At 50.9% G+C, this 141,336-nt stretch overlaps 5 protein-coding genes and 1 long non-coding RNA gene across 11 annotated transcripts in view; 3 read left to right on the top strand and 3 right to left on the bottom strand.

The window, feature by feature from the left end:
- Positions 1-28,998: 28,998 nt before the first annotated feature.
- PPP5C (protein phosphatase 5 catalytic subunit) lies at positions 28,999-52,606 on the bottom strand. Its single transcript, XM_082607601.1, has 13 exons — positions 52,405-52,606; positions 46,081-46,322; positions 38,710-38,857; positions 37,926-38,047; positions 35,047-35,112; positions 34,633-34,731; positions 33,632-33,737; positions 32,100-32,242; positions 31,908-31,995; positions 30,993-31,033; positions 30,717-30,895; positions 29,703-29,784; positions 28,999-29,521 (listed from the first exon to the last, which is right to left on the bottom strand). Exons 1-13 carry the CDS (start codon positions 52,523-52,525, stop codon positions 29,459-29,461), a joined length of 1,500 nt encoding a protein of 499 aa, XP_082463727.1. The 5' UTR covers positions 52,526-52,606; the 3' UTR covers positions 28,999-29,458.
- A 2,302-nt stretch (positions 52,607-54,908) lies between these two features.
- HIF3A (hypoxia inducible factor 3 subunit alpha) lies at positions 54,909-86,633 on the bottom strand. Of its 5 annotated transcripts, XM_082607599.1 has the most exons (15): positions 86,594-86,633; positions 81,161-81,351; positions 79,899-80,044; positions 78,220-78,304; positions 77,778-77,890; positions 77,065-77,273; positions 75,497-75,603; positions 75,179-75,326; positions 69,912-70,030; positions 68,745-68,935; positions 67,319-67,423; positions 63,174-63,445; positions 61,928-62,045; positions 60,012-60,093; positions 54,909-57,680 (listed from the first exon to the last, which is right to left on the bottom strand). In XM_082607599.1, the coding sequence occupies exons 1-15, from the start codon at positions 86,617-86,619 to the stop codon at positions 57,583-57,585; spliced, it is 2,010 nt and encodes a 669-aa protein (XP_082463725.1). In that variant the 5' UTR covers positions 86,620-86,633; the 3' UTR covers positions 54,909-57,582. The 5 variants fall into 5 exon arrangements, with proteins under 5 accessions (XP_082463725.1, XP_082463723.1, XP_082463726.1 ...); XM_082607597.1 differs by lacking the exon at positions 86,594-86,633 and having other exon boundaries at positions 81,161-81,438; XM_082607600.1 differs by lacking the exons at positions 63,174-63,445; positions 86,594-86,633 and having other exon boundaries at positions 81,161-81,438.
- Positions 63,788-73,624, top strand: LOC309795338. Its single transcript, XR_014292239.1, has 3 exons — positions 63,788-64,049; positions 66,433-66,955; positions 73,353-73,624. It is a non-coding gene; the product is annotated as an uncharacterized lncRNA (long non-coding RNA).
- A 16,073-nt stretch (positions 86,634-102,706) lies between the features above and the next one.
- On the top strand, positions 102,707-106,415 carry PGLYRP1 (peptidoglycan recognition protein 1; the record flags this gene model as incomplete). Its single annotated transcript, XM_082606694.1, is given in 7 exon segments — positions 102,707-102,745; positions 102,747-102,851; positions 102,854-102,990; positions 105,541-105,616; positions 105,620-105,662; positions 106,245-106,353; positions 106,355-106,415. Coding segments are annotated over 7 exon segments (570 nt in total).
- Positions 106,416-107,044: 629 nt separating this feature from the next.
- Positions 107,045-125,210, bottom strand: CCDC61 (coiled-coil domain containing 61). 2 transcript variants are annotated; one of them, XM_082605927.1, is made up of 14 exons: positions 125,164-125,210; positions 117,837-117,995; positions 117,502-117,584; positions 113,540-113,697; positions 112,801-112,962; positions 110,347-110,557; positions 110,175-110,257; positions 109,320-109,489; positions 109,126-109,201; positions 108,650-108,798; positions 108,481-108,559; positions 108,257-108,311; positions 107,474-107,552; positions 107,045-107,359 (listed from the first exon to the last, which is right to left on the bottom strand). In XM_082605927.1, the coding sequence occupies exons 2-14, from the start codon at positions 117,982-117,984 to the stop codon at positions 107,262-107,264; spliced, it is 1,551 nt and encodes a 516-aa protein (XP_082462053.1). In that variant the 5' UTR covers positions 117,985-117,995; positions 125,164-125,210; the 3' UTR covers positions 107,045-107,261. The 2 variants fall into 2 exon arrangements, with proteins under 2 accessions (XP_082462053.1, XP_082462054.1); XM_082605928.1 differs by having other exon boundaries at positions 107,474-107,546.
- A 13,604-nt stretch (positions 125,211-138,814) lies between these two features.
- Positions 138,815-141,336, top strand: part of NOVA2 (NOVA alternative splicing regulator 2) — a gene marked incomplete at its 3' end in the record, with an annotated part of 31,822 nt that continues 29,300 nt past the window's right edge. Inside the window, exon 1 of the mRNA XM_082606693.1 lies at positions 138,815-139,543. Within this exon, the coding sequence (XP_082462819.1) occupies positions 139,264-139,543 (280 nt within the window). The 5' untranslated portion in view covers positions 138,815-139,263. The remainder of the gene's footprint in view (positions 139,544-141,336) is intronic.

Here is a 141,336-nt window from a genome sequence, read left to right as displayed (position 1 = left end):
GAGTAAAATGCATCCCCACAGGATTTTATTGTTTTAATACTAACTGTTCTCATAATATCTGGTACTACAACTTTTAAAAGGTAAAATTCATATTGTTAACTGGTTAGAAAAAGTCATCCTATCTGTCCTTGTTTTGTTGAAATATTTAACCAAATAAATATGTACCCTGTTCTCTATTTAAATAATTATTCTCATAATTTTAGAAAACTGTCATTATTAAATATTTAGATATATGAAAAAAGTATACACAATAATAGAATGAGTGCCTGCATGCCAGTTTACCCACCACCCCACCCCCAGCTTAAGAACTGAAGCATTTCCATGTTCATTTACGTCTTTTTCAGCCATGATCTTCCACTATTCTCACCTTAGGATGTTTGTACTTGCTGTTCCCTGTGTGGTTCCCTCCTTGTCATTCAAGCCTTGGTCCAAATGTCACCTCCTCTAAGAAGCCTTACCAGACTCTACCTAACTGCAGGAGTTTCGCCCTCACACACACTCACAAAAATCCCTATCATATCACGTTGGCTTATTAGTGAATCAGTTAGCATCATTGCATAACAAACAATTCCCAAAGTGGTTTAAAGATAGTACATACACTATCTAAAGTTGTACTCCCCATGACAACAGAAGCCCCCAAGGGTAAGCACTTTCCCTGTCTTTTTCACCATCAGATTCCCGGAATCTAGACAGTGTTCGCCATAGAGGGACATTTAATCATTCTTTGTTGAATGAATAAATGACTGCATCCATTGACTGTCCTGGGTTGGAAATGGAGCCGGCCATTTGGACAACCACTGGAACTCTGAAGCCAGAGAGTGAGACACTCTCTTTAAAAATAAATAAATAAGACAAAAGAAAGAGGGTTGCCTCTGTCTGCAGTGCTGGGAAGGGAGCCAGAACAAAGGAGTGCTTATTCATCAGTGTAGACAGGTAAATAGTAAACTCATGAGAGACGCCCACCCTCCCCTGCCTTAGAGGGTGATTTTTTTTCTTGATGACAGTCAATGAGGCCAGTCACTCCAGGTGGCCATAAATCCTGTGGGTGGCCATTCCAGGGAAACTTTTCAACCTGTACTCTCTCTGCCTCTCCTCTCTAAGCTCAGGTCCCCCTAGTCAAATCAAGGTTGGAGTATTCACAGCTCAAGTCCCCTTCTCACCACCACCCTCCATTACTCTTCACATGTACATTTTCAAAAATCTCCACTGCTTGTTAACAGGCCTTACCACAAGAATTTACTTTTTATCCTGGCAAGCTTTCCCAGTGGATTTCTTGAATTCCCTCTCCTTGTTGGTCCAGCTAAAAGAATCATCAGATGGTCAGAGCCAATGAGAGCCATCTTCTAGGACAACCCCTGTTGGCCTGGCTGTAGTGCATGCTGAGACCCAGAGAAAGTAAGGGCCAGAGGTAGGGGGGTTGTAATCAGGAAGAACAAATCTGACTCCCTACTGGATCTGTTTCTGTTTCTTTTTAACCTTTGTATTTTATTGCTTTTGCTATAAATTATTCACTAAAGGGATGTTGCCTATAAGCTTAAAGTATACATAATAGCCCATCTCCAGGAACTTTGTCTCCCATGCCTGAGCGTTAAGCTAAAGTACCTTTGTTTAGCTCACAGGAAACATCCTGACCAGACTTACCTGTGAATGGCTGCAGGAAGGAAGAAATTAATACATCCCCTCTGGAATCTGGCTGGAACCAGGAAATACAATAACTTATCACCTTTTTTACTTTACCTCCTTACCTCCCCCTCTTTGTTTTATAGAAGAAACTAACATCCACCCCAGGCAAGATGGTTCTTTGGGACACTAGTCCACCATCTTCTCGGTCTGCTGGCTTTCCAAATAAAGTTGCTATTCCTTGCCTCATCAATTCATCTCTCGACTTACTGACCCGTCATGCAGTAAGCAGTAAGTACAAGCTTAGACTTGGTAACAGGGTAACCTCAGGGATGGAGCTGAGCGCTTGAATATGCCTAGGGGCTCTTGTAATAATTATGATCATCACTATTATCATTGTTATATTAATATAATATAATATAAAATTACTATTATTATTATTAAGCATGGTTCTAGTACTGTTTATACAGCAGTGAACAAAACAGATAAAATCCACGAGCCTTGCAGATAGATGGAGTAGTCTTTCCAGACAAGGAAACAACCAGTGCAAAGGCCCAGGGGCTGGAGATCGTGAGATGTCTGAGGAGCAGCAAGGAGGCTAGTGTGACTGGTGCAGAGGGAGGGAGGGGGAGAAGGTGGGAGTTGTGATCAGAGAGGGACTGAGGTCTTGGGAGGACTTGGCTTTTTCTCAGAGGAACATGGGAGACACCATGACGTTCTGAGCAGAGGTGTGATCTGATATGAATTTAACCCTCACAACAGGCACATGGACTAGAGATTATCAACCCATTATATAGATGAGGACACTGAGGCTCAGAAACCACACATCCAGTTTGTAGGGGAGCCAGGATTTGGTGAGATTTTTTTTTTTAACTTTTTGGCCGCACCATGTGGCATGTGGGATCTTAGTTCCCGGACCAGAGATCAAACCCGAGACCTCTGCAGTGGAAGCACGGAGTCTTAACCGCTGGACCACCAGGGAAGTCCCGGGAGCCAGGATTTGAACTTGCATCTGTCTGGCTTGCTGTGTCCCTGACCGGGGACTTGGACCCCAAAGAGGATAAGGGCAGCCTGGTGACCCTGGCTCTGGAACTGAGCAGAGTAGATTTGGGAAAACAAAGATCCACAGAGCTCCCTGAGTAGGGCTGGGCCTGGAAGAGACTGCCAGCTGCTCTCATCAGAGACCCTCCTCCTCTGTTCCATCACCTGCCAACCAGAGACCAAACCTCGTGGCCAGTCCTAAGATATGTGATTATCCGAGAGGAGTTCTGGGGAGGATCTGGAATTTACCTTTCTTGTTCCGCTTGGATTCCTCCACTCACTGTAAGTTTTTCTGGACTCTCACAGTGCCCTGGGCTTCTTTCTGCAAAGCCTTGGTCACACTTGACCTGGATCACACCTCCTTGTCCTTCAGGGCTCAGCTTCCTCCAGGAAGCCCTCCCTGACTGCCCAAGCTGGGTCCAGCGCCCCCTTGAGGCTCCTTCGTCCCAACTCTGCACACTCTGGGTCATCACTGCCTGGAGATGGGTCTGTCTCCCCCACTGGATTGTGAATCCTGGGGGCTCAGAGCTGGGGCTGTCATTGGTCACCTCTGTGTCCCCATCACAGGCCGGACACAGAGGAAGGGCTTGGGGAATATTTTTATTGGATGGATTTGCCATAAATTCTCCACAGACACTAATGCAAGAGGGGAGGACGTTTAAAGTGATGGTCCTCTTGGGTCAGGCTCATGACCTCAGAGCTGGGAAACCTTGAGCACATCACTCCATCTTTCTGAGCCTCAGCTTCTCTGTTTGCAAAATGGGGTGTTGGGAGGATTCTGGGGATGATACATATGAATCTCAGGGCCTGGCACGTAGAACTCACTCAGCACATAGCTTTCATCACTATTATTATCCAAGATGGGGAAATGAATGATTTTCTGGACAAGCACTTATTTTATCTTTTCCTAATTTGTGTGAGGGGGCAAGTATGAATAAGTGTCTTAATCTGATTATAGAACACCAAAAAAGAGCAATATATAGCTATTATGAAAGAACATACTGGGCTTCCCTGGTGGCGCAGTGGTTGAGAGTCCGCCTGCTGATGCAGGGGACGTGGGTTTGTGCCCTGGTCCGGGAGGATCCCACATGCCGCGGAGCGGCTGGGCCCATGAGCCATGGCTGCTGAGCCTGAGCGTCCGGAGCCTGCGCTCCGCAACGGGAGAGGCCACAACAGTGAGAGGCCTGCGTACCGCAAAGAAAAAAAAAAAAGATACAACCATAAAATGGACACACTCGGTAAGATAGTACAACCAGCTCAAAAGGAAAGAGCCACAGGGCAGACACACAGGTAAGCCATTAGGAAAGCTTAAATGATCTTCCTTTGTATATAGAAAACTGGCTTTTCCCCCAGCAGGAGAGGGAAACACTTTGTTCTCCAAGACAAAATTCACTTACTGTCTATGGGCAACAATCATTTGCATTGCTTTGTTATCTGCAGTTTACAGAGGAGTAAAGCGCTCAAAGATTCGGAGACCCCATGGAATCTGAAAACCCGAAAAAGGGTGCCAGACAACCCTGGATTTTCCGGCAAAGACACCAGTCAGCTTTTTAATACATTTCAAGGTCTTGCACAATTTTTCCCAACAGAAACAACAGAATACAAAATATCTGAATTCATCTTGTGCAGTAGTATGTTTTAGGAAGCTTTATTTTCTATAGGGCATATGTGTGTGTCTGTGTGCGTGTGTGTGTGTGTGTGTGTGTGTTCTGGGTCACAGTAAAATGCATTTCTTACCATGGATCATGGTCAGCGACGTGTGACAGCCACTGACATAGGTTAATTAGCTACTCCCCTATGGATGGATATGTAAGGTGTTTTTTGCTGATTTTTTTGCTATTTCAAATGGAGGGCTGAGCAGAGTCATTGGGTAGGTTTTGTCTCTACGTTGCTTGAAATCAGATGTGACTTTTCAACTTGTTTGAAACGATGATGCTTTTCCAAAGACACTGCGTCTGGTTTGTACATTTTCATTGCATGGAACAGGAATCTAAAATACAGCCTTCGGACTTCCCTGGTAGTCCAGTGGTTAAGACTTCGCCTTCCAATGCAGGGGATGAGGGTTCGATCCCTGGTTGGGGAGCTAAGATCCCACATGCCTCGGGGCCAAAAAAACAAAACATAAAACAGAAGCAATATTGTAACAAATTCAATAAAGACTTTAAAAATGGTCCACATCAAAAAAAAAAACTTTAAAAATAAAATAAAATACAGCCTCATGCTTCAATACCACAGAACTGGCAACTCTATCCCCTCCCAGGGCCATTCTGAGTTCTCTCTCTCTTCCTCTCTGGAAATAATCGACAAAACCTTGGGATTATGTGTTGGGGGGAGAGATGTGTTCTCATCTGAGCTGGGGCTCAGGTTACAGCCACCAGCTGCAGGCCCTGAACTTTCTCCTGACAAAAAAATACCCAGCAGCTGTCTCCACTCTCTAAAGGGAAGGAACAAGGTTCCAAGGGAGGAAACATGGCCAGGAAACTGGGAGGCCCCATGTTCTTTTTCTTTGCTTCATTTATTTTTCCTGAAAAACAGCCACACGGCAAAATAATCTATACAGTAAGATTGCATGAATATAACATTCAAAAATAGTCAAATCTATAGTGTTGAGAGATGCATAGCTTGGTAATAAACATACATTATCTATAGAAAAGCAAGGAAGTGTTTATCACAAAGCGGGGTATGATTTACCCTCGGGGGAGGGAGGAGTTTGTGATGAGCAGGACACATCGTGGGGCTTCTGGATTGACCATTTCTTGATGGGTCATAGTACCATGGAGTTTGCTATGTTTTTTGTTAAACTGTGTTTGGGGCACATGTCTGTATGCATGATACATATTCCATGACTTTAAAAAATGTTTTTTACAAGCAGCTACTCATTCGGGTACAGCAATGGAATGAATGTTATGTCTACTTTCTAGAATGTTCCATGGATGAAAATCTGAACCCAGTGGTACAAGTGCACATTTTAAAAAGACCAAATGCACAAAACAGTCAGGTGAAACTTCTCTCGTTTATGTTGTGGACGCTGATCATATTTCTTCCTGGTGTCTGGAAAGTGTCACGTGGTGAGAATAGTAGTCTTGGCTGGTGACTAATCCTGCTTTTTTGTCTGAAGCCCTTAACTAAAGGACAAAAGACAATAAACTATTTTATTTATTTTTCTGAAAGAAGATATGTATTGTTGTCTTCAAATTCTTTGAATACTAAATTATGTTTACGTTTGCCAAACATTATAAATATCTACTTGAAGATGGCAACACAGCAGAAAGACAACTGGTAAACCAAATTTAATAAATTTGAAGAGAGGTAAACATGAAGAGAGGTAGATCATATTCCCTTGTGGGCCTGAAAGATATCACGTGGAGGGAAAAATCACGTATCTTTGGGTGTGTCCTCTTACACTGTTGCTGGGAATGTAAATTGGTGCAGTCACTATAGATAACAGTATGGAGGTTCCTTAAAAAACAAAAAATAGAACTACCATATGACCCAGCAATCCCACTCTTGGGCATATATCTGGAGAAAATTCTAATTTGAAAAGATACATGCACCCCAATGTTCATAGCAGCACTATTTACAATAGCCAAGATGTGGAAGTCACCTAAATGTCCATCAACAGATGAATGGATAAAGAAGATATATATAGATATATATATATAATGGAATATTACTCAGCCATAAAAAGAATGGTATTTGCAGCAAAATGGATGTACCTAGAGATCATCATATCAAGTGAAGCATGTGAGACAGACAAATATCATAAGATATCATTTATATGTGGAATCTAAAAAAAAATGATATAAATAAACTTATTTACAAAATAGAAATAGACTTACAGACATAGAAAACAAACTTATGGTTACCAGGAGGGATAGCGGGAGGTGGGAGGGGGAGATAAATTAAGAGTTTGGGATTAACACATACACACTACTATGTATAAAAGAGATAAACAGGGCTTCCCTGGCAGCGCAGTGGTTGAGAATCCGCCTGCCAATGCAGAGGACACGGGTTCGTGTCCCGGTCCAGGAAGATCCCACATGCCGCGGAGCAGCTGGGCCCATGAGCCATGGCCGCTGAGCCTGCGCATCCGGAGCCTGTGCTCCACAACGGGAGAGGCCACAGAGAGAGGCCCGCGTACCGCAAAAAAAAAAAAAAAAAAAAAAAAGAAAGAGATAAACAACAAAGACCTACTGTACAGCACAGGGAACTATATTCAATGTCTTGTAATAACCTATAATGGAAAAGAATATATATATATATGAATCACTTTGCTGTACACCTGAAGCTAACACAACACTGTAAATTAGCTATACTTTAATTAAAAATGGTTTTTAAAAATGACGTATATTTAAGCCCTAAATGCAAGGAATTGGGCTATGGAGGACATTAGGAGAGGGGTCGTGGTAATGAGGAACATACATCTAACCCACGACTAGAGAGATTTTATTCCAACTGAAATAAGGTTTATTCAGGAATGAGGCCACCCTCCAGGGCCACCCACTCACACACCAGCAAGGTTTTGAGCTCAGAGGTTGAAGGGAAAAATGAATCATTTGTACATCTTTCTTTTTTTCTTCCTGGCTAGAGCTGGCGTTTCCATTAAAATGCTCCGTGGCCGCCTCACCCTAGTTACTTATTTTTGTTTTTTTACCTCCAGTGTCATTTATATAGACACTCTTTATCTAACGATGTAAGTAATATATGATTACTATAGAAAAACCTCGATAAACATGGAAAAATGAGCCATCTTTTTGCCACGTATACACCATTTAAACATTTTGCTGTAGAACATTTTGCTTATTAAAGTTAGATTATTGGTTTTAATTCAAACAATGTAGAAGCCTTTTGGGGACTTCCCTGGCAGTCCAGTGGTTAAGACTTTGTCTTCCAATGCAGGGGGTGTGGGTTCGAGCCCTGGTAGGGGAGCTAAGACCCCACATGCCTCAGGGCTAAAAAACCAAAACAGAAAACAGAAGCAACATCGTAACAGATTCAATAAAGACTTTAAAAATGGTCCACATCAAAAAAAAATCTTAAAAAAAAAAAAAGAATGTAGAAGCCTTCAAAGTAAGCCATATCGGTCTTCCCATGGCACATAATAATAATAATTATTATTACTTTTAAAACAACACCACCACCGACAGGGCCCAGGGCCACCGTATAGAATGAAAGGAAGCTTTGAGGGGGAATCAGGACTCCTGCGTTCTGCTCCTGCTGTCACCAACTTGCCCTGTGACCTTAGCAAGATTCTTCCCTTATCTGGCTTCAGCTTTTTGCCTCTGAAATTGGAGGATTGCAGTAGAAATGGTTCGAAGCCCTGGTCACACGTTAGAGTCACCTGGAGAGCTTTTCCAATTATGATGCCTACTACGCCCCATCCCAGACCAACAGGTTCAAACTCTCTGGGGGTGTGGCCAGGGCATTCCAATTTTTAAAATGCTCCCCAGGGAATTCCAATGAGTAGCTAAGGTTAAGAATCACCATCCTGGGAGTTCTCTGGTGGCCTAGTGGTTAGGATTCCGGGCTTTCACTGCGGTGGCTCAGGTTCAGTCCCTGGTTGGGGAACTGAGATTCCCACAAGCCACACGGTGCAGCCAAAAATAAATAAATAAATAAATAAATAAAAACAATCACCATCGTCATCTTTTTTTTTTTGCGGTACGCAGGCCTCTCACTGTTGTGGCCTCTCCCGTTGCGGAGCACAGGCTCCGGACGTGCAGGCTCAGCGGCCATGGCTCACGGGCCCAGCCGCTCCGCGGCATGTGGGATCCTCCCGGACCGGGGCACGAACCCGTGTCTCCTGCATCGGCAGGTGGACTCTCAACCACTGCGCCACCAGGGAAGCCCACCATCATCATCTTTTAATCATCCTTTATCTGGGGTTCTGAGTCAGTAGTTTCCAGGGAGGAGAGGACCCAGGCTGCTGCAGCTGCTCCAAGGAACACAGCTTGAGAATCACTGCTGTAGATGTTAGTTAACTCTTTCCCTGCTATGACATCCTACAAGTTTATGAGTCTCTGGTCATTATAAACAAAACCGAGAAGGATTGGGAGTCTGGGATTAGCAGACGCAAACTACTTTATATAGGATGGATAAACAACAAGGTCCTACTGTAGAGCACAGGGAACTATATTCAATATCTTGCAATAAAACATAATGGAAAAGAATATGAAATAAAATACATATATATGTATAACTGAGTCACTTTGCTGTACAGCAGAAATGAACATGACATTGTAAATCAAATATATGTCAATTAAAAACAAATGATTCCTGGATGTCAACACATTTTTAATAGTGAAGTCTTCTTGTGGTTGCCCCATAAAAGGTGGTTTTGTGGATGGGTGGATCAAACACACCCCAAATCAGTTGGGATGTCGAGACTTATGATACCACAAGCACCAAGAGGGTATGAAAAGGTTTCTTACTCACATGCTGGATCTTTCTGGAGAGTCCAGGGCAGGCACAAGGCAGTCTGGTGGCTTGAACAGAATTGGAGTGAGTGGGTTGGGTCTTTACGGTAGGTGGGGCTGGGGGTTGTAAGCCTTGACCTTCACACCATTGCCAAGGACAGGAGGGAGTGGGCTTTTCTATGAGCTTTCCCAGACATGGGGCAGGCGATCTAAACGCTGTGGATGGTCAAACCTCAAAAAGAAAGTCGGGGGACTTCCCTGGCGGTCCAGTGGTTAGGACTCCACACTTTCACTGCGGAGGGCCCGGGTGGACCCCTGGTTGGGGAACTAAGATCCCGCACAAGCGCGTGGCCTGGCCAAGTGGTTGGTGGGGAGTTGGCCCCTTTATTACAGAGGTGTTACATTGTGGGTACATTTATACATGATTACAAAATGTAAGTGGCACAAGGAATGGGCAGACCTTGCTCTGGGCTGGGTACTGTTCTGAGTCCTCTGTGCTGAGAACTAAAACTTCACAGCGACTAGCGGGGAAGGGGCTGCATCCAGCATCGCCCCATTTTCAGATGTGGAAGCTGAGGCCCATGGAGCTGAATGACTTGTCTAAGTTCACACAGCCTAGGAGTGGGGAGCTTAGTACTTGAACCCAGATCAGGCCTCCAGAGATTAGACTCTTGGCCACTCGTGCTGTTCTCTCTCTCTCTCTCTTTTTTTTTTAATTAATTAATTTATTTTTGGCTGTGTTGGGTCTTCATTGCTGCGCCTGGGCTTTCTCTAGTTGCGGTGAGCAGGGGCTACTCTTTGTTGCGGTGCGAGGGCTTCTCAGTGCGGTGGCTTCTCTTGTTGCGGAGCATGGGCTCTAGGCGCGTGGGCTTCAGTAGTTGTGGCTCACTCACGGGCTTAATTGCTCTGCGGCATGTGGGATCTTCCCAGACCAGGGCTCGAACCCGTGTCCCCTGCATTGGAAGGCAGGTTCTTAACCACTGCGCCACCAGGGAAGTCCCACATGCTGTTCTCTTTTTTTTACAGGAACAAAATGAAAACAAAATCCTTTGTTCATCCATACACATATTTTCTCTTTTTTTGGTAATTCAGATGGTAATGCACAAATGGTAACGTGCATCCAGATCACCTCGGTGCCTGGTTAAAAAGCAGATCCTGGGGCAGTAGTTCTAGGCTGGCGCCTGGGTGTCTGATGTTTAACCAGCTCCCAGACGATGCAAAGAGAGAAGGCAAGCACGGTTCTACACTTGCCATTTTCAGGAAACGATACTTTCGTTCTATCATCTATCCATGTAGCCATCCCAATTTTTTAAGGCAGTAGAGCTTAGTAATTAGGAGGACCATCTCTGAAGTTAGATTCTCTGAGTGTCAGTACTTCCTGGATGGGGGATTTTGGATGAGCGATTTTGGATGAGCAATTAACTTCTCTGTGCCTCAGTTTCCCCATCTATAAAATAGGAATTATAAGACTAGTACCCAACTCACGAGGAAATGAGAATTAGAGGAGTTAAATCAAGTAAAACTCTGAGAATGGCCCATCATAAATGCTCAATAAGCACGTGCTACAATGAACAATGTAAGGCTGTTGTTAGTGATGCAATGAGTTAATTCATATACACAGATTCGTATAAAAGTCTCTTATAACTCGGGACACTTCATTGGCTCTCTGTAAAATTTAGCTATTTTCATCGTTAAGGAAAATGTTTTGGTTTGGGGATGTAAGAGCCTCATATCTTTTTCTTTATTTTTTTATAATTGCAAACTAAGACGAGATTTAAAATATAGCTATTCATCCAAAGCACATGAAAAGATCATCCTCAACATCATTCCTTGTCAGGGACATGAATATTAAAACCATGATGAGGGACTTCCCTGGTGATCCAGGGTTAAGACTCTGTGCTTCTACTGCAGGGGGCATGGGTTTGTTCGATTGCTGGTTGGGGAGCTAAGTTCACGCAAGCCTCATAGCGCAGCCAAAAAGAAAAAGCAAACAAACAAACGAAACTATGATGAGACACCAGTCCCACTGGCCCCCTTGCTCTTCTTAAAACACTCCGAGTTCATTGCTGCCACAGGGCCTTTGCACTTGCCATTCCCTCGGGAATGCCCTTCCGCCCAGGAATCCACATGGCTCCCTCTCTTTCATCATTCAGGTCTCTGCTTAAATGTCACCTCCTCAGCGAGGCCCTTGCTGACTATCTAAGGCAGCTCCCTTATGTTCTGTCTCCTTGGTCTGTTTGATTCTTCTTTTTAGCACTTGATTTAATAAGACGTGTCTCTTTGTTTATTGACTGAACACTGCAGTAGGAACATCAGCTCCCCGAGGGCAGGGATGTCTGTCTGATTGTTCACTGCTGTCCTTCCAGTGCCGGTCCCTGGCTTCTAGAGCAGGGCTGTGGTATGTTGAATAGAGTTCCCCCAACATTCAAGTCCACCCAGAACCCCAGTTAGGATGAGCTCATACTGGATTAGAGTGGGTCCTAAATTCAGAGTGGAGGGGCTCCCCTGGCAGTCCAGTGGTTAAGACTCTGCGCTTCCACTGCTGGGGGCATGGGTTTGATCCCTGGTCAGAGAACTAGGATCCTGCACACTGCACAGCCAAAATATTTAATAAAATATAATAATATAATAATAATATATACTATACTATAATATATTAATAATATAATAATATATTATTAATATAATAATAATAATATAATAATAATAATTAATAAATAAATTCAGAGTGGTGTCCTGATAAGAGGAGAGACACAGATACAAAAGGAAGAAGGCCACGTGATGACAGAGGCGGAGATGGGAGTGACTCAGCTGTAATATAAACTCAGTAAAGCCCAGGATTACCTGCAAACACCGGAAGTTGGAAGAGGCGAGGAAGGACCCCTCCCTAGAACCTCTGGAGGGAGCGTGGCCCTGACAACATCTTGATTTCAGACTTCCAGCCTCCAGAACTGTAAGCGAATACATTTCTGTTGTCTTAAGCCACCCAGTTTATGACAGGTGGCCAGAGCCGTTGTTTCTGTGATTGGCTGTGACCAGCACACCAGCTTCTGGTGGTCCCAGGTGGTCCTGGGTTTGTGGCACCATCACCCCATCTCTGCCTCTGTCTTCACGTGGCTGTCTCTTCTGTGTCTCCTCTGTGCCCAAATTCCCATCTCCTCCCTTTATAAAGGCACCAGTCATATTGGATTTGGAGCCCATCTAGAGATCCTTAAAGGATTACATCTGCAGGGCTTCCCTGGTGGCACAGTGGTTAAGAATCCGCCTGCCAATGCAGGGGACACAGGTTCAAGCCCTGGTCCAGGAAGATCCCACTTGCCGTGGAGCAACTAGGCCGGTGCGCCACGACTACTGATCCTGTGCTCTAGAGCCCGCAAGCCACAACTACTGAGCCCATGTGCCACAACTACTGAAGCCCGCGCACCTAGAGCCCGTGCTCCGCAACAAGAGAAACCACCGCAATAAGAAGCCCGCACACCACAATGAAGAGTAGCCCCCGCTCGCTGCAGCTAGAGAAAGCCCACCCACAGCAACAAAGACCCAACGCAGCCATAAATAAATAAATGAAAAAAAAGAAGAAGAATTACATCCACAAACACCCTATTTCCAAACAACCTTGCACTCCAAGGTACTGGGTGGACCTGATTTTTTTTTTCCTTGGCCGCGCTGAGTGGCTTGCAGGATCTTAGTTTCCCAACCAGGGATCGAACGCTCGGCAGTGAAACCTCAGAGCCCTAACCACGGGGCCGCCAGGGAACACCCTGGACCTGAATTTTTAAAAGACACTCTTCAACCCAATACACCGCCTTAAGCAGAAAAGGCTTTTTTGGAAGTTTTAGAAGTGGGCTCAGAGAGACTCTGACAGCTTGAAAAGAAGAGGATCATCTTAACAGTTTTTCTTTTAAAAAGTAGTTCTGCTTAATTTCCTTCTGCACACACATCACTTTACATGACTGGATAACCATGATCACATAGGTGGTGACCCTTTGTGCCCTTTGTGGTTTAGATCCACCCCCCACCCCACCCCATTCCCCTATAAATGCCCCCTTTTCCCTGCATAACCAGGTTAACTAGTAACTTTTGTACTTATTGAGCACTTACTGTGGGCCAGGAGCTACTAGAAGCCCTTTACATGTCTCCCAGTCACCCTGCAAGGCAGATACTATTATCTCCATTTTACAGATGAGGAAACTGAGGCCCAGAGAGGTCATCTGAGGTCACACAAGTCACAGAGCCAAGATTTGGCTACGCTGTAACCCTCACCTCTATAGCCTGACACAGCTGTTCACATTTTCTCATTGTTCATGGACTCATAGAGATACAGAGGTTATTTGGAGTATTTTATTTTTGACAAAAAAAAAAAAAAAAAGGAGATCCTATGACTTACAACTTTTCTTGTCTCTCTCTGTGCTTACTCCAAAGGACCCCAGTCCATACATTCCAGGTGCATAAGACACCAGCGTGGTGTTGCACCATCATTTTCAGCCACTCTCCCAGCAATGGCATCTCCGGTGTTTCTGATGTTCTGCGCACTCAGGTAAGCCACCCTGAGGCTTGAAACCCAAGCCCCAGGCCAGCCTGCATTGCACTAGAAATCCTCACTTTTTTCTGAGCCCACTCACTGTCTTGTGCACAGCAGTGATTGTCTTTATCTGTAGTGTGTACTCAAGTCTTCCTTAAATGTAACTGGTCAGATTAGACCACTGTTTAGTGGTGTGCTCAGAATGTTCTGACACATCTTCTTCTTCTTTTTTTTTTTTTTTTTTTTTGGCCAGACGGTTTGTGGGATCTCAGTTCCCTCACCAGGGACTGAACCCGGGCCATGGCAGTGAAAGTGCCGTATCCTAACCACTAGACCACCAGGGAACTCCCGGACACATCTTCATTTTTTAATGAACTAGGGGACTTTTTAAAAACTGTGACGTGATTCTGACTTTTCTAGGGGGTTAGAGGTATCCTAAAGAGTTTGCCTGAGCCTTGGTGTCTATGGTGGTTTTTTTGTTTTTTTAAAGAAGATGCTGGGGGTAGGAGTTTATTAATTTATTTATTTATTTTTGCTGTGTTGGGTCTTCGTTTCTGTGTGAGGGCTTTCTCCAGTTGTGGCGAGCGGGGGCCACTCTTCATCGCGGTGCGCGGGCCTCTCACTATCACGGCCTCTCTTGTTGCGGAGCACAGGCTCCAGACGCGCAGGCTCAGTAGTTGTGGCCCACGGGCCTAGTTGCTCCGCGGCATGTGGATCCTCCCAGACCAGGGCTCGAACCCATGTCCCCTGCATTAGCAGGCAGATTCTCAACCACTGCGCCATCAGGGAAGCCCTGCCTATGGTTTTTATTGGGGGTTGGTCACGTAAGCCTGGTTACTCAGTCTCCAGCCCCTCCAGAGATCAAACTCAGCAGCCTGGCCCAAGACCCCACCATGAACAAAAACAGGCATTCAGCATAAATCGCATTGTTAGCATAGACTCTCTGCCCTAAGGCCCCCGGGGAAACAAAGACATTCTTATCAGGCAGTACATTCCTAGGGCTTAGAAGTTCCCTCCCAGGAGGCCAGTTCTTTTTTTTGAATATGCAGGGGCCAAGCCCACTGAGTTAACCCCTTACTGCACAGGGACCATCTCTGGAGCCTACAGAGAGGAGGCTTGAGTGCCAGGATTGGAGGGAGGGGAACTGCTGGCCACAGACTCAGGAGGCCTCACCTATTTGGGAATCTGCAAGGTGGGAAGGTGTGGGGGAAGCAGAGATGGGGAGAGACCCTGGGAGGAGTTCAGGGAGCTGGGAGCGGACCGCTGCCCCAAGGAGCTCAGAGAGGAACTCATGCTACGGCAGTTTCCGGTAAACCCTGCTCAAAGCCAGCTGAGTGTCCTTCTGTGCCTTGGTCACATGAACAGACCCACCCTTGTTAATCTTGAAACTGTTCTCCCTGAGGAGACTGTTTACTCCCTCCCTCACACCCACACACCCACAATCACAAACACACACAGGCATTCACACAGCCACAGACATGCAGACACACACCAAGGCACAAAGACTCATTCACAAACTCACAAACCATTACCCACCTTTTAAAACACCATGCACCGGGCTTCCCTGGTTGGGCAGTGGTCGAGAGTCCACCTGCCGATGCAGGGGACACGGGTTCGTGCCCCAGTCCGGGAAGTTCCCACATGCCGCGGAGTGGCTGGGCCCGTGAGCCATGGCCGCTGAGCCTGCGCGTCCGGAGCCTGTGCTCCGCAATGGGAGAGGCCACAACAGTGAGAAGCCCCCATTCCGCAAAAACAAACAAACAAACAAAAAAAAACCCACCATGCACCTGCTAGGACTTTCAATACAATGTTAAATCGATATGGGAAGATTGGGCATCCTTGCCTTGCTCACAATCCTAGGAGAAAACTCTTCAATCAAGTATGATGAAGTTTACGATGTAGTATTTTTTTATGAGATGCCCTTTATCAGGTTGAAGAAAAATAAAATGGAATAGAATAAAATAAAATAAAATAAAAAATGAAATGAAATGAAATAATATACAATGCACCAACACCCGTCAGCCCAGATACACGCACACACACACACACACGAGCCTACAATCAACACAGATCTATACATACACCCACACAGTTCTCTGGGTAGACATACACACCCAATCATACACACACTCACAAACACACATTCACATGGACACATGTACCCACATACACCTAATGGTTGAGACACAAACACACGCTGGCATCCACACTGGGGCACTGACGTATGCACACGCAGTTTCACCCACCACAAACATGTGCAAACACACACACACACTCAGAGACAAACTTGTCAACTCACACACAAGGTTCTCATCTTCACACTCCCTCTGAGTAGCCCTGAGACTCTGGACAAATTTGTCCTTTACTGAGTCTCTGTCCCTCCTTTGAGTGGACACAGGCTTCTCTGCCCTGTCATCCTCAGTGTCCCCAGCATGAGGATCCAGTGAGGCCCCCAAGGTGGGAGGTCCCTTGGGTAACCTGAGACAGGGCTTTCACTGTTACCTTTAATCCAAGGGGGCTTCAAATGGCACCAGCAGGACCCAGTCCCCAAATGCAGCCTGTTGGTGCCTTCCAGGCTGTGGTTTCAAATGTGCCAAGATTTTCAGGGCTGAAGCCCCAGAACTGGAGTTTTGACTCCAAACCAGCACTTCTCTGGACTGGCCTAGCCTCCATTCAACTATCACCACGGAGAAAAACAGTGAATCACAGACGTGGAGGGGATAGATACCACCCTGTGACAGGTGAAGACCTCCTGAGTCCCCCACCCCAGGGCCCATGGTGGTATGACAGGAAAAGAGGAAATCGTTGGGGGGATAAGATGAAGAGAGATTTCTGGAAGAGAGATTTGGAGCCTGGCTCACCCCTGGCACTGCCACTTATAAGCTGTGCGACCCTGGGCTGCTTACTTAACCTCTCTGGTCTTCCACTTACTCATCTGAAAGGGGGATCATAATAGAGCTTTCCTCTCAGTTCAGATGTAAGGATTGAAGAAGATAATGTGTCAGTGTACCAGGGGCTGAGAACCGCTACCCTAGGGTTCCAGGGGAGATTCAGACCCCACAGCAGGCATTCTCAAACAGGTCGTGCATCAGAATCACCTGGCGAGCCTTTTAAAACACAGATTGTTGGGCACCTCCCTCAGGGTTTCTGATTCTGTAGGTTGGAGGTGGGCCCGAGAATACGCATTTCTAAGTTGATGCAGCTCATCTCAGGATCTTACTTTGAGAACCACTGCCCTAGAGGAAAGTCCACTTTCTGCAGCCTGGCGTTCAAAACACAAGCAGAGGGACTTCCCTGGGGTGCAGTGGTTAAGAATCCGCCTGCCGATGAAGGGGACGTGGGTTTGAGCCGGGAAGATCCCACATGCCCCAGAGGAACTAAGCCCATGTGCCACAACTACTGAGCTGCATGCCACAGCTACTGCATCCCCTGTGCCTAGAGCCTGTGCTCCGCAACAAGGAGTAGCCCCCGCCCGCGCACAGCAACGAAGACCCAACACAGGCAATAAATAAATAAATTTATGAACAAAACAAAACACAGGCGGAGCTTTGGAGCTTAAGACGGGGGCGGGGCGGGGGGGCCAGTGCTCCGCACACCTTGAACGCTCAGGAAGCGCCATCAACCTCATGATTTTAACCGCCAGTCCTAGAGCGCCGCCTGGTGGGGACCGTGGGCGCACCCTGAGAGCCACCGCGGGCGCGATTTTAACCATCGGTCTTGGAGCGCCACCTGGTGGATAAACGGGCTACGGCAACTCGCCTGAGGACACCATCTCCGCGGGCCTAGACGGAGGGGCGGGGCGTCCCGTGTGAGGGGCGGGGCCAGAAATGAGGAAGGCGGGGCCTTGTGGGCATAAGGCTTTGGGGAACCTGATGGCAGGAAAGGGGGGTTCTTTTCAGCTCCTGGAGTCCTGACTTCTCACTCCGGCTTTTCTAGGACCAAGTCACATCCCTGGGAGTCTCGGCGCCCCGGTCAAGGGTCGAGACAGTGCCTCCTCGAGGTCCGAGCCTGGGGCACGCTCCCGGCCTATCTGCACGCCGCGACCTGCTCCCTACCCCAGGGACCTCTGCAAGCAAGGAATCCTGGCACCAGAGGGGTCAGGGGTTACATGTGAATAAATCCCGATCACCACGGCCCCAGCTCGGGCCTTTTGCACCAGTTGTTCCTGCCTCCTGAGTGCGATTCCCTCCTGCATCCTCCGGCCTCACCCCTCGCCTCCTTCGGGTCTTTGCTCAGAAGCCACCTACATTTTTAGTGAGGGCTTCTCTGAACAACCTTAACTAGGTCATGACCGCGAACCCTCTCCCGCCCCAGCCTCCTCAGGCCCCTGCCCTCCTGATTTTTCTGCTCTGCAGTCACCACAGCACAGGGGAGAAGCTTGTACTTGTCTAGGAAGCTTATGATTTGTCCCCCGATGATGCTCCGCGAGGGTCTGCGCTTGTCCGTCCCGCTTCCTGCCGCAGCCCCGGCGGGGCCTGGATCCGCGGCTGCCTCGGGCCTTTCCCGGGACGCCGCCTTCTTTTCCCGCCAGAGGCCGCCGCATCTCCTCTGTCCTCCTCGGGGCCCGCGGCAGCTCCGAGGCTTCCCTCTCGGGGACCAACCCGCTGCTGCAGGGCCTCTGCTGGCTCCGCGCGCCGCGCTGTCCAGGCGGGAGCGTAAGACTTTGACGCGCGGAGACGGCGGGAGACGCTCCTCCCCGCGCCCCCTCGGCTGGCTCCCACCCCCGCGTAGCGTTCTAGCACCTTCCTCGCCCGGCGCATCTGGGCTCGGGTTGCCAAGTCCGCGCGGTTCACTCCGTCCGTCAGTCACTCAACAACTAGAATCTGCGCGGCCAAGTGGGCGGACACTGTGACGGCGCTGGAGACGCGGCGGGGGCCGGGGGGACCCGACGGACCTCAGAGCCGCCCTGGCCGCTGCGCGGAGCCTGAGCTGCTCTGCTGCCCTTCCCCCCTCGCAGAGGCCCCTCGGCCTCAGCCACCGTCCCGAGTCCTCTGCCAGCTGCGCCGCCGCCGCTGGCCCATGGACACTGGTGGCAGTTGGAAGCGGGAGGAGGGGGACTCAGGCTGTGGTGGCAGCAGCAGTGACGTGGGACAGGGGCTCCGGGAGCAGCGGCTGCGTGATCTTTGGGCAACCTGACCTTCCCCTTTTTGCTCTTTGCCTTCCATACCCGTGTCCCCAGTGCCCACTATTAACCCCCCAGACAAACACAGTCAGTGCACTGTTTAGAAACAAATTAGTGTGCCAAGTGGCACTCAGAGGTCTGAAATAAAGTGGGGATGTGCGGGGAGGGTTACATTTTTAACAAGGCGGTCAGGGAAGCCCTCCTAGGAATGTGACATTCGAAGAAAGACCCACACGAAGTGAAGGACAGAGCCCTGCAAATATCCTGGGGAAGGGCACTCCAGGCAGCAGGAACAGCAAGTGCAAAGGCTCTGAGGCAGGAATATGCCTGGCGTGTTCCCTGAACAGCATGGATACCTGGGTGGCTGAAGTCACGTGAGAGTGGTGGACAATGAAGCTGAGACGGGACATACGGACAGAGTGAGTAGACCAGTGCTGTCCAAGAGAACTTTCTATACTTGCCTGGTACGGTAGCCATGGCCACGTGTGTGGCTCTTGAGCACGTGTAATGTGGCTGGTATGGCTGAGGAAGTGGATGTTCGATCTTATTTAATTTTAATTACATTTAAATTGCCCCTTGTGGCCATTGGTTACACTATTGGACGGAGCAGGTCTAGACCACCATAAGGTCTGTGGCTTTGACCTTAACTGACATTGGAAGCCATTAGAGGGTTTTGGGAAGGGAGTGATTGACTGGACTGGACTTCTTAGTCAAGCCAAGTCATAAGCCCAGCCCAGATTCAAGCGGAGGGGAAACAGACTCCACCTCTTGATGGGAGAAATACCAGGCATAGACAGGGAGGGAAAGAATTGATACTGCCATTTTGGAGACAATTCTCTGCAGTGCGCCCTCTGGCGGCGGCTGGCAGAGAAGAGGCCGGAGTCTGCCCTGCTCCAGAGTGGACACGACTAACTCCACCTTCTTGACCCCAGTGTGAGCATCTGTCAGAGGCAAGTAATAAATTGTGGGAAGATGTTGGCTTGAATAAGAATCTGTAGAGAGAAGAGTTCTGACTACAGGTCACAGCCATAAGGTCATTCTTTTTTTTTTTTTTTTTTTTGCCACACTGCGCAGCCTACAGGATCTTAGTTCCCAGACCAGGGATGGAACCCGCGCTCCCTACAGTGGAAGCGCGGAGTCTTAACCACTGGACCGCCAGGGAAGTCCCTGTAAGGAAAATTTGAAACAGAATCTTCTGGGAACCATGGTCGCTTCTTCAACAACTTGTTTTTCATAGATAGCTGGTAACCAAAGGATATCATGGAGCAAACAGATGGACCGTAAAAGGTGGATTCGTTTAAAAGGAGTCCTCGGTTGATTCCCTTCACCTAGAAGTCCATGATCTGTCATTCCTGTGACACTCTCTAATCAAATTATTTCATTTGATGACTCCCAAGATATTCATTTTAAGTTTTGTGTAGAGAATATAAGAAAGTACTTGCTGTCTGAAGCCAGAGGGAAAAGACCTGAATTTTTTCAGGGTTGGCAGGCCGACGTTACGCAGTGTATTCCACAACAGAAAAATGGCAATGACTGTGGAATCGTTTGCTCCACACACACAAAGGTACTGCAAGTGCCTCTCCAGAGGGCAGCCTTTCCAGTGTTCACCAGAAGACATGCTGGAGTGTGGAAGAGGATTCACAGGTCGCTGTGTGAGTGCTGGCTCCTGGGCTGAGATTCAGCAGGGACTCTGGGAAGTTTGGCCAAGTCAGAGCAGATGATTTTGTTGCTTGAATGTCCAAACACTTGAGTTTTTACAGATATTTCAGATCAGTGATGCTGGGCCACTCTTGCTACCTCAAGTTTATCTTTTTGTCCTTATTCATTTCTCCAGTCACCATGTACTATTTTTTAATGTTCGAGTTGGTTTCAGGTTTCTTTTTGTTTTTTGGTTTCAGTTTTAATTTGATGAATTCCATGCATCCCCTCTCCCTCATATTTAATATTTATATCCAAATGCATGCATATAGACAGAGCATGCGGTGCAGAGGGTGTTTGTTTTTTTTTTCAAGTCTAAAAATGAAATAATCGGGCTTCCCTGGTGGCGCAGTAGTTGAGAGTCCGCCTGCCGATGCAGGGGACGCGGGTTCGTGCCCCAGTCTGGAAAGATCCCACATGCCGCGGAGCGGCTGGGCCCGTGAGCCATGGCCGCTGAGCCTGCGCGTCCAGAGCCTGTGCTCCGCAACGGGAGAGGCCACAACAGTGAGAGGCCCGCATACCGCAGGAAAAAAAAAAGAAATAATCTATTTAGATATATGACCCAAATAATCTATTTAGATATATGACCCAAATTCTTCAATTTAGGTTTAATCGGGGTGAGGGCTTTGTGGCAAAGTGAGGCCAGACTGTCCTGGTCCTTGTGGGCTCTGCTAGGGATTTTATCCTGGGAACACTGGGGGCTATGGAATTGCTTAGAACGGGGAAGGGCATAATCAACCCTCCATCTTGCCAAGAAACCTCGGCCAGGGTGACAGGTGCTGAGCCCCAAATGGGGCAAACGTGGGGAAGATGGGAGGGTCACTGCCTAGAGCTGTATGGGAGGGGCTGAGGGGAGGGGAGGGGCCAGGACAAGGCCAGGATCATGCCCTGGATGACAGAGAGGGCGGGGCAGCCACCCCTGAGATGGGGCAGAAGAGGAGGAGGAGGAGGCTTGGGATGAGAGGATAATGGGGTCAGTTTTAGGCACAGTGAAGGTTTACCTGTCTTCCTCAATATGGTAATAGATTTCTTGTTTTTTATTACAAAGTAATATAGGCTAATGGAAAGAATTTGGATAAATATAAGACCACACACACACACACACACACACACACACACACACACACACACACACACACACACACAATGAGCTAGGATTCTTCAACCAAAAAATAATTCCTATTGTTATTTGGTCGTATACTTATAACCTCTGTTACATAGATATAATGATATAGATATAAATGTAAATAAGGATATACATATGGATATAGATGTAGATAAGGATGCGGCTATAGATATGGATATAGATAAGGATATGGTTAGAGGTATGGATATAGACTTAGGTACAGACACAGAGAGATATATATTATAGTGAGTTGAATGGTAACCCCCCCAAAAAATATATGTCCACATCCTAACCCAAACCCTGGAATCTGCAATTGTAACTTCATTTGGAAAAAAGGTCTTTGCAAATGTAATTAAAGATCTCAAGGTGAGATCATCCTGAGATAAACAACAAGGATCTACTGTATAGCACAGGGAACTATATTCAATAACTTGTAATAACCTATAATGGAAAAGAATCTGAAAAATAATATATGTATAACTGAATCACTTTGCTGTACACATGAAACATATTGTAAATCAACTATACCTCAATAAAAAAATAAAACCATATTCCATATTAAAAAGAAAAAGATGAGGGCTTCCCTGGTGGCCCAGTGGTTGGGAGTCCGCCTGCCGATGCAGGGGACATGGGTTCGTGCCCCGGTCCGGGAAGATCCCACATGCCGCGGAGCGGCTGGGCCCGTGAGCCATGGCCGCTGAGCCTGCATGCCCGGAGCCTGTGCTCCGCAACGGGAGAGGCCACAGCGGTGAGAGGCCTACGTACCGCAAAAAAAAAAAAAAAAAAAAAAGATGAGATCACCCTGAATTATCCAAGTGGGCCCTAAATCCAATGACAAGTGTTATTATGAGAGAAAGAAGAGGAGAAGCCCATGTAAAGATGGAGGCAGAGATTGGAGCCAAGAAATGCCAGAAGAGAGAAGCTGGAAGAGGCGAGGAAGAAGTCTCCCCTAGAGCCCTGCTGACATCTTGATTTCGAACTTCCAGCCTCCAGAATTGTGAGAGAATACATTTCTGTCGTTTTAAGCCACCCAGTTTGTGGGGATTTGTTACGGCAGCCTTAGGAAACTAACACAAATCTGGACATAGATTGGATTTGGATATCATTGTAGATATACATACAGATAAGGACGCAGCTGTACATACGACTGTAGCTCTAGATAAGGATACAGCTGTCAGTGTAGATATGGATGTAGATGTACTTAGACGGAAACCTACAGACAGAGACAGAGATAACACAGATCTTGAGGAAACCCGGATACAGGAATAGAGCCAACCTGGGCTAGCCACGGGGCGCTGCCAGAGGGAGGCCACCGCAGATGTCACAGACACAGCCTCCCACAAATGCTCCACAGCCAAACTCTCAAGGTTTTCTGGAGAATCCCAAATATCTGAAATGGCTTTCTTTAATGGCCCCAGAAAGCCTGCTCTTTTCTAGTTGCTAGATAATCGTTTTGCCCCCCACCACCAAAGGGTAAAAGCAAAACTCGTCCCCAAACCATCTGAAGCCTTCTCTTCTCTTTCTCGTATAAATCCTGTTTTGCCTTTACACACTGACAGCAGTCCAAGGCCGTCTGCCTCCCCTTCCCACGCTGATAACTGTCTTCAAGTTAGACACAGGGGTTTGGAGCCCAGGAAAGAACAGGGAGCTAGGAAGGGCTGAGAGGGGGCGCTGGGCCACTAGGGAAAGTCAGGAGGGGAGTGCCCACCAAGCCGCTTGGGGATCCAGCAGCCAGGGCCTTTAAACCAACTCCACATGAGTCATGGGGCAGCTCTGGGAAAGAGGTCCCAAGAAAACTCCTTTAAACATCCCTGTCTTAGGGACAGGAAAACAGGCCCAGATAGGAGGGGACATAGAAAAGGGTAAATGCCAAATACTTTGATTCAGGCTCAGTTAAAATTGGTAGTTGAAACCAAGTGATGCAAATTAGAAATATGTCTGTCATACAAATGATTAGGGGAAAAAATGCGGAATAGAGAAAAGGTACTCCCTTTACCCCGGTACTTTACTGCCATCTGCTGGAACGGTGTTGTAATGAATATAGAACACCACGACCTTAACAGCGCCCCCTAGAGCTGTAGAACAGACAGTCACAAAAGTATCTAATGAGAAATCTTGCAAGGACAGATGGTTAACAAAAATGCTTTGAGAATTGCAAAGCTCTGAGGGATTTATGAGCCTTTATTATCCGCGGTAAGATTGCAAACCATCTGTCCTAAAAGGAGAAAAAAGAGATCACCCAGGTGGGATGAATTCTTATTTAACTTAAATCTTTATGTATTCTGTGTCTCATCATCGTGAAAATTTAGTTTGTCTGTTTTGTTTGCTGAAAGGGCTCAAAAGCTTTCCCCGAAATGTTCTGCTTTTAGCATTAGCGTCAAAGGTCTTATTATCTCCCATTCAAGAAGCTCTGCCCCTCCCTAGCTGTGTCCTCAGGTAAACTGCTGCCTGACTCTGTGCCTCAGTTTCCTCATCTGTAAAATGGCGATTCTTGTTATGAGGAGCCAATGTGTTCATGCCTGCAACACGCCTGACACAGGGAGTGCTCAATATTACTGCAGACTGGTTAAAGGCACAGACGTGAGCCCAGCTCTGTGTTCAAATGCCAGCTCTGCTGCTTGCTGGCTGTGTGATCTGGGACACATAACTTAACCTCTCTGTCCTTCAATTTGCTTATCTGTAAAATGGGCATCAAAAAGCATGTCTATTCACACAAATGAACTTATCTATGAAACAGAAACAGACTCAGACATAGAGAACAGACTTGTGGCTGCCAAGGTGGGGTGGAGGGAAGGATTTGGGGTTGGGATTAGCAGATGCAAACTAGTATATATAGGATGGATAAACAAGGTCCTTCTGCATAGCACAGGGAACTATATTCAATACCCTGCGATACTTCATAATGGAAAAGAAGATGAAAAAGAATGTATATATATAACTAAATTACTTTGCTGTACAGCAGAAATTAACACATTGTAAATCAACTATACTTCAATAAATTTTTTTAAGTGCGTCTATTCATAGTGTTGGCATAAGAATGAAACGTTCATGCATGTAAAGTACTTAGAGCTGGCCATGTAGCAATTACTTTGAGTTGCCTGAAAAGGTGTCCATTTTATAGGTGAGGAAACTGAAGCTTGCACAGATGTGTTTCCTTGAAGGTCTTCTCTCGAGACCTAACTCGATGTTGGTGGGAGAGAGCCCACAGGTCTGGGCAGATTGCTATCCTGCCCAGGGTCTCTGCGAGGCCAGTGTGGTTGGTGTCCCCCCGAACCCCTGCCTGACTTCTTTCCCCCACATTTGCATCCAGCATCCCTGTTTTTAAAGTGAATGCATTTATTTTTCATTGTGGAAAAACCACATAACATCCAATTTACCATTTAAACCATTTTAAAGTGCACAATTCAAGTGCATTTAGTACATTCACTGTGTTGTGCAACTTTCATGTCTATCTAGTTCCAAAATATTTCCACCCTTAAAAAACCCTCGTATCCGTTAAGCAGTCACTCCCCTTTCTCCCTGCCCTCCAGGCCCTGGCAACCACTAATCTTTCTGTCTCTATGGATTTGCCTCTTCTGGACATTTCAGATCAATGGAGTCATACAGTATGTGGCCTTTTGTGTCCAGCTTCTTCAGTTAGCATCATGTTTTCAAGGGTCCTGTTGTAACATGGATCAGAACTTCATTCCTTTTTAAGGCTGAGTTGATATTCCATTGTATGAATAGACCACATTTTTTAATCCATTCATCTGTTGGTGGGCATTTGGGTAATTTCTGCCTTTTGGCTACAGTGAATAATGCTGCTATGAACATTCGTGTACTAGTTTTTGTTTGAACACCTGTTTTCACTTCCTTTAGGCATATACCTAGGGGTGGAATTGCTGTGCGTCAGGACCGTACCTAGGAATGGTAATTCTGTTTAACCTCTTGAGGAACTACTCAACGGTGTGCCACAGCGGCAGTGGCAGTTTCCATTCCCACCACGAACATGGGAAGGTTGCAATGTCCCCGTGACTGCTGGTTTTTAAAGTACAGGCTGCAAAGCATGAGGCCCCCTGAGGCTGCCCCTTTAGTCACCCCAGATGGGCTCTCACCCCGGCCTTCCCGACACTCAGGTTTCAACTGCTTCTGCCCATGTTCATTCTCCAATTCCTCAAGCTGGCTCCCTCATTCTTTGGGCCTCTAGCCCTGTGGTCATATTAACTCTGGAGGTAGGCAGACCTGGGGGTCCAAATCCTGACTCCTTGCTTATTCTGTGTGCTCCGGGCAAGTGGCCTCAGTTTCCTCACCCTCTTCGTGCAAACACCAGAAGGAAACCTGAGGGAATTTCCCTGAAATCTGGGTGGAGGGAAAGGTGTTCTAACTCTGACTCACAAGCCAGAAGCAATAACAGAAAAACCAATACATTTGATTTCTTAAAAATAGGGAATTCCCTGGTGGTCCAGTGGTTAGGGCTTGTCACTTTTACTACCGGGGGGCCCGGGTTCAATCCCTGGTTGGGGAACTAAGATCCCACAAGCTGCACGGTGAAAAATAAAAAAAATAAAGAAGTAAACTTTTACATGGCAAAAACACCACAAGCAAAGCCTAAAGATAAAAGACAGGTTGGGATATAGTAAATTTTATATGATGATTTTTTTTTTTACCATAATACTAGTATTAAAAAAAAGGGGGGGGGGGAGAAAATTATTTGCAACACACATGACAAATACAGGGCCTTTTTAGTACCTCACTATTGTTCTGGCTGGAGATCCACACCAGAGTCTGATCAGGGAGAAACATCAGACCGACCCCAAATAAACACTCCTTAAACAAAGAGGATGGGGAGGATTGTCTTCTTCACAAATGTCAATATCATAAAAGATAAAGAGGCTGAGGAAATGTTTCCGATTAGAGACCAAAGAGACAGGAGAACTAAATGTAACCCAGGGCATTATTGATCGGGTCAACAGATACAACTGGAATACAGTTAGTAGGATAAATACAAATAGTACAGCCATGTTAAATTTACTAGTGGACAACTGTAGTGTGATTATGAGAAAGCATCCTTAATCTTAGGAAAAACACACTGAAGTACATAAGGATAAAGGACCATGAGGTACGCCATGCAATTTACTCTCGAATGACTCAGGAAAGAAGTGTGTGTGTGATACATACAGAGACACACACACACCAGTGCAAGCAAATGGAACAAAATGTTTTGTAATGGGTGAATCCAGGTAAACGGTACACAGGGGTGTTCTTCGGACCTTTCTTGCAACTTTTTACGTTTAAAGTTGTTTCCAAATACAAAGTTAAAAAAGAAACTGTTGGTATTTTAAGAGGACTGCCAGCAGTATGCAGTCTGGAATCGAGTCATCCTTAAAATAAAAAGCCAAACCGAACAGCTGACAAATTAAATGCTAGCTATGCGCCTCTTTCTATAGGAATAATTGCATCTCCGGGCTTAAAGTTAATTCTAAGCAACTTGGGACCAACCAATAAATTTACTTTTAATGAGAAATTTAAGTAAATTATTAAAATACTTCCTCTGAAAGTGCTGTCAACATGGGGCTTGGTGAGGCCTCGCGTGGCAGGCAGTATTCTGGGGAGGGGACTGGTACAGTGTCTCCCATCTGTTTCCCCAGACCCTTGAATCTGGGTCGGTCTAGATGACTTGGTCGACGGACACGATGTGGGGGAGGGGATGCATCGGGACTTCCAAGACCAGGTCATGAGGTCCCGCGGCTTCTGTCTGGGCATCCAGGATGCTCCCTGGTGGGCCCCGGCTGCCACGCTGTGAGAAGCCCGGGCCACAGGGAAGGCCAGTGTGGGCACTCCAGCCATGGTTCCCAGCCAGCAACCTGCCCCAGCCGCCAGGCGTGGGAGTGAGCCATCCTGGAAGTCCAGCCAGGCCAGCCCAGAGGCCACCTGACCACAAATGCCTGAGACTTCAAGTGAGAACTGCATGGCCACCCTGTCAACCCATGAAACAGAGAAAGACAGGGGTGGGGGGAGGGGTGTGTGTGTGTGTGTGTGTGTGTTTAAAGTGAGTTTTAAGGTTTGCTGTGCAGTAAAGGACTCACCTCGCCCAAAGAAAGGTCTGGCAAGGTGGGGCTCTAAGCCCTGGGAACATCCTCCCAGATAAGGGTCTTTTTTTACTCCGAGTGGCCTATATGTACCCGAGATTTATGCTGGGGACCCTGGGCCACACGGCATCAGCTAGTCTCTCTGGAGACTAAGGTCAGCCATGTAGGATGGGTGGCCAACGTGACCAAGCCCAGTAAAGACCCTGAAAACCAAGGCCCAGGTGACCTTCCCTGTGGTGTTGTCACATGGTTGCTGGGAGAAACCAGCGCCATCCGCGTGACTTCGCTGGCAGAGACAACCGGAAGCCCGCGGCTCATCTCTCCTGGGCTCCGCCCTGTGTGCCTCTTCTCTTTGCTGATTTTTTTTTTTTCCTTGCTGTGATAAACTGTAACCCTGCGTGTAACAGCTTTTCTGGGTTCTGTGAGTTCTTCTAGAGAATGACTGAACATGAGGGTGGGCCTGGGGACTCCTGAACTCCTGGGTTACCAGCAGGAGTAACCACACACCCGGATGCCGGGTGTCTCGCCTGCCGAATTCCCCCTGGAGGTCTGAAGGACTCCTCAGAGAACACTTGTTTCCCATGGGAAGTAAATGCAACTGGCACATTGGGATTCGTGCCTATTTGCCTCAGGACAGCCCAGTGCATACCCCCTGGAAGGTGGTTCATTCACATCCACTGCAATGCCGACGTGCCGTGGAGAAGACGACCTACCCGCAGGGCCTCTCTGAATGCCCCAAACAGAATTAGGACTGAGATCGCCTCATTTCTGTCCCCGGCGGAGGGGGAGGGGGGCACCTGAGGGGTCAAGGTCCTCACCGGACTCCACCCTCCATCTGCTGTCATCTGGAAAAGGTGGATCCAAAAGAGCTCAGACTTAAAAACAGACATCTCTCCAGTGGCCCAAGCCGGGGAGAGCAGCCTGAATGGGATTCAACAGTAACCTCTGATGGAGAATAAAACGGGAAGCGGTAGAAAATACCTCCAGTCTTCCACGGCGGATGGAGACGTCTGCTTCGTTGCGTGATGTAAGGACCGAGGCTGGCCTGCCCAAGAGGGCTCTGCCCTGCTGGACTGTGAACAGCCTCAGTGAACACTTGCTGACGGGGATCGGCAGAGGGAAGGAGGAGCTTCTGCCAGCTTCTGCTCTGCCCTGGTCTCCCCACCTGCACGTGAGCCGTTGATGGGGGTTCTCTGTCCCAGGCAGCAGAACTCTCCCTCAGGAGCCCGCTATGATGGGCAAAGCGGCTGCTTGGCTGGCTGGCCCCAAGACCGGCCTGTCCAGCTCCAGGGTGCCCCAGGGAGATGAGAGATGAGGGGATGGGACTTTATGAAGCGGTCACCCCCATCCCAGAAGCTCCCGAGGCTCCACCATCGGAGACAAGCTGACTTACAATAATGACTTTATTTTAACATATTTAATTACAGACATAAAAGAGCCGGGAAGGGGGTGAGCCCCAGCCGAGCCCCGCCCTGGGGCTGCCAGGAGCGGGTGAGGTGCAGGTGAGGCCTCCCTGATGACCCTCCTTCCACGGGTCTTCCCATGGCGGGGACCTATTGCTTTAGCAGGGGAGGGGCCACGCAAGCAAGGGGACGGGGAAGCCTCTGGGCCCCGCCCCCCCCAGCAGTGCTGGCCTCCCTCCAGAATGCCCGCTCGGTGCCCCACCCTCCGCCTCTCCACCTCCTTCTTCTTTGTCCAGGGAGCAGACCATCTGGCCAGCCCCCCACCCCCTCTGCAAACCTAAAGGGGAATAAATACAAACTTTACAAAGTAAAAGGGGGTTCCAACGTTGCCCTGGGCCGGGCCTGGGGTCGGATGGGGAGCAGGGGCCCTGCCATGTGGGCCTCACATCATCCCTAACTGCAGCAGCGTGCTGGCGTAGGCCATGGGCTTGACGTCGGGATGAGGCTGAGAAAGCAGAGGCACACAGGTTAGACATGGACAGAAATGGGCGGTGCGTGGAGGAGGGTCTTCTGAGCACCAGATGCAGAAACCAGCCCTACCCCTGAGAGCCGTTATGCACTCATAAGAGCCTCTTCCCCCTGGGGCCCAGGCCAGGGAGAGCAGAGGACCCAAGGGGGTGACTCACCACTGCTGTGAACTGGTGGAACTGGGGCCGCAGGTCAGAGCCCCGGAGGTGGATGTAGGCAGCTTTGTTCCCCATCTGGTCACTGCGGGGACAAGGGCAGAGGGGCCGGTGTGGCCCATCAGAGGCTGGGTGGGCCTGGGGCACCAAGGAGGAGGCGGGGCAGGGAGAGGGACGGAGAAGAGCCCTGGACAGAGTCAAGGACACGGACGGACAGAGAGGCTGACCAGGCAAGAGAGAGGAATCCAGGTGAAGAGGGGCCCAGGGGGCCCAGGCAGGAGTGGGGATGAGGGGGAGAGAGGGCCATGTGGGAGCCAGGGGCGGGGAGAAGAGGGCCCGGGGAGCAGGGCCGGCAGAGGGCCTTCCTGACAGGATGGGCAGAGGGCACGGGCAGCCCCCCAGAGGCGGGCCTCTTGCCAAAACCTGGTCTCCAGGCTGACCGTGCCCTGGCTCTAGTCAACAGGAAACACAGGGGACAGAGGAATGTGGTGCCCGGCCACCTGGGGATGGAACGGCCAGAGCACAAGAGACTCTGGTTTCTTCAACCAAAAACCAGCAAGGGGGAGGGCAGTAAGAACAGGCAACTCGAAGATCAGGAGACTGAAAACGTGGCCCTTGTTTGGGTCCTGCTTGGAAGAAATCGACTAAAATGAGACACTGATGAGAGACGTGGGGAAATGGAGCTCTGGCTGGGTTCAGGTGACCTCTTTTGAAGGTGTGACAGTGGTATCACAGTTACATACAGAAAACAAGACTTCCTTCTTTCAGAAATATACTAGGGCAACAACGGGTAGAGAGAGAATGCCTGGGGTCTGCTTTACAATAGCCCACGGTAGGGGTAGGGGTGGTGAGAGCTGGTAACTGTTGAACCTGGGTGACAGGTACGTGGGCGTTCATCATACTATTTTATCTACTCTTATGTATCCTTGGAATTTTCTATCACAAAAAGTTAAAAAAAGAAAACCACCAGTGGGCTGAGAAGACAGGCCCAGATGGGTGGGGCAGGTGGGGACGTACCAGTAGTTGGGGGCAGAGAAGACGGTGACACAGCGCCCGCCGTGCGCCACCTCATAGCCCTCGGCCTTGACCTCGTGGCTACGGATGATGTAGTCCAGGTTGTTCTCCTCCAGGAAGGCCTTGGTGACGTCGGGCCCGAACTGGCAACTCACACCCCGCTTGCTGACCGAGCGCCCGTTCTGGGGAGACAGGGAGCTCAGGGTGCCTGCTGCTCTTCCAGCCCGCCCGCTCTGCCCACAGCCCGCACCTGCTGGCCACGGCCCCGGGCAGACTGACCTGCGGCTGCGGGTCCGACCAGAGCAGGTCGCACATTGGACCTGGAAGGGAGCAGAGGGTAGCGTCAGGGCCTGACGGAGGGCAGGGGAGGGGCCATCTGCCACGGAGCGGGCGTGGGGCACGTGGGACAGGACTCTGAGCCACTGCCCGCCTCCCCGCTGACCTCCCCCCGGGGCCAGACCCCATTCAATCCATTAGGGCCCCAAAGCTGGAGGGAGCGTTTTTTTGTTGTTTTTTTTTTGGCCGCACCACGCAGCATGCAGGATCACAGTTCCCCCACCAGGGATGGAACCCGAACCCCCTACAGTGGAGCGCAGAGTCCCAACCACTGGACTGCCCTGGGGCCAGGTAAGTCCCTGGAGGGAGCTTTTAACACTGCAGTTCTGACCAGGTCCCTCTGTTGCTCAAGCCTCTGTGGCTCCCACTGCCCTAGGAACGAAGACCAAGCTCTTCACCTGGACCTGTGAGGCCGGACAGGGTCTGGCCTCACCAGCCCCTCTGCGCCCCGCGCTTGCCCGGCCGCACTCCTGCGAGAAGGCACCTCCTCCTCCCGCCCTGTCGGCGTTCGCGTGGTGCCCCCAGGAGGCCCTCCCACGGCCGCTACCTCACCACTCCACAAACACCCTCTCCCCACAGCTGTGTGTGGTTAACACTCTGCTGTCTGTCCCCATCACATCACTCCAGGGGCAGCAGGTGAACTCACAAATAAATAAATAAATGACCGCTGTGTGCTGCGGACACTCATGCTCCCCGGCCAGCACTGCCTCACGAGGGAGGTGCACTGACCCAAGTTACAGGTCAGGAAACTGAGGCTCAGCCTTGCTGTCTCCTGCCGAGGGCGCAAAGCCCATCGGGGCAGGGCTGGAGCCCCCGAGCCCCCAGAGGGAGGGGCTGTCCCCAGCCTTCCCCAGTCACCTGAATCTGGGGGCTGCCGACTCCGCTCGATCTTCCTGATGTCGTCCAGGGTGACGCCGTCTTCACTGAACAAGCCCCCGTGCATGATCTGGGGTTCAGGTGGGAACAGCAGCGTGAGGGCAGGGGCCAGCCACACCCCAACCCTCCGACTCGCTGCACCGCATGGCGGCGGCGGGGGCGGGCCTGCCTCACCAGCACTTTGCCATTGATACACTGGGCCAGCGGGAGCCACTCGAACACCTCGCTGAAGAGCTCGTACATCTGGGCTGTGTACTTGGCCTTCACCTCACCCTCAAAGCCATAGATCTGGTTCATGTTGTCCGTCTCATGGTTGCCTGGCCGACAGCAGGACAAAGAGAAACCTCAGCACCGCCGGGTGCCCTCTGGCTCAGACCCCGCCAAGGCCAAGGAGGACAGCCCGGTGGCCCCAAGCCAATGGCATCCACACAGAAGCTCACTGGTCCCTCCCAGAAACCCGGCCCCTTTCTAGAGGGGCAAACGGGCTGAGAAGGCACATGGCCACAAGGCCCAGGCCTGCACTGCTCATCACGGAGTGGGTTCGGCCTGGGTTCAGCCCTGGCCCCGATCCCAAGTGACCAGAGGCGTGTCCCTTGCCCCTGTGAGCCTTGCGCTCCTTCTTGAAGGACTTGCCGTACGTTTTGGGCTGGAAGTACCAAGGAGGGGGAGGTATTGACAAAGAAGAGGCCCCCTGCAGAATGCCTGCTGTGGGCCAGTCCCACGCCGTGCTTTTATCTTCCCACCCGCAACCTCATTCCTCCCTCCCAGGGCTTGGGGGAGACAAGGAAGCTGCCAGGCCCCCACGGCTGCAGCAGGCGCTCACTGAGCATCTGCCACATGCCAGGTCCTGCTGCAAGAACTCCCCGAACCTGGCTGTGCACCTGTCCGGTGTCAGCACTCATGCCCCCAGGAGCCCCCAACCCAGCCCGCTGCCCTCACTTCCTCCTGGTTCTCCTCCTCTCCTAGCTGCACCTCCCGCTCACCACCCCACCTCTCAGCACGCAGGTCCTCCGCCTGCGGCCCTCACTCCCTGCTGAGCTCATCCTGCCCGATACCACATGTACGCTGAGGAACCCATACTTTACAGCCCCCCGGGGGCCCCCAGACATCTCTGTCTCACAGCCACGTCCAGAGCCAAGCTCCCCATCTTCCAGCCTACACCCTGCTCTTCCTGTCCCCTTGTCTGTCAGTGGCAGCCACAGCCCTCCAGATGCTCCAGTCAAAACCTTGGAGTACCCCCTTTGACCCCTTCTTTCTCTCACACCCTCATCCAGCCCACTGGCAAACACTCTGGGTTCTACTTTGAAAAGTGAGCCCCAATCCAACCACTGTTCCCACCCGGGTCCAGCCACCAGCAGTCTCCCTGCTCCCACTCTCAGCCCTTGGTTTGTTCCCCAAACGGAGGCCCAAGGGATCCTCTTAACACCAGAGAGAGCCCCTGACCCTCCTCTGCTCAGAGCCCTCCCATGACCAAGTCCTCTCCAGGGCCCACAGAGCTCCATGAACGTGATGCCGCTGCACAGTGCACAACCTGCCCGACCTCACAGGGCAGGCCCGCGCATGATCTCAGCGAAGACACAAAACAAACACACCTGCAACCGGTATCCCCACTTCTTAGATAAGAAATGGGAGGCTCACAGAGGAAAAAGCGAGGGCTCTGCCCAGGTCCCCACACTGACCCCAGACCCTGCTGCCTTCCAGCTCACCTCGAAGTAGGTGAAAGTGATCAGGGTACAGGAGCTTAAAGCCAAAAAGGGTGAGGATCACTTCTACAGAGAAGGAGCCGCGGTCCACGAAGTCGCCATTAAATATCTGCCCTGCTAAGGAAAACAAGGGTTGCGGGGAGTGATCCCTCCTTAGCCCCTCCACACCCCGGCTCCTGTCGGCACTGCCCTGGGGTCGAGAATGCCCGCAGGGCTTGGGGCGTCTCTCCTCACTGTGTAGGTCTGGCCCAGCAGCTTGGCCTCTCTGGGCCTCGGGATGGTACTAAGATCTCCAACCTCGTCTGCTCCTCAGGGAAACTGATGGCAGAGGGGGAGACCCCAGGTGGTCAGCCGGCTTCAGCTCTCCCCCCAGTATAGGCCCAAAGCCACAGGGCAAATGGGACACAGGCCCTCCCACCCGACACTGCACAGGCCTGGTAGCCCCACCCAGTGGCCACTGATCAGGCAATCATAACATCCGCAAATACTTATTCAGCATGGACCGTGGGCCACTGAGCACGTCACAGGTATTAACACACTATTCCTCTCAGTAGCCCGATGAGGGAAGCCCACTTTACCACTATCTCTTCTCCCCATTTTACAAACAAGGAACCTGAGGAACTGCGAGGTGAAGTGACCTGCCACAGCCATAGCTGGAAAACGGCACAGCCAAGAGGGAAGCCAGGTGTGGGCAGGGCCAGGCGCCCCACGTACGTGCTCTTGTACCACACACATCCAGCCCTGTTTCAAGCTGGGGAGAAGCTGGGGCTCGGACACACTGGCCACCTGCCCAGGTCACACAGCAGGTGGGGACTGGCCCTGGCCGGTCTGGTCCCAGAACCCAGAGCGCAAGGCCACCAGCCGCTCCACCCCCGCTCAGTGCCAGAGCAAGCACTCCCTCCTCAGGCTCACGCCTGTTTCCCAGGCAGGGGTTCCTCTCCCTCCTGCACCCCACACCCGTGAGGCGGGGCAGGGGAGGGGCCTGCCCTTCCGAAGAAGGATACGTAGGGGTTGGTGTCCGAGGGTAAACCGTTGAGCTCAAATATGTTGAGGAGGTCATAGAACTGGCCGTGGGTGTCCCCGCACACTGTAATCTTCTCTGTCTGGAAGAAAAGAGGCCACCGGAGAGGGAGGGGCCCAGAGAGAGATGTGGGGAGGGGGGAGGGGGAGGGGGGAGAGGTCACAGCAGACCGAGAAGAACCATGCAAAACACACAGGCGGAAGGCACAGCAATGAAGAGGGGAGGAAAGAGACAGCCAGGAGGAGAGAGACAGGGCGGGGGAGGAGGGCAGACGTCAGGGAGAGAGAAGGCAGACCAAGCCCGGTGGGTCTGTGAGTTTCTGAGCTCCGTGGCCCCTCCCCAGCCAGGGAGCCACCCGCCCCGGCCCGCCTGCCCGCACACTGCCCCCAGCGCACACCTCTTTGAGCGTCGTCTCCACGAGTGTGCTCAGCTTGGAGAGGACCTCTTTGACCTGTACCAGAATCTGGAAGGCAGGGCAGGCTGTGAGTGGGGCCAGCTGGAGGGCCTGCTGCCCACCCCAGCCCCAGAGAGACTGTACTGGCCAGGAGACGCTGCTGGGCTGAGGGTGAGGGAGAGGCGGGGAGAGGAGAGGAGAGGAAGGGGCAGGGGAGGCCTGGCTGTGCGGGTGCTGGCAGGGAACACAGGCGGCCCCCAAGCTGTGACCCCAGTGTCCTATGCGGCATTTAAACATCAGGATTATTTCATGGGAAAACCTAGATTCTTGGTTTCTCTTAAAACAATCAGCATGGATGGACCTAGAGACTGTCATACAGAGTGAAGTAAGTCAGAAAGAGAAAAATAAATACCATACGCTAACACATATATATGGAATCTAAAAAAAAAAAAAATGGTTCTGAAGAACCTAGGGGCAGGACAGGAATAAAGATGCAGACATAGAGAATGGACCTGAGGACACAGGGAGGGGGAAGGGTAAGCTGGGACGAAGTGAGAGAGTGGCATGGACTTATACATACTACCAAATGTAAAATAGATAGCTAGTAGGAAGCAGCCGTATAGCACAGGGAGATCAGTTCAGTGCTTTGTGACCACCTAGAGGGGTGGGATAGGGAGGGTGGGAGGGAGACGCAAGAGGGAGGAGATATGGGGATATATGTATATGTATAGCTGATTCACTTTGTTATACAGCAGAAACTAACACACCATTGTAAAGCAATTACACTCCAATAAAGATGTTAAAAAAAAAACAAACAATCAGCATCATGAAGAAACACACAGGATGAAGCCAGATGTGGAACATTTTATAAAACAACTGGCTTGGAAACGTCTAAATGTCAATGTCACAAAAATCTCCCAAAAAAGGCTTGAGACTGTTCTAGATGAAAAAAAGGTTAAAAAGGCAGGGCATATGCAGTAATTGATCCTTCAATGGATTCTGGATTTTATTTTATTTTTTTATTATTTTTGGCCACGCCGCACAGCTTGTGGGATTCTTAGCTCCCCAACCAGGGATTGAACACAGGTCCTCGGCAGCGAAAGCACAGAGTCCTAAGCACTGGACTGCCAGGGAATTCCCCGGATTTTGGATTTTGAAAAAAAAAAAAAAAAAAAAAAACAGCTAAAAAGAATGTCTGGGGGGAAAAACTGGGGAAAATTAAAATATTTGTCTAGAAACACAGAGTATTAGTTTGCAAATCTTATGGACAGCCTGTGGACTGTTTGCATTAGTCAGTATTACTGTATTGGTACTAAATTACTAAGGTGGGATGACTAAATCTTAGTCACGTAGGAGAACGTCCTGTTTTCAGGGGATACAGATTATGATGCAACTTATTCTCAAATGGTTCAGGAAAAAGAAAAAAGTGTATGTGTATATACACACCCATATACATAGAAAGATGAAGTGAATGTGTCAAAATGTTAACGGTGAACCTAGGTGAAAGGGGTATGATGTTAACCGCACTGTTCTTTTGACTCTTCTGTAGGCTTGACAATTTTCTAAATACAAAGCTGGGAAAACAGAGTGTTAAAGAGAAGAGGAGGGAATTCCTTGGTGGTCCAGTGGTTAGGACTTGGCACTTTCACTGCCAGGGCATGGGTTCAATCCCTAGCCAGGGAATTAAGAATCCCACAAGCTGCACAGCCGGGCCTGGAAAAAAAAAAAAAAAGGAGGAGATGTCCACTTCAGGTCAGAATGTAAAGAGTTTGTAAAAGACTGTCATTCTTGACCTAATGACGAGAACAAGCCAAAAGAAAAAACAAAAACAAATGAACAAACAAAAAAACCCCTGAAACATCTGAGAGCAAGGACACAAAGAAACCTAAGTTAATCAAACTGCAGACAGTAACGGTGAGAAACCCTTCCCTGGGAGAAAGGGACCGTGACTGCATTCCTCCTGGCAGCGCGCCAGGAGGGCAAGACCCTTCAAGGCTGAGAAGAGGGGAAGCCGGCAGAACCCTCGTGCCTACGTGGGCTGGCATTACAGAGCCCTGAGGGGCCCCGCCACAGAAGGCCTCCACCCTCACCCTCGCCCTCGGATTCTCTCCCACGGCCACCCAGAAGGCGAGGCGCAAGGCGGCGTAGTGGAGAGAGGCCATCTGAGGCACAAAAGTGGGGGTGAGACTGGAGGGCGGAGAACTCCCCAGCCACCGCATCTTGGCAGCGGGGCTGAAAATCAGAGCGCTTTCCTCCAGTTCCAGAAGCTGGAGACTTACAGCATAAAGACATCCCTGGGATTTTGCCAGGGCTAAGATCCCAAGCCCTGCTGACGGGAGAGTCCGATTCCACTCTGAAGACATCTGAAACCGGCGGTGAACTAAGTCCAATAAGACCTGCCCCTAAACTGCAGATGAGATGGACACAGACCCTCACAATAGCAGCCCGACAGAATCAGGTCCTGCCGTTACCTGAAGGAAAGTTTTGTCTCGGTCGCTACTACTCTTTTACACAAGATGTCTGGCATACAATAAAAAATTATAAGACGCAGAGAGCACACAACGGAAGCAGACCCAGAGATGGTGGAATATCCAGACAGAGACTTTAAAATAACTATGAAAAAAATGTGTTAAAGGATCTAGCAGAAAAGGTAAATGACATGCATGAACATACGGGGCAGAGATGAAAGCTATTGAAAAATATAACCCAATGGAAATGCTAGAAATAAAGAATTCATTTGCAGGGTGCCCGGCACACTACAGGCTCAGTAAGTGTTCGCTGCCGGTACCACCCTTCTCCTCTCGTGCCGTGATGGGGTTCAGGCCCGGCTGTGATGCTGTCCTGGGGTCACAGGCATGTTCAGCCCTCGACAGGGGCGTTACCTGGTAGGCGCATTTCCGGTGCAGTTTCTTCTGGTCCTTGTACCACTGCATGAGCTCTTTCATGAAAGTGATTGTCACTTTGCCGTCCTCAAGCTTGGGTCCGCTGTACTCATCCTCGATGGCTGGTGTGTGAATGGGGGGATGAGAGTCAGTGGCCATGGCTACCTTGAGGGTGGGAAGCGGGGCCTGGCTCCCAGGCACGGGGCAGACGGCGCTGGACACACAGGTTGAGAGGGGGATGGAGTGAGAGAAGATGCCACTCCCCGGCCGGGTCCTCTCATGGCCCGCTCCTTCCGTTCAGGTCGGGCCCTCGCCCCGACTGGACTTGATAGCACTTAACACTGTTAACTGACTAGTCAATCCTCTCTCCCCACTAGGACACCAGCTACAGGAGGGCAGGGACTGCTTTGTTCTCAGCTGTATCCCCAGTGCCTAGAACAGTGGCACCTATTAGGTGCCCAATAACCATCTGTGGAATGAATGACAGACTCAGCTGAGCGCCCAGAGGACCTAAGGACAAACCAGACACAGGAGGCCCGTGACGGGTGAATGCAACTGTGGAGGGCAGGGTGGGTGGTACAGCAGGGAAGCTCGCCCGAACCTGGAACCTCCAGACCCAGCTCTGGATTCTGGAGTCCCCAGAAGCGCAGGCGAAGGAGCAACAGACAGCGTGTGGGGACAGGCACCAGAGGCACCGCTGAGCCCCATCCCCCCTACGCCCCAGCATGCACTGGGAATGGAATGCTCTGGGCCGGGCACAGCGGGGCACCCAGGCCTGACTCACTCATGCTCTCGATGTCGAGCGAGTCCACGACGGAGCGCTTGTGCTCGTCACCTGCGATGGCCCGCTCGAAGGCCTTCTGCTTCACAATCTTGTTGCACTCCTGGTATTTCATCTTGGCGTCCTTGTCGTGGGGCTTCACCTTCACCACCTGGGTGCGTGGGTGGGTGAGAGGGGAGGGAAGGAAAGAGGCGTCAACACCCAGGCCGGGGTCGGCGCCGCCACAGCTGCCCTCGGCCTGCTTGGCCCGGGGCTTCACGACTGCTGAGAGGAGCACCCGGGCCAGGGGCACTAGGGGGGCGAGCCTGGGCTCGCGTCACCCCTAGGCCTCAACTTCTGCATCCCCAAACTGGGCCTGACAGGGCTGCCCACACAGGGCTGCCAGGTGGGTAAACGTGCTAACGTGCTACCCAGATGCTCTTAATAAATCTTAGCTCTGACCATCAAAATAAAAGTGGCCCCGCTTCAGCTTCCTCACTGCAGTCAGAGCGGGCCGAGGTGCACTTTACTGATACCGTTACAGTCAATACCAAGGGGGGTGGGATTGACAGGAAAGGGTGGGCCGGATCCAAAGTCATAATTTACAGCCCAGACTCATCTGAAGAGGCAATGACTTGCTGGATAACCCGGACTCGCTGAGCCTAAGTTTTCTCATCTGCAAGATGGGGGAGATGACAGGCTCCACCTGCCAGGGCTGTTGGGGGTGATACACAGGGCCTGGCACGCAGCCTGGGCTCTGCGGGCAGCAGCGGGCACCTAGTGGTGACGTGGCCCTTGTTCAACCTTGGGCACTGGGGAGACCCAGGACAAGTGAGTTCCCTCAGTTTCCTCCTGTGTAAGGTAGAGGTGACAGTGTTTCTATCCTAGGGGGCTGGGAGGACTAAACAAGTGAACACTTGCGAAGTGTGTGCAGCGGTGCCAGGCGGCAGTCAAGTCCACATTAGCGTAGGCTGCTCTTCAATGGCCCCTCTCGTGGGCTGCTGCATTCATTAAATGAGATCGTATGGAGGAAGCGGCAGGCACACGGCTTTGGGACGCACTCGGTTCTCAGGAAAAGGAGCCTGTCCTCTCTGCTCTCCTTTCCTTCTATCCCTCTTCCTATAAACTCTGATCCTCCAAGCTGAGAGGCAGGCAGGGCTGCATTCAGATCCCAGCTCTGCTACTTACTTGCTGGGGGACCCTGGGCAAGTGAATTCACCCCTCTGAGCCTCAGTTTAGTTATCTGTAACTGTTCCTGTAATTATTAGTGGACCCTGCCTGACCTGCGCACCCTGTTGGCCTCCCCAGGAGCGGACTCCCACAGCTCCTGTGCCGGGGGGCCGAAAGGGGTTTGCCAGGGCTGGCCCTCAAGGGCAGGGATGCCCCCCGGTGGAAAGCCTGCCAGAGTGAGTCAGAAGCCTGGGACAAGGCATCTGCTAATAACCCCTGGGGGTCAGTGTGGCTCACGCCCCTGAGAATGGGTGTGCAGGCCAGGAGCGGGGGCAGGAAGCTGGTTCGGGGCAGGCTCAGGCTAGGGTACCCTCCAGGCAGCTCCGCCCGGGGTAGGGGTGCGGTGCGAGGCTTGGGAAAAAGGCAGCACCAGACCTTCCCTGGAGTCCTTCCCACCAAGGAGACCTTACGAGTCCACACCCCAGGACAAAGTCCAAACCACCACTGGGCCTGGCCCACAGAGGCCCGCCCACCCCTCCACGTTCTCTGTTTGCCCAGCACTACCAGCCAGACCAAACTCCCAAGTCCCCAAGTGCGCCAGCTCCTTCTCACCTCCAGGCCTTGTACAGGCTGCCCCCCCGCCCAGAACACCTCATTTCGACCTCCAGTGACTTTCTAGCCTCTCCTCCTCCTCCAGGTCTCAGCTCCCCTTTCCCCTCTCCCCCAGGCTGGGTCAGGCACCCCCTCTGGGCTCGCACAGGGCCCTGGGCTCCCCCCGCCCGCCCCAGCCCTGAGCACTGCTGGAGATGGGTCTGCTTCCCCACTGGAAGGCGGCCATGGCCATGAGGGCAGGGCTGAGGTCGTGTCCCAGCTGTGAACGAATGCCCGGAGTGGATGGATGCCCCACTAAGCATTCCCTCTGAGCAACCACCCTGTTCTCAGAGAGCTCAGAGGTTGGGGTGCGGGATGCAGGCGCTCACCGACAACCCCGGGAATACAGGGGCGGGAGCAGCGGCAGCACTAGGACCGCTCACCACGTGGCCGATGTCGTGGGCAAGTACCGTGCTCACCGCAGCCCCAGGGCAGCTCCATGGGATGTCATCACATCTCCGTTAGACAGAACAGGAAACCGAGGCCCAGAGGGGTGAGGTCGCTGACCCGAGAAGCCAGGATTCAGTTCTCTCCCTGCTTGAGGCCCTGCTCCCCTGGCACGCTGGGATGTGCTCCCCTCCCTACCGCCGCCACCGTCCCCACAGTGCCCTGCGCGCCCTCCAGGGAGACACCGTCGTGGTCATGAGTGCAGGCTCTGGGGCCAGGCCTCCAGGGTCTGTGTCCAGGCCTTCCAGGGCAGGCAGCCCTACCTCTCCAGCCTCCCTCAGCTTCTAGGAAGCGAGGGAGGCTGCAGAGGTGGAGGGTGGCCGTGAGAATTTAACAGCAGGCCCATTGCGGGGTCCAGCAGCGAGCGAGGCCTGTGCCAGGGCCTGGGGCTGCTGCAACCACTACTATAACTGGCCGCCTGGCTGGGAAAGGGAAGCGACCCTGCCAGGCCCCCGCTCCTGGGGAAGGTCGTTTGCTCCAGGTTGGAGGGGCCAAGTGGGTCCCAAGGCCTGTTGGGTCAGAAGCAAATGCCGGACTTTTCTTTAAAAAGTGGGATCTGGGGGCTTCCCTGGTGGCGCGGTGGCTGAGAGTCCGCCTGCCGATGCAGGGGACACGGGTTCGTGCCCCGGTCCGGGAGGATCCCACGTGCCGCGGAGCGGCTGGGCCTGTCAGCCATGGCCACTGGGCCTGCACGTCCAGAGCCTGTGCTCCGCAACGGGAGAGGCCACAACAAACAGTGAGAGGCCCGTGTACCCAAAAAAATATATTAAAAAATAAATAAATAAATAAAGGTAGGATCTGGGTTGTATCTGTGTCAGTATCCAGATTCTGATGGTGATGCCAGATATGTCACTGGGAAAACTGGGAGAGTGGGATCTCTGTATTACTTCTTACGGCTGCATGTGAAGCTACAATGCTCTCAAAAGAAAAAGCTGCTTTTAAAAAGTGGTATTTTCAGCTGGGAGTATCCACAGACAGTAACTACAACGACTCGAATCAATGAAATAACATAGGCTCGTGATCCCCACGTGAAGCCATGGGGGCTGCGCGTGTTTGGGAACTGGGAACTCTTAGGATTTTAGAAAGGTGACACAGTGCACCCGCGTGCTGTATGTTACAGGACACCTCCAGCAAGTCCGGGTGGCACCTGGTAACCACAAACACTCCCGTTTCTGCAGTGAAACTTCTAGTCGCTCTGCAAGGGGGCAAACAAGACCATCAACGGCCTATCAGTCCCGGTCAGATTTTGCCACCAAATGAGTTGCCCAAACTTACCAGACTATTTTTCACAACGGCTCGGGTTTAGAACTGAGGTGAAGGAGGACTGTAGTCTGGGAGCAAAAGCTGACTTCAGGGGACCCACATGACAATGTGTGGCGGGCCATTAAGATTATTTCCAGTGTAGAGGTGATGGGATGCAGCCCAGAGAGAGGCCATGCCTGCCCGGGGCACACGGGCAACCAAGGAAGCCAGGGGTCTGGGGGAGGCAGTGGGAAGCAGGACATTAGGGTTTGCACCCCACGGGTCGAGACCCTCCAGTGAATTCATCTAGGAGGTCACACCAACACTCCTTCCATAATACATCAGAGTGAGACCATCGGAGTACGCTGCCTGAGCTAAGGGTGATGATTATGCCAACAAGCCTGGGACCGGGCTGTCCCTTCCTGGCTGCGGGACCTCGGGGCAGTGACTACTCTCTGGGCCTCGGTCTTCTCACCTGTACATCAGGAAAAGTAAGAGTCCCCACTGCGTAGGGTTGTCATGAAGATCACGTGAGTTATCACAGCACGAAGGTCACCAACGCACCCGGCCCCTGAGAGCGCCGTGTCAGGTGTCAGCTGTGACCGTTCCCGTTACTATCATACGTCCACACCTTAGGGGGACGGGCGTTCGTACAGGCTAGCGAGGCAAAACGTATTTGCTAACTGACTGTGCTGGGCTATGCTGTAAGAAGAAACCCAAATGCAAACCATATTACAAACCAAACCCCAAAAATCCCAGGAGAGGGTGAGGAGTGCTGAAGGAGTCCCCCAGATCCGGCCCGGGCCCGTGTGATTCACCACCTGAGTTCCAGCCACAGACGGGAAAGAACACAGGTGGAATCTTCTGAGAAGAGGACCCAATAAGGGGGCGGGGAATCCTGGAGCCAGAGTCCCCCGGAAAGGATGAGCTTGGAGATGAGGGGCGTTGGTGGGGGGATTCAACATGAACCCATGGAAAGTGGAGATCAGCTCCTGCCCTGGAGGGAGAGCAGAAGTGCCCCCAGGTCCCCGCCCCCTAACAAGGCCCTGTGCCTGCACACGGCCCTTCCTGGGGGCCGCAGGCTCTTCCCCAGACACCCCCGGGAGGAAGCGCACCCGGTACTGAGCAGGGCCAGGCCCTACTCTGAACGTACTACTCCTGCCGAATCCTCACAAGGCCCTGAGGCAGGCTCTGCTGTTCTCTTCCGTTTACAGATGAGGACACTGAGGCCGAAGATCCAAAGCTCTGAGATACACAGCTCATAGCCGGGCGTCCTGACCGTGGAGCCGGTGCCTCCAGCCCCTGCATGAGTGACCTTCAGAATTTGAGACTATGACTCACAGTAAGAAATATATATTTTATCACACCTAATATGCATCCGTATTCACATGAATGAAAACTACTCTTTCACAAATATATACGTACTTCCTCCACACAATGAACTGCTGTCTTCTCTATTCTATTTGATGAAGACAGAAGTGCTGGTCTCAAACTGTTACACTGACTTCACGGCCCACTAACCATTACAAGCATGGACTATGGGGTCAAGTCTCAGCCCTGCCACTTCGCTGCTGGGTGACCTTGGAGGAGGGACTTCCTCTCTCTAGACCTCTTTTTCCTTCTTGTAAAATGGATTGAACGCATTTTCCTTCTTGTAAAAAGCACATCAAGAGCTCACAGCAGAGCTAGGTCCACAGTGAGTAGGCAGGTGAGGAAACTGAGGCTGAGAAAAGAAAGGTCCTTCACCTGAGGGCCCAGGCTGCTGTTAGACAGAGCCTCAGGCTCTTTGTTTAACCAAGGTCACATCTCGGTTCCGCCTCCAAGGATGCCATGACTTAAGAGGGGGCCTGGGCACATCCCCCGTGAAACTCCAGCACGTCACAAGATAGCCCTGGAGGTAGAGACTCTGGACGGGGAGCCACCCCAGGGCCCAGCCCCTCTGCCCTGCACCCAGGGTCGGAGGAAATGTGTCAGAAAGGACGGCCTGCAGGTGGGCAGCTGGCCCAGGTGGGCAAGGATCTCAGGCTCATGCAGGGGCTCCCCAGGGCTGCTGGCAGAGCCCTCACAGGGAAATGGGCCGTGACCTGGCCCCCAGGGCATCCGCAAGGCCTGGGAGAAAACTCAGATGCAGTGTGCCCACAAGACGGCTACAAGTGACCTCTCAGCCTCATGGAATATGCAGGGCGAGGCCGCAGTCTGAGCCAGAGCTGTGCCGCAGACCTGTGCTTGGGGTTCCTCTCATCTCCTGCCCCCTCCCATCTCCTTCAGGCCCCTCCCCCCATTTGGGGACCTGCAGGAAAGCCCTGCCCCCACCCAACCCCACCTGTCTTCTGAGTTAGTTACTGAGCCCTCCAGCCCTATGATCTTTACGCACACCACTTCACCAGAGCCCAACAGCCGCCCAGGAGGTGGCCACTCCTCTTGTCACCATTCTCCAAATGAGGACGCCAAGGGACAAGGGAGAGGTTTGGCCGGGGAATGGCCTGGGAGCCCACGCTTGTAAGGGCTCTGTTCTGCTGCTCCTTCCTCCGTTCTCCTCCCGGGGGGTCACCCCAGCCCCCTCCTCCATTCCGCCCCTCAGTCTCTGAATTATCTCCTCCTCCAGGCCTCTGCCCCACCCTGACACAGGTGCCCCCGGCCCAGCGCCTGGCTCGAGCCTGCACTTGGCCTGACAGCCGCCCTCCTCTCTGGGCCAGCAGCCAGCCCCATCCGTCTGACCTGGCTCCCTCCAAGTGCAGCCTGTGGCTCTCAGCCTCCCCTGCCGCCTCTCCCAGCACAACAGAAGCTGCTCAGAGTGCGTGACGAATGAAATGAAAGGAGGGAGCGCCGGGTGCGTTGCGGGGACGGAGGCAGAATGATCATTCGTTCAACGAACACTAAGCCCCTGTTGGATGCCAAGCACCATCCCAATGACCAGAATAAACAAAACCCCTACTCTCAAGGAGCGACTCTCTCCAGCGGGGAAAGACGCGGGCCGGAGGGCTGGGCTGCCTGCGTTCAGATCCCAGCTCTGCCGCCCGCCTGCTGCGTGCTGGTGGGCAGGGGACTCGAGCCTTCTGGGCCTCGGTCACCCCATCTGTACGATGGGAGTAATCGCAGTTCCCACCTCACAGGGCTGACGCACAGGTCACTCAGCCAGCTGACGAGAAGGGTGTAGAACGTGCCTGGCACGAGGGCGTGCGCTCTGGGAGACCTTAACACTATCGTCGTCATCAGAGCGGTTAGAGCGATGGGGTGGCAGATGAGCGAGTGAACTGGTGGATTCCTGCCGTCCTCTAGGTCCCCTCCCTCGTCACCTCGTTAAAACACGTCCCCCGTTTGCTCCCTCTGCAGCACTTCACCCTAGTCTATTTTCTCCCAGGCCCGTATCCTCACCTGCAACGATCCTGTGTACCCTCACAGTGACGGGTTTGTTTTTGGCCCTCCTCCGAATTATAAGCTCCACCAGAAGAGCTGTGTGCCTCTTGTCCACCAAGAGTAACAGCAACAAGTATCGTAACAGTTAATTATAACAGAACACTGACTACATGCTAGGGGCCGTTCTAAACACTTGGAAAGCAGAGGCTCATTTATTCTTCACGGCAACCCTGAGAGGTAGGTCTTACTGTCCTCCCATTTCACAGATGTGGGAAAGAAGGCACAGAGAGGCCAGGTAACTTGTCCCAGGTCACCAGGCGACGATGGCAGAGCTGGGCTACGAGCCCGGCTGGCATCTGTTGGATGAGCAAGCGGCAAGTAAACGTGTGAATGGCCTCCGCATACCTCCCCCCGTCTAGTCCAGCTGCACACACAGAGGCCGTCCTCCCCCAGCCCGCCCCACCCGGCCCTCAGCACCCGCCCGGCTCAGAAGCTGGGAGCTGGCTCACTCCCCGAGGTCTGGCTCACCGTCTCATAGTCGCGCAGGGCGGCCCGGAACTTGCCCAACGCCATGTTGCTGGCGGCCCGGCGGTAGTAGCCCTTGATGTACTTCTTGTCCATCTCGATGGCCCGCGTGGCGTCAGCCAGCGCGTAGCCATAGCACTCAGTACGCAGGTAGGCCAGGCTGCGGTTGCCATAGTAGATGGCATTGCTGGGGTTCAGCTCGATGGCCTGGCTGTAGAACTTGATCGCGTTCTCGTATTCCTTGGCTGTGAAGATGGAGGAGGAGAAGAATGAGGTAAGCTGCCACCGCCCAGCCAGAAGAGGCCCTAGGCTGGGTACTCGGCCAGTCCCCCAATTTACAAATGGGGAAACTGAGGTCCACAGCTGAGCTCAGAAACGTCTCTTCAGCCCAACCCCCTTCCCTGTCCTGACCTGTCCCACCCTAGCACAGGCCTTGTCTCCTCAGGCCCAAATCCCTAAGACCCCAAATCACTTCCACACACCCATCCACCCAACCATCACCCCCCAAGGCCCCAGGTGGACAATACTTGTTCCAGGACTTCAGGAGGGTCTTACTGAATGTTCCCCATGGCCCGGAGAGGATATGTTACTGAGTGCCAGACCTGAGCTGTGAACCAGCAAATGTGAGTCTGCCCTGAGCCCCTTGGTTGTGCAGCCCCCCAAAGCAAGTAAACAAGCCCAAAGAGGGGTTCTAGTAGGAGAATAGGAAGTGGGGAAGGAAAAGGAACCTACTTAGGTCTCAAGAAGGGGATATTTCAGCAGAGACCCAAAGGAAGTGACAAACCAGACCAGAGGAAGAGCATTCCCAACAGAAGGAACAGCAGGTGCAAAGGCCCTGGGGGGGAAAGGGGGTGAGAGAGCATTATGTTCCAGGACCAGCAAGAGGGTGGTGTGGCTGGGGTGGAGTGAGCTTGGGGAGGGCAGGAGATGAGGGCAGGGAGGCTGGCAGGACAGATCCCAAAGACCACAGCCAGAGCTGGGTGTGGACATCAATGTTCTAAGTGTGGAGTGACAGGATGTGACATCTGGCCAAGGGGAAAGGTCAATTTTATTTGAAATGAGCTACGGCCATGCCTTGCACATTACATCTCGGTCTGTGGAATCCTCACATCCCCACGGCATAAGCACCGTCTGGTGCTCACTTTACAGCAAGCCACAGAGGTCTTGTTCAAGGTCAAACACTCAGTTTGTATCCGCAGAGCTGTCTTGGGCCCCGCACATATGGTCATTCAACAGGCAGGAGGCCGAAGCTAGGAGGTGTGCCTGAACTGCGGGGACCATGATGTGCCAGGTGCCACGTGGGGCTCTTGGTACATGAGTCGCCTCACTGAACCTTCACGGCAACCCTGAGGACAGTTGCATTAGCCCCATTTTCCAGACGTGGCTTTAAGAGGGAAACCCCAACACACAAAGTGGCAGGCAGGAATTCTGAGCCAGGCCAAGACCCAAATGCTCCCACTCTCATCCTCCATACCAGGTGGCCTCTCAGTGGGAGCCTGGCATAGAGACAGGCACAGACACAGGGGCAGGCAGCCTGGGCCCAATCGCTGGCTCCACTCCTTACTAGCTGTGTGTCCTTGGGCAACTTATGTGCCCACTCTGGTCTAAAGTTTCAGAGAGTCCTCCAGACACTGAGCCTAAAATGAAAATTCCTGCCCTAACTCCCACTATTCTTTTCTCCAGAGCCATCTGATAAACCATGGCTTTCCTTTGTTTGCTTATAATCCATCGTCCCAATTTGAACCTAAGCGCCCCATAAGGGCAGGGGCCCTGTTTGTCTTACTTCTTTGAACCCTTGCCCTGTCTGAGGACACAGCAGCCCCCCCAGCCCTGCCCTCCTGGGGCTCACAGTCCAGTTGGGGGGTGGGAGTGACACAGCACACACAGATCCACCCCCAGACAGTGATGACCCAGAGTGTTTTACAGCTGGGGCAACCCAGAGGGGATGCTGGAGCTGAGACCTGGAGGAGGAGAAAAAGTGAGCCAGGTGAAAAGAATGGAAGAAGAGGATTCCAGGCTCCATGAATGGTTCCTGAAGGAAGGAAGGAAGGAATGAAAGAAAGTGAAAGACAGGACACACCTACACTAGAGAAAGAAGCCAGGTGCTGGGAGATGCCAGGAACAATATAACGGCGATTCCTTCTGCAGGCTAACGTCTGGCAACCTTTCAAATGGCTCGGATGTCACCTCCTTTGGAAAGCCTTCCTTGACACCCAGGCTGGATCAGGCACCTCTCCGGCTGCCTCGGCCCCTGGGCTCCCCTATCCCAGCCCTGCCCCCATGGGGTAGTCACCGTTAGGTGATGGGTGTGTCCCCCAGGATGGTGAGCGCTGGAGGGCAGCCCAGGACTTCCCAGAAACACGCAAGGGCAGAAGCAGGCAGCCCGAGTCTGACTGACCCTCCCTGGAACACCAACACCTTCGAGGGCTCCTTCCAGCCTCCTGGCTGGGCTCCAGAGGCCGACTGGCCAGTGCTCTTGCCGGGCCGTTCGGCATGGGGTGGGGAGCCTGGTGTCTCGGAGCCGGACATCTGGCTCTGAGGATCCCGACCACGAGACCTTGGGCAGACAGCCTCCCCTCTCTCGGCCTCAGCTTGCTCATCTGAACTGCGGGAACCACAGTCGGCCCTGCCCCATGGGCTGGTTGTGAGGGTGAAAGGAACTCCTGGATGAAATGTGGCTACAGCAGAGAAGAGGTCAGCAGAGGCTTGTAGAAGAAGTGAATAAATGACTAAATGAAAGGAAGAAGAGACTAGAGCAGAGGAAAGAGGAGGGGCCTGTGCTTCACACAGCTACCCAGTGGCACCAGATCCCAGCCCTGCTCTATGTGCTCGACAAATATGAGCGCATTTAATCCTCAAGAGAGGCCCCATTTTAGAGGAGGAAACTGAGGCACAGAGAAGTTAAGGTTTGCCCAGGGGTCACACAGCAAGTAAGAGGAAGAAACAAGATTTGAACCCAGGCAGCCTGAGCTCTTAAGCCTGTCTACAAACTCTTAGACTCAGAGGCCTCCTGGGGGGTCAAATAGAACCCCTCTCTTTTTACAGAAGGGGGTGGGGAGCAATGAGGCCCAGAAAGAGGGGAAGAGAGCTGCCCCACCAGGGCCTCTGGAATGGGCCTGAGTTCACAGAAGTGACCCAGCCATGCTGACGGGGGCGGGGGGCCTGGGGACCCTCTTCTCCCACCGTGTTGAGCCCCTGGGGCCCCTCTTCTCCCACTGGAGCCAGGACGGCTCCAGGTGAGGCTGTGGGTAAGGACTCTGAACGTGGGTGCCAAGCACGTGGTGAGGAAGGGGGATATCCGGGCTGTGCTGCTCACACACTCTGACCTTGGGCAAGCGGTTTCACTTCTCAGAGCCTCAGCTTCCTCTATAAAACAAACAGGCCCGCTCCTGCCTAGTGCTCGGGGGAGGATTAAACAAAGCGGTGTACCTGGCCACCACGGGGGCTCAATTAAGGCGAGCTGTAATTATTCCTTTTATTGTTATTCCCCCAGCCCTGGAGACTGGGGCTCTGTGCCTGCAGCTGCCTGCCAAACGCAAGGGACCCGGACCAGAAGGGGCATTCCCCTCCATTCCAGCTCAATGCCAGGACCGCTGGCTACCTGCCCAGTCTCAGGCCTCCTAAGAGCTCAGATCCCAGGTCCTGGAGGGCAAGGAGCCCTTCCTGACGGCCTACTGTTTCCCAGAATTCTTCCCTCGCCACAGCATCACCCCCATACTTGCTGCTCCTCTTGAGCCCCATTGCAGGAACAGCCCCACCTTCCACACCACCCTCAGCTGGAGACTGGACCCTGTCCTGGACACCTGATCCCTCAAGCCCCAAAGCCAGGCAGTCACCCTGTTCTGTCAAGTCAGCCGCCGGAACATCTCTCAAATCTATTCTCTCACTTCCATCCCGAGAACCCCTGTCTGCCCTGGTCTGGCCTTCCTCCTCTCCTGCCCAGGTTCCTGCCCCAGCCTCCTCCCAGCTCTCCCAGCGTACGCCCCCTCCTGCCCCTCCAGAGGGGCCTTTCTGAAGCACAAACCCAATCCAGTCCTTCCCCACTCAGAACCATCCACGGCTCCTCAGGGTCCTCAAGTGGAAAGCTCGGGCTCCTGCCCGCAGCCTCACCATAAACTCCTCCGGCCTCTTACACTCCAGCCCCACTCACTTCCTTGGTGCCAGGCTCACCTCTGGGCCTTTGTCATCCAGCTCTTCCTGCCTGCGGTTCCCTCCTCCCTCTCTCCAGGCGGCTGCTGTCATTCTACCTCTGAAACATTTCTTGAGTCGATTTCCGTCTCTCCAGCCTAGTGGGCAGCACCCCCCTCCCCACTCACCTGTCCACCATTCTAGTCTCCTTCCTGGTCTCCAGCCTTGCCCTTGGGTCCAGTCTCTACAAGGCCACTGGGGGATCGCCTTCAAACGCACTAATCAGACCGTGTCACTCCTCTCCTCAAACCTTCCTTGGCTTCCTACCACCCTAGGGATCACGTCCTTGACCTGCCTCCAGAGCTCTACCTTCCAGTCTCACCTCTCACCAGTCCCACCTCCTTCTCGCTGCTCCGGCCTGACCTGACTTTCCCACTCTTAAAATCTGTTCGTGCTCCCACCAGAGGACAGCTCTCCACTAATGCTCTGGATTCCTCCCATGCCCCACCCCTCCTCCAGGGCTCTGCTGCTGTAGGTCTCCTCTCTCTCCTGCAGGATCAACTCTCTCTCTGTAGGACCATACTCTTAGTCTCTTCTATTCTTAAAAAAAAACACCCTCCCCCCATTTCTCCACTCCCCCTCAGAACCAAAATTGTCAAAACCCTTGTCAACAATTGCTGTCTCCACTTCCTCATTTCCCATTCACTCTTCAGCGCCCTTCCCTCTGGGTACCATCGCCATCATCCCCTAGAAACTGCTCTGGTCAAGGCTACCACCAACACGTTATGGAGGCAAATCCAATGGTCAATGCTTGGTGCTCGCTTTGGCAGCACCCGACCTCAGATAGAGCCCCTCCTTCTAGAAGCACTCTCTTCTCTCAGCTTTCCTGATTTTCCTTCCACCTCACTGACCACTCTTACTCAGCCTCTTCTGCTCTAAACATTAGAATCCCTTGAGGTTCCGTACTAGGCCCCTTCTCTTCTGGGGTGACCTCATCCATTCCCAGGGTGTTCCAGTCCACCCATTGGCTGATCATGCCCAAATTCCTCTCCAAAGACTTCCAGACTGGCCCATCTACCTACTCAGTGTCTCCTCTTGGACAGCAGAGTCAAATCCACACTAGTCTATGCAGTGACTTGTGACACCCTACATGAACTGGCCCCTGTCCTAAGCTTATCTTGTACCTGTTTCCCTACTAACTCATTAAAGTTCCAGCCAAGCCAGCCAGTCTCTTTTCATTCCCGACCTCAGGGCCTTTGCACAGGCAGCTCCACCCACCTGGGACACTCCTTCCCAATTCCCCTTCTCAACTTAAATGGCCTTTCCTCGGTACGATCTTTCTTGACCGCCCTCTCTAAAGTACTAGCCTCTAACCCTTATTCTCTACTTCACACTCTGTTGGGGTTTTTCCAAAGGACTCATCACAGCTTCTAAGTATTTTAATATTTATCTGTGTGTTTACTCAATGTCTGATTCTTCTGCTAAATTACAAGCTATGTAAGGGCAGGGCTGCATCTGTCTCATCTGCTGCTACATCCCTAACGTCGAGCATGGTCCTTAGCACATAGCAGATGCTCAATAAACGTAATGAATTAATGAATGAATGGGTGCCCCCACATCTTTCTTTCCCAAGATCCTAAGTCATACTATTCTTGGGATTGCCTCACCTCTACTCCCAGAACCTCCCTTCTCCTGGTGTAACCCCAAATTTCCTACTTCCTTGCCCTCCCATCTAATGATCTATTCTCCACTCCCATGATTTCCTGCTCTATTGGGACAGTTCCCCCCTCCCCCCCACTTGGTGTCTCTCCACTTGGTAGCGCCATCACTGCTCCGCCCCATGTCACTACTTGGTAGTACCCTCTTCAGGTCTCACCATAAGCTGGCACCTCTGGGGTCTCACATCTGGTAGTGCCCTCATTCCCGTCCCCCTCCAGTTTCATACTTGGAAGCGCCTTCCTCAATCTCCCCACTTAGCACCCGCTCCGTACGCCACTTCTAGGTGTCACCCCTTCTCTCAGAAGGCCCCTCTGTCGCCCCTTGGTAGCGCCATCCTCGGCCTCCCCACGCCCAGTCACTTGGTAGTGCCTGCCCCGCGCCCAGGCTGCCGCTCCTCGTTGCCATGGTTCCGCGCGGGCCCGGCACCCCTTGACCTGGGCCGCTCTCCACCCTCCTTCGCTCCCTCCAGGGCGGGCGCACCTTTGAAGTAGTCGTTGGCCTGCGTCTTGAGCTCCTCTGCCCGCTTCAGAGCGCCATCAGCCGGGGGCTCATCCCGCGGGGGCTCAGCACACTCAGTCCGCTCGCCCTCCGCCATCGCCATGCCGCAAAGCGACCCCCCACCCTGGCAACCGCGGCCAGCGGCACCCGGCCGAATCGTCGCGAAGGAGTGCCGAGTTCCCGCTGCCGCTGCTGCACAAGTGTCGTAAAGCGCGGGCCCTGAAGGCTCCCTTCGCGCGCCTGCGCAGGGCGCTTTAGCCATAGAGCGCGCGGAGAAGGTGACCAGAGGGCCCCCTGACGGCGCCCTTCCTAGCATGAGCCAATGGGGAAGGCGAAAAGGGGCGCGCGGGCAAAAAAGGCCCGGCGTGGCCCCGTCTCCCAAAGTTCCGTGTTCCGAGCCGCAGAAGTTTCTCGGGGTCTTAAAGTGGGATTTCCCTGCCGTCTTCTCCCGTTGGTAGGTGGGTTGCGAATGCTGCTGGTGGGTGTGGCTTTTCTGCGAGGCAGCACCATGCCCAACGCGGAACCGGAGCCGGGGGTCAAGCCCTTCTTTCAGTTTACCTGCGTGACCTTAAACAAAGAAACCTTCCCTTCCTCTCTAGGACCTCACTTACCCCTCTCTGAAAAATGGGCGGTTTTTCAAACCAACACCAGAAAGGGCCAGTGTTTCTAAGTTATTAATTAAAGGTGCCCTGCATCCCCTAGCCCTGAGCTAGGCTTAGAAGTTTGGTGCACCATCTCCTTTCTCCTTCCTCACCCCCCAGTCACCAGCCTTCCATGGCTCCTCAGTGCCCTTAGGAGAAAACCCAGACTTTTTCCGATGACCTAAGAGACCCTGAATAGTTTAGCCTCAGGCAACATCTCCAGATGCCACTCCCATCCCCAATCTTCATTCACGGTCCACCGTTCCAGACTATCCTTCCTAAACCCACAGCCACTACTCAATACCGAACTGTAGCACTAAATCCTTTAAGGCTCTGCTCTGGCTCCCCTCCTGGGGATAGCATGAGCTATCCCACCCCCAAAACTTCTTGTCCTGGCAATCTGACCCTACCACATCCAACAATCACCCGAGAAGGTAAATACTAGTATCGTCTCCATTTTACAGATAAGGACACTGAGATTTGCAGAGGTCAACGTATTTGCCCAAGGTCATACAATAAGAAAGTGGCAGAGCCAGAACTTGAACCTGTCCCACCTAATTCCTGTGCTCTTAATTCCTACTCTACTGTTCCTGTATGCTCCAGAGCCTACGCTGTGGGTTAGATTTTTGAGATTTTTTTTTTTTTTTTTTTTAGTGTGTGTGGGAAGAATGCCATAATGGATTTGGATCCTGGATTCGAGTCCAGCACAGCCCTTCCCTGCTGTGTGACCTCGGGCAAGTGATCATCCTCTTTGAACCTCAGTTTCATTCTCTGAAAAATGGGGATAATGACTGCCTATTGTATAGGATTAGAGGAGAGTTTGATAAGATCACGCAAGTAAAGTGACAGAGGGCCTGACACAGTGTAAGTACTTTTTATATCCACTCCGTTATAAGTACTCAAAGTGGGACAGAGTACCTAGAGCTGATGGGGGGGGGGGGCGGGCAGCTCTCAGGAGGTTGTGGGAGGACCTCACCCAGCTGAGGTAGGCAGGGAAGACTTCTCGGAGGAGGGGATGTCTGAACCAAGATCTAACGTATGAGTAGGAGATAAGCAGGTGAAGAGAGGGGAGAAGAGAGAAGGGCATTTAAGGCAGAGGGAACAGCAAGTGCGAAGGCTTAAAGGTGGCTTTCTTTTCTTTTTTTTTAATTTTTATTTATTTATTAATTTTTTGCCACACCGTGTGGCTTGCGGGATGTTAGTTCACCCCAAGCAGGGATTGAACCCGGGCAATGGCAGTGAAAGTGCCAAGTCTTAACCACTGGGCCACCAAGGAATTCCTAAAAGTGGTTTTCTTCCTTTGAAAAGATTACTTTGTGGAACATAGGAGAGGGGTTATGAGGGTGACATGACAGAACAGGCACACCCGTCCACACATGAACCTGTAGACACAAAATCTCTCTTTGGCACCTGCGCGCACGCACACACACACACTCAAGTACAGAGAATCATGTCACAGAGACAGTACACAGAATTATACCGTCAAACAGTCCCATACATGCATCCAGAATCACAACACCACACAGACAACACACAGGTACAAAAAAAAAAAAAATCGCAATGCCTCCTACACTCAGGAACACAGAAATCCAAAGTAATAAGAAACACACATAAGGCTGAATCATTTCACCCAGACAGTAACACATGTAGGAGGAATTACAACCCTCCCCATACACAGGTTCACAGAATTATGTCACAATGACCCACACAGAATGAAAACATCACCAGACACGCAACGTTACACAGACCTATATCACAAAGTGACATGGACACCCAATCACCCGGTGCACCCACACCCCCTGAAGCGACCCCACAGATGAGTCAACACACAGGGCTCTGGTGCCTACCAAGGTGAGATCTTTATGGGGGTTTAGAGATCAGTGGGTTTCAGAGCCAGCATGGCTGGTCCAGTCCCTTCCCCTCCCCCAGCACACACAGTTCCCTCCATAGAGGGCCTAGGTCACCCGCTGAGAGAGGGAGGGGTCAGACCCTTCCCCTCATAGCACCGATCTGGACAGGCCATCCCTTGACAAAACAGTGAGAAGTGCCTTCCATAAAGGGGGTGAATTGGGTTGAGAGAGGGAGGCCTTTTCCTGTGGGAGACCAAGAATAGCACCATCGTCGAAAGAAGGTTGGGGGAAGGGGACGGGGACACACAGGTGGTGGTGGAGTACTGAGGAGCCCTGGCCTCTCTCCCCACCCCATGATATGCAGATAGGGCTGTGCGTGTGCCTGTGCGGCTGGGGAAGTCACCTGGATTGTGAGGGAGCCCCAGGTTCCCCAGATACCTGGGGTTAAGTAATAGTAAGTACATATCTGAGGGCTGAGGTGGGGAGGGAGGGGGTTCTAGGACAGAACTTTTAGGGATATGAGACTGAGAATGGACAGGCTTGAGCATGAAGTCCATTAGCTCAAGGACCTGGAGGGTAGGGATCTGGAATCGGAAGACTTAAGGCAGAGAGTAGTAATTAGAGCAAGTTGAGTTGGGCGGGAAGCCCAGAATAGAGTTAGGAGGGTGGGGTCTGGAGTGAGGGAGTCAGAGGTCTTAAGATTCAGAACTAGAGGAATCTACAGGGCAAGGTCCAGATCCTAAAATCAGAAGCCTTTGGAGGTTGAGTTCTAGAGCCAGAAGAATTTGGATCTGAAATCAGAGGCACTTGGACGCTGTGAGGTCTAGAACCAGAGATACAGAGTAAGGACTAGAATTTGAAAAAGTCTGAAGACCAAGTTTTAGGACCAGAGGGATTTGGGAGTTGTAAGGTCTAGAATCAGGAATTTAAAGCTGTAAGGTCTAGAACCAGAAAAATTTATAAGGCAAGGTCTGTAATCAGAAGATGTTTGAAGGCTGAGTTCTAGATACGTGGTATCATTTGGAGTCATAAGATGTGGAATGAGGGGGAATTGGAGATTGTGAAGTTTAGAACCAAGGAAATTTATAGGACGAGGTCTGGAATCAGAAGACATTTGAAGCCCATTACTAGAACCAGAAGAAAGGGAGATCATCAGATCTGGAATCAGAGGGCCCTGGAAATTGCAAAGTGTAAAGGTTGTATAGTCCAGGACCAGTCAGTGGTAGCGATAATGAGGTCGAGAGCAAAAGAGAACTGGAACATTGTGTCTGGTTCTGAAAGGTCCAGACATGAAACCCATAAGGTCAAGACATGAAACCCATTTTACTTCTTTTTGATGGGAGAAGCAAGTCTCGAGTGTGGAGTTGAAAAGGGATGAGCTGGGCACCATGAATCAAAATGATTGAGACATCACAAAGTCTAGATTTGGAACGAAATGCATTACAGATCAGGAAGACTAGAACCAATTCCAAGCTTGGGGATGTGGGGTTCCAAAATCAGAAGAAATCTGGTTGTAAGAGCTGGAATCAGCAGGAGTGGGAGCATGCACCATTGAGAACAAGGGAGACCTGTGGGGAGAGCTCTAGAACCAGAGGAAGGCGGAGAGTGAGCTCTAGAACCAGAGGAAGGTGGAGAGTGAGCTCTAGAACCAGAGGGTTCTGGTGGTCCTAGGCCTGAGGGAGTTGGAGGTTGTGAGGCCTAGAACCAGACAACTTTGGAGAGCGTGAAGTAGAAAGATAGAGTTGGAGATTGTGAGGTCCAGAAGGAGAAAAAGCTGAAGACAGTGAGATCCGGAATCACAGCAGTTTGGAGGATGCAAGGTCTGAACCAGACCACGTTGGGGGTTGTGCAGCCTAGAACCAGAGAAGGCCGGGAGTGGCATAGTCTAGAACCAGAGTAGGTCGAAAGCTGTGTGGTCTAGAACCAGAAAGGGTTGGAGGTGGTATGGTCTGCAAGCAGAGGTTGGAAGCTACACCTGGGATAGGAAGACCACCTATGGAGTAGGGGTCCAGGTCAGGCAGGAGCCAGCAGAAGTCCAGAGCGTAGGGGTGGGCAGAGCTGGGTGGCCGCTTGGGAGGCTAAGGGCTCAATCAGGAGTCGCCGGAGGTGAGGTCTGGCCCAGAGGCCTCCCGTCCCCATTGACACCTGAGTTGGTGGGAAGATCAGAGTCCCACATTCTTAATGGACCCCAGGCAGTTCGTAGCGATGAAAAACATATCGTGAAAGCAACAAAAATAAAATAAGAATGAAAGGAAGATGGATGGAAAGCAAGGTGCTTATGGTTATCAATACTCCCCCAAGCCCAGAAATGCAGATCTGAGCCCCAAACTCCCCCACCCCTAATTACCGAAAATAAAGCCAAGAGAATTGGAGAAAAGGATGAGGTAACCGGTACTGAGAACCCCAAGGGAAGTCCTGAGAGAAGCAGGAGGGGGCCAGGGACCCCCTCCCAGAGGTCACTGAGCTGAGACCACCCCGGAGCACCCCCAGACAGTGGGGGTGAGGCAGAGGGGTGGGGACTGAGGTAGGCCTGAGGCGGGCGGGGGTCACCGAGAGGAGAGAGGGAACCCCTCTCCCGGCACCTCCATCCTGTGCATTGGCTGCCGGCTTGGAGTATGATTGACGTCCTTTCTTGTCGGGGGAGAAGGGAGGTGGGAAGAGGACCTGGCTCAGTTGGCCTGGGCCAAGCCTGCCGCTGGCTGAAAGTGGCTCCTGGGCTGGGCGGTGTCCTCATCCGGGTAGAGAGAGAGCAGGGAGGGGCCCAGGCCTGTGGGGGAAGATGGAAGGTAAACCAGTGGGGAGTTATCACCCCAACCCGTCTTCAGACAGTTAAGAGCATGGCTGGTGAGGCAGGCATGCCCGGATTCAAATAGGAGTGAAATCTTGGGCAAGTGCTGTTCTCTGAATCTCAGGTGTCCAGATGTTAAGAAGCCTGGAACCAGATGCCACCTGAGTTTGAATCCAGGCTCTGCTATTTACTTGCTGTATGAACTGGGACAGGTGACTTTACCTCTCTGTGCCTCCATTACCTCATCCGTAAAATGGGCTAACAAAAATAACTCCCCTGCCTCCCACAGGGCTGTCAGTGAGGAGTAAATGAGTGAATCCATGTAAAGTGCTTTGAACAGCGCCCAGTGAGCTGTGGTCATCTGGGAAACAGGGATACTTAGACCTACTTCATTCATGAGAATTCACTCATTCAAAAAATATTTGTTGAGCACCTACTGTGTGCCAGGCACTGGGGACACAGTAGTGAACAGGATAAATGAAACTTCCTGCCCTCGCAGGGCTGACATTCCAGTGAGGGACGTCAATTGGATCATGTATGTAACAGATTTAGCACAAAGCTTGGCACAGAATGAGCTCTAGATAAATGTTAGCTCTTCAATTACAAATATGTACTGAGGCCCTGCTCTGTGCCCAGCCACTGCCCAGCCTTGCACACACAGTGAAGCACAGTGACCAAGACAGGCCAGGCCCCTGCCCTGTGAGGAGTAGACAGACAGTAATCAAATAATGTAACAAACTCCTATGTGAATGTGGACTGTGACGAGTGTTTCAAACCATAGCTTGGGAAATGAGGGAAGGCTCTGTGGAAGGAGTCGTATTTGATCTGAGATCTAAAGGATGTGGTAATTAGACAAAGAATGGAGGGAAAAGCATTCCAGGCAGTGGGATCAGCATATGCAAAGGTCCTGAGGCAGCCTCCTCAAGCAAGATGACTTCAGAGTCCTCACAATGCCCCACAGTGGCCCTGTGGAATCTGCTTCTCTCCTCTCTTCTCTGTGCTTTAGCCACACTGGCCTGATTTTTCCCCATAGAAGACAGATACACTCCCACCTCAGGACCTTTGCATTCGCTGTTCCCTCTGCCTGGGATGCTCTTCCCCCAGAAATTGTCACAACTCACTCCCTCACCTCCTTCAGGTCTTTGTTCAAATGGCACCTGCTCAATGAGACCACCCCTAATCCTACTGTTTAAAATGGAAATCCCCCCACCGCAGAACTCTTTTTCCTCTGCACACATTATTTTCCCAAGTAGCACTATTTTTCATCACATGTACTCTTTATTGCATTTGTTTCTTTGTTCTGGACTGTCTCCCTCACTAGCATGTCAGCTCTATGAGGGCAGGGGTTTCCGTGTGTTTTGTTCCCAGTTTTGTCTTCAGCTCTTAGGACAGTGCCTGGCACTTACTGTGTGTTTAGTGAATATTTGTTACACACATGAAGGAAAGAATGAATTAAAGGATAGTGACTGTGGCTGAAACGGAGGATGTGAAGCGGAGTGCAGTCTGAGACGAGGCAACAGTCAGACCCTGCAGAGACTGGAGTCCAAGATGAGGGGCTCGATCTTTCTCTGAAGGGTGCTAGGGAGGCACAGAAGAGCTTTGAGCAGAGGAAGGCCAGGGTCAGATTCGTGCTTGGGAAAGCTCCCTCATGGCCAATGCCTGCAGGTTTCAGGTGGAGCTATGGCTATTCATAGCTGTGCTGGAAGATGATGAGAGCAACACAGACAAAGCAGCTTGTCTCATACTCTGCAGGGTTTGGGGGGGTGGTCTGGAACCAGTGTCACCTTAAGGGCGACATTTCTTGAGCATTTATTGTGAAACAGGTCTCGTGCTAAGCTCTTCCTGGGCAGCATCTCCTCAAGTCCTCAAAACATCTCCTTAAAGTATGAACTCTTATATTGGGTGGGCCAAAAAGTTCGTTGGGGTTTTTCCTTACGGAAAATAGGCCCCCACTGACAAGAAGGGGGAAACCGAGACTCCAGAAGCAGAAACTATCTCCCAAAGCCACACAGCTGGGAATGACCAAGGGACAATCAGACACAGGCTTCGGGAGACCTAGACTCAGGCCCGGGCTCAGCTTCAACCTCAAGGGACAGCTTTGGCCAGCCCCTGCCTCCCTCAGGGCCTCTCTCTCCTCCCACAGTGTCCCTGAGAAGAGGGAAGGGCTGCCTGTTTCCACTAAGGTCATGTCCAGGCACAGACAGCCCCCCACCATCCTCAGAATCATCCCACCCTCTCTCAGCCATCAAAGGCACCTCCCACAGGAGAAGGGGACCCAGAGCCTCTCTGTCTACCCAGGTTGCTACTCACCCAGGGGCTCATTCAGTTCTAGGAGGTGGGTGCTGGGATCCTGCTGGCTCCCTGGGGCTGGTCCTCCTGTCAGAAGGAAACTCTAGGGGACACAGACAAAGCCGCCATCATCATAATCATCACCATCATCATCACCATCATCATCATCATCATCATATCCAAGGAGGCAGGATAGGGCAGTGGTTACGGGCACTGTGGTGTTCAGTGGCGCTTATTGGACGTGTGAATTTGGGTGAGTCACTGTCCCAGATGTCCTCTGTGGGTCCCTCCAGAGCCTTGTTTTCCCCTTCTTCGGTGCCCCAGCAGGCTGACCTGTGCGTGTGGACTCCCATCAGCGTGCAACCTTGCTCTGTGTGCTCCTTTGAGGTTTACATGACGGGAGGTACCAGCAGGTGGGAGGAGGAAGACAAGGGGTATTTGATCCTCTAGCTGCTTCCCTGCTGAGTCGTCTTGGGCTGGCTGTGTCCCTCCATGGAAGGTTTCAGCTCTCACAAGGTGGACCCTACTCTCTCCAGGATCCAGTGGCCACCCCTCTGCCCTGTGCCTTCAGGCTAGGGATGGTGCTGCTAGCCCCAGGGTGATGCCTACACCTTTGCCAACAGTCCTGTTACTAAATTCTCCTCAACACCCCATTTGAACGTGTTCTCTGTTTCCTGTCCAGTCTCTGACTGATACAGTTGCTTAACCTCTCATGTGTAAATGTGAAGAATAATAATAATATTTCAAGAGTGGCTGTAGGGACTGAATAATCATGCAAGGCACTTTGTGCAGTCAGCATCTGGCACATGGTAGGCACTCAATAAATAAGAGCTGTTGATATTATCAACCATACTCTCACATTCAAACAGCCCTGTTCAGGGCTTCCCTGGTGGTGCAGTGGTTGAGAGTCCGCCTGCCGATGCAGGGGACACGGGTTCGTGCCCCGGTCTGGGAGGATCCCACATGCCGCGGAACGGCTGGGCCCGTGAGCCATGGCCGCTGAGCCTGCGCGTCCGGAGCCTGTGCTCCGCAATGGGAGAGGCCACAACAGTGAGAGGCCCGTGTACCGCAAAAAACAAAACAAACAAACAAACAAAAAACAGCCCTGTTCAGAGTGAGGAGCCCGAGGTGCTGCTCTTGTTTGGTTGGTTTTTATTCGCCCATTTATCAATAGCCCACTAAGGAGCAGCTAAGGGCCTGATTTCATTGTCTCATGCCAGTCCTATGAAATGTAACTATCTGCTACTTCCCAGATGAGGAGACTGAGGCTGAGGGTGGTGACGTCACCCACCCAAGCTCTCACAGTTACTGAGTGATGGACCTGGGACTCGAACCCAAGTCAGTCTGACTCTACTGTCTGTACTCTTTTTTTTTTTTTTTTTTTTTTGCGGTACGCGGGCCTCTCACCGTTGTGGCCTCTCCCGTTGCGGAGCACAGGCTCCGGACGCACAGGCTCAGCGGCCATGGCTCACGGGCCCAGCCACTCCGCAGCATGTGGGATCTTCCCGGACCGGGGCACGAACCCGTGTCCCCTGCATCGGCAGGCGGACTCTCAACCACTGCACCACCAGGGAAGCCCTAGTGTCTGTACTCTTAAAGCCACACTAATAATCCAAGGCCAAGACCTGTGCTAGGTTTGGGAGGGAGTGTTCTATGGGAGCAGAGAAGATTCCTAGAGATAGTCACCCTTGTCATTTCCCCCCTTACCCTGCTTATTTTTTCTTCTTAGCACCTACCACCAACTTATGTCTATTTGCAAAGCCCTTCCACACTTGTTGCCTGAACCAGCAGATCACGGTCCTAGCCCTAGCTGGATGGCTGACCATCCATTTGACCTTCAGCCAGGCCCTGCCTCTCTTGTTTTTCCATCTATAAAAACTAGGTTTAAGCCCGCTGGGTTCTGAGGGCCAGCGAATCCCACAAATCCCCACACATACCAGGCTGAGGGGAGGCAACAGGAAGTTTTCGGGTTCTGGGCTGGGGGACCGTTTGGGGGGTCTCACTCCCAGCAGCTCCGCCCCCTCTGCCTCGTCCTCTGAGCTCTGGGCCAGGGCCCTGGAGGAAGACAGGCAAGAATCTCAGAACCCAGCAAACCTGGGCAGGTGTGGGCACCCGTGTGAGCAGGTGATGAGCGTTCATTCACTCCCCCAAGCACCTATTTCTTCCTTTACTCATACACCCTCCGATCCATCCATTCATCCATCTGCCAATCCATCTTCCCATTCATCTATCCAGTGATCCATCACCCACCCACCCACCCACCTATACAACTACCATCCGTCTGTCCTTCCATTCGTCCACCTATCTATCCATCCACTCAGCCACCCACTCCCCCATCCATCCATCATCCATCCATCCATCCAACTACTATATTCACTCATTTCCTCCCTCTCTCACTTCACAAATCTTTATTAGGCACCCACTGTATATCCAGCTCCAAACTGAAAGCCTTGGAAAATAATGAGATGTATCCATGAAAGCCTTATAAGGATAGTAATGAGACCACCCTGGGGACTAAATGGGCACATGCCTACAATCTGGAGAGCAAAAACTTGAGTATTAGTAGTGTAACATCTTTGGAAGGGGGACATGGATCCTCTGAAATTATATGCGAAATCATGTGTCTATGTGTGTGTGTGTAAATCTTCTTGGGAAGGGTCCATGGCTTTCAACAGGTATTCAAAGGTGTTAGGGAACTTAGTTCTAGACAGTTTCCCTGACACCGTGGCAATGTCCTCTTAACTATGACAAAAATTGTTACTAGGCCAGATAGAAATATATTCTAGAGGAGAGGGCCGTGGTTGACTAGTGGGATTTGGATAAACAGTGAGAACAGTGGAGGGCGCTCCAGAAGGAAGGCACAGCCTAGGCAAAGACATAAAGTTTGAAACAAACATGACATGTGCTGGGGACACTGAGGGCCTGGCTGGAGCAGAGGTCAGGGTAGGAGGAATAATGAGGGGTGAGGCTGAAGTAGGAGGCAGGAGAAAGATGGGGTCAGGGACCTTCTCTACACTTCTTTTTTTTTTTTTTTTTTTTGCCACGCCACTGCTTACAGGATCTTAGTTCCCCGACCAGGGATTGAACCCACACCCTCAGCAGTCAAAGCGCGGAGTCCTAACCGCTGGACAGCCAGGGAATTCCCTCTACACTTCTTTATATCCCACCTCTACTGTGGCTCACCTCTTCCGAGCCCCAGCCATGGGGGAGGATGCTGAGGGGTCCCCTCTGGAGGGGCTGGAACAGCTCAGCCGGGGGTCACTCCCCCAGCGGGGCAGCAGGGAGGGCTCAGGGGTTGGGGGCGACATGCCGTGGAAGCTCCGTGCACGGGGCCGGGGAACAGCCCCTGGAGGTCTGTGGTAGGCCCTGGGTAGCTGCTCACTGGAGTTGAGCTGGAAGTCATCATCCATGGAGATGTAGGGGGCCAGCATCTCCAAGTCCAGAGCATCGACGTCCTGCGGAGGGCAGGAGGGAGTTAAGAGCATGAGCCTTGGCCTTGGGTGGACCCGGGCTAGAGTCCCAGCTCCACCACTTCTGAGTTGTGTGCCTGAGGTCAAGAGTCTGAGCCTCAGTTTCCTCATCTGTAAAATGGGTAGAAGGACTCTGTGGTAGCCAGTTGCCAAGATGGCCCCCAAGGATCCTCATCTCTTGGTATTCACACCTTAGGTTAGTCCCCTACTATAGTGACTAGGGCTGACCTGGTAACAATAGGATATTGAGGAGATGATGGTGTGTGACTTCCAACATTAGGTTGTAATGATACTGTGGCTTTCGTGTTGCTGTGCTCTCTCTCAGGCCACTGGCTCTTGAGGGGAGCCCTCTGGAGAGGCCCACATGGCAAGAAACAGACCTCTTGCCAACAGCCAAGAGAGGGATCTCGGAAGTGGATCTTCTAGTCCCAGTCAAGCCTTCAGATGACTGCAACCCGGCGTGACATCTTGATTGCAACCTCATGAGAGATGCTGAGCAAAAGCCACCCAGCTAAGTGACTCCCAAACCCCTGACCCTCAGAAAGTATGTGAAGTAATACACGCTTGTATTAACCTTCAAAGTTTTACAGTAAGTTGTTATCCAGAAATAGATAGCAAATAAGATTTTGATAAGAAGTGTGGGGTGTGACTGTAACAAAAACCTAAAATGGGAGAGGGGCTTTTGCACTGGGCAGTGAGCAAGGGCTGGAGGACTTTGAAGGGCCCGTTCGAGGAGGCCTAGATTGCCTTGAACAAGGCATTAGTCAAAATTTGAACCATGAGGAGCCTGCCATTGAGGGCTTGAAGGCAAGTGAGGAACACGTTATCCGAAGCTGGAGGAAAGATTTTTGCTGGGAAGTGGCTGAGAGTTTAGCAACACTGTCACCTGCAGTTTTGTGGAAAGTAGAAAATGTAACTAGTAAGCTGGGTGATCCAGCTAAGGAGATTTCCAGCCAAAGTGTTGAAGGGGCTGCCTGATTTCTTCTTGCTTACTTGGAGTAAAAGGCAAAGGGAGAGAAAAGATAAAGGAAGAAATGTTAAACAGGAAGGAGCTGGGGTTTGAAGGGCTTGAAAATTCTCAACCTCCCTGTGTAGTGAAGAATTTTACCCCAAAAGAGGTTTGGCCTTTGTCCTGGCTGCTGGGAGGTGACATCTAAACCCTTGGAATTTCCCAAGTGATAGGTGTGTCTTGGCTACTCGTGATGGACCCCTTGGACCACACCTGATAGTTTATTCTGACAAGACAACTCAGGATGGGGACTCTCCATGCCAGAAAAGCCAACCATGGGATTTGAGGGCTGGGGCTTTGGGCCACATGAAATCAGCCTGACCTCCACGGAAAATCTGTGTGTGTGCTGGGGAAGGTGGAGATGGAGATGGAATTCAACTACGTTGGCAATAACTCAATTGATCATGCCTACACAATGAAACCTCAATAAAAACTCTGGAGACCAAAGCTGGGGTGAGCTTCCAGTATTCCATATGCATGTTTCCACACATCAATGACAGGAGGGTAATACCATCCCTGGGGACATGAAAGCTTTGAACTTGGGACTTTCCCAGTCCCAGATTCTACCCTATGAATTTCTTCCTTTGGCTATAATATTATTTTGCTATAATAAGACTGTAGTCATAAATACAGTGCTTTCCTTGGTTTTATGACTAGTTCTAGTAAATTATAAAACCTGAGGGAGCCCACGAGAGTCTCTGAATTTGTAGGCAGCTGCTCTGAAATGAGGGTAGCCCTGGGGACCCCCAAACTTGTGGCTGACGTCAGAAGTCTTGGGCAGACTTGACATTCTGGAGGATTGTGCCCCTCACCTTGGGTTTGGCTGACTCTGGGAACTCCCCAGATGGCAAGTGATGCTAAAATTAAGAAATGGTTTCTGAGCAAAGAAGGGCACTCTCAGGAAGGCATGGTCTAAAGATTAAGCCCAGGGTGTGTTTATAAAATTCCTTGTTAAGACCTCAGAAAGACAAAAGGTGGTGCCTAGAATATCCTCAGTCAGACAAAAGGTACTCTAGGGTTTAAGGATGTGCCTCATAGGTCTTCCCAATCAAACAATAGGGCTTCTGTTAAACCTCAGGGCACTGTCACTCAGCCATCTCAACAGAAGCCCAAGGTAGAGAAGGGTTTATCTCAGAGATTTGTGGGTACGGCTTTTGTCTAATGGAGTGAACTCCAAAGAGATTCATTTAAGACATACAAAGTTTTTTTTTTTTTAAGAGAATTATATGAACAGAAGCACTGCCAGCTTGGCCTGAAAGGGACAGAGATGGTACAAAATGAAAAGAGAACTTTGGGCCATCAAAGTTCTAAAAGCAGGAAGCAGGTTACAAAAACCACTCAGCTGCAAATACATGTTACCTTTTTATGAAAAAGGAAGGATGACTCAGAGTGAATTGCCAAGAGCCCAGAGGGTGGAGCCAAGAACCATGGAGAAAAACTCCTGGGATGTTTTTGAGTCAGAATGGGTTCTGACCAAGGAACTTTTGATATTTGCCCAACTGGATTTCAAAACTGCTATGGACCAGTGATACCTGTATGCTCTCCTTTCCCCTTTTTTTGAATAGGAGTGTTTTTGGCAGTTACTCTATGCCTGTCCCATCACTGGATGTTGGGTACGTGGGTGGCAGACAACTTGTCTCTTTAGTTCACAGACCAACAGATTGAGAGGAAGTGTATTTGAGGTGCTTTGCCACACCCAGACCTGACTGAGGTGACGAGATTCTAGACTTAAAGTTGATGCTGTAGTGGGAAGAGACTTTGGGGGACTTGGGAGGGGGTGAGTGAGTTTTGTGTGACGGAGAGACATAAATCCCAATGACCCTTGCCTTTTGGTGTTCCCACGTGTTTGTGGCTGCCTTCCACATTGTACCAGGGTTGGCCTGTATGACCAATACAATACAGCAGAAGTGATGGTATGTCACTTCTGAGATTAGGTTATAAAAGACTGCATCTTCTGTCTTAGGTTCACTCTCTGTCTCTTGGATTACTTGCCTTGGGGGAAGCCAGCTGCCATGTTGTGAGGATGCTTAGGCAGCCTCTATGCAGGCCCACATGGTGAGGAACTGAGGCCTCCAGCCAAAGCCAGTGAGGGACTGAGGCCTGCCAACAACCATGTGTGTGAGTTTGGAATTGAATCCTCTAGCCCCAGATGACTATGGCCCTGAGAGCTTGACTTCAACCTCATGAGAGACTCAGAATAAACCATCCAGCTAAGCTGCTCCCAGATTCCTGATTCTCAGAAATTGTGTGACATAATAAATGTTTGGGGATTTTTTTTAAGTTTTTTTTTTTTTGATGTGGACCATTTTTAAAGTCTTTATTGAATATGTAGCAACATTGCATCTGTTTTCTGTTTTGGCTTTTTGGCTCCGAGGCATGTGGGATCTTAGCTCCCCGACCAGGGATTGAACCTGCACCCCCTGCATTGGAAGGCGAAGTCTCAACCACTGGACTGCCAGGGAAGTCCCATAAATGTTTGTTTGAAGGTACTGAGTTTTGGGGTAATTTGTTACACAGTGATATATAGCTAATAGATCCATGCCACTGTCATTTATCTCTCCAGACCATCAATCATCCAAACATTATCCATCTATCATCCATTCAACGGTCTATCTATCCAGCTACCCATCCAAACATACATCACCTATCCATCCGTCCATCCATCCATCCATCCAAATACCTAAGCATTACCCATCCATCTCTCTACCATCATCCACCTAGTGAATTCAATGACCCATCTATCCATCCATCCATTCATCCCCTTAACCATTCCACCATCCTTCTCTAAAACTTAGATATGTCACCCAGAACCCAGAGGTAAAGACTGTTCCTTCCATGCCAGCCCTTACCTGAGCTATATCTAGATCTGTCTCCACTGCCTCAAGGTCTTTCCCAGAGGCAAAGAGTTTGTGTGCATTCTCCACATCCACAAGTAGTTCATCTGGGAGATCAGCCTGTGGGGAGAGAGAATAGACTTAAGGAAATCTTGAGCCTGGGAGATGTTAAGCAGTAAGGCAGTCTAAACATTTGAGCTCAGGGGTAGAAGTGAGGGTCAAATGTCAGCCAGCTGGGACACCAAAGGGGTCAAATAGCAAATGTGAGTTTCTGCACCTGGGTGTTCCAAAGTCTGAGTGCCTGGGTATAAATTTTTTTATATATAAATTTATTTATTTTATTTTATTTATTTTTGGCTGTTGGGTCTTCGTTGCTGCATGTGGGCTTTCTCTAGTTGCGGCGAGTGGGGGCTACACTTCATTGTGGTGCACGGGTTTCTCATTGTGGTGGCTTCTCTTGTTGTGGAGCACGGGCTCTAGGCGCGCGGGCTTCAGTAGTTGCGGCACACGGGCTCAGTAGTTGTGGTGCATGGGCTCTAGAGCACAGGCTCAGTAGTTGTGGTGCACAGGCTTAGCTGCTCTGTGGCATGTGGGATCTTCCTGGACCAGGGCTCGAACCAGTGTCCCCTGCATTGGCAGGCGGATTCTTAACCACTGCGCCACCAGGAAAGTCCCTCTGGGTGTAGATTGACAGAGCAAACATCAAAGGTTCAAGAGACCAAAGCCTGAGGCCAAGATATTCTGGCCCTCTGGGGTTACATGTCTTGGAGTCTGGAGGAAAACAATGCCCAGTCCAGCTTCCCAAGGGTAAAGGGTGAGGTCAAAGGTCACAGTCTATTTCTCTGGTGGAGAGAAGATATTTGGGGGGGGTCACAAAGGGGCGAATAAGGAAAGTCAAGACCAGATAATATGGACCCCTGAGTGAAAAAGGTCAGACTATCTGGACTCTTAAGTGAAAACAGTAACCGTTATGGTCTCTTGAAGCCTTTCTAAATGCTTCTCATGAATGATTTCGCTGAACCCTCACAATAACCAATGAGGTGGCTACTTGCTATTATCTGAATTTTACAGGTGAAGAAACCGAGGCCCCACTTGTCCAGGGTAACATGGCTATAAATGGCAGAGTCAGGATTTGAATCCAGGTTTGTGCAGTTTAAGACATTAGACATTCTGGACTCTCTGAATTCAAACTTCAGAAAACCTGGATGCTTGGTCACAAGCAATGAGGGGGTCACCCACGCCAGTCCCAAACATCCTAGGTTTTGGTCCAGATAACAGTTGAAGAATCTGGAATCTAGGTCTTGAAGGAACCCCCGACTCCATCTCATCCCAGCCTTTCCACTACATAGATGAAGAAACTGAGGCCCAGAGAATAGCAAGGTTCAAGCTAAAGACCAAAACAGCCTAGATCCTGAGGGCTGAAGTGGAGGGGACTGCTTACCGGAAGAGGACTTCGGGGGCGTCGTGGGGCTGGGGGTGCGCTGGGGGTAGCGGCTACTGAAGTCCCATCCAGGATCGGTGCCAGGAGGCGACGGAGGTCAGGGCTACAGAAACGACGGGGGTCAGCGGCCAGGGCGGCCTCACTCAGGGCAGGGGGGTGCAGAAAGGCTAGGATCCGGGGACCAGAGGTGTCTGCAGGACACATCAAGATGGGGAGGACACAGGATGGTCACCCAAGGCTGAGGGGCAGAGCCCTCTGCCAACCCCCGGGAGCACAGCTGACTAGGTGATCAGCATAGACCCCGTTCACGGTGCTGCTGAGTCCTGGAGAACTCCTGCTGGCCCTTCAGTTGCCCTGGAGGGGCTAACATGGAGTGAGGGCACACAGTAGGCTGGGGACTGTAGCAATTGCCCAATGGTGGGGAAATGTTTTAATATTTAAAATTGACATGGCTGGACCATGGCACGTGACTGACCCGGTTCTCCGGTGGCACAGAATAACATTCAGCCTGGGGGGCTGTCATGTTAGGAGAAAAGACTGGCCCATGATCCTCAAGGAGATTCTAAGGTCCCTGGAGGTCAAGATGTGGCCCTGAGCCAGTTCTAAGCCAAAAAAGGAAAGGAGATGGGGGACCTCATTACCACACCCAGGAGCATGCGTTGCCACCAACAGGTTGGAGATGGTGAGGCCGTGAAGAACAAACAGGGAGGGAAGCTCATCCATCCAGGATTGGAGGGGGTGGGGTGTTAAGCAGAGGAGAAGGAAGAGGTAGAAAGGAGCCAGACGTGGAAGGGTCAAGATTACCGGAAGCCAAAGAACAGTGAAGTGGGAGCACGGAACAAGTGGAAAGTGGGGGCGATTGGAAGCCACAGCAGGATTCAGAGCAGAGAGCAACAAGACTGAAGCAATCATCCTGGGGACAGAGGAGAAGAGGGAGGAGGGAAGAGAGAAGGGATTCTGGGCGAAGGAAACTACATGTGCAAAGGCCCTGAGGCATGAAAGAGTTTGGTTTGTTCCCAGAGCACTAAGGAAGCTGGTGTGGCTCAGAGAGTAAGAAGGGGAGGGAAGCAGGTCACACAGGGCCAAGCGAGTGGCATTAAGGCACTTGGGCTTTCTTCCGAGCATCCTGGGGACACAACCCCTCCCAGCCCCAGCCCTGCCCCATACCAAGGCTGTCACCAGGATTAGGGGCATCCTTCTGAGAGGGGGTGCCCCGCTGAACGTGTCTGCGAGAGTGTCGCTCCGTTTGCTCCAGGGACAGCACCACTTCGGTCTCTTCCACCCGGCTGGGGTACAGGGCAGAAAGGGGAGTGGGAGTCAGGGAGGGTGCTTGGCAGCCTCCTCCTATGATGTCCTGTTAGAGGAGGGCAGTCTCATCCGGGGGCTGGTGGGCATTGTGCAGAAAATAATTTGCCACAATGACTTGTTTTAAAGATTTAAATTTTGTTGAATGCTTTTTATTATAATAGCATTGAAAAGAAAGTGAAGTGTGTCTTCCCAAGCTCCCTCTGTGGAAGGAAAGGCAGAAAAAAAGAGTTGGCATTTAGCACAGCCTGGGTAGAGAGAGAGAGAGAGAGGAGAGACTGAGGGGCCATGAGGGGCAGAGAGCAGGGAGAGTGAAAGGCATGAGAACGAAATATTCTCTTTATAGATATTTACTTATAAATACATTCTTATAAATGTATTGATGAGGAATATGCACTTACTATATTCTTATGTTGCCTAATATGAAGAATTTATGGGGATATATTTTTATGAATAGAGATTTTATTTATGAAGCTTCCATTCATAGGCATTTGTCACATTCAAGGGAACGGATTTATAAATACATCCTTATGTCCCTCGTGCCTTCCTGCCGCCCCCCTCCCTCCCCAGTCTGTAGCTGCAGAAGCAACTCAAATGTTCTCTCTGCAAATTGGCTTCTGGAGAATGGGTCTGGGGTGGAGGACCAGACCTTCATTTGCATCTCATTTGCAGAGCCCTATCCAGGTCAGAATGTGGGTGGTCCTTCTACCAGCGCTTTGACCCTTCCCCATCCTCACCCACCCCTTCTGAGCTGGAAACATCCCAATTTAGCCTGCATCCAAAGCCACCCCACCCCTCTTGAAAAACAAAAGGTCGCACAGTCACACGTGTATGCACCCTCGGCACTTACAGGCACAAACAGGAACTCCCATATACACCCAGGTGTATACATCAGATACGCACACATGCTCTATACGCTTGGGCTCGCACATATGCATACATGCCACATGAAATGCACGCGTTCATTCATTCCACAGACATTTCCTACACAACCAGTAATACTTAGTGGTTAAAAGCAAGGGCTCTGCAGCCAGCAGCCTGGATTCAAATTCCAGCTCTGCCACTTATGAGCTGTGTGACCTTGAGCATACGGCTGAACCTCTCTGGGCCTCATTTTCCTCTTCTGTAAAGAGGGAATAATAATCGTACCTCCTCCCCAGGTTGTCGTGAGGCCTAAATGAGTTAGTGTATGTCAAATGCATAGAACCGTGCCTGGCACGGGGTGAGCTCTATGTAAGTATTTGCCATCATTGTTTATTGAGCAACTACTGTGTGCCAGACACTGTTCTAGGCGCTGGAGATTCAGCAGCGCACAAGACAGACAAAACTCGCTGCTCTCATGGGGCTTAAATGCTAGTGGGAAAAGACAGACCTTCAATAAAAGATATTATTTGTTGGTAAACGTATCTATCTAGTTACAAAATATATATTTCCACTAACGAAGCACTTGAAACATGGCTGGTTGGAATTGAGGTGTACTGTCAGTATAAAATACACCCCAGATTGAAAAAATTGAGTATGAAAAAGAATCTAAAATATCTCATTAATTTTTAATATTGATTACATGTTGAAATGACATTTTTGGATGTATTAGAATACACACACGTATACCTATATTACAATGTATAATACACTTAATAGTGTATTATTAATTACATTAATTATGTATTACTGATTTAACAATGTATTATTGATGTGATATATTATTGTATTTAATGAAGTATTATTGAAACTAATTTCACCTGTTTCTTTTTACTTTTTTGGGGGGGTATAGTTGTTTTACAATGTTGTATTAGTTTCTACCGCACAGCAAAGTGACGTAGAGTTCCCTGTGCTATACAGCAGGTTCTTATTAGTTATCTATTTTATACATATTAGTGTATAGGTGTCAATCCCAATCTCCCAATTCATCCCATCCCCCACCCCTCAGCCCCCACTTTCGCCCTCTTTTTACTTTTTTAATGGCTATTAGAAAATTCAAAATAACATATGTGGCTCATGTCACACTTTTTTTTTTCCTGTGGGGCTGGCTTGAGGGATTTTACTTTCCTGACCTGGGATCAAACCTGGGCCCTCAGCAGTGAAAGTGTGGAGTCCTAACCACTGGAGTCCTAACCACTGGACCACCAGGGAATTCCCACGTCACACTTTTATAGGACAGTAAGTATTAGGGGAAAAAAAGGCAAAGAAGGAGATATGCAATTTTGAAAAGGGCAATCAAGGAAGAAGGCCTGGTTAAACACACAAATAAATAATTACAAATGGTTTTAACTGCTCTGAAGCAAAAGGACAGGACCAGGAGGGAAAATGGGGAGATATGACCTCCTGTAGGGGTTCAGGAAAGGGTCTCGCAGTAAGTAATATCTGAGCTGAAACCAGAAGGATGAGTGGGCGTCATTCAGGAGAAAGAGGAGGAGGGAAGGGGGAGGAGCATCCGGGCAGAGGAAACCGCATGTGCAAAGGTCCTGAAGTTTGGAGTGATAAGGGGAGGCATGCAGGAGTCAGGTCACACGGGGCCTGATGAGCCATCTTAAGGTTCTTGGGCTTTCTCTTCTGGATACTGGAGAACCACAGAAGGGCTTTGAGCAGGGGAGAGACATGAACCAATTTGTATTTCAGAACCTGCCCACTGACCTCGGCAGTTGTGTGATCAGTGGAGTCCAAACCAGCTTTAGATCTCAGTCAGGAGGTTAATACTATAAACAAGGTGTGAGATGGTGGTGGCCATGGAGACAGAGAGAAGGGAAACAAATTCAAGATCTATCCCAGAGGTGGATAGAGTGGATGGGGATAGGAAGGAATGAGAAAAAGGATTCAGGAGAGACTCCTAGGTTTCTGGCTTGAGCAAATAAGAGATTGTGTGGTTTGGTGGTTATTAGTGCAGCCTCCTGACCAACCTTGGGTCAAAACCCAGCTCTGACATTTACTAGCTGTGTGACATCAGGCAAATGACTTCCCCTCTCTGGTCCTCAGTTTTCTCTCCTCAAAAATGGGGATCAAAATAATTGCTATACCTCATGGGGTGGTTGTGAGCACAAAGCCCAGGGCCTGGAATGTTGTAAGAGCCCCGTGCAAGTGAGTTGTATTTTTATGGAGCACGTGCTCACTGCAACGGAAGGAGGCTTAGGTGTGGAAGAGGAGGGATGGATTCTACAAAGTGTCAGCACCTGGGCACGCACAGAGAGCCACGCATCTGCACGCCACACAGTGTGTACACAGCACTAAGCATGATTCATACCATATGCTTCTCATCTCACTGTTACTAAGTAAACACCTATTCTTTCTTCACCCATTTTCTGCCAGTAAAACTGAACTCGCCAGATTGAAATTCCAGGACCTGGCCATCAAAAGGCAAATCTTCATAATGAATAAAAGGAGCTTGCCGGAAGATATGGGGGCGGGTCCCCTCTCCTTAGCTCTGACAGTGAGGAGACTTCTTCCCAAGGCTACAAGTTATTCAAAGATTCTGATTTGAAAGGGTGTTAAGGAGAGAACATTCCAAAGATGATCAGCCTTGTTTTCTTGTGTATGAAGACTTACATGAATATTCCTGTTATCAACCTCTGTTTTCTAATAGAATCTGTTCTTGATCAAAAAGACCCAGGGGGGCCTCCCTGGTGGCGCAGTGGTTGAGAGTCCGCCTGCCGGTGCAGGGGATGCGGGTTCGTGCCCCGGTCTGGGAGGATCCCATATGCCGCGGAGCGGCTGGGCCCGTGAGCCATGGCCGCTGGGCCTGCGCGTCCGGAGCCTGTGCTCCGCAACGGGAGAGGCCACAGCAGTGAGAGGCCCGCATACCGCAAGGGGAGGAAGGAAAAGAAAAAAAAAAAAAGACCCAGGGAAACTCCTATGGCTTTAGAAATGAATGCCATGTCCTGGAAGATAATCTTCAAAGAAAAGCTGTAAGTCTCAGTCTTAGGTGATAATTTGCTGAACTCGTCACAATGTTGTCATGGTGAAAAACTTCTAAGATGCATGATGGCGGCGGGAAACACTATGATTCACCACTACACACCCATTAGAATGTCACCCAATGAAGACGAAACAAGACAAAAACAGACAATACAAATGCTGGCAAAGATGTGGAGGAACTGGAACCCTCACACGTTGTTGATGGGAATGCAAGAGGGTACAGCCACTCTGGAAAGCAGTTTGGCAGTTTCTTAGGAAGTTAAACATACACTGACCATATGACCCATCCATTCCATTCTTAGGTGTTTGCCCAAGAGAAATGAAAACATATGATCTCACAAAATCCTGGATGAGAATGTTTACAGTAGCTTTTTTCGTAATTGCCCAAAATAGGCAACAGTCCAAATATCCTCCAACTGGCGAATGGATAAACCATGGTCCATACATATTCATACCATAGAAGATTACCTAGCATCAAAAAGGAACGTATTGATACACACCTCAACATAGATAAATTTTAAATATATTAGGCTAAGTGAAAGAAGCCAGGCTCAAAGGCTACATACTATAGAATTTCGTGTACATGACATTCTGGAAAAGGCAAAATTCTAGAGTCAGAGAACAGATCAGTGGTTGCCAGAGATGACTGCGGGGTGGAGTGGGGTTCACTATGAAAGAATTTTCTTGGGTGATGAAACTACACTATAGTTTTGGGGGGCCACACTGCGTGGCTTGTAGGATCTTAGTTCCCTGACCAGGGATTGAACCCAGGCCCCTGGCAGTGAGAGTGCGGAGTCATAACCACTGGACCGCCAGGGAATTCCCTACTCTATAGCTTGATTATGGTCGGGGTTACACGATTCCACGCATTTTTCGAAACTCATAGAAGCGTATACCAAAAAGAATGAAACTTCTCTATGTAAATTACACATCAATTTTTAAAAAGCCAAAAAGAGCCCCCAAGATTCAGCTAGATTTCTTATTTTAACTTGAATATAGAATCCTTTTAGTTTAAATTACACGCTCACACACATTTGTGTCCACATGCAGATACGTGTGTGGTCAGTCACACGTGTTCTACATACGTGTACCTGTGCACATTCCCTCACACATGTGCACCATACACATGCACACTTGTGCATATACACACACACACCTGTTCACACATATGCAGACCAGAAGAGAACCACACACAGCCACCCCACCTCCTTCCCGCTTACCTGATCAGGAAATGGACGCAGACGATACTCTCAGACTGGGGGCCCCGGCCCCCCGACACCACTGTGGCCTGGGTCTGGGTCCACAGGTAGCCACCACTCCGGGCCAGGAAGCGGTACTGCCCCGTTACTGCCTGGCCCTTGCTCAGCACTGGGGAGGGGCATGGGGAGGGGTTAGGGCAACTGGGGAGAGAAGGCCATGGGAGCAGGGTGCTGGGTATGAAAGGGCCAGGGAAGAGAAGGTTCCTTGGGACTTGGGGAAGCAGGCAGCTGGTGTTGGCTGGGGCCATGCAGCACTGGAAACGGAACCTGAACACGTACAGGTATGGATGCTCTGGCCGACTGCATCTGAGTCCAGCGCATGGATGTACTCATAGGCAGAACAGCCAATCAGGTCATCAGGGCTGTAGCCAGCAACCTCCGCAATCCTGAAGTGGGTGCAGTGGACCCCGGTCAGTTCAACTGGCGAAAGTGGAGGGTGGGTGAAAGGAAAGAGAGGGGGACACGGGGATGAAGCCAGCAAGACAGAGAGAGACAGGGTTGTAACAGAGAGAAAGGGAGAGTAAGAAATAGAAAAAGGGGTGTGGCCGGTTGAATAATGGCCCCTGAAGATGTCTCCGTCCTAATTCCCAGAACCTGTGAATATGCTACCTTACATGACAAAAGGGACTTTGCAGATGTGATGAAGTTAAGGAGCTTGAGATGTGGAGATGATCCTGGATTATCTGGGTGGGCGCAGTGTAATCACAGGAGTCCTCATAGGAGAGGAGTAGGTGATCAGAGTGAGACTAGATGTGATGATGGAGGCAGAGGCTGAAGTGATGCGCTGTGAAGGTAGAGAGAGGGGCCCCGAGCCAAGGAATGTAGGAGGTGTCCAGAGCCTTTCATGGCAAGGAAACAGATTCTTCCCTGGAGCCTCCAGAAGGAACATAGCCCTTGATTTCAGCCTCATAAGACTCATTTCAGACTTCTCACCTCCAGAACACTGAGATAGAGAATTTGTATTGTTTTGAGCCACTACGTTTGTGGTAACATGATACAGCAGCCATAGGAAACTAATAGAGAAGGAGAGAGAAGGTAAAAATTGGAAGAGTGATGAAAAGAAAGACAAAAAAGGGGACTTCCCTGGTGGTCCAGTAGTTAAGAATCCGCCTTCCAATGCATGGGACGCAGGTTCGATCCCTGGTCGGGGAACTAGGATCCCACATGCGCGGAACAACTAAGCCTGTGTGCCACAACTAAAGAGGCTGCATGCCGCAACTACAGAGCCCACGCACTCTGGAGCCCACGTGCCGCAACTAGAGAGAAGCCCACACACCGCAATGAAAGATCCTGGGTGCCACAACTAAGACCTGAGGCAGCCCAAAAATAAATAAATATTAAAAAAAGAAAAGAAAAGAAAAGAAAGACAAAAGAGAACGTGAAAGAAATAGGAGAGGGGAAGAGAAAGAAAGTCACAAAAAGAAAGATAAAAAAGAATGAATAGAAATAAAAAGTAATCATGATGATAATGATTTTAAAAAATAGGCACTTCTAGAGTGCTTTGTACCATGCAACTCACTGAATGCTCAGAACAACTGTTCAAAGTAGGTTCTGCTATCACTGCATAGGACGGATGAGGAAAGTGTGGCACAGAGAGGTGAAGTCATTTGGCCAAGGCTGCACAGCCAGCATCTGAACCCAAGCAGTCTGAACCCAGATACGAAGACCCACAGACAATTCAGAGACAGAGAGACACACAAAGACACAGATAGATGGAGTCAGAGAGATAGAAACAGAGCAGAGAGAGAAGCTGGGGGGTAGGAGAGGAGACGTGAATGAACTTGGGCAGAAAGGAAGAGGAGGAGCCAGGCTGGCAGGTGGTGGGTGGGCCCCTGGCTCCTGCCCACCTCTCGTCACAGTAGGTGAACTTCATGTCCAGGCTGTGGCGGCTGAGGAAGGCCCCCCGGCCCAACGGGGGCTCCAAGCTGCCAGGGTGGGGGATGGCTTCACATATTAGCACCAGGCATTGCAGGGGGGGCTCCAAGTTGGGGCTCCCGGCCGGGGAAGACTGTGCAGGGGGCTTGTAGGCCCTCATGTGTCCAGAACAGTGCAGTACCTGAGGGCAGGGAGTGAGGCAATGATGCACCTGGGCCTAGGGCTACCCAAGGGGCTGGGAGGTATATCCCTGTAGGCCCCTCCCCTCAGGGAGCTGAGAAGAAGAAACCCCTGAGGATTCTAGAGACCCAGCTCAGGGAGCTCTGAGGACCCCCAGACCCCAACCCCACAGAGACCCAACCTAAGAAGGTTCTGACAATCTCTAGATTCTTAAGACTCAGGGAGCTCTGAGGACCCCAGATTCCAACCCCATGGAGACTCCAGGCCCAGGATGCTGAGGACCCCCAGCCCCAGGCTCACAGAGACCCAGACTAAGAAAGGATACAAGGACCCCCAGATCCCCAACCTCCTAGGTACCCAAAGGATGCACTAGACCCAGCCTGAGAATGCCCCACTGGATCCCCGGCCCAGGAGACTCCCGGACTCCAACCCACTGTGAGAACTTAAGGGCTCAGGTCCAGCCCCAGCAGGTCCCTCGCCCTCCTCCAGGCCAGGCCCTGCCCACCTTCCAGGTGGCCGCCTTGAGGTTGAGGGTGCGCCCGCGGCTGGTGAGGGTGCTCTTCATGCGCAGGGAGAAGCACCGCTCGGTGGGGGCCTCTGGCTTCTTTGTGGACAGGCCTGAGGAGGGCCGGGGGCGGGGGGGAGGAGCAGGTCACCGGGCAGCTTGGGACAGGGCCCAGTCCATCCAGCGCCCTGGTTACCAACCTCTCCCCAGCCTCATCCCCAAAATCGAGACTTCCGACCCAGAGAGGGTCTCCACGGGGTATGCTATGCTCCTTTAGACCCCCAGCGTGGAGCCATGTCCCTGTATTCCCCTGGGGCAGGGCCACGTCCTCCTCATCCCATTTTTCTCGGTCCAGTATTTCAGAGGGGGAGGAGATAATGCTGAAGAAAAGGATGGAGCCTCAGTTTCTGTAATCTGGGGGCAGAGATCTCCAAGGACTCACTGTGCCGGGGGGTCAGGGCATCCTGAAGCTCCTCTTGGTCACAGGGATGGATAAAATCAAAGATACTGTGTCCGATCAGCTCAAGCTGGGAGGGAGGGAAGTAGGGGGTGTCTTAGAGGAAAAGCATTTTTACCAGGGCCTCTGACCCATCTCCTCCCTCCCATCCTCATCATCCTGCCCTAATTCATGAGCCTGGATTATTTCCCCCGTCTCCTTATTTATTCATTCCTTTCTTTGGCATGTAATTTGCTGGGCACTCTTCTACATGGTGTGGGCACAGCAGCGACTATGAAGACAAAATCCCTGCCTCTCAGAGCTTACTGGCCAGTGGCGGGAGATAGCCAATGAACAAACAAAACAACACACGTGCATAAAACAATATACTAAGTGATATGAAGAACACTAAAGCAAGGTAAGATGATGAAATGATGGGATGCTATCTTAGAGGCAGTAAGTAGTCAGGGACAGTTTCTTGAAGAAGTGACATTTACACAAATTGCTGAACAAAGCCAGTGAGGTGGCTCTCTGGAGTAGAGTGTTCCGGAAAGAGGGAACAGCAAGTGCAAAGGCCCTGAGGTGAGACCCTATTCAAATTCCATTTGTTGTGCAAGCGGAAGACCCAACTCCTTATTTCAATTCAGGAAATGAGCCTGGTGCTGGGAGGAGATGACGCAGATGAAAGGGGACCCACAGAGCTCACAGTCCAGAGAGCTAATGCTGAATAGGGGAGGAGTGAGATCTTGTAGTTGGATTTGAATCCAAGCTCTGCCACTTCCTAGCTTTGGGATCTTGAGACATTCACCTCTCTGAGCCCAAGAGCTCAAACTAACGGAGAAATTGGTACCAAGAGTGGCATAACAAGGCAGGGGAAAGGAACGGATGCCAACTGTGGAGCCCATTTATGTGAGCTAAGAAGAAGAATGGTATTGCCGTAAGGATCAGCCAAAATTAGTTCTGCTCTCTAAGTGTCTCTTGTTTGTCTTCCCATCCCCAGGCCCCTAATCCTACTTTTTTCTCCCACTTGGGGCCCTGCATCCACTTCCTTATGGATTTTCCAGCCGCTAGTCTCACTCCCTCTAATTCTATCTCTGTGCAGTACCTAGAGGGATCTTTCTAAATAAAATGAAATTCTGATTCCACCTTTCTGACACAACCTCTCCCCTGCTTAAAATCTTTCCATGGCTCCACAGTGCCCTAGAGATAAACCTTCTATTTTGGTCCTAAATTATGTCCTCTCTAGCCTTTTCTCTCTCACTTTCTCCAATTGCACTCTGCACCTAGCTTGGATTAATGTCTTTATTTCCCCCAAATGCTGTTTTATCTCACATCTGTGTCTTTGCATATTCTGTTCCCTTGGCCATGTACATTGCCAGTCTTCTCTGGTCCCATCCATTCGCCATACCCTTTGACTGGCTAAGCCCTTCAGGTTTTAGCTCAGATGTCTTCTCCTCCAGGAAGCCCTCAATTCCCACCCAGGCTGGGTCAGGTACCACCCTCCACCCCCGGCTTGTACAGCCCCCTAGGCTGCCCCACCCCAGCCCTGACCATTCTGAATCTTCCTGTCTGGTGACATATTTGTCTCCCCTGTGAACTGTGGGCCTTGTAAAAATAGGGCTAAGGTGGTTCTGGTCACCTCTGTATCCCAGCATCACCTGCACAAAGCAGGCAGCTCCTCTTACCTGACTGAGGCCCAGGTGTTTGCTGACATTCTCTGACAAGTAAGCCATGTCTCCCTCGGCGGTGAGCACCATAACGAAGCCCTCCAGGGCCTTCAGGTAGCAGGCATCCAGTGGTTCGCCCCCTGCTCCCACCTGGTTCCACTCCCCTGGTGTCCGGACCAGGATGGATGGAGCATCTCTAGTCAGCGGTCAGCCCACCCTGGCTAGCCTCCCTCTGCTTTCCTTCACTCAGAGGAACTTATAGGTACCTCCAGGTGAGTGGGGCACATCCCAGTGGCTTGGAGTCCAAGGAAGAGGGCAGGACCACCAAGGACTGGAATTCTAAGGGAGCAGAACCTCCCAGGGTTACAGAATTCTAAGGAGATAGGGGTTCCCTAAGGGAATAGAACTCTAAGGAGGGCAGAATCTTAAGGGGATGAAATTTCCAGGGGTCCAAATTCTAAGAAGCCGGGGCCTAGGAGGAGTCAGAATTCCAAGGGGGCCAAGCTTCCCAGGGGTTCAGAATTCTAGGAGCAGGACCTTCCAGATCGGTGGGATTCTAAAGAAGCAGGGACTCCCACGCAACAGAATTCTAAGGAGGCAGAATTCTAATCTAATGGGCAGAGCATGCCAGAGGATGAGTCCACTTTCCCCATAATAAAAGCTTTTCAGGGTCCTGGGATTCCAAGGGTGTGTGTGTGTGTGTGTGTTTGTGTGTGTGTGTGTGTGTGTGTGTGTGAAGGCGTCCTACAGAGAATTCTAACGGAGAGAATTCAAGGGGATGGCTACTAAGGGAACAAGCAATAGAACCAGGGACCTGAGGAGGGGAAGCGGGACTCTCTCAAGTAATTAAATATTGGGCAGTGAAGCCTCCTGGGGATATTGATTATAAGGAAAGGAAGCCTAGCCGAGAAGATCTCCCAGGAGACCAAATCCTAAGGGTCCAGATGCCTTAGGGAGTTAGCCGGCCTCCTATTCCCTAGGGTTCTAACTCTAAGGAGGCGGGGCTTCCCAAGGGCGCATTCCAACGGGCGGGGCCTCACAAATGATAGACTTCTAAGGGGGCGGGGATCCCTAAGAAACTGGGTTCCGATTGGCCCAGAACTTGAAGGGGCGGGGCTTCTCCCACTAAGTGGATTCCAGAGGGGTGGGGCTTCGCCAGGAAGACATCGGGGGACGGGGTCTTGTGGAGATGAGGCTTCCCGGAGGAGGGGCCTCCCTGGGATGTACCTTTCCGAGGGCGGGGTCTTGCTGAGGTGGGAATTCCCGGGGGCGGGCCTCACCTGCGGCGCAGAGTTGGTGCATGCGCAGGTAGCTGATGGTGAGGCGCATGATGGAGGCCTTGTCCAGGTGGGCGCTCACCCCGCGCGCGAAGGGCAGCGTGTGCGCCAGCTGGTACAGCACCTCGGTCTCCTGGCTGCGCCGGCTGCGGGCCGCATCCCGGGACTTCTCCTTGCGCAGCTCCGTGCTCGACCTGCGGGCATGGGCAGCGTTCACTGGCGGCGCCCCGGGAAGGGAAAGAGTTGGATGGGACAAGCACGTGGGTTGCTGCCACATGGGGGTCGGGTTCAGAGAGGGCAGAGCCGCGACTGTGCTAGCCTCGCAGTGTGGCCCGGGCGAGTTGCCGGAGCTCTCTGGGCCTGGGTGGATTATACTGTGGAGTCGCTCCTTGCCTCAGGTTTTATCTGTCCCCGCGCCAGCCCATGCTGCCCTCCGGTGCCTCACTCCTCTCCAAGGCGTGCCCAGGGCCGCTCTGTCCCCTCCCTGACTTATCTGCTGTTTATTCTCCGGGCTTGGGAAGACTGGGGAACAGGGAGGCCTCCGGCTGGGAGGGGGCTGGCAGAGCTGGCCAGGAGCCAGGGAAGGGAGGGGGCAAGAAGATGCCTGCAGCCCCCCAGGCCCCCTGCCCTACAGCCTCCCAGAACCCCCTCTTCTGCCCTTTCCCCTCCTCAGCTGAGCTGAGTCCTCAGAATCTTGGAGTACAGATCTCAAAGTCCAACGACCCACCAACAGGGGCCCTGCCAGGGTGACACAGCAAACCAACCCCAGGGCCAATGGCTAACCACTCATCTCTGCCCTTTAATCCACTTCAAATGCCTGAATTCTGCATGTGGGGTTGGGAGGAGAGGATGAGTGTCATTTTTTTTCAGAAATATCTGCCACTTATCCAGCTTTTACTATTAGGTCAGACCCTGTGCCAAGTGTGTAACTTACATTAACCCGTTTAGCTCAGACATCCCTAAAAGGAAGGCAATAACATTTTCCCCACTGAACAGATGAAGCCCAGGCACAGAGAGGTGCAGTGCTTGCCCACAAGGAGCGAAGCCAGGGTTTGAACGCTGGTCCCAACTCTTCAGTTTCCTCTGTTGTATGGCCCTGGGTTTAGCTCCAGATTTTAGTACTTCTCCCTGTTTCTGCCACTGTCTTAAAAGTCAAACTCCAGGTCTGTCTGAATCCAAATTATAGTTTTGGGGAAAAAAATTATAGAGTATGTTACATATAGTATAGTATATGTAATCTTATCCATATTGATACTATTGATAAAACCATTAATAAGCAGCTATAAGTTGCTAAGCATTTATGGGTCTGGCATTGCACTAAGTAAGGACTCAGCCTATGTGTACTCATTCAGTCCTAAGAAAGCCCTAGGCAGAGAGCACTTTAGACCTCCACTTCACAAAAGGGAAACTGAGGCTCTGAAAAGTGAAGTCTTTTGCCCCAAAAGTCACAAAGCCATTAACTGGTGGGGCTGGGATTTGAAGTCAGGCAGTGAACTTCCAAAGCCTTTGTTCTTTTTTTTTTTTTTTTTTTGCGGTATGCTGGCCTCTCACTGTTGTGGCTTCTCCCGTTGCGGAGCACAGGCTCCGGACACGCAGGCTCAGCGGCCATGGGTAACGGGCCCAGCCGCTCCACGGCACGTGGGATCTTCCCGGACCGGGGCACGAACCCGTGTCCCCTGCATCGGCAGGCGGACTCTCAACCACTGCGCCACCAGGGAAGCCCAACCTTTATTCTTCTAATTCCTCTCTTGTGACGTCCCCGCCAACCTCCATGGACACAAAACTCTAGGAGGGGAAGCTGCCCCTTCCTAAAAGCCAGAGGCCACTTCTGGGGCATTAACCTCACCCCCAAGCAGGAGACCTGCAGCTCCACCCAGAGGCATGATGGAGGGAGGGGAGTGGACTCTTCTGACTCTCCAGATGGGAAAGAACTCCTCACTGCAAGTGGGTGGGAGGCACAGAAGGGGGCAGCTGGGTGGAGGGAGCCAGCAGTTGCCCTCATCCCCTCCCTCCTGGCTGATGGGGGGCAGGGGCCTCCAGTCCCGCTCTGCCCAGGGGACATTCCGTCCTCCTGTCCCGGTTCTGTTCCAGCCCTGTTTGTCTTCCTGCCCAGAGGGTGGGGGTGGGCGGGCCTCACTGAGCTGGGGGCCCAGACAGAGGGAACAGGGAGTAGGAACAGGAACGGGGCTGCGGGGTGGGGTTGGCCCCCCACCTCCCGGGCAGCTGGGCTCTATAATCCTCTCTGTGGCCAAATCACTCCTCCCTCCATAGAAGAAGCTAGCTGGTGGCTACAGCGGGACCCTCCTTCTAGCTCCCAGCCTGTTCTCCGGATGTTCTGACAGGAAGTGTGGCCTCTCACTTGCTCCACAAATGCCTGGTCTCTGGCCTTTCCCTTTAAACAGAGTCGGGGCTAGTTCCTCTGGTGCAGGGTTCCAATCTCAACTCCATCACTTATTAGCTGTGTGACTTTGGACAAGTTGCATAGCCCCCCTGAGCCTAAGAACAGCACAAACTCGTGGGGCTGTCGTGAAGATTAAATGAGTTAATATATGTCAAGGGCTTAGAACCAGGCCTGGCAATTGGTTGGTGCTATATAAAGGTTCAACTTTTATTATTTCCCCTTTGTCCACATCAGGGATGGAAGGCTTAGGAGCATCGTAGACGCGGGAGAAACCCTCGGGCTTCAGTGGTGACCCCATGGTGTGGTGTGTGTATGTGTGCAAGTACACACGTGATTTAGACAACACCTTGGGAAGAAGACTACATCACAGTGATACTAAGAATAATGATAGCTTTGGTGGATCAAACACTCATGAGCTTAGAGACCCCATTAAATCCTTTCAACAAACCCTAAGAACCTGGAAAAGTGATCTCCCTTTTACAGAGTCAGAAACCAAGGCTCTGAGCAATTGCATCACCCACCCAAGTAACCAGGCTGGTAATCCCAGGGCCCTCCACCAATGCACAACTATGCTCAACGCTTCTGTTAGTCTGACCACGTATCCGCTTCTACCCAGAACCCCGTCTGACTTGAACACAGTTTATTGCTCACCTATCAGGTATCCTGCCCCGAAGATTTGTCCCTTCACTGCTTCTCATCTTGAGCGGGTGCAGGGGAGGGGAAGTATAACCCTCATTTTCCAGGCTACAAAACTAAGGCTCAGAGAGCAGTTGCTGGCACAGAGCCACACAGCCAGGAAGCGGGTGAGCTGCAATTTGAGCCCTGATTTGGGGGCCTGTGCTCTTAAATGCCATGCCTTGGTGGGCGTGCCACCCAACGGACCCCTGTCCTGCCCCTCCTGTGTCCATTGGCCCCAGTCCCTTCCCCTTGTCCCACCACTGCTGCCTCCAGATTTCCCCAGCTGGCCAGTCTCCCCAGCTGGCCCCATGCCCAGCCCTGGTCCGTCCCCTTGGCACTCTGCCCAGGTTGGGACGTGCAGCTGGAACCCTGCCACCCTTCCTCTGTGTTCCAGTAGAGAACGGGGGTGGAGCCAGGCTGGGAGGCCCCAGGGTAAGGCCTGGGAATGGGGACTAGGGCTTGGTGCCCCCCCCAACCAGGAGAGGGAGAAGCCCACCTCTTCCCTGTCCTGAAGAACTTGCCACCCGAGAGCAAAGGCATGGAGAAGCGGGGACACCCTTCCCCACATTCAGGGCTGCTCCTGGGCCTCTCTCTCCTGATACTCAGCTGGGTACTGGGGGTCTTGCAAAAAGTGTAGAGGATTTGGGCGGGGGCTTAGGTTGATACATGCAGGGACTCCTCTTGGCATTGCCCCAAGGTGGCCTGAGAGGGTTTGGGTTTGAGAAGGGACTTGGGGTGGGGGTCGGTGGGAGTCTCTCTACCCCTGACTCTGCTCATCCCTAAGGACATGATAATCCAGTGGGGTGCCTGTGCCCAAAGCCCTGTGTCCTCTGGGAACCCTGTGACCAGAGGGGCATCCGGGGCCGAATGCCCATCAGGGACTTCCCAAGAATCACCCTTGCCTGGAGTGGGATGGCAAGGATGGAAGAAGGGAAGGGGGTAAGGGAGTATGGGGGGCCCACCCACCATCACCCTGACCCTCTTTGGCACTAGCGCCATCCTAGGGGTGCAGGAGAGGATGAAGCGTGGCCGGGATCTGGGTGCGAGTTATGAGTGCGTGGTGCGTGGGCTCAGATGACACCACAGGAGAGGGCTGGCCTTGGATGGGGAGTGGGGAGCGCCCCAGCTCAGCCAAGAGGGGCCCCCACCTAGCCAGGAAGGGGTGCTGGGAGGGGCTAGGCCAGGGCTGGCCTAGAAGGGGTGGGATAGAGTTCCCTGGCAGGCCCAGAGCCAGAGACTAGAATAGAATTGGGGGGTGTATAAGTGGGGGGAGTGAAAACATGGGGGTGTGGAAGGATCCAATCAGACCTGCGAAGCCAGGGAGGAGGGAAGGGGGTGAGGCTTCCTGGACGCCTCAGATTGGACAGGAGAAACCAAGGGCGTGGGATTTTTTCCGGGGTCCCATGAAAACATGGCCAGATAGGACCCCCTGGCAGTGGACCCAGAGCACGAGTTCCCTGTGCTGCCCCAGCAAACCTGCACCTGCTGGGAAGGGAACACAGAGACCCACCACCTGTCCAGGATGACCCCAGCTGGGCACTGCGGCAGGGGGCGCTTCCCACAGCTTGCACTGAATCAGGCACAGCACCCGCTCTGGAGTCTTCCCCAAATAAGGCTTGGGTGCCCCTTCCCACTGTCACAGGGACTGGGTGGGAGTGGAGGAGGCTAGACTTTGGGAAGTGGGTCAGGCTGTTTTCTTGTTCTTAAAGGGGGTGACCCTACCTTCCAAAAGGCCCCCGGGAAGGGTCCCAAGGTGGCTTCTGAAAGGTGGCCATCTCTGCCTATTTCTAGACAACTCAAGGTTTGGGAGACGGTCAGGGAGGGTCCAGTTAAGGAGGATCTCTCTTCTCTTGAACTCAGAAGCTGACTCCGCATTCCAAGGGACTCCCTATATATGGGAAGGCTCAATTTGGGGATACCCCGGATCCCCTAGGACCCTAGGGGTCTGGTGTCAAATAACAACCTCAATTCTGGGGGCTCGGAGGCCAGAAGGGTCAGTATGTGGAGGGAGAATGCCTCCCGCAGAAGCCTGGGAACTGCTGAAACGCAACCACCCCCGATTCCGTGGGGACCCCGAGTTTCACCCCCAGTCAGGAGGGGAAGCGAACCCGGAACAGCAGGAAATCTGGGATCACGACCCCGATGTCGCTCCTGGCTAGAGGGGCGTGGCAGCCTGGACTTGGGGAAATGCCCCCACCCCTGCAGTCCCCTAGGGTGGAGGTTGCGGCGGGGATGTGTCTCCAACCGCGCGCCCGAGTGGCCCTAGGCTTGCACCCGCGCCTTCCCCACCCGGCTCAGGGGTCGCTGGAAGAGGAGCCCCCCCAATTCTTATCATTCCTGCCCCCAAAGCCCAGTACCTTGCGCGCTGTAGCCCCAGCGCCATGACTCGCCAGTCGCCGCTCCGGAGCCCTTCGAGGCCCCTAGCCCCCTCCCCTGCCCTGCGAGCCCCCTCCCCAGCTCCTCCCCCCGCCGAGCGGTTGGCTGCGCAGCGCCCGGCCCGCAGCTCTGGTTGGTTGACCGGTCTGTCACTTCCATGAAAGAGGCGGGACAAGAGACGAAGACTTGGAATGCTGGGGGGGGCGCGGGGGGGGGAGAGAGAGAGAGAGAGGGGTGTGTGTGTGTGTGTGTGTGTGTGTGTGTGTGTCGAGGGGGCGGGTGCAGTGGAATACACCCCCCCCAGCCACACTCCTTGCCGCGGACTTCTCAGCAGTGTCGCCAGCACAGTGCAAGCAAGGTCGGCTGGCCGCGCCTTCTGGCCCAGTATCTCCCGCCAAGTTCCAACACCAGTACACTTCTGAACCCACCTAGTTCATTCCAGCCCCCACCCTCTAACTCGCACCCCCGGCTCACTCCTCCATTTCCTACCCCCGGGTGGGCCCCTCCGACCTCCAATCCCACCCCCTCCAGTGGCCCAGCCCCGCCTCCTGAGTCGCCCAGCTCCGCCTCCTCCCTTTCCCTATCCACTGAGTCCTCCGCTTTTCCTCTCCGCCCCCAACTCCCGACCGCACCCCAGTTCTACAATCCCTCCCCCCTCTGTACCCCATCGTTCCCTCTCAGTCCCCAGCCCCTTCCTTCCACCTTCACCCCTCCATCCCGTGCCCAATCCCTCTGCTCCCCACTCCTCCGGTCTGGCACCCTCTGTACCCCAGCCCCACCTCCTTGCCTCTCTAACTCCGTTTTCAGGTTCTCACTGGTGAGTGATCAAGTTTATGTCAAGTAAATATGTAAAACTCAATCACACCCACTTTTCAAAAGAGCGGAGAAATGATCTTTCTACCAGTGAAGTAAGAAGGGAGAGGCACAAGGTCACCAAGGAGTGGTGAAAGTGTTACAATTGGATAAGGAACAGGGTGTGTGTGTGTGTGTGTGTATGTGTGTGTTGGTGGTGGTTGGGTTCTAATCCATAGCAGACCAATATTCAGGATGCAGCTTTGGGCAGGGAAGAGGACACTATAGCAGAAGTCTGTGGTTTTTGCCCACCCTAGTGTCCCACTCAGTTTTCTTTTGGGGAACCACTTCTCTCCCCTTTCAGTCTATTTAATTTGAATAGGGCTGGCCATAACCCTCCCCTCACCAGCTCCAGGGACTAGACCTAGCCAGTTTATTCTGTTTTCCTGGTCACAGTGATTGGTTCAGGGAAGGCATGTGACCTAATCTAGCCCAGTGAGAACCAACTCTGAGACATTCGCTGCAACTATCACAGAAGAGGTTCTCTTTCTACTGGAGTTGCCAAGATGGTGGGATGTGAGCCTGGAGCTCATGGGGCTCTGTTACCATGAAAGAAGAGGCTTTATGCTGAATGTCAATGCAGAGGAAAGCAGAAATGAAAGTTTGTGAAAGACGGTCCTAACACTAGCACCTAGGTGCCTGGATCCAGCCATACCTGAAGTCCATTTTAATCTTAGAACCGTTATGGGTTTTTTGGTTGTTGCTGTTGCTGTTAGATATTGTTTTATTCATTTACTTTGTGCTTAGATTAGTTGATTTCAGCTGCTTACCCCCAAAAGAATCTTAGATTAGTTGATTTCAGCTGCTTACCCCCAAAAGAATCTTGATAAACTGAGAGAATATCTCCTGAGCCTCAGTACAGAGATATGTGAATGAGAGGTCAAAATTAGGAAGGGCTGCAGGAGAAGCAGGTCCTATCCGAGGAAGCAGAGGCTATCTGAGTCATAGCAGATAGCCAATATGAGGATTTACGGTGCCCAAGGAAAACTGACATTTGTTAAACAAACATTAAAGCAGGACTAAAACTTATATACACAGATGTGCCAGGCATCTATGATCTAGGTTAGTGTTAAACTTCACTTGATGGTTCCTGGCAGCAAAGGTGATATGGGAAATGTGTTTTTCGAAACGGTTTCCAATTTTTGCTAAAAGGATATGTTCTTGTTTGGGGCTTCCCTGGTGGCGCAGTGGTTAAGAATCCGCCTGCCAATGCAGGGGACACAGGTACAAGCCCTGGTCCGGGAAGATTCCACATGCCGCGGAGCAACTAAGCTCAACTATTGAGCCTGCGCTCTACAGCCCATGAGCCAAAACTACTGAGCCCGCACGCTTAGAGCCTGTACTCCGCAACAAGAGAAGCCACCACAATGAGAAGCCCACGCACCGCAACAGAGAGTAGTCCCTGCTCGCTGAAACTAGAGAAAGCCTGTGCACAACAACGAAGACCCAACACAGCCAAAACTAAATAAATAAATTAATTTTTTAAAAAGGGGGGATATGTTCTTGTTTTTCTGGAGAGACAAGTTTTATTCCTGGAGCTGAAGCTTAGGGGAAAGCTTTTTGTTATTAAAATGCAGAGTGATCCGAGCCACCAGGAACTATGGGAGCTCGGTGCAGGCACCTCACCCAGCCTGTGGGGGGGGGGCGGTTGTCAAGAAGTTTTCCTAAGGAGGAGACCTCTGAACAGACTTGAAGGATGAATAAGAGTGAAGAAGGTAAAGAGAGGGCTTCCCTGGTGGCACAGTGGTTAAGAATCCGCCGCCAATGCAAGGGATACGGGTTTAAGCCCTCATCTGGGAAGATCCCACATGCCATGGAGCAACTAAGCCCGTGCACCACAACTACTGAGCCTGTGAGCTACAACTACTGAAGCCTGTACTCCTATAGCCCGTGCTCTGCAACAAGAGAAGCCACCGCAATGAGAAGCCCGCTCATCGCCAATAAGAGTAGCCCCCGCTGGCGGCAACTAGAGAAAGCCCGCGCAATGAAGACCCAACACAGCCAAAAATAAATAAATTTATTAAAAAAGAGAGAGCGGGGAGAGAGAAAAGTATTCTGGGCAGAGGGAAGAGAATGCAATGGCTTGGAGGCAAAAAAAGAGCTTGGGACCTTGAGATATTTGAAAGGTACCTGTGGCTACAACGTGGAGTGTAAAGAGAGGAGGTGGGCAGTGATGGTGGAATGGTGCATGCAGGTGAGATCAAACCAGATCTGAAAGCCATGAAAGAAGTTTGGGCAATATCCTGGGAGCACTGGGGAGCCATGGCAGAGTTTTGAGCAGGACAGGAACACAATATGTGCCTTAAAAAGATTCCTCTGGTTGCTATGTGGAGAGTGGATAACAGAGGTGAGACTGAAGGTCAGAGAACAGGAAGGAGGCTGGTGTGCAGATCTGGGTGTAAAAAAAGAGATGCCTGGGCCAGAGAAGGGGCAATGGGGGTAAAGGAGAGGAGACAGATTGAAAAGATATTGAGGTTCACCCATACATCAACATATTAACATACTGATATGGATAAACAAACTGTGGTACACCCATACAATGAATAGTACTCAGTAAGAAAAAAGAATGAACTATTGATACACATACAACACAGATGAATCTCAAAATCATTATGCAGAATGAAAGAAGACAGACACAAAAGAGAATTACTATGTGATTTCAATTCCATGAAGTTCCAGAATGGGCAAGGCTAATCTACGGTGGGAAAAAAAAGTGCAAATGTCCTGAGGTGGAATTTGCCTGGTAAGTTCAGGGATCAGCAAGGAGACCAGTGTGGCTAGAGCAGAGGGATGGATGGGAAGATTGGGAGATGAGATCAGAGAGATGATGTGGGGACAGTGGACAGTGGTGTGGGAAGATCATGCAGGATAAGTTTTTTTTAGGTTATGTGTTGGCTTTCACTCTGAGGGAGACAGAAACTTAGAAGACATTTGAGCAGGAAAATGACATCTGAGTTACGTCTGAATGAAGTCCTCTTTCCCCACAGGTTGGAAAGAACTGGAAGCTCTCTCATTTACAAAACAAACCACCCAAACAAGATTTATTTTGCTCATGAATCTGCAATCTGGGCAGGGCTCAGTGGGGACAACTTATCTCTGCTCCACTTGGCATTAGCTGGGGCAGCTTAAAGACTGTCGGCAGGAATGATCTGATGCTTCCTCAGTCACATGCCTGGTGGTTGATGCTGCCTGTCAGCTGAGAGCTCACCTGGGGGCTGTGGCTGGAACATCTACATGTGACCTTTCCATGTAGCTGCTTGGGCTTCCTCACATCATGGCAGCCAAGCCCCAAGGGAGAGTGAGAGTGAGTGAGGAGACAGGCAGAAGCTGTGTCTCCTTTATGACCTAGCCCTGGGAGTCATGCAGTGTCACTTCTTTTCATCAAGGCAATCACAAAGTCCTGCCCGGTGGAGGGAAATAGACTCTACTTCTTTTTTTTAAAGTTAATTAATTAGGCTGCACCGGGTGTTAGTTGTGGCACACGGGATCTTCATGCAGGATCTAATGCATGCAGGATCTAATTCCCTGACCAGGGATCGAACCCGGGCCCCCTGCATTGGAAACATGGAGTCTTAACCACTGGACCACCAGGGAAGTCCCCAGACTCTACTTCTTGATGGGAAAGGTCAAGCTTCCACAGGAAGAGCATGTGGAACTGGAAATATTACTGTGGCCATTTTGGAGAAATATCTGCCACACCCTTTATAGAACATCTTGGAGCTCTGCTATGAGCAGCACCGTGGAGGTAGAGTCTTAGGCTTTGGGATAGTGGAGAAAAAAATGCTTGATTTATTGACAGGGAAATAGGGTTCAGCAACAAAACCCCAGAACCAGGCACACACCCAATCTGACAAGTCAGCATCTCTGGCTACTGTTTTCTGTACATCTGCTCAGATATTTTAGTTGCTGATGTTCACCTCTGTAAGACTCACCCTCCCTACTGCGCAAGACTGGGGGGAATTGCTCCTAACCTCTCTATTGCTGCCTCTTGTGATCTGATTTTCTCTCTCCTCTCCCTTCCCCTGGCTCTGACTCCTCATAGTATGGGTTTATAAAGCTCAGCTGGCATTCCTGGAACATTGCCAGGGGCAGAAAATCCCTCCAGACTCAAGCCAAGGCCAACCTGGAATCAGATGATGGACGTAAGTAGGGCGAGGGTTCTGTGCCCAGTGCTGTTCTGCTTTGACTGGAACATCATGACAGCCCCACTAGGTGGGCTCCATTATTTTCCTATAGTTTAGTGGTTTCAATATATCGTTCTAGAGACAGCCTTTTGGCTCCATCACTTGCCAGCTGTGTGACCTTGAGCATGTTATTTAACTTCTCTGTGGCTCAGAGAGTAATTTCTGAAAATTGCATTTAATAAAAAAATAATATACCCTGTGGTAGATTGGATTATTGTTTCCAAATCTCCACTCCCCTGCCAGCCAAGGGGCTCCATCCTGGAGGGTGCACAGACAAGGCTCAGACAGTCATGGTCACTACCCACATGTCCACATGCATACATGTCCATGTGCATTTTGATGTCACACACATAGGTGTCATGTCACAGGCTGCCATTAACACACAAGTCAGTAGCAACACGTGGATTCTGACAAATAGACGTGTCAGTACATACCATGGTCAAGGTATATGTCTTGGCCTTAAGCATGCCTTGATGTGAGCCTGCTTGTCGATGTTAGCACGTGGATGCATGTTGTTGCACACACAGATAGTGACACATATCTGGGTTCTGTAAATAAGGGCACTTGTCATCAATAAAACATGTGAAACACACACACGACTATAATCACACACATGTAAAAGTCTCTTGCATGTCATGGTTCCCTATGCAGATGCTGATGTGTATGTTGGTGTACATGCAGGTACCTGTCCCGCATCTGCACTGTGGCCGGAGTCCCCTGCTCGCGTGCTCAGCGCTTTGGCGCCCCCTGCAGGAGAATCTGTCGCCCGACTCTGGGAGGTCAGGAGGCCCCTCCCAGCGCCCTGAGTCCCCCACCTCACTGGCACATCCCTCCTTCAGGGTTCAGTGAGCAAGACTCAGTAGCTGGGGCAGTCCCGGGAGATGTATGTAAATCTGTAGGGCTTCTGGTATTTGGCAGCCAGGGCCAGGGAACCCAGATTCTTGCAATGTACTGTGCAGCCCAGACCAGGAGGGGTTTCCTGGGTTCCTGCCCGAGTTCGTAGGTGCAGGAAGAATCTGTTAAGGATCATCTTAGGCTACAGCGGCTCCAATTTTACATATAAACAGCAAAAATTTTACACTATTTTAATATACTCTGAATTTTCCAGGAAAGCAACTACATGTGAATCAAGGGAAGATCATACCCTGTTTGGGGCAAAAGTTGGTATTAGGAGTGCTCACCATGTCAGAGAATCATATCATTGACATTCTCCCTCTTTAGGGTATTTGAATCCCAGACAATCTAGCTGGTCACTCTGTTTTGGTTTCTCGCTTAATAGACATATGAATGTTTTTTATTTAGCCTTTATTTCAAAATGTCAAATATAAAGATAAAAATTTGACTGAATCTTGTCTTCTTCACCTTAAATCTAAACTTATAATTCATCAAAAGCAAGAACATCTGACCCTGTAGTGTCTGAGAACACTGACCTAATGGAACACTTCATATTTAATCACAGATTACAGGCTCACCATCAGTCATCCAAAATTCCAAGATGCAAATAGCTCTGAAAAGGAGAGATTGTTGTCAGCAACAATTTACTTGACAGCAAAACCTGACCCGACCCGGGCCATTTTGGTAATCTATATTTATCCCACTGTGGTGGGATAAACAGCCCACATTTCACTGCGGAAATATTGATCTGTTTGATTCCAGGAGCCACCCTGAACTTAGCTGGGCTGACCTCATATATGCCATATACACAAACCACCTTTCTAAAAACCAAACACATGCTTCATTCCTAAACACACATGTCTAGTAAAGGATTGTAGAGTGTATTTTTCTTTTGTTTCTTTTCTAAACTACAGATAACGTATTGCAATAATTTTAAGTTAGAGATTATATGTACAAATAAGTTATGCTGTGAATGAATTTTGTTTCCTGGTAGTAAAAGGAATACTATAAAAATCTATTATTTTTAAAGGGGGTACTGGATTGAATAGATTTAAGATATATTACATTATATTATATTATTTTATATTATATTACTAAGCCAGTGATTCCCAAGTATGGTCTGCACACCCTGGGAGTCTCTGAGATCCTTTCATGAGCTCCACAAGGTCAAAACTATTCTCATAAGAATACTAAGATGTTATTGGCTTTCCTCTTCTTCCTACTATAAGGTAAAGTTTTCCAGAAGCTATGTGATGTCTGATGATATCATTGCTCTGATATTAACATGTAATGGATTTATCATTGCTACTTTTCAATGAATAAATAAATCTTTAAAAATTATCAGTTTAAATTTATATAAGGTAAATACGAATAACTACCCTGTGGTGTACTGGTGCCAGCCCTTACTGGCTTGGGAGAGTGAATTGTTAAATTTAGGATCATGTGTACCAGTTGTTAAAACTTTGATAGCATGAAATGGGTCATGGTGAAGTATTTACACCATAGAAACGTTATATCATGGATTTTTTTCAGAAGGCTGGTTGAACAGTACACCATATTGTATATTACCCACACAAGCAAAGACTCTCTGGGGGTCCTCAACATTTTTTAAGAGTATAAAGACGCTCTGAGACCAAAGCATATGAGAACAAGTCGTCTACCTAAACTAAAAAACAATGAATCCGTAACCTAAGCCTGACGCGCCCCCTGGTGGATGTGATGATATACACACTCAAACATACATACCTAAAAAGTGTGTGCGTGTGTGTTTGTGAAGAAATAGCTACAGGTAAAGGTCACATTGATTACATATTTTTAGTGTCTTGATTTTACATAATAAGAACACCTGCAATTTAGTGAAATATTATGTGCCAAGGAATGTTACAAGATTTCACATCATATCATTTAATCCTCACATCTATCCTATAAGGTAAATATTATTACCTCGCTTTGGTTTCCAGATCCATTGAGAGTAAGTGGCCGACATAATGCCTCATCACCTCACCTTTGAATTTTTTTTTTTTTTTTTTGCGGTACGTGGGCCTCTCACTGTTGTGGCCTCTCCCGTTGCGGAGCACAGGCTCTGGACGCGCAGGCTCAGCGGCCATGGCTCACAGGCCCAGCTGCACCGCGGCATGTGGGATCTTCCCAGACCGGGGCACGAACCCGTGTCCCTTGCATGTGCAGGCGGACTCTCAACCACTGCGCCACCAGGGAAGCCCACCTTTGAATATTTTGTGCGTAATTACTGCAAACAAGGGCCCCTTTTCCTACATAACTACCTTCAATATCAGGAAATTCACATGATACATCACTACCTTTTAAGCCTCAGACTGCATTCAGGTTTCACAAATTGTCCCCCTTTATAACAACAGGGCCCAAGTCAGAACCACCCACTACATTTAATTGTCATGTCTTATTTGACTTTCATGGTCTTCACCCTTTTGAAGCTTGCAGGCCAATTATTATTTATTTTATTATTATTATTTTATTTTTTGGCTGCACTGTGCAGGATGTGGGATCTTAGTTCCAGGACCAGGAATCAATCCCACGTCCCCTGAAGTGGAAACACGGAGTCATAACCACCGGACCACCAGGGAAGTCCCAGGCCAGTTATTTTGTAGAACACCCCTCGATTTGGGTTTGTCTGATGTTTTCTCATCATTCACTACAGGATATACACCTCTGGTAGGAATGCCGCAGAAGGGATTCAGTCTTCTTATTGCATCCGTTCCAGTGACACCTGATTATGATTTGTCTCATTATCCATGAAATTAACTTTGATCACTTTTTAATAATTTGAGCCTATTAATACCTCTCACTTTACTTCACAGTGATATCACTGGGGAAAGGTGGGGAGGAGGGATAAATTAGGAGTCTGGGATTAACATATGCACACTACTAACTATAAAATAAATAACCAACAAAGACCTACTGTATACTATAGGGAACTCTACTCAATATTCCTTTTTTTTAAGATTTTTTTTGATGTGGACCATTTTTAAAGTCTTTATTGAATTTGTTACTATTTTATATTTGTTTCTATTTTATGTTTTGGTTTTTTGGCCTTGAGGCATGTGGGATCTCAGCTCCTCGACCAGGGATCGAACCCTCACCCTCTGCACTGGAAGGCAAAGTCTTAACCACTGGACCAGGGAAGTCCCTCAGTATTCTGTAATAACCTATATGGGAAAAGAATCTGGGGACTTCCCTGGTGGCACAGTGGATAAGACTCCATGCTCCCAATGCAGGGGGACCGGGTTCCATCCCTGGTCAGGGAACTAGATCCCACATGCATGCCGCAATTAAGAGTTTGCATGCCACAACTAAGGAGCCCGCCTGCCACAACTAAGGAGCCCTGGAGCTGCAACTAAGGAGCCCACCACAACTAAGACCCAGTGCAACCAAATAAATAAATAAATAAATATTTTTTAAAAAAAGAAAGAAAAGAATCTGAAAAAGAATGGATATAAGTATATGTATAACTGAATCAGTTTGCCGTACGCCTGAAACAAACACAATATTCTAAATCAGCTATACTCCAATATAAAATAAAATTTAAATTAAAAAAATACAAAGATTAAAAAATGATATTACTTTCATACATTGGTGTGGAATGTCTATGCAAATTAAGTTCTTTCTTAAAAAGTCCTCTGTGTAAATCCAGGAGTAAAGACAGACAATTGTTACTTTATCTTCCATAGACAATACCACATAATACTCCCCTGAGGAAGATACTTACCAAATATTGTAAAATAGATCATACTCCTGGATGGGAAGAATTTCTTTTTAAAATGCTGCACTAGACGTAGAGAATGGACTTGAAGACACGGGGAGGGGGAAGGGTAAGCTGGGACGAAGTGAGAGAGTGGCATGGACATATATACACTACCAAATGTAAAATAGAGAGCTAGTGGGAAGCGGCTGCATCCCACAGGGAGATCAGCTCGGTGCTTTGTGACCACCTAGAGGGGTGGGATAGGGAGGGTGAGAGGGAGAGGATATGGGGATACATGTATACATATAGCTGATTCACTTTGTTACACAGCAGAAACTAACACAACAATGTAAAGCAATTATACTCCAATAAAGATGTTAAAAAAAATAAAATAAAAAAATATCACTTCCTTGACAACATAAAAATAAAATAATAAAATGCTGCAATATATAAAAACATATCTAACCAGTTTTTCATACAATTTGAAAATAAATCTGTGAATTTTGGGGAAAAAATGTTCTCAGACAGGCAGAGAAGGTAGGATTGGGAAAATAGGCAAGAATGACTTGCAATGCTAATATCAAATCAAAGCATGGTGTAAATCTATGTTAATTAAAAGCAGGGTGATGATTCCACAGGTAAACAGATGCATATGAGGTAAGCCGAAGACAAATTAAAAGCTGGTTAATTTATATTTGTGTATTTATTATGTGGTGAAGATAAAATTCAAATCAATGGAGATAAATGGAGTATTTTAAAATAGCATCTGACACGGCTACTAATTTTTTAAAAATTAGTTAGATGCCAACTTCACAGCCCTCATAAAATCATAAAGTGATAGGGGAAAGAATGGTATATAACAAAGAAAAGCCACAACATTATTAGAAAAAAATATAGACAAATAAGCTTAAACAGGTTGATAAGTAATGCCTTATAAAGGTATACAAGAGAAAGATTTACGAAGCAGATTCTATCCAAAGTAAGTATCTTCATGTTTTGTGTGTAGAACTGAAAAAATGATGAGGTCAATTGACATGTTATGAAATACTGTGGTTTTCTCTGTGAAAGAATAAAGTCAGAAATATGGATGGTTGAGGAAAGAATGCTGGGGCAGTGGATGAGAACTGAAGATGCCAGTACCAGATCTCTACTGGTTTCAAAAGACCATCCCTGGGCTTCCCTGGTGGCGCAGTGGTTGAGAGTCCGCCTGCCGATGCAGGGGACACGGGTTCGTGCCCAGGTCCGGAGCCATGGCCGCTGAGCCTGCGCGTCCGGAGCCTGTGCTCTGCAACGGGAGAGGCCACGACAGTGAGAGGCCCGCGTACCGCAAAAAAAAAGAAAAAGGTGGAAACATCACAGATGTCCACCAAATGATGAATGGATAAAAAGATGTGGTATGCCCATACAATGAAATATTATTTCTCTTAAGAAATGAAGTGCCAATACATGCTGCAGCATGGATGAACCTTGAAAACATTGTGATGAGTGAACGAAGCCAGACACAAACCACCACATCTTTCATAATTTATATGAAAACTTCAAAGTAGGTGAATACATTGAGACAGAAAGCAGATCAGTGATTTATAAGGGCTGGGAGGACAGTGGAATGGGCAGTGATTGCTTAATGAGTATGAGATTTTCCTTTTGGGGTGATGAAAATATTCTTGTGATGGTTATACAACATCTTGAATGTACAAAATGTCACCGAACTGTACAATTTACAAGGGTTAAAATAGTAAATTTTATGTTAGGTGTATTTTTCCACACACATAAAAAAGAAAAGTAAAAACATTTGAATGGGGGGGTGGTGTGTGTCCAAAGAACAGAAGGAACTGTCCACATCTCTAGTGCTGACCAATTCAATCTGTTTCTGGAATGATACTTTCTCTGAGTATCTTCACTTTATAGTGTGATTTTGATTCCCAGCTGCTCGTGCAGAGCGAAGGTTGGTGTGGTTCACCTAAATCTGAAACCCTTGATCTGTTTGGTCCCAGAAACAACTCATTCCCTTCTCACTGAGTATCAGAAGCACAACTGGCTCTAATTCTCAAGTGTCTTCCTTGACAACAAAGCCACACACACACAAAAGCTGTGAAAAGTGCTCAAGAGAAGACGTCCAAGGTGCTATCAGGATATAATGAGGTTACAGACCACATCCTCAGAGTTCAGGGACATTTCATGAGGGCAACATTTAAACTGAAAGCTGCTGCGGGGGTGGTGCGTGGGCAGTGAATAGAATGCACGTGAAGAGAGTGGGGAGAGGGTCAGACGGAAACCATCATGCATGAACCCTGGAACTTGTGGATGTGGGGGACACAGACACTGGTGCTGAGGCACAGGAAGAGGGAAGAGAGTGGTGAGGCATACAGCTGAGGACTTGGCGGTTGAGCCATGGGAGACATTTTGGGTTGTAATAAGCAGTTATAATAAGTCGGAGTCAAAGGGGAACCATGAGGAATGGGCAGGACACTTGGCATCATTGCCCTCCACTGAGGGCCTCCTTGTCTGCAGAGGCTGGGAAGATTCAGACTGCCTTTCCCACATGGCCTTGCAGCTGGGATTCTGGATGTATTTGAAGCTCTGGGCATCACAGCCATGGAGTCACGCATCACAGCCATGGAGTCACCAGGTGTTTCCCCAGCAGCAACCGTGAGTTTAGGCAATAGCTTTGAGGTGCTGAAAACCCGTTAAGCAGAAACAAGGGCATCCAGATCCTGGATCACAGCTCAAGGGTGCTGTCCTGAGTATCATTCATGGAGACACAGCCTAGAGCCTGTTCCTCCAGCCGCTCCTATGACATGTAGGCTCTTTTTTTTTTTTTTTTTTTTTTTTGCGGTACGCAGGCCTCTCACTGTTGTGGCCTCTCCTGTTGCGGAGCACAGGCTCACAGGCTCCGGATGCGCAGCCTCAGCGGCCATGGCTCACGGGCCCAGCCACTCCGCGGCATGTGGGATCCTCCCCGACCGGGGCACAAACCCGCGTCCCCTGCATCAGCAGGCGGACTCTCAACCACTGCGCCACCAGGGAAGCCCGACATGTAGGCTCTTAACTCACTATATCACGTGGAGGATCCAACCAGGGCTGGGTCAAGCCAGATCATCCATTCTTTCATCACTTGAAGTCACTTCGCAGGGAGCAGGAGTCTGTTTCTGTAATCCCAGGGATATGGCTGGTGCAAAGGGTTGATGTAGCCTCCCCATCAGCCAGCAGAGGAGGAACCTCCTGGCTCTGGGGAGCCCCAGCCCCTTCTCCTGCATACCTGACCTTCTCTCCAGACACCTGAAAGTCTACCTCATTCCTGCTTGTTTCCTGGGAGGGGCTCCCTAAGGCCAGATGGAAATAACACCCAGATACTGCCAGGAGGAAGATCCAGTCTCTTTATTCCTGGGGCAACAAGGAAGCCAGTGGGGAATCCAGTGAGAGCAGGAACTGACAGCATCGCCCTGGGTTTCACATCCAGGAGCCCAGCTCTGCCAGTCCCAAGAAGGGGCACATGGGAACGTTCACCTGGGTCTTCCCCAGGGCTGTCTATGAGCAGAGGCTGTCCTTCCTAGATGGGCTGGGCCAGGGATGTTCAGAGGCCCCCAGACTGGGGTTCAGGAGACCTGGGTTCTAGTCCAGCCTGAGTCACTGACCAGCAGTAAGACCTCGGGTCAGTGTCTTCCTTGGATTCAGGGAGCAGAATGAGAGAATAAAACAAATGGCTGTTTGAAGTCAGAAGTAGAACTTTCTCTAGCCATAAGTAGTGGCAGGTCTCGACACCAAATGATGGCTCAGTCGACACAGGCCAGGTCCCTCCCAGATCTGGGCTCTCTTGCAGAAGACAGAGCTGTCCCCAGACAGGGAAGTCCCATGGTGGGCACAGTAGGATGGGAGTCTCTGAGGGGGCTGGTGGTAGGATTGGACAGGAGTTTGTCCAAAGGCTTTTTTGATACCTTGAGAAAGGGGCCAAGGCAGGATGTGAACCCAGGGCTATCTCATCCCAAAGTCTCAACGCTGTTGAATTAGTGGCTCTTGGTATCTACAGTTCTCAGAAATGGCACTGCTCTCCCACCAGCACCCAGGCCCCCCTACCCCGTCCTGATCTCCTTTCACTCTCCTGCCCTTTAGTGGCTCAGCTCCCCTGAGACACGAGGCTCCAGGGCCTGGAGTGCAGTCTGGGCTCGTCCCTCTTCAGAGACGGGACACTAACCCTGCCCTAGAAAACATCCTTTCTCCCTCACCCTGGTTGCTGTCCAGGCATCTACTGCACTCCAGATTTAAGCAGAAGCAACCAGGCCTGGGTCTTGTCCTGCCTGGAGCCATCACAGGAAGTGAATGGAATCAAGGTAATGAGCAATGTGCCCCAACCTGTAAAACATGATGGGGCAGCTAAGTCTGTAGCACTCATCAAAGGAGGAATCCACCCTTGCCTTGAGCCTCCTCCATTCAAGATTTTGTTAACCAATAGGCTGCTGCTCTCTGGGAAAAAATAAATATTACATTATTATGTGGCTTCCAACATCCTTGAGGGCAAGTTTCAGGACACAGTGTTTAATTGTTGAAATCCATTCCCTAATCTATATATTTTCAATTAAAAAATAACATAGCTTATGACCAACTTGAGTGGTTATCTAACCTACTAAAATGTTGCAATCTGTTGTTTGGAGCTACTCAGCGGCTGCAGGAGAAAGGACACCAGAGACCAGAGGGTGATGTGGGGTTGGGAGGGGAGCATGCTGTACCCCTGCCCCCATAGGTAAAAAAAACATTTAGGACTCTGGTAATTGCACAAATATTTCTGCTATAGCAGGACCCTCCCTGGACTCCTAACTCTAGTCTCAACCTTCCTGTCCACCCTCCTCCCAGCAGATACTGGGGTATTCACAGACACAAATCTGAATACTTTCCTTCTGTGCTCGGGACCCAGCCATGGTGCCCAGTGTCCTGAGGATAAAGTCCTGAGTCCTGGGGCGTCCCTGGTGGTGCAGTGGTTAAGAATCCGCCTGCCACTGCAGGGGACACGGGTTCGAGCCCTGGTACAGGAAGATCCCACATGCTGCGGAACAACTAAGCCCGTGTGCCACAAATACTGAGCCTGCGTGCCTAGAGCCTGTGCTCCACAACAAAGAGAAGCCACTGCAATGAGAAGCCCTCTCACCTCAACAAAGAGTAGCTCCTGCTCACCGCAACTTGAGAAAGCCCCCACACAGTTAGGACGACCCAACGCAGCCAAAAATAAATAAATAAAAATAAATAAATTTATTTTTTAAAAAAAGAATGGAACTGTCAGCTTACTACCAAGGGTAGATTTGAGGTCAAGTCCCAGTGATGTTTTTTTTTTTTTTAATTTACTTATTTTATTTTTGGCTGCGTTGAGTCTTTCTTTGTTGCTGTGCGCGGACTTTAGTTGTGGAGAGCGGGGGCTACTCTTCATTGCTGTGTGTGGGCTTCTCACTGCGGTCGCTTCTCTTGTTACGGAGCACGGGCTCTAGGCGCATGGGCTTCAGTAGTTGTGGCACTCAGGCTCAGTAGTTGTGGCTCGCAGGCTCTAGAGCTCAGGCTCAGTAGTTGTGGCACACGGGCTTAGTTGCTCCACGGCACGCGGGATCTTCCCGGACCAGAGCTCGAACCCATGTCCCCCACATTGGCAGGCGGATTCTCAACCACTGCGCCACCAGGGAAGCCCCACCCCCACCTCAGTGATGCTTATGTGGCACTATGAGTCAGACATCTTCTAAGGGGTCGACCCATGAGTTAGATATGTTATAGTATCAGTCCCATTTTGCAAGTGGGGGAAACTGAAACCCAGAAAGGTTGTCACTTGCCCAAGCTCACACACTGGAATGTCACCAGAATTCAAACTCAGGCAGCCTGGCTCTGAATGAGGGCTCTGGACCACTAGGCTCTACTATCTCCCATGTGGCAGCAAGGTGATTAGCCCTCTTCTGGCCTCAGTTTACTCAACTGTGAAATGGGCTTCCCATTAGTCACCTCTTCAGTTTGCTGCAAGGGTTAAATGACATCGGGCTTAGGTCCAGGAGAAACGTTTTTTAAATGGGCCCCTTTGTTTCTTCAGTTCCTTGCAGGAGGATGGGAGAAGAGGCCTGGCCGCCTGCCTCCCATGTTAAGTCCCGGTGAGTTGTCCAACGCTCCACTGAGAGGAGAGACAAAACAAGGCAGAGATCCAGACCCTGGGTCTTCCAGAAACCACGGGGAGAAGTGCCCAAGGGCCTGTGTGCCTCTCCCCACCCCCCACTCTCGGCTGGGTGAGGGGCCCCTTGGCTTTACCACAGTCTCCCCCCTCCGGACCGGACCACACCGCATCCTGTTGGGGCCCTGCCAGAGAAGGAAGCGGAGTCTGGGTTCCCACTGGGAAGTCCCGCGGGGTGTGATGCAAGGCCTTCCCTGCCCCCCAGGCAGAGCCAGCCTGGAGTTGCTAGCCATCTCCGCGCGCCCTGCCTGCCATGACCCGCCGCTGCGCGCTGCTCGCCTGGGCCCTCCTCGGCCGTCCTCAGCCTCGGAGCGGCTCAAGAAGCCTCGGTAAGCTGCATCCCCATCGTGCCCCGCAGAGAGTGGAAGGCCCTGGCGTCCGAGCGCAACCAGCGCCTAAGACGGGCCCCGTGCGCTACGCGGTGGTGTCGCACGCAGCGGGCAGCGCCTGGGACACCCCGGCCTCTTGCCTGAAGCAGGTCCAGAACGTGCAGCACTACCACGTGCGGACGCTGGGCTGGTGCGACGTGGGCTACGAGTGAGTGAGGAGGAGAGGCAAAAGCTGGAGACGGGACTGGAGCAGAGGGAGGAGCGCGGGACCAGGAGACCGCAGGGGCCCCGTTCTAGAGCCGCCCGGCCCACACCCCGGGCACCTTACTCAACCGCGCAGCATCTTCGTTTGTCCCCAGGGTCGCCGCTTAGGGCTGGGCGTGTGCAGGCAGCGCAAGGATGCTAGGAGGAGGGGAAGCGGCTGCAGTCCAAGCTCTGCCCCCAGAGGAACGGACAGACTTTGCCAATACACAGGAAGATGTCCTGTGCACTGGATTCCCTTGGTAAAGTCCGGTGCCTCGTTAAACACCAGGCCGGGTTGCCGTCCCAGCTCCATTTACTGCTGGCTGAGCGCTGGAGCAGGCATTCACCCTCTTTCAGCTTCAGTTTCACCTTCCTCCTCTGCAAAGTCAGGGGGGTCGTGGCCCACTCCATCACTAAGCCAGCCAATACCACTTAGGACACCGCCTGGTGGTGGTGCAGTGGGAGCCCCCAAATCCATGGACTGTTGGCGCCTATTACTATGTGCCAGGCTGTGCGCCATATGCTGGGATGGGGGCACAGCCATGAACAGTGTGAATCTAGCCCAAAGGGATTTAAAGACCAGCAGGCAGCAACAGGTGAGAAACAAGCGAAGTCAACAAGATGAATTCAGATGGTGAGAGAAGCGATGGAGAAAAGGAACAGAGTGACTGACGCGGCTCCGGCATATGGGAGCCGAGAGAAGAGTGTATAAGCTGGGGGTACAGCAGAGGTAGAGGCCAGGAGGCTGAGTGAGTGGGTCATTCCTGAGGGACAAAGGTCAGGGTGGCTGGAGGTAGCCGGGAAGAGTGATATGAAGTGAGGAAGGAGTTGGCAAGGGTCAGATGGCACAGGGTCTTGTGGGCCATGGGGAGGACCTCCGTTCTACTCTAAGACAGGAGCCATGAGAGGGATGTGAGCCTGCTTGGATAAGAGCAGCTCCCTCTGGCTGCAGTGTGAACAGACTGTAGGGGGATGAGGGCAGCAACAGGGGCAGGGATTGGTTAGATCTGCCTCTGAGGCCCATGCCCACCAGCTCCCTTTCCAGGGTAATAGGCTGGGGTCCTACACACGGGCTTCTATAGCAAGAGACTCTACTGGTTCTCAAGCCTTGGTAAACACCAGAATCACCTTACTGGAAATGCAGGTTCCCAGGTCCCACGCTTAGAGACTGCTTCAGCAGGGCTGCGGTGAAGCCAGAAAACCTGATGACCTTGCTTGGAAAAATCTGGAAGCCTTCAAGGGTGTCCCCAGCTCTTCTGGCTCAAGATTTTACAATTCAAAGGCTCCAACTTCATTTTTTTTTTTCCAAGAGTCAGGCACTCCAATTCTAAGCGTTTCCCTGAAGGAATGAAGAGCAGAGCTTGGCCCCACAGCCTCTGGTCTAAATCACTTTATAGAAAAGCAAACTGAAGTCTGTTTCTCAGAGTTTAGGATTCAGAGTCTGATCCAAATGTTTGGAATCCCCCTTCCTTGTCGCATCTTGTTCGGAGCTTCAGTTTCTTCACCTGTAAAATGGGGCTCCTGACTACCCACCAGGTGGTGGGGTTTGAAGTTTAAATTAGATGCATCCATTTAGCTAATATACAGAGAGTACCAACTGCTTGTGCCAGATGCTGGGGCTGTGGAAGGACCATAACCGGCCCAGTCCTGGGGGTCAATATCACTATGGTATTTCTAGTCTCTTCAATCCAGATTCTGAGAGTCTGGCTTCCCAAGTGGCAGATTCAGGACCCAGTATTAGAGTTCCCACATTCTGTGCATCCTTGGTGACCTTGTGAGCCAGAGGACTGAGGTGACAGATATCGCATCTCCAAAACGCCAATCTTCTGGTTAATTCCAGTGTGCCAAATCAAACTCGCTCAAGCAGGACGTGTTGAATGACTGAACCTGACAGATCTGCTGCCAGGATTGGAAACCTCAAAGAGGCAGATGCTGGGGCTCCAGGGTTTGTGTCTGGTTGCAGCGCCAACCCTCGAGTCCCTGATCCTGTCGCTCAAGTGTACCCCAGCAGGGAAGAGGAAGCAGGAAGCAGGCTGGGGAGAGGGCAGAAGAGCTTCTCAGTGGAGAGTTCTGAGAAGCATTAGTGTCCAGGACGTGACCTTGGGTAAATAATCTAAGTCTGCTTCCTCAGCTTAAAGTGAGGATGACAACAGTGCCTGCCTCCGAGGACTGCATGTGAGAATTCAGCAAATCAAGAGCTCAGCCAATCCTCCAGGGAGGCAGGAGAGAGCCAGACCATGTTGGTGGGAGTCACGGAGACCTGGGTGAAAATCCTGACTCCTCACGGGGTTGAGGATGCAAAAAGGTGCATGTAGAGCTGTGCTTGACAAATGGCAATGGCCATGGTCATTGTTCTTACTGTGGAAGATTAGAGGATAGGAGGAAGGTGTTGGGGAAATCGTGTGTGAGTGACAGGGACGGGGCGGGGCGAGCAGAGGACAGGGAGGGAGTCCTCCCCCACCCCCACCAGGGAAGCCCTCTGTCACTTATCCAGACCACCCTCCCATCCCCACAGCTTCCTGATGGGAGAAGACAGGCTCCAGTATGAGGGCCGGGGCTGGAACACCTTGGGCGCCCACTCAGGTCCCACCTAGAACCCCATATCCCTCGGCATCTCCTTCATGGGTAACTACATGGGTAAGTGACTGTCCAGCCATCAGCTAGGGGGCTGACATGGAGCCTGGGGGATGGCACCACGTGGTGAGTAGTTGCTGGGAGGCTCTGCCACCTAGAAGCTCTGTGACCTCGGGCAAGTGACTCTGCTTCTCTGAGCCTTGTTTCCTCTTTTGGATAAAGACCATTTTCAACCACATGGTTTCAGTGAAGATTAGTTCATCTCTATAAAAGTTCTTAGACCAGTCCATGGCACCTAAGAAGTGCTTGATAAATGGCAGCTATTGCTGTGGCTTGGCTGGGGAGGTCTGGGGGCAGATGAGGGCAAATAAGAAGTAATCTTGACAGCTGACACTTGCTGAGGGCTTACTCTGTACATAAAATAACTCTTTTGATTATCCCACAGCCCTGTGGGCAGGTGCTGTCATTCTCCCCTTTCACAGATGAGGAAACTGAGGCACACAGAGGTTAGGTCACTGCTTGGTGGCAGCAGGCTGGGTTCTGGGCCCTACCGGCCAGCTCAGAGTACAAAATCAGAAGCACTACGCACACTCCCTCTGCCCTTCGAAGAAGCCCCAACCTGACTCCTGCCTCTACCTCCCACAGATCGAGTGCCCCTGTCCCGCACCATCAGGGCAGCCCAGAGTCTGCTGGCTTGCGGCGTGGCTCAGGGATTCTTGACTCCTAGCTACGAGGTCAAAGGACACCGGGATGTGTAGCAGACACGACCAGCTCTACGAAATCATCCAGCAATGGTCACACTACCACCGCGTGTGAGGCCCTGTCCGTCTTCTCACCCCCCCACCCCCACCCCATCAGAAACCCCACTGCCTCCCCCTCCCCCAATAAAGGCGAACCTCAAACTGTATTTCCGTGTCCCGCCATCCCCCTCCCCACCCTCTCTCTCCCCCATAAGATCCCAGTCACCCCCTACAACCTCCCAGAACTCTGATCTTGCTCAGAACCCAGAGGCCCCAACCCTGAACCAAGACCCCAGAGATCCCAGCTTGGAAGCCAAATCACAGCTCAGAACCCAGAGGCCTCAGGCCACAGCACAGGAATAGCACCAAGTCAGCTGAGATGTCACCACCAGAAGCTCAGGGGTCCTCACCTCCCGGCCAGTGAGCCATGCGGCAAGACAACCCCTCTCTACCACACTGCCAAAGACATCCTGGGCAGCATCTCTGCTTGAACTCCTCTGGGGACAAGCTGCTCACTCCCACCCCTCAGGTCCACCCCTCACATTGCTTTAGAGAGTGCAGGAGTTTTTTCTGAGCCTGTACTCCAATCTGCCGCCCAGTCATAGGCATGGCCAGAAATACACACGGGTCCCAGTTACACCCCCTCCCCACCCAATCTTCATTCCTCCTCACTCCACCCCGACCCTTCAGTCATAAGCTGAGGGATCCCAAGGGCACATATGTTTATTTACAATACACACTTACCATCCCTCCCTCCCAGAATGCAATGCCTGCGGGAGATGTAGTATTGGGGCCTCACACACCTGAGACCCCAAGAGCACCAGGAGGAGCAGGAGCCTGGGCGGGGCCAGGACACACCAGCCCCGCCCCTCACGCCGAATCCATCCGAATCCATTGGAGGGGCAGTAGTCTCTCTCCGAGGTCACGAGTGCATGTCCAGTTTGTTCATGTATTCCTGCAAGGCCTTCAGGCGGGCGTCGATTTCGGCCATGTCAGCTGCCTGGTGGTCCGAGCTGTACTCTGTGAGACCAGGAGTGGCTGTGGGGGTCCGTGAGGGGCCCAATATCCTGCCCTCAGTAGCATCCCAGCGGGCTCTGGGGCAGGTGAGGGGGAGATGTGGAGTCCCAGGCTCACCTTTGTTGGGGACCCAGCGCCCCGAATCCGCCAGGCGTCTCTGATGGTGGCCGCGTTCCAGGGGGCTAGGCTTCTGTTGCTGGGGGTGGCAGGAAAGGGGGTCAGGCACTCTCTATGCCTGCCCCCCAAATCCCACCGGCAATTCTGAACCAAAGGACCTCATAAAAATTAAGGGTTGACACCTACTGAGCACTTATATGCAAAATAAACTCCTTGTACCTTCACCAGAACCCTCAGACGTGAATGCCATTACCATCCCCACTTAACTGATAAAGAAACTGAGCTACAGAAGCTAAGTAGCTACCTTGAGCCACACAGGTTCTAGGAAGGGGAGGCAGGTTTCAAGAGCTGGCAATTTGAGACCAGAGCCGGTGCTCCTAACCAGAGTCTCCTGCCCCCACCTCAGCCCCATCCTCCTCTCCAATCCAAAGGTCTCAAAACACTGCCTCCAGGGCTTTCCTGGTGGCGCAGTGGTTGGGAGTCCGCCTGCCGATGCAGGGGACGCGGGTTCGTGCCCCGGTCCGGGAAGATCCCACATGCCGCGGAGCGGCTGGGCCCGTGAGCCATGGCCGCTGAGCCTGCGTGTCCGGAGCCTGTGCTCCGCAACGGGAGAGGCCACAACAGTGAGAGGCCCGCGAAAAAAAAACACTGCCTCCAGAGGCATTGCGGAGCCGCCTTTACAACCTGATCCCCTAGAATGGAATCACGGGAGAAAGGGCCAGCGAGCTTCCGGCGGTTTAACGCTGCCCCTGCCTCCTCCAAAGCCTGAGGAAAGGCACTCACCGTATTGGACTCACTCCAGGTGGTGGGGCTGGGCGGCTTCCCCCGGCGACGAACGCTGAGAGGACGGAGTAATCAAGGACCAATGGGAGGGGTCTGTGGCACCTCCCACCTCGCCCTCTTCCTTGGTTTCAAGGCGCCAGCCTCCATCACCCAAGTTCCCCGCAAAAGACTGTTTCCCCAGACACCCGTTTGGAGGCGGTCCTTTCCCCCAGCCCAAGTTTTACCCTCTAGGGAGGGATTCAGAGAAACCCTCGAACTCGCTGCAGGAGCTGGCGGACGAGTAGCGGCTGCGGAAACTGTCCACTAGAGGGAGAAGGAGAGTGTGAGGCTCTTGCACTGGCCACAGCCCCGCCCAGCCCGTCTGCCAGTCCCGCGCGCTCCAGCCCAAGTTACCCGAGGAGCTGCGGTTTCGGGAGCGGTTAGCCGCATCTCCTCGACCGGTCACGGCTGCGGGGGGCCGAGTCTGGCGAGACCAGGAGGTGGATGGACCGTCCCCGCTTCCTCCGCTGCCCAATCGGTTTCGCTGCTGCTGCTGCTGCTGCCTGGAGAACGAGAAAGGAGACGCCCACCTGTGCACCCAACTAATTCGGGAAAGGGCGTCGCTGCGCCCCGTGGGTCACACCTAAATAGAGAAAAATCATGCGGAGACACAGACCAGGTAGGGGTGGGAGAGACAAATAAGCAGGGCGGGGGGATGGGGGAGGCTGGCGATCAGGAGAGGGGATGGAGGTCAGGCGGGAAGCAAGAGCAGGGGAAGGGGAGAGATGGAGCAGATGACAGGTGATGGAGATGGGAGTTGGGGATGGATGGTCAGAGGGTCAGGTAAAGGGGCAGGGATATGGGCAGGGGAGGAGAAAATGGGCGCTAACTTCATCTTGATCGCTCTCTGCTTCTTCTCCTTGGCTTTCACAAAGGCTGTTGGGTCGAAACGGGGCACGCGACCACCTAGGACCGGGTCGGGGTGGGGTGTGGAGAGAAGAGGAGGCTGGAGTCATAGGATCACGCCTCCACAGTTCTAGCCCCATCCACCTCCTCCCACGGGCAGAGCAGGGTCGTCACAGACCTGTGGGCGAGGGCGAGGGGCGGGCGGGGCGGCCTTGACCCCGGCCCCCGCGGTCGCTCTCCCGGGATGAGGAGCGGGCAGCGCCACGGCCACACGACGTGGAGCGCTCCCGAGACGTCGAAGCCCGATCTTCCCGGGCCGAGGGCGGCACCACCGGTGTAGTCCGTCTCCTGGGAGCACAGAGCCCACTGTCAGTTTCCCACCCGCGACGACAACTCCTATCCCAAGCCTCTTCCCGGACTGCACCGCTCCAAAACGCCAGGCCCATCCCCCATCAACTCCTAAACATTCACGTACTTACACGATCCTCACAGATACCTTCTCCCAGGGTCCACCCCTATCGGAGCCCCACAAACCACGCCCCCTCAAAACCCATCTGTCACTTCCCTACATCCTAACACATCCTTTCACCAGGCCCTTCTCCCAGAGGTCTCCCAAAGCTCCCTGGAAATCCTTCCCAATGTTTCAACACCCACCCCAATACATGCCGGCAAACATCACTCGGATACCCACCTGCTTAGCCACGCCCTTTTGCTCAACTAGACCTCAGGCCCCGCCCCTTTTCGGTCCCTATCTCCGGGTTCATCCTCCTGAATGCCGCCTCAGGCCTGCCCATCTCTCTACAGACCCCGCCCATCGTTTTCAACTACTGTGTGCGTCCTTCCCTATGCCCCATGCGGTCCATTAGGCCCCACCCATCCCTCCGTTCCCGCCCACTCTCAGGCTCTACCCGCCCTCTCCACCCTACCTGGGCCCCGCCCCGTCACTCAGGCCCCGCCCAACCACGCCCGGAGCCCACCTGCAGGCGGGGTCCACAGCTCCAAGGCCCCATCCACCCCGGGCCGCGCCCCTCACCCCCTCTTGTACATGGCCAGCTCGGTGTTCAGCGTCTTCAGCCGGGCACGCAGGCTCCGCTCCGACGCCTTCACCTCCTCTAGCTGCCGGGAGGGAAGAGGGGCGTAGAGGTCCCGACTGAAGCCAAAGTCCGGGACCCGCCGGCGCCCAGCCGGCCGCCCGGCCCCCTCACCTCCTTGGCCAGGCGGCGGCAATCCTGGCTTCGGCGGCCGGACCCGCGGTGCCCGAGGCCGCGCTCCTGCCGCAGCTCCAGCTCCAGGCCGCGCACGAGCCCGCGCAGCGCCTCGACCTCCTGGCGCGCCGCCCGCCCGGCCAGCGCCTCCTCGCGCGATCTGCCCAGCTGGGCCTCCAGCTCGCGCTTCTCAGCCGCCAAGCGCGACACCCTGGGAGGAGGAGGTAGAAAGCGAATGCTGGGGCGGGGTGAAGGGCACGGTCCCATTATCCTCACTCCTCCACTGGGGTGGGCACGCACCATTTCTTGATCGGTAATTAGAGAAATGCAAATGAAAGCCATCAAGAGATGCTGAGCTGATAGGAACTTTATAGGACAGGGATCCAGCTCTCAATATCCAAACCCCTCAGTCCCAACACCACCTGACAGTAGCAAATACACAGCCCCACAGAGAAAGGCACTGTCCCAGAAACCTGAATCGGATTAGCCTATAGGTTTAACAACCACTTCGCGGGAAATAAACAGAACAGGGGACTACGTGAACCATGGAGATAAAATCAACAAAATCCAGGGACTTCCCTGAAGTCCGTTGAAGCTGGGGCACAAGTACACGTGCATTATACTACTGTCTACTGTGCGTGCTTGGCATTTTCCCCAATAAAACATTTTTTTAAATCTGTGGCTCCCCCGCACTCTCCAAGGAGCTTCCCCATTCGGTCCCTTCCAGCAGACTTCGCCCCTCCCCTCCTCTCCTCCCACCTCCCTCTCCCATAGTGCTCTTTGCAAACGCAATTCCCTCCTGGCAGGAACCACTCCACTCATCCTCCAAACATCACATCCCCCCCGGGGAAGCCTGCCTGCCCTCCCAGCCAGGCTGTCATGTCCCTCTATTCTCTCCTCTCCTGGCTCTCCGTACGTTTCCTTCCCAGCACCAATCATGGTGGAGCTGACGTTGATCAGTGTGATTATCTGTCTTCTGTCTGCATCCTCACTCCAGCTGTCTGGTCACTGTGTAGGAACTCGGGCTCTGTGGCCTGGCTGATGGCATCCAACTCTATTCCACTTCTTACAAGCTGTGTGACCTGGGGCAGTTTCACTTCACATCTCTGTGAAGCGGGATGATAATAATAACACCTACTGATAAGGTTGTAAGAATCTATAAAGAGCGCTTAGACTCTGTCTGGCACTGATGGCTCAGTAAACATCGGTAGGGCCAGGCAGTGTGCCTGGCACACCGCAGGAACTCAGTAAATGTTGGATGACTGAATGAATGAATCTTGGAGTCTTCCCAAACTCCCTAACTCCAAGCTGGGAAGAGAAAGGTAAGAACCAACTGTCCAGTTATGGATCTCAGGGCAGATGACGCCACCTTGTGGCCATCCTGGGAAACACATGCACACGCACCTGGAAGACTCGCAAGGTTCTCCAAGCCCCACGAGCTTGCACTTCTCTGGGAGGGGAGAGGTCTGGTCCTCCCAGGCAGCACTGAGCGCTCAGTCCTGGGCTAGCAGCTGCCAGCAGTGCACAGTGGCTGAGGAACCAAAGGTGGCTTGGGCTGATTGCCTGGATTCAAGGTCTAGCCAGGCCATATTACTTCACTGTGTAACCTGGGGCAAATTCTCTAACCTCTCTGGGCCTGTTTCCTCCTCTATACAATGGGGACGACAGTAGTGCCTACTTTGGGAGGATTAAATCAGTTAAATCATACAGCACTGAACAGAGTCCCTGGCGCACAATTAAATGCTCGATAAACAATAGCTACTGGTATTATTATTACTACTACTAAAAATAGTATTAGCCCTCCCCAATGAGTGGGGCCCCCACCAGATGGAGACAGTCCCAGTCAGCCCCTCCACAGCCCTCAGCACACAGCAGGCACTCGGTAAACATGCCCATCAGGTTCCTGTCACAGTCTCCCCTGACACAGGCTCCCTTTTCCTGCCTAACCCCATCTCCATTTGCAATATACTCAGGTGGGTATGTGATCAATGTCTCTCTGCCCCCTGCACTGGCACTACACCATGGGCAGGCAAGGGGCCAGCCCAAGAGAGGCGCTTGGTGAAGGTGCATTCAACTGAACAGAGCCCTGCCTCGTACCCTGTCTTTGCACGTGCTGTTCCCTTTGCCTGGAACACCCCTCCCTTCCCAGGCAGGGTCAGGTCTCCCTCTGGACTCCCTCAGCCCCACCCATGGTGAATCTTCACTGTCTGCAGACAGATCTGTCTCCCACACTGGACTGGGAGCCCCAGGAGGGGACAGGGCCAGAATTATCTCGGTCATTGCTGTGTCCCCGGCACCATTAACACATGGTGGGCACAGAGGAGGGGCTCAGAATAAGTATTTGGGGAATGAGGGATGGCTGTCCTTCCAACAGTGCTAAGCACTGGGTCCCGCAGTGCATGATGGGATGTGTCCCCCCCAGCCCCAACCGCCCACCCCCACCCCCAGACTTACTGCTCCCGCAGATGCCAGATCTCAGTTTCCCGGCTGTCCCGAGTGTCCTGGCCATCCAGCCCTCGAAGGCGGCTCAGCTCCTCCTTTAGTGAGCGAATGATGCCCCGCAGGACCACAGGGTCTGGTTTGCCCTGGTACGGGAGGGGCAGCGGGTAGTGAATCCTGAGAAGGAGGATTAGAACCGTGGCATCTCAGAGGCCAAGAATCCACCCAAGAAAGGACATGTGACCATTTCTGGCCAAATACTACAGGAAATTGGTTGGGAGTCTTCTGGGAACACTTTTGGTTTCCTGATAAAAACAGCTGATACAATTAACAAGCACAGCCCTGTTCCATTTCCTCCTGCTTTGATATAGATGCAACGCCTGGAGAACCAGCAGCCATTTTGTGACCATGAAGCGATAAGGATGCAGTCAAAAAGCCAACACATTAAAGATGAGGAAGAACATAAACAAAAACAGAAGGAGCCTGAGTCCCTAACAAAACTGTTGAGTAGCAGCCATCTACCTAGACATCTCGTTATGTGATAAACTATTGTTTAAGGTACTGATAATGGTTATCTTGATACTTGTAGCCAAACACAATACTAAATGATATAACCCTCAACACTGAAGATTCCAAAGGCTAGGCTTAAGCAACATCCCCACCTAGCCCTGGGTACCAGGGGTTCCTAAGTTCTATCCATGTCCTCTCCCACCTGACCACCAGCTACCAGCCTGGTGGGTATACTTGTACCCACCTGTCAAACTCCACAGAGTAGATGAGGATCAGGTAGCGCTTGGAGTTGAGCTGGGCCGATCTCGAGGCCAAGGGGCCTGGGCGGCCCCCCATCTTTCGGTTCCGCAGGGACTCCAGATCTGTGTAGGTCAGCAGGTCAAGGGTAACCGACTCACTGCTCTGTTGGAGAGAATGGGAGGAGCTGCCAAAAGACCCAATGTGGCCATACCCAGAGCACACAACCCACACACCTGGGCCTTGCCCCATTCATTCTTTGGGCTAGCTGGGCTTTTCCACACTGAGGCTGGTGATCAAGATGGCCCTGCCCCATGAGGGGCTGCCACAGGACATCATCAGAGGGAGAAACTGAAAAGAACCTAAATGCTCAGCCATAGGAGACAGCTTAGTGCTGTGGCTTCCAAGTACTGTCCACAGACCCCTGCGGGTCCCCAAGACCCTTTCAGGGGAGTCCATGGGGTCAGAACACCTTGCATAATACTACTAAGATGTCATCTGTCTTTTTTGCTGTGTTGACATTTGCACAGATGGTGCAAAAGTCATGGTGGGTAAAACTGCTGGTGCCCATTAGCAGAAAGCAAGCCAGGGGCATCAAATGCACTAGTAACCGTTGTATATTCCACTGCCACGCAGTCTCCGCAGGGGGATGGGAAGGAGGGAGAAACACACAAATAAATAAATAACTAGATAAAAACACAGAAAATGAAACCTAGGAATGTCCTTGATAAACCTGTAAAAATTATTAATTTTGGGGGGGCCGCATTGCGCAGCTTGCAGGATCTTAGTTCCCCGACCAGGGATCGAACCCGCACCCCCTGCAGTGGAAGTGTGGAGTCTTAACCACTGGACCGCCAGGGAGCCCCAAATTATTAATTTTTTTGACTCTTGACCCTTGAGTGCACAGATTTTTACTACTGTGTGCGACAAAATGTTAAGTACACATTCGGCTGCATATCAAGGTATGACATGTTCTAGGAAAAGCACTTGTGTGATTGAATTTTGAGCTAAGTTAGCCACTTTTTCATGGAACACTATTTTTACTTGAAAGGGTACTGACAGACAAAAACTATGGTTATTCAGTCTTCAATGTTTGGCAAGCATTTTCTCAAAAATGAACAAAGCAAGCCTGTCACTTCAAAAAATACAGCTAACAGTATTTGTTGCCAACAATAAAATTCAAACTTTAAAGTGAAAATTAGAATTTTGGAAAACTTGTATCTGCCTCTGTGTGCTTGATAGCTTCTCAGTGTTGAAAGGCTTTCCTGGACAGATCAGTGAGGATATTAACAAATAGGACTTCCTGATATTGTATAATGAAATGTGTCAACATTTGGAAGATTTGCACAACTCCGTGAACCAATATTTTCCAAATGACCAATGCATGTTACAAATGATGCTACAAATGCATGATGTTAGAAAATGGGTAAAAGATCCCTGCAAAGTAAAGATACACCAATAGATTTTAATGTCACAGAATAGGTAAAGTTCACTGGTATGGTCTCAGATTCCACACTGCGATAAACCTTTAAGAAACTACCACATGTCCAGTTTTAATGTGCTGGCAGAAGAGGATATGCACAATTATCTGAAAAAGCTATTAAAGGACTCCCTTTTTCAGCTATATATCTTCCTGAGGCAGATTTTTCTGCATGTACGTCAATCAGGACATATCACAACAGACTGCAGAAGCACATGAGAATCTAGTAGTTTTCTATTAAGCCAGACATTAAAGAGATTTGCAAAAAATGTTTTAAAAAAACCCCACTATATTTCTTACTAAATAATTTTGGTTTTGAAAATATTTTTCATAAAAAGGTTATTTAGGTGAGTAACAGGTTTGTTATTGTTATTTTTTTAAATTTATTAATTAATTTATTTATTTATTATTTATCACTGTTGTGGCCTCTCCCGTTGCGGAGCACAGGCTCCAGACGCACAGGCTCAGTGGCCATGGCTCACGGGCCAGCCGCTCCACGGCATGTGGGATCTTCCCCGACTGGGGCACGAACCCGTGTACCCTGCATCGGCAGGCGGACTCTCAACCACTGCGCCACCAGGGAAGCCCGTTACTGTTATTTTTAAATGAATTTGTAAATATCTTTATATTTTTCTCAGTTTTAATTTACAATATGGCAAACAAATATTGATAGATAAAACCTGCATGAACAAAAGCTCTTTGGTGTCCTCAGTAATTTTTAAGAGTATAAAGCGGTCCTGAGACCAAAAAGTTTTTTTTTTTTAATTAATTTTTACTGGAGTTTGGTTGCTTTACAATGTTGTGTTAGCCTCCACTGAACAACAAAATGAATCAGCCATATATATACGGATATCCCCTTCCTTTCGGACTTCCCTCCCATTTAGCTTACCACAGTGCATTAGGTAGAGGTCCCTGTGCTATACAGTATGTCCCCATCAGTTGTCTATTTTATACATAGTATCAATAATGTGTATGTGCCAATCCCAGTCTCCCAATTCCTCCTACCCCACCCCTTTCCCTCTTGGTATCCATACATTTGTTCTCTACGTCTGTGTCTCTATTTCTGCTTTGCAAATAAGAACATCTATACCATTTTTCTAGATTCCACATATATGCCTTATTATACGATATTTGCTTTTCTCTTTCTGACTTGCTTCACTCTGTATGACACTCTCTAGGTCCATCCACGCTGGGACCAAAAAGCTTGAGAACCACTGGATTAAATAAATCATGATGCATGGGTACACTGGAATACTAAGCAACCACTAACAAGGATGATAAACTCAAAAGTTGTAATCATAATAAAAATAGACAATACCTGTATAGCACTTATTATGAGCCAGGCACTATTCTAAGCTTTTTACATGTAATTCATTTAATTTTCCTAACATTATGAAATGCGGACTACTATCATCCCCACATTACAGATAAGGAAACTAAGACATGGAGTAACTGGCCCACGGCTCCCAAGTAGTAAGTGGTAGTGATTATTGATTTCAGAGTCCATGATCTTGGCCATTATGCTATACTGCCTATAGATACCAAAATGTTAACAGCCTGAGGTGGGGGCTAGAAACAGAATTTAGACTCTTACTTTCTAAGTCACACATTACTTTAATATCATCACAATTTTATGAGTGCATATTTTACCTGTAATCAGAGAAATAATGTAGTTCACAGTTTTTAAATGATGTCTAAATAGCATCTATGTCACTCTAAGCTCCAACCTGCTTCTATTTTCCTATTAATATTTTTAACTATTTGACATTATATATTTTTTTCAATTGTCTGTCTCTCCCACTAGGCTGTCAGGTTGGTGAGGGTAGGAATTTCGTCTCTTTTGTTTAGTGCTGTATTCCAGTGCCTGGCACACAACAGATGCTCAGTAAATGAAATGAATGATTATCTATATCCACTGACATGACTAAATTTTTATGAATTATTGTTGAATCTTTTAAAAGGCTGCAGAATACCTTGGGAAATATATCAACTATATAAAATTATAGATCTGCAAATACACACACGTTCACAAGTGAATACAGAAATGCAGAAATGGCTGGAGTGACTTCCATCAAAATATTAATAAAAGGGACTTCCCCAGGGGTCCAGTGGTTAAGACTCTGCTTTCCAATGCAGGGGGTGTGGGTTTGATCCCTAGTTGGGGAACTAAGATCCCACATGCCATGCAGTGCGGCCAAAAATATATATATATTAACAAAATATTACTAGGAGTGAGTATTGGGAATGGAGTGGTTTTTACTTTCTTCTTTACATTTCTCTGTGACTTGAATTGTCTCCATGATAATGACTATCATTAGAATTACAATCAGAATAAGGCATTTACATTTGGGAAAGAAGAAAAGAAAACGATAGCCCTGTTCCTTCAATGAAAGAGAAGGCAGAGGGTCTTGCATACATCAGGTGGGCATCTACCCTCCCAGAGACCCAGGGAACAGACAGCTCCCCCAGCCCCCAACCCTGGCCCCTACCTGGGTGAGGGCCGACTCCAGCATGTTACAGAAGATGTTGAACTGTTTGAAGTTCCCTGTCTTGTGAGTCAAATCTTCGATGACTAGGTAGGGAGAAAAGTCCTTCCTGAGGTCTGACCACTTGCCCAGCCAAAGGGCAATGCACCCAAGCTTTCCACCTTTCCCCAACACCAGTGCCTCTGGCCCAAGAGATGAGCCCTACACCCCCTCCCCAGCTTAGAGAGCTTCTAGTCAGGTAGAAGAGGCAGGTGGACAGGATCCTGACTGGCCTCATCTTCTGGGAGAAGCTGATCCCAGGGAAGGACAAGTGAGCCCACCCAGGCAGGCACACTCACAGCTGGCATCGAACTCGGCCCGCCACTGGTCAGCGGTCATCCGGTCCTCCACCTCCAGCTCTAGCACCTGCCCAGACACCAGCACCCGCACGGCATGCTCCACACCCCGGAAGACGTAGTCCACCTGCAGGCCAGCTGGCTGGTCCATGGCCAGTGTCGCTGGAGAGGGGAATGAGACAGAAACCCAGAGGGGCTGAGAGCCCAGACTCAGGAGCTGGAAGGCCAGAATCCTGGTTCCACCATGTACCACCTTAGGAAAGAGCCTTTGCCTCTCTGTGCCTCAATTTCCTCATCTGGAAAATGGGTACGGTAATGGCACCTACCTCATAGAGCTGTCATGAGAATTGGACAATACACGTAAAAGCACTTGGAACTGTGTCCTGCACATTACTATGCCCAGTACACGCTGGTTAACAGAATATATGATTTCCAATAAGAGGATCAAGATTAATACTATTGATTATTAATCTATTAATCCTTATACTCATTATATATTTATTATTTATTCATTTATTTAAACATTTGTGGAGAAAAGTCAAGCTGTAAATGGAGACAGAGTATTGAGATCAGGCTGGGCAGAGATTTTAAATAGAGGGTCAAGGGCAGGCCTCCCTGGGGAGGTGACATTTGGGCAGAGAACTGAGGAAGGTCAGGGAACAAGCCAAGTGGCTATCCCTAAGGAAAGTGGTCCAAGTCGAGAGAACAGCCAGTGCATGGATAACAGATTATCCATGATAAACTCAAATCATTTACATTGAATAAATAATTGAACTCCTTCATTAGTCTGCTGTAAGCATAAATACTTTCTCTCAGCCAACAGGACTACTACTCACGGTGAGTTCTACGAGGAGCTGGAGGAGAGGGTAGGCCTCCACCCTCAGCATGAATTCTAGGGAGTGGTTCAGAATGGGAGCCCCAGGCTGCTTGGGTTCCTGTCCAAGTTCAGCTATGTGCACTTAGATGGGCAAGTAACTTAACCTCTCTTGGAGCCAGATTCCTTATCTTTAAAGCATGTGCCATCCTGGGTGCTGGGGATATGATGAAAAACCAGATTCTTCCCTACCCTCAAGAGGGTGGCAACAGTTAGAGGCATAAAAATGTCAACAGGTGGGGAAAGGGGATACTAGCAAGTAGGGGTTGCTCTTTTAGCTAAGGTGGTCAGGGAAGGGGCACCCCCTCCCTGCTGAGCAGAGGCCTGGAAGGAGAGAGGGGGGGAAGACAGGTGAATATCTGGGGATTAGGATCCAGGTAGAGGGAACAGCCAGGCAAAGATTCAAGGCAGGATGTACCTAGTTTGTTCTGAAAACACTAAGGAGGTCAGCGTGAGGGAAGGAGAGGGGGAAAGTGAGGAGATCAGAGAGGTAACGGGCCAGATGATGTTCCTGCAGGCCTTTGTAAGCCCATAGAAGGATAACAGCGTTCATCTCCTTAGATTGGTGTAAGGATTAAAGGAATTAATCATGTTAAAATCCTTGGTGAAATTGAACCATGCCTGACCCAAGCAAGCACTCAATACATATCAGCATCATCATTTTTTTATTGAAATATAGTTGATGGACAACATTATGTTAGTTTCAGGTGTACTACATGGTGACTTGACATCTGCATACATTATGAAATGATAACCAAGACAGACCTAGTAACCATCTATCCCCATACAAAGTTATTCCAATATTAATGATCATATTATGTGGCTTATTTTATAGCTGGAGGTTTGTACCTCTTAATCCCCTTCATCTATTTCATCCCCACTCCCAGTCATCGCTATTCTTGTTATTATTACTTTGTTGTTGTTTCTGAGCTTGAAAGGGACTAGAGAGACAAGGCCAGCCCATTCCCTTCCCAGTGTACAGATGGGGAAACTGTGGCTCTGTGAGAAAAAGAGCCCTGTGCAGAGTACCACAGGTGCTGCAAAGACAGAGCCACCCAGGGATGCCCCCAACCCAGATCATGGGGACTCCTCCAGTGCCTGACCTCCTTCTCTCCCCACTGTCTCCTTTAGTCCTCACACTTTCCCCAATTTAGTCCTTCCTAAACTCTGATGTTGGAAAATTTAATATTTTGAGCCCTGAATCTCTAGGTCAGTGATTTTTTTTTTTTTTTTTTTTTTGACCGTGCCACTGCACGGCATGCAGGATCCTAGTTCCCCGACCAGGGATCGAACCCGCACCCCCTGCAGCAGAAGCACCGAGTCTTGACCCCTGGACTGCCAGGGAAGTCCCTCTAGGTCAGTGATTTTTAATCTTTTTAGAGTCCTTGAGCTTTTGAGAATCTAATGAGACCTCTGAACCCTCCCCAGATAAATGAGTAGATCCATAACCTTTGCAAGTAATTTCAGAGTCTCCCAGAATACCACACCGCCAGGCTCATCCACAGATCCCCTTTCTCAAATGCCCAAAGACAATCGCCAGAGCCCCAGCCATCCTGAGAGGCACGTCTCTGCCTCTAGACCCAAGCTCTTAACTTTATCTGGGGGAGGGGGTCTCTGGTGCTTTGGACGGACTGATGAAATCTGGAGAACCTTTTCCCACTCACACTCTCATTACTGTACTTTCATTCTCTGGGGTTTCAGAAGGGAGGGGGGAGGTTAATAATTCCTGATCTACGGGCAAACAAACAGCTACACATGTCAACATATCCCTCATCCCCTGGCCCCCAGTGCGGGTGCCAGGCAGCGCTGGCCCCGCCCTACCGGGTGTCCTAAACCCCGCCCACCCACCCCGCCCCTCAGACCCCGCAAGCCAATCAGCGGTTGCGCTGTCCCGGTTACCACGGCGCCAAAGACAGCAGCGGAACACTTGACGAGCCACGCAGCCTAACCGCCCCATTCAACACCCCACTCTTGGTACCCAACTCTCCAGAGGAGGCAGAGGAAGAAGGGGAGCCGCCCCACCTCATCCCCGCTGCCAACCCGGCCCTGCCCTCCTCCTTCCCCACTCCCCTACATAAGCCCCCCATTCATAGCCCTTCACTAGATAACAGGGCCTTTCTGCATCCCACTGCCCTGATGACACAGCCAACACCTCAGTCTCCAGATAGTAAGTGCCTGAATATTCTGCCCGAATTCAACTCTCCCCTTACACCTACCTGCCTCCTCACCTGCACAAACTGCGCCCGCTCCCCTCCTCCCTCCGTCCTCTCTTCTAATCAATCCCACACTCCCCAGCCAGCTCGACTCTCCCCTCCTGACCCCAGCTCCCCATCACTCATTCCCTAGATGGCCTCGAGATTCTGGCCACTCCCCTTCTCCCAGTCCCCCGTGTTCTACTGGGGTTCCCCCCATATTCTATTTGAATTTTGTCCTGTCCCCCCCAACACATACACTATTCCGCCTGGATTCTGTCTGCATATTTGCCCAAGGTTCTACTCCACACACACCCCATTTTCAGCCTGTATTCTGTAACCCTGATATTTCATCTGGATTCTGTTCCCTCTCAAATTCTATGTACACTCCCCGCACCACCACCCCCATTTTCCACTTCTCTTCCCTTCGGAGAGCCCTCCTTGAACCCCCCCTCCCCTCCCAGTTCTGGGATCCTCCAGGCACCGAGTCACTCCCTCCCTCCTTCATGCCCCACCCTGCCCCCACTGCCGACACTGTCCTTCTACCTGCATCCTCCATCCTTGCTCTGTGACTCCAACCAGCGGTCTGTGACCGCCGACCAGTGGCCCATCCTGGTCGCTGGTTTTGTTCCAGTCGCACGTCTCTCCCAGCTCCTCTTCGCCTCAGCTTAGTGACCTCCGCAACCCAGCCGGGGTGCAGTGCCTTTGAGGCCCCGCCCCTACCAACCCGCGACGTCGGCACTTCCACCTAGTGCACTCCGGGTGGACTCCCCAGCGCCCCACTCTGGTCCACACACCTGAAACCACTTCTCCGGCCTTATGACATCATGGCTTCAGTGCACACGCGCGTGCACACACTCAGTTTTCCAACCCCCAGCCCTCTCATCTTTCACTAAGGTGACCCCCTCTCCATTTCCAGTGTGACATCACCGCCCCGGCTCCTCCTCCCGAATTATGCTCCCCGGATATTTCAGATTTCACAGTCCTCACCCCAGGACCGGAGTTGACAGTCCTCCACGCTGGGCTCCCCCAAAACAAGTCCACATCACCATGTCCCACACCAGACATGGGTAAATCACCGCCCCTGGCAGCCCCTACCCGATGGTTGTTTTCCCCCCATCTGCCACCACCACGCCCCACACCAAATATTCCCGCCAGCCATGACCTAGCTGGAGTCTCCAATACAGCGTACCCCCCACCTCACCTTCATACACGTGGCCTGGCCTCAGTGACTCTTCCGAGCCCCCAGCTCACTGCCCCGCCCCCCACCATGTGGGTGAATTGGGGCTGGATGGAAGCCCCTTCCCCTTAGCCCTGCACTCCAGATCAAAACCTTCCACATTATCCCCCTGGAATGTATGGACCCCAAAGCCCTTTAGGACACCCCACAATCCAGACCCCCATAGTGCCCACCGCAGCCCATCACCACCCCCTGGGATAACAGACACCCTCCCCCACTGTCCCTCAAAAGCTTTCTGCCTTAGATAAGGACTATGCACACCTACCAACCAGTGACTCACCCTTAATTCTGCTCTCTGGTAGGTATTGTAACCATCCCCCATTTCACAGAGGATGAAGCATCTTGCCTCGAACCCTGCAGTGAGGGACTGGCACATTCATCCCCTCACTCCTTAATCAGCTGCCTTTCCCTGACTACCCTCCTTTTCCTGCCATAACTCTCTGCTCCTTTCCCTTCCAGCACAAATCCAAATGTGGCCTCACACCTTAAGCACGGTACACGCTGCAGGCTGGGGACTCCTGGGTTCAGATCCTAACCCACAATGTGACCCCCGGCAAGGCATTTACCCTCTCTGGGCCTCTCCCCATCAGTAAAGCGGGGATAATAAGAGTTCCCACCTCACATAGGATTATTGTGGGGACTGAATTAGTCAATACATACAAGGTGCTTCAAGCAGTGCCTGGCACTTGGTCAGCTGTTACCATCTGTGCAACTAGCTGATGACTAGTTGCCAGACCAGAAGCTCATGAGGGCACAGCCATGTTGATCATTCTTGTATCTTCAGCACCCTGGGCCTGGCACAGATCGGGGGCTGCTTGTGAATTAATGATCGATGCCAGGAGACGGGGTTCAAGGCACTGGAGATACAAGCAAGGTCTTCTCCTCTCAGCTCACTCCTTGTCATCCTCCAGGTCTCAGCCCCAATGTCTCCTCCTGCAGGAAGCCCTCCCTGACTCCCAGGCTGGGTAAAGGGCTGCCTCGATCACTGCAGAGTCCCCAACATGGCCTAGCATTGGGCCAGCCACAGAAGAGGAGTTGAATGATGAGAGTTCCAGCCCAAGCTCTGAACCGACCTGTCTTTCAAAGTGAGGGCCGCAGACCTTCAGCATCAACACGGGAGCTTGATGACAATGCATCATCCTGGGCCTGGTCCAAAACCTACAGAAGCAGAATTTCTGGAGGTGGGCCCAGGAATCTGCATTTCCCACAAGCTCCCCCAGCATGAACTAGAGCTGAGATCTTCTGCCCTTGGCCACCACAATCTGCCCAGTTTATGATCCCATCTAGACCCCAACACCCTCCCAGCTCAACAACCCTGCCCTTTATCACAGGGAGACCCCCCACGAAGTGGTGGTAATGGTGGAACAGTACAACTAACACCTTTTAAGCACTAGGTGCTGAGTTCTAGATCCACTTGGAGCCAACACTCTAGTGAGGGGCGTCTAAGAAGCCCAGTGGATATAAACAAACACTAACATATGTCAGGTAGTGGTAAAACTTATGAAGAGAAGTAAAGCCAGGTGGTGAAGGGCCAGTGGCAGGAGCTATTTTAGTTTGGGTGGTCAGCGAGGGCCTGTCTGTGGAGTTGACATTTGAACAGAGACTTGAAGGAGATGCCACAAAGGCATCTGGGGGAACTCAATGCAGACAGAGGGGACAGCAAGTACATTCCCCAAGTGGGGATGTATTTGCTATGTTTGAGGGACAGCAAGAGGGCCAGGGTGGCTGAAGCAGAGTGAGCAAGTAGGATTGGTGGGATTTGAGAGCAGGAAGGAGGGGGAGCTGGATCAGGTGGGGCCTTGTAGGCTTGGCAAAGGCTTTGACTGCGTGAGATGGGAGCCATGGGAGGGTTTGAACAGGGGAGCAACATGATCTGACTTTTGTATTAACTTGACCGTGGGGTCAAGGGCAGAGGCAGGGGACCCAGTGAGGCGCCCACTGCAAAAGATCAGGTAAGGACAGGTGGTGGCTTAGGCCAGAGCAAGGAAGGTGATGAGACACGGTTGGATTCTGGATGTGTTTTGAAGGTAGCCCCGTGAGATTTGCTGATTGACAGACAGTACGTGGGTGAAAGAACAGGGAGGAGTGAACGACAACTCCAAGATTTCTGTCCTAAGTACCTGGAAGGATGGGAATGCCATCAACTGGGTTGGGAGGTTGAAGGGGGAAAACGCCAAATTTAGTTTGGGACAAGTTTTTAAAGTCTGTATGTCAGCTGGACTTCCAAGTAGAGAAGAGCCAGCCATTGGACATATGAGTCTTGAGTTCAGAGTAGATATCCCGACTGGAGATAGACACTTGGAAATATCATTACATAAAGAGCATATGAAGCCAAGAGACTGGGTGAGGCCACAAGGTGAATGGTACAGACTGAGAAGAGACGAGGCACAGAGGGTTAAACAACTCACCTAGTGGCAGGGCCAGTGGCAAAGCCAGCCAGCATTCACACTCAGGCAACACAACGCCAGAGCCCACACTCTTAGCCACCGGTAGGGTTAAGAAGTTTAAGAGTTAATTCACATAAAACACTTGGTAGGTGCCTGGCACACAGTATGCCCTCAGTAAACGCTACGTGTATCATAAGCTTTCACACCTCGTCAAAGCACACCCTCATCCTTGGAGTTCTCACTCAATATTGTTCTTCACCTGCCCTCCACCCAAATCAAAGGTTTAACTGATGGCAGGGACTTCCACCACTCCACAATGCTCTATAATAAACCTCTGCCTTAAAACCTCCCATTAAATCGCAAGGCTATCTTACAAGGACATTTCTATATTTTACCATCTCCTGTCTCCTACTTTACACGCTTCCCCCTTTAAAGAGCCTCCTGCGAAACAGAAAACACCCCCCGCCTCACATACTGCCCTCTGCCTCACAACTCTATCCCTGTTAAAGGGCAACCCCTCCCGATTCTCACACTGCCAGTTCTGCTGCCTGCCCAGCCCACTCTCCCCCCAAGAGCATCCCCTCCCCCCAGGATCGCTACCCCGGCCCGCACACCATCTACTCTCGCCTCCTCTCACCTTCTCCACGGACACCCCTCCTCGCGAGCCGTTCAACTGCCGAAGCTCCAGCCCCGCCCCAGGATCCGGCCTTCTCGCTTCTGATTGGTACTGGCATACTCGCAGCCAAGTTCCCATTAGTCAAAACAGACGCCCGTCACTATAGCCCGCCCCAGCGAAGAACCCGCCCTCCAACTCTTGCAATTGGCCAACTCAGAAGAGAGGTTGCGAAATGGGTCGGGTCGTCAGTCTTTTCTCCAATCACTACTGGCCGGTTACTACTGCCAGTCATACAAAGAAGGTTGTTCCTCTGAGAGGGGAGGAAATCCCGGAAGTAGCTCTTTGACTCCGCCCATAACCCCCTGCGGCCGAGCAGGCCACGCCCACGCGGAGGGGCAGGCTGGAGGAGAGTGTCCGACGCGCCTGCGCAGAGGAAGGTCTTGGCCGCGGGTACAGAAGCTGCGGAAACGTTCCTAAAGACTGGTTGAGATTTGTCATCGTTCAGTGCGTTCCAAGCCTGCACTTAGCAGTTTGCAGGCCTTGGCTTATTAATAGTTAGCAGTAACCATGCAATGTAGGGGCTATTATGATCCCCATTTTGCCACTAAGGAAACAGGCTCAGAGAGGTACAGCCACTGGCCCGGGATCACACAGCTTGAAAACTACCCCTATTTTGGCTTATGAGTCATCAATAGGGACGATACAGCTTATAGAATTTGATGGGGGAGTAGGGGAGGGGAGCGTTCTTTAAGAAAAGGAATACAAAATCACTAACACAAAACTGGGTATGAACATGAAAATTTACTTAGAATATGAAATAATTGTTATTGTACTTTTAATATTGTTATTGTTACTTTTAAATGGTACATATTTAAAAGAGCTGACAAATGCCACAAACACTGCAAAATCCCCAAAGATAAGGCAATGTTTTTATTAACTTACTACCTGACACACCTCTGTGGTATGTTTCCTACTTTTTTGGCTGCTTATACTTATTTCATAATATCCTGATCTGCAGAGAGAAGAGAAAAGTAAATTATCTTTCCTCTAGCATACTTGATGGAGCTTTTTTTAGTCATTATCATTTAGAAAAAGTTCAGCTTCACAAGTCAGTATTGGTGATGTCATCTAAGTTTTTTGGAAATTTGTGAAAACTTTCATAAAGTTTAACTCATGTAAGCTACATGTTTTGGAAAATGTTTCCACAGACTAGCTTCTAGCTCAGTCCTTTTAATTCTTGACTCCCTTTCATTATGCAGGTGCTTCTGGAGTAGACCACTAGAGGACCATTCATACCACAACAGACTGGCCTTGTAACTAGTGAGTTAGCACCTTGGACAATAAGATTATTCTGGAAGCCATTCCAGACACCAGGACAACTAGTTAGGTAATTTAAGTACAGCTGAAAGTGTCTATGAACCACATCAAAACGTCCCATGGAACCCGACCTAAATGTATCCTCGACTTACCTTCCCCTCACCTAGATCCAGTAACCAAGGTGACTCCAGCCCCACCCATGGCAGAGAGAAATGCAACAGGGGGACATAGAACTGGGAAAAACCAGTGGTCTTAACCAGCTGCATTTTAAATACCTTCCTTTTGCGAATTTTACAAAAACATCAGCCCATAGGAACACCTTGCTAGGGCCATGGAAGGGCCTATGCAAATCAGGGGCCCTGAAGCTTATGTGAGCTTTACTATAAATCCACTCTGAATACCTGTCATCATGCATCTATTGAATTGAATGTCCACTGTGTGCCAGAGGCTAATGCCAGAAATCCTGCCCTGAAGCATAATAGCTAGTCCTGACACTGCCACCAACTGGCTGTGGGGACCCCCTCCCTCCCTGGGTGTGAGTTTTCCCACCTTTAGATTGAGTATTGCTAAAAGACTAACATTTTGGGTTATTAGGAGGCCCAGACATAAAGTCCACTAAAGAGTCCTATTAAGAACTTGGGGGTTTGCAATCAGAGAGACTTGGATTAGAATCCCAAAGCGTATGGAAAAAAAATAGTCTCTCAAGGCTTCCTCTTACCAGCTTGGGACTGTCCATAAGCCATACATCTTCTGTGAGCTTTGCTTTCTTAATCTGTAAATGGAGTTCAGTGCATTCATTCATTCATCAACTGTTTACTAAACACCTGCTATGTTCCAGGCACTTTTTTATATTCCAGGCACTTTTTTATATTCCAGACACTATGTGCTGAGAGTAGGTACCTCAGTGAACAGGCAGAAAAAGCCCATGCTCTAGTAAAAGGGAGACAAACAATAAAATGCAAATAAATAAATGTCAGGTGGTGATAAGTGCTGTGGAGAAACTAAAGCAGAGTAAAGGGGACAGGATGGTCAAAGAAGTGTCTCAGCGAAGCTGGCTTAGAGCAGAGACCTGAAGTAAGTGAAGGAACCAGCCTTGTGGTCCAGGGGTAGAGCATGCCAGGAAAAGGAAACAGTGAGTGCAAAGGCCCTGAGGTTGGGAGCATGCCTGATGCATTTAAAGAACAGTGAGGGGACTCCCCTGGTGGTCCAGTGGTGAAGACTTAGCACTTCCGCTGCAGGGGACACGGATTCGATCTCTGGTTGGGGAACTAAGATCCCACATGCGGCACAGCCAAAAAATAAAAATAAATATAGTCTTTAAAAAAAAAACAGTGAGGAGGTCAATATTGAGTGACTGAGAATGTGGTAGAAGAAGTCTGAGAGGGATCCAGAAGCCAAGTTGTGTAGGGTCTTAAAAGCCATTGTGAGGTCTTTGCTCTGAGTGAGAAGGGACCCACTGAAGGTTGAGGTCAGCAGGGGCATAATTTTACTCATGTCTTGAGCAGTCATACTCTGTTAAGAATAGGCTGTTAGAATAATTCCAATGAGATAAAATGGTACAACCTGGGAAAAACATTTTGGCAGTTCCTCATAAAGTTAAACATAGAATTATCTAATGACCCAGCAATTTCACTCCTAGGTATATACCCGAGAGAACTGAAAACTTGTGTTCATACAAATACTTTCCATGAATCTTCATAGCAGTACCATTCATGATAACCAAAAGGTGGCAACAACCCAAGTGTCTATCAATAGATGAAAGGATAAACAAAATATGATCTATGCATTCAATGGAGTATTATTCAGCTATAAAAAGGAATGGAGTACTGATCCGTGCTACAACATGGATGAACCCTGAAACACTGTGTTAAGTGAAAGAAGCCAGACACAAAAGGTCACATATTGTATGATTCTGTTTGTATGAAATGTCCAGAATAGGCAAATCATAGAGACAGAAAGCAGATTAGCAGTGCCAGGGACTGGAGTTGGGGGGTGGAAAGGAGCGGAATGGGGAATCATTTAATGGGTGTGGGGTCTCCTTTGGGGATGATGAAAATGTTTTGGAACTAAATAGAGATGATGTTTTCACCACATTGTGAATGTATGAAATGCCTTTGGTCTGTGCCCTTTAAAATGGTTAATTTTATGGTGTGTGGCTTTCACCTCAATAAAACAATGTTTTAAGCAAAAGATTACCAAAAAATCATTCAAATGAGAGATGATGGTGGCTTTTCTGAGGGTGGTAGCAGTGGAGGTGGAAACACGTGGTTAGAATCTGCATCTATTCTAAAGGTAGAGCTGACAGAATTTGCTGATGGATTGGGTGTTGGGAGGAAGAGAAAGAGGAGTCAGAAATGATTGCAAGGTTTTTGAGCTGAGAAGCTGCCAAGATGAAGTTTCCATTTATTGAGATTAGATGAATAGCAGGTGCGGGAGGCAGGGGAAGAGTGGGGATCGGGAGTTTGGTTTTGGATGCATTGAGGTACCTAATAGATTTCCAAGTGGAAGTGTTGAGAGGGTAGCTGAATAGACGAGTCTGAATTCAAGGGTGAGGTCCAACCTAGATAGATAGATAGGTAAGTAGATAGATGTAAGTAGATAGATAGTAAGTAGTAAGTAAGTAGATAGATAGATAGATAGATAGATGAATGAATTTGGGAGGCCATCCCCAAAGGAGTGAGTGGAGAGAAAAAAAGAGAAGAGGACCAAAGACTGAGCCCCAAGACCCTCCAATGTTTAAAGACCCCAAAGATGAGGAAGAAACAACAAAGGAGTCTGAGAAGGAACAGCCACTGAGATAGGAGGGAATTCATGAGAGTGGGGTGTCTTAGAAGTCAAGGGATGAAAATAAACCTAGGAAGAGGGTGTGACTGTCTGAGAGAAGGCTCAGGTAACACGCGGGCAGGGCACTGAACTATTCAATTGAGCCATAGGGAGGTTCCTGATAACCTCAAGGGGTGATTTGGCCAAGTGGTGGAGCCAAACCCTAACTGGAGTGATTCAAGACGGACTGAAGGAAAGGAATTGGAGATATTAGTACAGATAACTTTTTTGGCGGGTTTTGTTGTTGTAAAAAGCAGCACATCATTGGAGCTGCAGCTAGACGGGGTTAATAAAGCTTGTTTGTATTACATCGTGTTTTTACACCAATGGGAATGATCCAGAAGAGAGGGGAGAATTGATGATACAGTAGAGGAGAGAATTGCTTGATTTACATCCCTGAGTAGGCAAGAGGGGATGGGATGTAGTGCACACGTGAAGAAGTGGCCTTGGCTAGGAGTGGGTCCCATGATTAGCCGGAGGGAAGGCTGAGAATAGGGTCTCTGGTACAGGTAGCTGGGATACATATGTTGGGAATCTGCGGAAATTCTCTTCTGATGGATTTAAAACAGCAGCAGGGTCAAGGGTGAGAGTGAGGACACAGAGGAGGTGGTAGAGGTTGAAGGAGGGAGGAGAAGGTGTGAAATATGCTTCCAGGAATGTGGGAGAGTGAATGGGCATGAGCGGGGCTTCCAAGTATGAAATTACGGTAAACTCAGGCTCACCGCATTGTGTGTCTTTGTCCAGCCACATTCAGCAGGTGCAGGCATATGGCACGTGGCACATGAGAAGGAGAGTTAGGTGAGAATTGCCTGCAGTCTCATTCACATAAAAGCTAGGTGAGAATTGCCTGCCATCTCATTCACATAAAAGCTAGGAACAGGACCTGGTACCTGGTGAGTGCTGGAAAGGAAGGCAACTGTAATAGCTCTAAGTGCTTTGATTTGGGAAGACAGAGGGACTGTGAAACGAATAGGGATCAGGATTATGTCCAACCTTATCCCTTTACAGGATGGGGGAACAGAGGTCCAGGTGAGTCCCTTCTGGGTTTCACACACTCTAACATGATTTTTTTAATGTGACATGCTGTTATTACTATATTTGTGAAATGTAACATTTGTAACATTTTTACAGCTGTGATCATTCAGAGCCTTCATTAAACCCCAGGTACTTTTCGTGCATCGTCTTGTTCAGAGGCAGTGAGGTGGTGAATGGGCGTGGCTGCCTGGGTCTGAATCCCAGCCCTGCTCCTTCTAGGCAGTTTCTCTGTGTGTCAGTTTTCTCATCTGTAAAACGGGGGTGATACCAGGAGCATGTGCCTCATAGTGTTTTTGTGAGGAATAAATGAGTTAATACAGATAAAGTCCTTAGCACAGTGCCTCCCATGTAGTAAACATATAATAAACAGTGGCAATTATCATCACGATATAGGAAGGACGTACTATTATGTTCCCTTGTTTACTGTGATAGTGGCTAAAATATTAAAGTGTTGGCATTCAAAACCACACACACACACACACACACACACAGGTAAGTTTGTAGTAATTCTGAGCGGAGATGCAAACTAAAGCAACCCAGAGAAGCTTAATTGATCTACATAAGAAAGTACATAAAACAATGTTTTCTTTCTTTTTTAATATTTTATTTATTTATTTATTTATTTATTTATTTTTGGCTGCATTGGGTCTTCATTGCTGCACACGGGCTTCTCACTGCGGTGGCTTCTCTCGTTGCGGAGCACGGGCTCTAGGCGCGTGGGCTTCGGTAGTTGTGGCACACGGGTTCTAGAGCTCAGGTTCAGTAGTTGTGGCGCACGGGCTTTGTTGCTCTGTGGCATGTGGGATCTTCCCGGACCAGGGCTTGAACCCATGTGCCCTGCATTGGCAGGCGGGTTCTTCACCACTGCGCCACCAGGGAAGCCCAGCAATACTTTCAAATCCACTAGATTGGCCAAAATTAGACAGTCTAAGAACACCAAGTTCTGGAGAAGTATGTGGAAGAACAGGTCATTGGGCACTGGAGTATTAATAGGTGTCTCCTTTCCAGAGAACAATCTGACAATACTTTGAGAAATTAAATCTGAGGATGCCAGACAACCTCATTTCCCCACTGTCCAAATGAGGTGTGTATGAGGATGAGCCTTGAATGGAGTTTAGGTAGCAAAGGGTTGGAAAGAATTTGATGTCCATCATTAAGTCTCAAAAAATGGAATGTAAATCAACAATACTTCAATAAAATAAATTTTTAAATAAGTGGAATGGAAAATATATCCTGGAACATCCCACAGCAGTATAAGAGGTAGAAGTTGATATTCATGCCATGCTTAATGATGCTTCCTAAATGCTTTAAGATGTCAGCTTGCAACGATCCTGTGAGAAAGGTACCATGATTTAACAACCCCCATTTTACAGATAGAGAAACCAAAGCCCAGAGAAGTTCAGTAACTTGCCCGAGGTCATTCAGCTAGTGGGCAGCCGGGCTGGGACTTGAACCCAGGCAGCGTCTCCAGAGTCTATAAGACTCACTCTTCAGGAGCTAGAAATAAGCACAGCCACATCGAGAGCTCTCAAAACAAACAAACAAAAACACACACACACACACACAAAGAAAGAAAGATAATGAGTTTCTTTGCTCAGTGACATTTTTGCAAATTTAAAACACAGACAACAAAACTGACCTTAATGATACTTAGGGATCTTTGTAAAAGAATAGAAGGACTGGGAGCCCCAAACTAAGCACGCTAGAGTGGGTGCCTATGGGAGCGGGCAGATGAAGGGGGGAAATTACTAAAACTAAATTCCAGCAAAGGTGGTTGTGTAGAATCAGCTTCAGCCTATGCTGGTTCTAAGCTCGAGAAGCATGGAAGTTCCCAGGGAGGGGGGAGGTTATGGAAGGGGTGAGGGTGTACCTAGAAATTCAACTGAAAAGAGAAGAACTCCCGAGGAAGAGAGGCAGTGTGATAAAGTTAAGGGGGTAGCTTCATCAGCCAGGCTGCCAGAGTTCAATTCCAAGCTCTGCTGCAAGTGACTTAACCTCTTGATGCCTCGGTTTCCCCAACCACACGCGGTGGAAAGATGCAAAGAAAGCTCCTTCTCCCTCCACCAGGCCTAAGGCAAGAAATCTATATTGTTTCTCAGTGTTCTTACAGATACCCCATTTTTGTTTCTCTTGCATACAGCACAGTGTCTGATTTGACTTGCCTTTTTTAAGGATGGCTCAGCTGCTGTCAAAAGGATAGGTAAGGGCAGAAGCCAGGATCCCAGGAAAGGGGCCCCTGTGGGAGTCCAGATGGGAGCCGATGGGGGCCTGGACTTTGGTGACGTTGATAGAGGTGGCGAGACGGGGTCAGACTTGGAATTTAAAGGTGCCGCAGCAAAAGTTTGCTGATGGATTGGATGTGGGTGTGAGGGAAAGAGGGGGTGTCAAGGGCGAATGCAAGGTTTTTGGCCCGAGTGACTGGGAGAGTTTGGAATTTATCCCAGAGGCAGTAGGAAGTCATAGGAAGATGTTGAGGCTTGGCGGGGGCGGGGAGAGGAGGGGATGTGGTCAGATGCCATGATCACCAAGGAGGCAGCCAGGATCGTGAACACATGCTTGAGGAGAGGGGGATGGAGTCTAGCCCTGGCTCAGCCCCCAACTCACTGTGGGCTCCTGGGCAAGATACAACTGTTCTCCAGATCTTCATTTCCCCATCCTACAAAAAAGTCTATTAGGAATAAAAGACCCTCAAGTCCCCCTCAGCACAAGAATTTTTGCTCCAAGATTCTCTGACTCAAATATACCCAAGGATCAGATAAATATAAGTTCATCACTCAAGATCAGACCTCCTCTCTTCATCCTCCTTCCCAAAGCCCATCCTTGCCCCACTGAACAGGACACAGAACCTCCCTGGTCTGGGAGCCTGGAGGATAATATCAGTGACAATAGCAGGCAATGTTTGTTGAGTACACATTCTGGGTCAAGGGCTATTCATGCTCTGCCGCACACAGACCAGACAGGAGCCCTGAGAGGTGAGTGCTGTATTATCACTCCCATTTGTAAATGGGGAAACTGAGGCTCTGGAGAGGTGAAATGGTTTGCCCAGAGTCACATGGGAGAACTAGGACTCCAGTGATGTCTCCCCAGCTGCACTGCTGTCTACCGCCCTGGTCCAGCCACCAGCACTTCTCACCTCCTCATTGGGCTCCTTACTTTTACCCCAGCCCCCCACATAGGGTTCTTCACGTGCAGCCAGAAGGATCTTGTGATAAAACCTAAGTCAACTGAGATCTTTCCTCAAAACCCTCCCAAGCTGCCCATCTCACTCAGAGTCAAAGCTAAGTCTTTACAGTGGCCCTCAAGACAGATACAGTGTGTTCCCTGCCTAACTCTCTGGCCTCATCCCTCCTGCTCTCCCCTCCCCACAATTCTCTAGCTTCCCTGGGCTCCTCCTTCTTCCTCCAACCGACCAGGTGCACTCCAGCCTCAGGACCTTTGCACCTGCTCTTCCCCCAGAGACCCATATGGCCCACTCCCTAACCTTCATATTCTGCTCAAATGTCACCCCCTCAAGCGAAGCCTTCCTTGTCACTCTGTTTAAAACTGCAGGGAATTCCCTGGTGGTCCAGTGGTTAGGACTCCACACTCTCACTGCTGAGGGCCCAGGTTCGGTCCCTGGCCGGGGAACTAAGATCCCACAAGCTGTGTTGCTCGGCCAAAACAAACAAAAACCAAACTGCAGCCTCCCTCCATTCCCCTGCACCCCAATCTCTCATCCCCCTTCCTTAATGTATTTTTCTTCATGGCGTTTACGATCCTCAAACAGACTATGTTTTACTTCTTTTGCTTGTTTATTGTCTACCTCCAGAATGTGAGCTCATGAGGTCAGGAATTTGTGTCTGTTTTGTTTACTGCCATATATCCAGTGCCTAGAACAATGCCCAACATGTAGTAAGTGCTCAAAAATTTTTTTGTCAGGTGGATGAGTGAGGATCTGCCTTTAGGGTTGACACTTGTAGCTACTATACGTTGTGTGCGATACCCTGCGTTAATTGCTCTGGGTTCTTTTTTTTTTTTTTTTAATTTTGGCTGCATTGGGTTTTCATTGCTGCGCACGGGCTTTCTCTAGTTGCGGCAAACAGGGGCTACTCTTCGTTGTGGTGCGTGAGCTTCTTATTGTGGTGACTTCTCTTGTTGAGCACGGGCTCTGGGCACACGGGCTTCGGTAGTTGTGGCTCACTGGCTTCAGTAGTTGTGGCTTGCAGGCTCTAGAGCGCAGGCTCAGTAGTTGTGGCTCACGGGCTTAGTTGCTCCACGGCACATGGGATCTTCTGGGACCAGGGCTCAAAACTGTGTCCCCTGCATTGGCAGGTGGATTCTTAACCACTACGCCAACAGGGAAGCCCTGTATGTTGGGTTCTGATCACACCCTTCCATCTCTCCTGCCCCTACTGGGGTCCAGGCAAAGAACCCCTCCTCCCTGGAGTCTGTTCTGGCTCAATCCCAGCCCCCAGGCTGGCTCCTTCCCCTCCATTGCCCCTTTGATGCCCAAGTCACTCCCCTGCTTAAAATCCTCCAACAATTCCAGGATTCCACCTCGTAACCTTCACTCCAGGGTTTTTCATACTGCATGTCACAACTGGTTAGTGGACTGTGAAATCAACCAGCATTTTTCAATAGCCTAGACTAGATCAGAGTCTGTGCACATAGTATAGACATAGTATAGACTAAGGTATAGGTGAAGTATGATTTCAAGAAACTTTTGGGGACTTCCCTGGTGGCGCAGTAGTTGAGAATCTGCCTGCCAATGCAGGGGACACGGGTTTGATCCCCGGTCCGGGAAGATCCCACATGCTGCGGAGCAACTGAGCCCTTGCACCACAACTACTGAGCCTGTGCACCTAGAGCCCGTGCTCCGCAAAAAGAGAAGCCACCGCAATGAGAAGCCGGCCCACCGCACCGAAGAGTAACCCCCACTCACTGCAAGTAAAGAAAGCCCTCGTGCAGCAAGGAAGACCCAACGCAGCCAAAATACAAATAAAATTTTTTACAAAAAGAAACTTTTGTTTCAGTGTCATATGCCTTGGAATCATGATGTAACTGTGGGTCAAAACATTTTGCCAAACCCTGCACTACACAGACCTGCCTCTCCTAAATCCCATGTACAGACTGGATGGATGATGCTAATATCAGCTTAGATTTCTCTCTTTGCTGGGACCCATGCCAAGTGATTTTACCTGCTTTGGTCTTGGACTCCCGGCCACACCCCAAGCACTGTTAATGATTCCCAGTTGACAGATGGTGAGACTGAGGCTCATACTGGAGAAAGCCCATGCCTGAAGTCACCAGGCTGGGAAGGAGGAGAGCAGGGCCTGAGTCCCAGCCAACCTCCCTTCCTGAGCCTGCCCACTCGCCCGCTGGCCCTGCCCCTCCTAGTCTGCTCCCCACCTACACAGAGAACTCAGCTGTGCCAGCTCATCCCCAGAGCCTCCAGGTGCAAGCTGCCTCAGAGATCCTTCAACATCCCAGCCAGCAGTACTGGTTGAACCCCCATTTTGCAGGCTAGAAAACCGAGGCCAGAAAGCATTTCCAAGAATCCACCATTCTATCACTCTTCTCCAAACTCCCCTCTTTGAGAGGCAAGAGAGAGAAATGGCTAAGGACGCATCTTTGACTGTCTGGGTTCAAATCTCTTGCTTCAAAACTTTGTAGCTGTGTGATCCGAGGCAAGCTCGCTGAACCTCAGTTTCCTTTACTGCAAAATAGGAATAATAATAGTAACTACCCATAAAGCCATGCTCAAGACTTAAACAAGTTGGGAGATAAGTGTAAAGTTCTTAGATCAGTGGCCACACCCCTTGGTTGGGAATCTTCCCAACATCTCTATGTAATTAGACTACTATTTGCCCCTGAAGTTTGTCGCAGAGAAAGGGAGGCCCTTGCCTGAGTTCTCACAGCTAGGAAGCAGGAGAGTCAGAATTTAGATGCAGATCTGCCTGGGCTTTTAACCACCTAGTCACAATAGTCCTTCGGGATGTTAGTAACAGCAGCAATGACATTTTCCGAATTAAGGAACAGGAGACTCAGAGAGGGTAAGGACATGCCCAAGTCACACAGCCTGTAAATGGCAGAGCCAGGTTTCAAAACCAGGCTTGTGTGTGTCCAGTACAGGCTGACTTTTGTCCCATGAGCCCCTCTGTAAAGCTCTCGTGGGGCAGGAGGAGAAAGCAAGTTGAGAGCTGCCCTTGTCTCCAGCTCGGCCTGGGGGTCTTGTATCCCTGGTTCCAGCCCCTGCCCAGCCTAGGGTGATTGCTTCCCTAAAGGTTCTAGGGTGGGGGTACTGGGGTGGCACAGATGATGGCAGAGGGTGCAGCCTCCCCCTGTACCGGCCTCTGATTGGGGCCCTGCAATCCCCCAGGATTTGGTGCTTGGAAGGCTGACGTTGTGTTGCTATGGCAATGGGTTTGGGGCGGTTGCCATAGCAGCAGAACTAGCCTGGGTTTAAAAATATCTAGGAGGAGGTTTGTGTTTGTGTGTGAGTGTGAGTGCGTGACCGACCGTGCTGTTGTGTGTGTCCAAATGGGAGGGCTTGGTGGGGGTGGAACTGGGGCTGCAGGCATGACTTGAGGGTGGGGGCTGAGCAGCACCCTGACTCCATGTGTGCCGTGTGTGTTGCTGAGTGGCCTGCAAGGTCCCATGCATTTTGTGCATTAGTCTACATGGGCCATGTATCTAAATGTGTGTGATTCCACAATTAGTGTGGAAGACACAATTGAGTCTGTTTGTCAGTCTATATATCACGTCACTAACATGTATGCCTTATGTAACATAGGTTGTGTATGTCTTGTAGCTTTGATCCTGTACGTGTAACTTCTCATCATGTGTGTGGCCAAGTGTGGATTTGTTTTGGCTCTGAATAGGTGCACCTGGGACATACTCAGATATTAGATTATGTATCTATTTGTGCATAAGAACCTGTGGCGTGGCTTTGTGAATGTGCATAATGCATAATGCACATTCACATGAGTGAATGTGCATTATGCATTATGGGTGTGTGTGTATGTGTGTGTATGCCTATTCCCTGTGAGTCTTCTTCATACATTAGAATGTGCCTGTGTAAAATTGTTGAGTGCACCTGTGTGTCTGCAGGGGGACCTGTGTGACTCTGTGTGTGTTGGAGGGAATTTCACACCTTACTCCACGGATGTTGGGATATATATACCTGTGTGGTGTGACTACATGTGACTCGAAGGTCTAAGGTGTGGATCTCTGCCTGACCCCAGTATCTCCCTGCATCCCTCTGCCTCTTCTCTGTCTCCATGGCAACCAGCTCCTCAGCTCCCTCCAAGAAGATGGAGGGGGAGGATCCAGACTGCAGTGGACCACAACCCCCTCCCATCCCCTTTGACTCTGGGGACAATGGGGGGGAGGGGACAGATGGGCGGCCACCCCATCCACCCCAGGCCATCTGCTACCCTCCCCATCCTGGGGACCTGAGAGCGTGGCAAGGGAGGGACAGGAGTGGGGTGGAGCAGAGGGAGGGGCCCCCCAGCTGCCACAATTACCCCCATCCAGGCCCCCTCTGAGCCTAATCTTGCCTCTGGCTGACCTAGGAAGGAAAAAGAATCCTTGGAGACCAGAAATCCAGGGAGAAGAAAATTCATGTATCAGACAAAATTAAATATTAGCAATGATCCATTCTAAGGAAGGGGCCCCTACTTCCAGTGGCTCTGGGCTCTGAAATTAAGCTTGGCTTATGTTTGAATCCCAGTTTTCCCTCTGTCTACCTATATACCCTTGGACAAGCTACACTCCACATTCCTGGGCCTCCATCTGTCATATGAAAATCAGGTTTTCTTAATGACGTGAATAGTAATACTCTTTAAGGGCCAAGTCTGTTTAGTCCCCTGTTGTATCCCAGTGTTTGGGACAGCGCCTGTCACTTTGTAGGTTTGTAAGTGCCATTGATTGAATTGAGTGTCAGTTGGGTGCTAGGCTCAAGCACTACATTTTGTAAGTCAGGTGTTCATTGAACTCCATCCCCTAAGCCCTTGCAGTAACTGTGTCGATTCTTCAAGGGATAGATGAAAGATTTGAGGAGCAATTTCCCAGCTGTCGGGGGTGGGAGACATGTGAAGTGGGATTTCTTTTAGCAATCAAGTGATGTCAAGTGGCTGAGGCTCAGTTTCCTCATTTGTAAAACGGGGGTAACAGGAGTACCTCACAGAATCGGTTGCTCTAGGAATTAAATGTGATAATGTTTGTGAAGTGCTTACTTAGAACCGGACCTGGCACATGGTAAGTACTTGTTCAATAAACGCTCATTACAGGCGAGGGGTGGGGAAGCTGTGGAGGAGCCCAGGGTCCTTATTGCAGCCTGGGGGAGCCTGGTCCCTCTCGTAGCTGCGGGGAGGGGCGTGGTCAACTCAGGGGGCGTGGTCCAGGATTCAAGGACAGGCCAATAGGGCGTCGAAGGGCGTGGCCCTGACCTGCATGGGCGTGACCTTGCGCGGGTGGGAGGGGCCAGGCCGCTGTGGGAGCCTCCGGGAAGAAGATGCTCGGGCCAGCAGCCACCGCCAGCCCAGCCACCGCTGCCGCCCGCGCTCGCCGCCCCCCGGGTCCCCACTAGCGGCCGCCTCCGCCTCCCATCTCCGGCCCCGTTCCTCCGGCCCCCCGCCCCGGGCAGGGTCTGGGGGGGCTAGGCCCTCTGCCCCGGGGAGCAAAGAAGGGGGTCCGGTCCCCCCAAGTGGCGCGGCCAGTCCCCGGCCTCCGTAATCTTGAGAGAGACCCCACCCCTCAGTTCTCTCTGGGCCCTATCCGAGACCCCCTTTTCCTTCCCGTCCCGCTCACATCCGCTCTCCAGGCTCTGTCAGCCCCCCAGAAGCAGCTCCCTCCCTCCTCCCCTCTCTGGGGTTCCCCCTCCCCCATCCCTCCGCCACCGCCCCCTCCCCCTCCCACATCCCCTTCCCTCCCCCTCCCTCTCCCCCGTCCCCCGCCCCCCCCACCATGAGGATGATGGCCGCCGGCGCGGTGCACGGCCTCTTCACGGCCTCCGCGGCCCCGCAGCCGCCGCCGCCCCCGCCGCCGCCGCCGCCGCAACCCCAGCCTCCCCAGCAGCCGTCGCCGCCGCCACAGCAGCCGCCGCCGCCGCCGCCGCCGCAGCCGCCGCAGCAGCAGCAGCCGCCGCCCCAGGCCCCCCCCATGGAGCCCGAGGCCCCGGATTCCCGCAAAAGGCCCCTCGAAACGCCCCCCGAGGTGGTCTGCACCAAGCGCAGCAACACGGGAGGTGAGAAAGGGCTGCGGCTCCGGGTGGGGGAGCGGGCAGGGGGCCGCGCCTTTCTCCAGCCTCCTCCCCCCCAAATGGCAGGTGCAAGGGCTCTGGGGAGGGGAAGGGCGCCCCTCCCTAGACTGGGGAACGGAGAGGGGAGTTGGGGAGGGAACAGGACCCCTTCCCCCTCTCGCCGCGGCCCTGGGCTGGGAGCTTTGTCTGCGCTGAGAGGACTTGGGGGGGAGGGGGTGGTAAGTGTCCTTGGGGGCGCGCAAAGGATGGGGGGCGTGGGTGCCTCCGGGCGGGTGTCTCTGTGTCCTTGAGGGGTGTGTGATGTGACCCTTTCGGGGCAGGGGTGTTCCCGGGCTGGCGTGTCCTGGCGGGGGGAGGGGAAGGAGCTGAGGAGGCCTGTGGACCCGGAGCTTCCCAGCCTCCCTCCCTGGGGATGTCCTGAGCAAGGGTTGTCCCGGAGGGAGGCATGTGTGGGCCATGGGCGGGATTTTGCGTGGGGACAAGCTAGGTGGGTGTGTTGGGTGACATAGAGGAAAGGGTGGGTGTGTAAAGCTCAGTGAGAGAATGTGTGGCTGGGACAGGTGTGTGTGTGTGTTCGTGTGAGCCCTGTAAGGCCTGGATGTGTGACATTAAGGATCATGGATATGACAGGAAGGAGGGTGTGTGTATGTGTGTGTGTGTGTGTGTGTGTAAGAGATGAGAGGGTGCGAGGGGCTGGGGTCCGTGTTTGAGACCCCCATAAGGGTATATGTGACAAGTGCGTGCATGTCACTCCAGAGGGGACTGTGGCAGAGTGTGACACATGAGTGAGAGGGTGTGTGTGACATGCAAGGAGGTGTGTGTGGGCTGCCGAATGGGCCGGCTCTGGGTGTGAGCCATGAGAGGCTGTGTGGATCAGAGGATGGCAGTTCAGTGTGTGTGACACAGGCGTGTCCCGGGTGGGGTGGGACCAGGAGAAGCTGGTGTGGGTATATGACAAAAAAAGAGTGTGGGCGTGACTCCAGAGAGGCTGTGGCTGGGTGTGACACACGGAGGTGTGCAACGGTGACATCAGAGGGGGTGTGTGCAACAAGGGAAGGTGGGTGTATGACAGGGGAGAGACTGGGGCTCTGTGGTGAAATTCACGAGGGTGTGTAACAAGGGAAGGGAAGGATGGGGGCCCATGTGACAGGGTGCAGGAACGTGTACATGTGACACCCAAGGGATGGGAAAAGGGAAGGTGTGTGTGTGACACCCAAGTGTGTGTGTATGTGTAACAAGAGGCTGTGTGTGAAATGGTTGGTGTGGGGATGTTTGTGTGTGTGACAAGGGAGTGTGTGTGTGTGTGTGTTTGTGTGATGGCTGCATGTTTGACAACACAGAAGGAGTGTGTGTGTAAGACAAGAGGGACCCTCACTGTGTGTGTGTGAAGAGGTATGTGTACCAGAGAATAAAAGCCAAGCTGGGAACTCTAGGTGTATGTCTACCCGTGAGGTAGGGTTTGTCAGGGGACTCAGAGCCCAGCCCATTAGCTCCCTGGAAGGAGGGAGACCCCAGAACAGACAAGCCCCTCCCAGCGGTCACCTTGGCCAAAATCTCCGCTTCCTCTGGCCTTTTCCTCCGGATGGGAAAGGGATGGCCTCGGGCATTGTAGTGGGTGGGGTGGGGACCTCCCACCTCCTCTCCTTGGATGAACAGGAGCCATCTCTTCCTCCGGTCCCAGCCCCCTGCCACCCCTGGCCAGGTGCAATAGGAAATGGGGAACCCCTGGCTGCCTGTGAGGGTGTCCAGCAGAAATTGGAGGAAAGGGAAGTTGGGGG

The sequence above is a fragment of the Mesoplodon mirus genome (assembly GCF_964341445.2).
Source record: "Mesoplodon mirus genome assembly, chromosome: 19".
NCBI classification, from domain to species: Eukaryota; Metazoa; Chordata; class Mammalia; order Artiodactyla; family Ziphiidae; genus Mesoplodon; species Mesoplodon mirus.
Note: the sequence above shows the minus strand (reverse complement) of the source record. Positions and strands in the feature narration are given on the sequence as shown.

Excerpts from the sequence above, each read along its gene's own strand:
- PPP5C (XM_082607601.1), bottom strand. The coding sequence starts at position 52,525 with ATGGCGATGGCGGAGGGCGAGCGGACTGAGTGTGCTGAGCCCCCGCGG. Across the intron at positions 38,858-46,080 it reads CCCTGCGCGACTATGAGACG|GTGGTGAAGGTGAAGCCCCA; the intron begins GTGAGCCAGACC and ends CCACGCACCCAG. Across the intron at positions 34,732-35,046 it reads TGGAGACGACGCTCAAAGAG|ACAGAGAAGATTACAGTGTG; the intron begins GTGTGCGCTGGG and ends CTTTTCTTCCAG.
- CCDC61 (XM_082605927.1), bottom strand. The coding sequence starts at position 117,984 with ATGGACCAGCCAGCTGGCCTGCAGGTGGACTACGTCTTCCGGGGTGTG. Across the intron at positions 108,560-108,649 it reads CCGAAACCGCAGCTCCTCGG|TGGACAGTTTCCGCAGCCGC; the intron begins GTAACTTGGGCT and ends TTCTCCCTCTAG. Across the intron at positions 108,312-108,480 it reads TCTGAATCCCTCCCTAGAGG|CGTTCGTCGCCGGGGGAAGC; the intron begins GTAAAACTTGGG and ends CCGTCCTCTCAG.
- HIF3A (XM_082607596.1), bottom strand. The coding sequence starts at position 81,434 with ATGTGGCAGCAACCCACGTGCTTGTCCCATCCAACTCTTTCCCTTCCC. Across the intron at positions 63,446-67,318 it reads CAGATCTAGATATAGCTCAG|GACGTCGATGCTCTGGACTT; the intron begins GTAAGGGCTGGC and ends TGCCCTCCGCAG. Across the intron at positions 62,046-63,173 it reads ATGGCTGGGGCTCGGAAGAG|GGCCCTGGCCCAGAGCTCAG; the intron begins GTGAGCCACAGT and ends GTCTTCCTCCAG.